Below are 118,744 nucleotides of genomic sequence, written 5' to 3'. Positions count from 1 at the left end.
ATCTTTAATTAAACTCTTCCTATCCGTCTCAGATGCATCTGTTTCCTTGCACTCCATAAACAATTCCTGGGAATATCTGCAATTATCTTACATTACAGACAAGAATTGCCAATTAAAATCTTTATCAACACAGTGTTCAAGAGAGGCAGGCAGCCAAATTCAGTGGTATCGGGTTTTTATCCCCTGCTAGATAGCAGTCTGAGAACACCTGTGGATTTTATAGGGTGGGAGGACATGCATGCCAGGCAGCCAGTATATTTTCCTGATTGAATCAGTAAACTTCGGTGCAGCTGCATAAGCAGTAAAAGAGTTGCTAAACCTTGCAAAGTCTGAGGCTAAAACTCTTCCTTGTCATGCATATATTTGGGATTCTCACAGGACGGACCTGTCAGGTTCTAACTTGGTTCAATGCACCTTCCAAACTGTATATTAACTTGTCCTTGGCTATCTTGGCTTTCCTGCATTTTGCTACTTTTTTCACATCAGGAGCAACTTGAGAAACTTTCTGGTGTGAGAGAATTGGCTGTCGGCAAGGACATTGCCCAGGTGACGCCCAGATATTTTCCCATCCCGTGGGAAACTTCTCTCATGTCTCTGCATGAGAAGCTGGAGCTGACAGAAGGGAGCTCACCCCACTTCCCAAATTCAAAATGCCAATGTTTCGGTCAGCAATCCTACTGGCATAAGCATTTAACCCATAACATCACTGGGGGCTTTTGTTTTGCCACTGGCTCAGTTGATTCTTCTGGAATGGGATGTTCACCTACATTGGGGCTTTTTGACTTGTCTCAGCACCATGGGCTTTGTATTCTAGAACAATGTTTCACAGACAATAGGTAACACCACTTAAAAAAGCCTGTCTTGCTTATCTATCCAGTATATTTCACATAGAATCTAAGCAGAATTCAAAGAGTTGTCAAAGGCTTTCATGGCCAGGATCACAGGATTGTTGTATGTTTTCCGGGCTATATGGCCATGTTCCAGAATTTCTGGAACATAGCCATACAGCCTGGAAAACATACAACAACCCAAGAATTCAAAGACATTGCCATATTAGTCTGGATCGGTATGCAAAGAACTTGTAGTACAGTAGAGTCTCACTTATCTAAGCTAAACAGGCCAACAGAACCTTGGATAAGCAAGTATCTTGGATAATAAGGAGAGATTAAGTCAAAGCCTATTAAACATCAAATTAGGTTATGATTTTACAAATTAAGCACCAAAACATCATGTTAGACAACAAATTTGACAGAAAAAGTAGTTCAATACGCAGTAATGTTATGTTGTAATTATTGTATTTATGAATTTGGCACCAAAATATCATGATATATTGAAAACATTGACTACAAAAATGCCTTGGATAATCCAGAACCTTGGATAAGCGAGTCTTGGATAAGTGAGACTCTACTGTACCTTTGAAACTAAATGAGAGGAAGAAGTTGGCAGCATAAATATTTGTAGATTAAGGATGCGTCTACACCATAGAATGAATGCAGCTTGACACGACTTGAATTGCCATGACTCAATGCTATGGAATACAGTAGAGTCTCACTTATCCAACATTTGCTTATCCAATGTTCTGGATTATCCAACACATTTTTGTAGTCAATGTTTTCAATACATCATGATATTTTGGTGCCAAATTCATAAATACAGTAATTACTATGTAGCATTACTGCATATTGAACTGCTTTTTCTGTCAAATTTGTTGTATAACATGATGTTTTTGGTGCTTAACTTGTAAAATCATAACCTAATTTGATGTTTAATAGACTTCTCCTTAATCTCTCCTTATTATCGAACATATTCGCTTATCCAACGATCTGTCGGCCCATTTATGTTGGATAAGTGAGACTCTACTGTACTACAATTTGTAGCTTCGCAAGACAATGATACTCTCGGGCAAAGAAAGCTAAAGACCTTGTAAATATGTAATTCTCCTTATCCCAGCCTCCCTTAGTTGTGAATTCTTCCTTATTTGCCACCTTGGCCATGCTCTGATGTTGTCCTAGTTTTCCTCTGTGAAAATACTGGAAGGTGAGCCTTCCCTTTGTTGTTCCATTGGAAAGACGGTGACTTAGAAACAAAAGCAGCAGCAAACTCACAGCATTAGAAATTCATCTCTGAATGAGCAAAGGCAATGCAATAAGAGTTCTTTCTTCCCTTCCTCTCTCTGTCTCCATCCTGGGATAGAAGAGGCAAGCCAGCCTTGCTAATCCCTTCTAATGCAAGATGGAAATAATTTGCATCTTTCACATTGGCAGCTTGTGATTGGCACCAGAGCCTGTAATTCTCGCCTTATGAGGAGATATTAACACTTCAGAAAGAAGGCAGCACTGACAAGCAAATGGCACTGCCTTCACAATAATGTCTCAGAGGGGGACCTGATAGCATAGATGCTGTTTTAGGAATGAACCAAGCACCTGGCTACTGACTAAAGTGGCGGAGCATATGCCAAAGGCAATCAGAGCTCAGCCAAACACAAACATGGAAACATCAGGTCAACCTGCCCTATGTGCTGTGTTGTAAACATTATTTTAGCCTGGTACATTGGTATCACCCTTTTGCTCTGCAAGAAAACCATTGCAATCAATCAGTGCACTTCTTCATTTTATTGCTAAATCAATTGCTGCATGGAATTACAGACAAAGCATTTTGCTGCCTGAAGCACAGTAGCCAATGATGCATTGGAAGCACAATCCATGCAATGCAATATGTATCACCACCTAAGGATAAGGAAATTCTTATGGAACAGGGGCAAAAAATTCCAGCAGCCTCTTTCTTCATCAAAATCAAGCATCTGTTTATTATCCTTTACGTTATCAATTTGCCGCCCTTCCATATTAGCTGTCCAACTCTCTCTGGTAAATGGTGGTACTGGCACTGTTGATAAAGGCAGCTGAAACCCTTTCTGCATCATCAGAATACGACCTCAAAGTAGGGCTGTGCACACATCTGTTTTTCAAAATGGGCTCCGGATGATCCTGCATTTTCAGCTGTTGGATCTCCTATAATGGCATGGGCCATGTTATTTCAGCTGCAAAAAAAAAAAAAAAAAAAAAAAAAAAACCATGCAGCTGCCGAGTTTCTTTTGGTTACATGTGGAGCGTGGAGAGGCAGCACTGCATGCACATGGGTTTCACTGTGAGCCCTGCTGCCTGCCTGAGCCAATCGGAAGAAGAAAGTAATTCATATGCTAGCTGGCCCTGAGTTCTATTTCAATGCAATTGCTGTTCTTAGGTTCACTTTGCTTGCTTTTGGACTCAAGTCCAGTCTTTTCTTTTGGCAATTTAATTTTCTATCCCAGGCATGGGCAAACTTCAGTCCTCCAGGTGTTTTGGATTTCAACGCCCACAATTCCCAACAGCCTACTGGTTGTTAGAAGGAGGAGGAAGTGTGGACACGGTGTGGGTGCTGCTGGGTCAAGTGGCCAGGCTTTCAGAGGAATGAAAGTCAGAGGGAGCGGGAGAGATTTATTTATTTATTTACAGTATTTATATTCCGCCCTTCTCACCCCGAAGGGGACTCAGGGCGGATTACAATGAACACATGTATGGCAAACATTCAATGCCAACAGACAAACAACATATATAGACAGACACAGAGGCATTTAACATTTTTTCCAGTTTTATGATTCCGGCCACAGGGGGAGCTGTTGCTTCACTGTCCACTAGTGGCTGTACTTCCTCATTCCTTTCCTTGTGTTTTGCTGGCAGTTTTATGATGTTGTAAATTAGTTAAATTAGCCTCCCGCATAAAGCGTCCCTAAATTTCCCTACTTGACAGATGCAACTGTCTTTTGGGGCTGCATAGGTCAACAGCAAGCCAGGCTATTTAATGGTCGGAGGTTTAATCTGACCCGGGCTTTGATCTCATGACCTCTCGGTCAGTAGTGATTTATTGCAGCTGGTTACTAGCCAGCTGCGCCACAGCCCAGATCTCAATCAGATCCTCCCCTGGGATACCTTTTGGGGTGTTTCAAAGGAGTTTTTATTCATAGAAAGTTTATGAATATCTTCAAAATCATTGTATGACCCAAACATTCTGAAACTCAGGAGGATGGCAATGGTTAATATGTCCTCCCAGTGTGGTCATTTTCAACCCAACAGCCCTAAAAATGATAGAAAGGGGAATCATGGAAGTTCCCCCATTGCCACCAATGAGCCAGATCTTCCCAAAGTGAAAACTGATCTTTTGACTTCTGGATTGAAAAATTGCATTTTGCCCTTCTGAATTCAGGAAGCTCCCAAAAAATGGAAGTGGGGGAAGCAGAAATCAGGATACCGAAAATGGCACGGGGTTAACACGAATTGCACAGCCCTCTTTCAGAACCTTCTCTTTTTCTTCTTTTTTAAGGTTATGGATGCCATGCAGCCAGTTTCAGGATAGCAAGGGTAGAATGGTCCTACGAGCTGGGGAATCTGAGATTGTCATTAAAACTGAAATAACTTTCTAGTTGAAAAGTAACATTTCCAAGCTCTGGAGCAATTTACTTCTGTGTACAGGATTGCACACTTACCAGGAAAGAAGCTACATACTGACCAACTATGTATAGAAATAAGTTGTGAAGACATAGTGGGGCAGATGCTTATGGTACAACATATCGGTAGTATTAGAAGTCACAGCTTTGCTCTGTTTATCCACAAAGATTTGTGCACTATATACTCTCACAGAGAGATCCCATTTCTCCATTCCATTTAGCAATGGCATGAAAAACAAACCCTCAGTATATAAGGGATTTATGCTGGAAAGAGCTGCCAGAGTCATAACCGGGATGTTTTGGATAGCAGCCTTCAATAAACTCTGTTGCAAGCTGAATTATTCATAGCTAAATGGACAGAAGTCTCTCTGCAACAAGGTTAGACTCATAAAATACATGTATTGTATTTTCCAGCCTAGGAGGATTATTCATTTTCTTTCGAGTGCTGTGGACCTTGATAACCAAGTCGGTCAGTGCATTATGTGGATGGAAAGTTACCTGCAGACTTATTTGCTCTGAAAATAAGTAAAATTCCATTGGTTCCTTGTGAAAATGTTTTAAGGTATAAGTATACCATGTATGAAGACATCCAAAGATGGAGACCCCACAACCTCTCGAGGGAAATGTTTCCATTTCTGAACCACTCTCACCATCAAGAAGGTCCTTCTATTGTTCAATCCAAATCTACCTTCCTGTAACTGAAAAACATTAGATCTAGCTCTACCTTATAAAGCAGTAAAAAAAACAAGCCTCTCCTCTTCTCTCTATGCAGGCTTTGAGATATTTACCTAAAAAGGTAAAGGTTTCCTCTGACGTTAAGTCCAATCATGTCTGACTCTGGGGGTTGGTGCTCATCTCCATTTCTAAGCCGAAGAGCCGGCATTGTCCATAGACACCTCCAAGGTCATGTGGCCGGCATGACTGTATGGAGCGCCATTACCTTCCTGCCGGAGCGGTACCTATTGATCTACTCACATTGGTATGTTTTCGAACTGCTAGGTTGGTAGAAGCTGGAGCTAACAGTGGCCGCTCCCGCCGCTCCCGGGGTTTGAACCTGAGACCTTTCAGTCTGCAAGTTCAGCAGCTCAATGCTTTAACACACTTCGCCACCGGGGCTCCAGTTAACTAATTTACAACACCATAAAACTGCCAGCAGCACGGGGAAAGGAATGAGGTAGTACAGCACTCGGTGTCACTCACGGATGATGAAGCAACAGCTCCCCCTGTGGCTGGAATTGAGCATACTCTCATGAAGCTGGAAATGTTAAAATTGCCTCTGTGTGTTGTTTGTCTGATGGCATTGAATGTTTGCCATATATATGTTCATTGTAATCTGCCCTGAGTCCTCTTTGGGGTGAGAAGGGTGGATTATAAATACTGTAAATAAATAAATAATAAATAAATTGATGGATCATTTGACTAGCTTTTAATTCTGTGTTGATTGATTTATATGTCTTGTATACTTATGTTCATTATTGTATTATGTTTAGTTGTTGCATGGTTTTAAGTTGTTGTATGGTTTCCTTTACTATGTTGGAAACCGCCCTGAGGAGATAGGGAGGTATATAAATAAAGTATTATTATTATTATTATTATTATTATTATTATTATTATTATTATTATTATTATTATTTTATTATGACACAGCAAACAAGACAGATATGCTGGATTTCATATCACAAAATCACAAGTCGAACACTTCCCAAGTGTCTAGGACTGTGTGATGTATTTTCGTATGATGCGCACAGATCCCAGCAGGGTGGCCTCTTGCAGTTGGCAGTTAGGGTTATTATTATTATTATTATTATTATTATTATTATTATTATTATTATTATTATTAAAAATGCCCCCCAATCTTCTCTTCACCCAGCAGCTCATTTCCAGCTCCTTCAATCTCTCCTCATATGTTTTGTTCCCCATATCTCTTATTATTCTCATTGCCCTTCTCTGATATATGTGATCCATGATCCATACATGTATCTTCCAACATTGATTTAATTGAATGTATCTATTTCGGATCGGGTGGTCTATTCTAATTGGTGCTAATCAACAGGATTCACTCCATGGTTAACAGCAGAGAAAAGGAAGAACAAAGAACTGATCCCATATATCTGAAAAGAGAAAATGAAAACTGAAAAATGAAAGGCAGGGAAAATGAATGGCTTAACAATAGGATGTCTGAAAGTGTTCTAGGGGTCTTAGTAGACCATGAGCTAAACATATATTGCACAAGATTTCCTGTTATGGTTGAGCCTTCGGGCTCCGGTAATAGAAGAAGGGGTCATAAGACTCCTCGAGAGTCAGACTCTTTCGAGGAGCGTGAAAGAAAACGGCTCCGGGATTTGTTTACAGACCCGACAGATGAGGACTCATTTGAGGGTTTTTCTGAGGGTTTGGAGGAAGAGATGGCCAGCTCGGAGGAGGATGACATGGAATGGACTCGTGTGAGGGAGGATTTGGGTGTTGGGGAAACAGGCAATGAAAGCATGGGAGGTGATTGGCGGGTTGCAGGATCAGACCCATGGACTGGCTGGAGGGATGGAGCGGGATCCACAGCTGGGGATGCTGTGGGGCGTAGTCAAAGGTGCTTAAGCTCTGATGAGGATGATGATGTTGGGGCGTCTGGAATTGGGATGGCAGCTGACAGCGATGATGAGCTTGAACTGGGATAAAATGGGGTTTGGGATCAATGTCTAATTGCGTTGGGCAAGGTAATCTGGACGGACGCTTGGGCTCTTGTTGGGGAACTTCCTGAAGACGGGTGTGATTCATTGCTGGATACGTAAGTTTACCAAGGACACTGGGCATTGACGGCGGGAGGAACTGTGCGGGGTTTTTCTCTGTGCAACTTGTGTTTAATCTCAATAGCTTGGACCTCCGTCGTCTTTTTGACGGGCAATACCTACTTACTGGATTGACGCTGAACTGACTGACTTCGATTCCGGATTATCCCTTCTGCTGGCTATCGGTGAGACTCTTGGATTTCTGGACGACTACGCTTGGCTATAGACCTCTGGACCGGATTGGGACCCCGCTGACTGCCGTTACCCTGACCGCTGTGCTTGGACCTAGATTTCGTTGACCGCTGAACCTCAAACTGAATCCTGACTACGACCACGCTTTCGTCCGCTGCAGGAAGGGATAAACAAGCCTGGTTTACTCCCCCTGCTGTTTCTGAGTAGCAGAGAGGAATCTGCCACCAATCTGTTGTTTACATTCTGACTCCTGTTGATCCCCTTTTGTTTGCATTGTTTGCCAGGCTGAAGTAAGCACTTTGATTTAATCCGGATTATACTTCTGTTTAACCCGGTTTATTCCTTTGAACCGTTTAAGCTCAAACTGAGCTGTTTTTTGTTACTTATCACACTGAAGTCAAGTGTTTGCCCTGTTCTTTGTTTCCTACGGGTGTTTTTTAGTTCTGTAACCTCAATAAACTGAGTTTTGTTTTACTTGCTGGCGTTCTGTCTGTGACATTTCCCTAGCCTAAAATGATACATTTTAATATATTGGTTTTATGGTTCCTATCCCCTTGATCTTGATCTGGTCATGTAAGTTATTGTTATAATTGTATTGTTTTACTTTTTTTTAATAATGTGTATTATGTTGTTATGTAATGTTTGTGTTTGCTTTTATTACTGTAAACCGCCCTGAGTCCCATCCGGGAGATAGGGCGGTATATAAATAAAGTTTTATTTTTATTATTATTTATTATAAGCCAGCAGCAGAAAAAAGAACAACAACTGCCCAATGCACTTCTGGCGTGCATCAACATATCAACTGGTAACAATACCACTGTACTCAGCTTTGGCAGGTCTTTCCTGGAATACCGAACTCCAGTTCAAGAAGGATGCAATGTGTCCAGAGACTAAGAAAGTTGTTATAGGAACTAGAGAACAGCTTAGGGAGCTGGGTACGTTCAGGCTGGTAAAGAGAAAATTGAGATGACATGATAGCCATCTCTAAATATTTGAAGGGATGTCATGTAGAAATTGGAACAAGCTCATTTTCTGCTGCTCCACTGATTCAAATGACAAGAAAAAAGATTCTGTTTGAACATTAACAAGAACATTCTGATGGTAAGAGCTATTTAGCCATGGAATAGATTGCCTTCGAGGGTGGTGGAGTCTCCTACTTTGGATGTACTTTAACGGTGTATTCCTGCAGGGCAAGGATAGATGGCCCTTGCGATTGCCTTTGATACTGTGAGGCTTTTGCCAATTGAATTATGGCTCTCTGGAGCCAATGGAGCTGTCCGTACCTTTTGCAGCCTCCTTGAAATACTGATGGATTGTCAACCCCCATCTGTTGCAGTCACTTGGGCTGCAGTGGAAGTATTTTATTTGTAAGAAGGAAAGGACACTAAAAAGGTATGGCAGCAGGTAGGAGAGAAAAGGAAGAAAAGACGGATGAAGAAGCGGAAAGCAGCTGCCAAAGAAGTGTGGGTGGCACGGGAAGACTGACAATGCCATTGACTGCTGAAGGGACGGAGACAGAAAGGAGTGACCATGTGCACATATGCAACTTCAGGTTGCCTGTCAACCTATAATGACTCCGTTAACTTCATAGGATTTTCTTAATGAAGGAATGCTCAAAGGTGATTTTTTTTTCACCCAGTTCCAACCTCTGAAATGTACCCTACAGTAAAGACTTTCTGCATATATTTCAGATTTCAATATTAATGTCAAAAATATATACAGTAGAGTCTCACTTATCCAAGCTAAACTGGCCAGCAGAAGCTTGGATAAGCGAATATCTTGGATAATAAGGAGGGATTAAGGAAAAGCCCCTTAAACAACAAATTAGGTTATGATTTTACAAATTAAGCACTAAAACATCATGTTATACAACAAATTTGACAGAAAAAGTAGTTCAATACGCAGTAATGTTACGTTGTAATTACTGTATTTACGAATTTAGCACCAAAATATCACGATATATTGAAAACATTGACTACAAAAATGGCTTGGATAATCCAGAGGCTTGGATAAGTGAGGCTTGGATAAGTGAGACTCTACTGTAGTATGATTTTGCATAGGATTTGTGCTGCATTAGAACAGTAAAGACAATTATCATTTAAGTAAAATAAACAATAAATGGAGCCCCCGGTGGTGCAGTCAGTTAAACCACTGAGCTGCTGAACTTTCTGACCGAAAGGTTGGTGGTTCGAATCCGGGGAGTGGAGTGAGCTCCTGCTGTCAGCTCAAGCTTCTGCCAACCTAGCAGTTCGAAAACATGTAAATGTGAGTAGATCCATCAGGAAGGTAACGGCACTCCATGCAGTCATGCCGGCCACATGACCTTGGAGGTGTCTACAGACAACGCCGGCTCTTCAGTTTAGAAATGGAGATGAGCACCAACCCACAGAGTCAGACACGACTAGATTTAACATCAGGGGAAAACCTTTACTTTTACCTAAACATTAAATATTAAATAAACAAAAAATAAAATAAGGTGTAAACACTAAACTAATCTGGGAATCTGCTATTGCAACACATCAAATGAAGTGGTTTAAAACCAGTATAAAAAGATTAGGACTAAGTATGTTCCAGTCTACTTGGAATTCATGAATCTCATTCCAGAAGTGTGTTTAAGAACTGGTCTAAGTGTCCAGAAGAGTCTTGACCCCCATTGGCTTTCATTGATGGTCTCCCATTCAAGTCATAACTAAGCTGACCCTGCTTAGATTCCAAGATAATAATAGCTCTGCTGTTTTTAGAGTATTTAAGCATGAAATAATAGTGGGCTCAGTGTACACACAAACAGATACAAACCAAGATAAATAAAAGAGAGAGGAGGCACAGAAAAAAATTAAAAATATCAAGATCGTCCTCTTTTTGATGCCTGTATTCACCTTACAAGTGTTATTCTAAGGCTGCACAGTTTTTCTGTCTCATCCTCTGTGAAGTCAAGGTTGACAAGGACAGTTGGTAACATGCAGTACACTCAGTCCAGTCAAGTAAACAGAACAAAGTTACGGTTAGGTCAAATTGTGCAGGCTATTCAAGTCAAGGTTTCCTTTTTTAAACCAGGACCATGGAGAGCTCCATCGGATTCCCACTGACTAAAACTCTCCTTCTATATACCATATTTACTTGAATCTAAACCTCACCTTTTTTTGGCTAAATTGCCTCGCCAAAATTTGGGTGCACATTCAATTTGCATGATATGGTAACCTAAGTGCTGAGCCAAAGCAAAAGGGGAAGCTGCTTCATGAGCACATGGAGTAGAATCATAGAATAGTAGAGTTAGAAGAGACCTCATGGGCCATCCAGTCCAACCCCCTGCTAAGAAGCAGGAAATCGCATTCAAAGCACCCCCGACAGATGGCCATCCAGCCCTATTGAGTCCCTATTTGAGGGGCGGCATCTCTAATTCAATTGCCTTGGCTCAATGCTATTCAATCCTGGAAATTGTAATTTAAAAAGGCACCAGTATTCTTTGGCACAGACAGCTCAAGACCTTTGAGATGGGGCAGTTAGTGGATTCATTCTACAGTAGAGATGCATCCAAAAGTTTTCCTTTCCATTGATGGAAGCTTTGGTATTCGAACACTTTTGTTTTTAAATAAAGTATTATTATTATTATTACTATTATTATTATTTATTAATTATTGTGTTAAAGCACTGAGCTGCTGAACTTGCAGACCGAAAGGTCACAGGTTCAAATCCCAAGGGGTGGAGTGAGCACCCGCTGTTAGCCCCAGCTTCTGCCAACCTAGCAGTTCGAAAACATGCAAATGTGAGTAGATCAATAGGTACCGCTTCGGCGGGAAGGTAACGGCGCTCCATGCAGTCATGCTGGCCACATGACCTTGGAGGTGTCTACACACAACGCCGGCTCTTCAGCTTAGAAATGGAGATGAGCACCAACCCCCAGAGTCAGACATGACTGGACTTAACGTCAGGGGAAACCTTTACCTTATTATTATTATTATTATTATTATTATTATTATTATTATTATTATTATATTAATATTATTAATAAATATTATTATTGATAATTATTAAATAATAATAATAATAATAATAATAATAATAATAATAATAATAATAATAAATACTTTATTTATATACCTCTCCATCTCCTCGAGAGGACTGAGGGCAGTTTCCAACATGAACATAAAAAAATATTCAATTGTCAAAAAACACAAGCTTAAATATAGTAAACATAATAAGCTACATCATAAGACAAAACCAAAACAATTCTATTAAAAACAGACATAAAATTACAAATCCAGATCAATATACTCCATCAAGGATTCAAACAGGCAGCAACTGTAATGCACAATCTTTTCTTGGCCAAATTACAAAGAGTGCAACTTCTGCCATTGTGCATTACATTCGGCAGCAAATACTTTTTTTAGTCTCAAGGTTTTGAAAACTGTGGCGTGCATTAGATTTGATGGTGCCTTAGAATTGAGTGAATCCATTATCTGCCTGATAACTGAGATTTGTCAGTGGGGCCTTCCTCAGTTACATTAGTAGGAGCAATTTAATGCAAAATGACATGGGAGAGGAACTTCTTGATTGTCGCACCTTATTTGTGCAGTTCTCTCCCATCTGTCATCAACATTGGTTTATTTTTGGTGCCAAGCCTTTGGGGAGCAATTTAATTTTGCGCATATGAATTTAAAAACAATCCACCTCTCTTAGCCTATTAAAGCTCCTCTGTTGAGATATTATACATCTCAAGATTATATATAAAATATCCTGTCTAAATTATTTATTGATTTTAATTTGGAATAGTTTAAATTGTTAAGATTGTATTGTTTTTCACTTTCTGCCTCAAGATACTATGATAAAAGGAGAGAATAAAAAGATTTTTTTAAAAAAAGGATAGGAGGAAAACTTTTTCTCAGCAGGGAGCTAAAACTAATAAAAGCCTTGTACAAGTTGACAAGATTTGGAGGATAGTTATAATTTGTTCTCCTGGAGAAAATGAGTGGATTGCTCAAAGATCTGTGTTGGGGAGGTGGACCTTTTGAAAGTATAATCCAATGTACCCAAAAAAATAGTCATATCTATGACTGCATTATTAAAGGTTCTTAAGGATTTATAAGTTCCTCGACTACCTTGGGTCTTTGAAGCTTTGCTGAAGGATACCATACCTTCAACATCTCACAGAGGAATGCCAAGCAATGTCAGAGTCCAATCAAATTTTCGGACACACAATTTTGGCAACAGTTTGCTTTTGCTGGACTTTACTGGGAAGGGAAAGATTTTGCCCTTGTGTTGTCAAAGGCTTTCATGGCCGGGATCACAGGGTTGTTGTATGTCTTTCAGGCTGTGTGGCCATGTTCCAGAAGTATTCTCTCCTGACGTTTCGCCCACATCTATGGCAGGCATCCTCAGAGGTTGTGAGGTATGGATAAACTAAGTAAGGAAAGGAAACAATATATATCTGTGTAGAGTCCAGGGTGTGGCAAGAGTCCTTTGTCACTGGGAAGCCAGCATTAATGTTTCAGTTAATCACCCAAATTAGCATTGGAAAGGTTTGGTCTCTTGCCTGGGGGCATCCTTTGTTCAGTCATTAGCCGTCCTTGGGGCTCCTCTGCCCTCAGAGTGTTGGTTCCCATCTACTGATTTGATTTTTGAGTTTTTTAATACTGGTAGCCAGATTTTGTTCATTTTCATGGTTTCTTCCTTTCTGTTGAAGTTGTCCACATGCTTGTGGATTTCAATGGCTTCTCTGTGTAGTCTGACATGATAGTTGTTGGTATGGTCCAGCAATTCTGTGTTCTCAAATAATATCCTGTGTCCAGGCTGGATATTATTTGATTTTAAACTCAAAAATCAAAACAGTAGATGGGAACCAACACTCTGAGGGCAGAGGAACCCCAAGGACAGCTAATGACTGAACAAAGGATGCCCCCAGGCAAGAGACAAAACCTTTCCAATGCTAATTTGGGCGATTAACTGAAACATTAATGCTGGCTTCCCAGTGACAAAGGACTCTTGCCACACCCTGGACTCTACACAGATATATATTCTTTCCTTTCCTTACTTAGTTTATCCATATCTCACAACGCCTGAGGATGCCTGCCATAGATGTGGGTGAAACGTCAGGAGAGAATACTTCTGGAACATGGCCACACAGCCTGAAAGACATACAACAACCCTGATTTTGCCCTTGCTTCTCCTTTCCATTCAGTTAAATTAAATGAATGAAAACAAAGCATTTCAATCTCTGGGTTGCTGTGAGTTTTCCAGGCTGTATGGCCATGTTCCAGAAGCATTCTCTCCTGACGTTTCGCCTGCATCTATGGCACGCATCCTCAGAAACTAGGCAAGTGAAGTTTATATATCTATGGAATGTCTAGGGCCAGCAAACACCTCTCAACAAAAGCAGGGCGCAACCAGGCTTCGAAGCTTCAAGTCCATTCAATACTAACCAAGCCGACCAATTGCAACATTCAGACCGTTTCCCCTAAAATAAGACATCCCCAAAAAATAAGACCTAGTAGAGGTTTTGCTGAATTGCTAAATATAAGGCCTCCCCTGAAAGTAAGACCTAGCAAAGTTTTTGTTTGGAAGCATGCCCGGTGCCCACCAAACAAAACACCAGAGCGTGCAGGATTGGTAAATGTACATACTAGTTGTATATGGAAATATGGAAAATCTTGACAGAAGTCACAGTTTGTCTGGTTTGGTTATGTTGGTTTGTGATGACAACTACTGTGCAGTATAGAATAAATGTTCATTTTTTGTTCAACAATAAATGTGAATTCTTCTTCATGGAAAAATAAGACATCCCCTAAAAATAAGACCTAGCACATCTTTGGGAGTAAAAAATAATATAAGACACTGTCTTATTTTCGGGGAAACACAGTACAGTAGAGTCTCACTTATCCAACATAAACGGGCCGGCAGAATGTTGGATAAGCGAATATGTTGGATAATAAGGAGAGATTAAGGAAAAGCCTATTAAACATCAAATTAGGTTATGATTTTACAAATGAAGCACCAAAACATCATGGTAGACAACAAAATTGACAGAAAAAGTAGTTCAATATGCAGTAATGCTATGTAGTAATTACTGTATTTATGAATTTAGCACCAAAATATCATGATATATTGAAAACATTGACTACAAAAATGCGTTGGATAATCCAGAACATTGGATAAGCGAGTGTTGGATAAGTGAGACTCTACTGTACTCTTGTTACTTTTATATTACAGCTCACAAAAAACCCCAGACAATGTGATCAGAATATTCAAACAGACAAGAGTTCTTTCTCCCACCCTGGACATTATTCCACAGATATATAAACCTCACTTGCCTAGATTCCAACAGACCTCACAACCTCTGAGGATGCTTGCCATAGATGCAGGCGAAACATCAGGAGAGAATGCTTCTGGAACATGGCCATACAGCCCGGAAAACTTACAACAACCCAGTGATTCTGTCCATAAAAGCTTTCGACAACACATTTCAATCTCAATTCGTAGTAACTGAAATAAGTTGGGATCAATAATAGAAAGCAGGGGGAGGTGACAGAAACTGGAAAATTTGAAAAGTAGGACAACAGATAATGAATAAGGATGTTCTTGCCATCTTAGGCTCAGGATATGGCATATTGAATAGATGGAGCAATGGTCTAACTTGATTTAATATCGCTTTCAGAGCTCAGAATAATATGGGCAGTTATAGGAGAAAAATGCATTGTGTCCTTCTTTTTAAATGAACTGCAATAATTTGCATGCCTTGAACGAATATGTGAACTTGAAGACAATCCTCCTTTGATTTCCGTGCTCCTTGGAATTTTGCACTGCGGTTCCCTAACCCAGAAAATCATACAAAAGATGAAGCCATTTGAAAAGGTAGCAGACAAAAGTTGCACAGCAGGGGAATGTGCTTGCTCACTATGCTAAAGTTAGATTCCAATATATTGAATAATTAAGGAGAAAATGTGTAGAAAATGTACATTGATTTCTTTTACTCATAAGCATGCACGCACACTTTCAAGCAGACTGTGACCATTTATTCTCACCAATAATGCAAAATTGGGAAAAGGCAAGCCTATACTGAGGTTGTGAATGGCTATTATAGAAAGTAAAGCAGATTTCAGGTATCCCTGGCATGTAATTGGTAAGATAAAAAGAGAGGGAAACAACTGAAGGGTGTTTGGTGTCCAGCAGAGAAATGGGAGGAAATGGCCAGAAGCTGATTGTGAAGATAAAGGTGAGTTTCCTTTCTTTTCAATACATGTAAGAATAAGAATGTAGGTGTGCTGGGTTCTCTCATATCAAAAGTAGTTGATGGTAACCTGCCATAATAATAAGAACTCTCCTTATCTTTCTGTCTCATCAAATATAGTAGACTGAACTTAGAAGAGAGAACAATAATGGGTAAAACTGCCAGATATTCAAAATTTCTCACAGGGAGGAAAGGGCAAGCGTCTTCTGAATAAATCATGCAAAGAAAACCCTCTGGTAAGTTCTCTTTAGGGTCGCCCATGTCAGAAACAATTTGACATTAGTTCCAGATAGAACTGGACTCGCTGATGGTCCAAAATTCGTGAGTAACATATAGTAGACTGTGAAAATAATGACAAAAGTAATAAACATGTAGAGTGGACAAACTGAGTGTTAGTTCCCATAACTCCGGTGAAATGCCCTTTTCTTTTTCCATGACTTTATCATGCCTCCTCCAGAAACATAAGCTGCTTCTTGAAGTCTTGAAGGCCAAGCCAGCAGTGGCAATGATGTCCTGGTCATGTTGGGAATGTGCAGCGTAAAGGAAGCTGAGTAGGATATTGAAGGTTCTCCAGTTAATGGGAAATAGGGAGGCTTTTGGGTGGAACAGCATAAGAGAAGAAGGGAAGAAGCCAGGCTTAAAATATATGGCGAGACAAATGATTTATTTAAAAGCTCAAAGTGTTGCATTGAAAGGGCTGAGGTGCTCAGTAATGATTCCTCCAACCTTTCATCCTAAAGCACCCATAAATTAGAAGCTCCTAATATCTGAATCTGAGGATTCCATTAAAATGATTTATGGCTTCATCACCGGCAGGGCAAGATGGATGGAGCCGATGTGTCCGTGGAGCCAGGAGGCAGCGCTTAAGGCTGGTCAGAGATCCCATCAGGAATCTAATTGAAAGGTGGGAAGTATTTTATATACATACCCATGATGGCATGAAATACAGCCTTGCCTGTGCCGCTGCCCAGATGCACAACAAATGAAGGCAACGGGATTTATTTGCAGAGATACCCCCGGCCTCATCGTTACTCACAATCCGAGCTCTTTCCTCCAGGTTGAATCCCTCTATCTTGCATGTATAAATTGTAACTACTCCATACACTTCCTGCAACTTTGATTCATGGACTCTCTCTTCTCCTCAGTCTTGCTTGCTCTTTTCATTCAGTAGATGGGCAAAGGGAGTGGTTTTATGGTGTGTGTGTGTATGTATGTATGTATGTGTGTATATATATACAGTAGAGTCTCACTTATCCAACACTCACTTATCCAGGATTCTGGATTATCAAATGCATTTTTGTAGTCAATGTTTTCAATACATCGTGATATTTTGGTGCTAAATTTGTAAATACAGTAAGTACTACATAGCATTACTGCATATTGAACTACTTTTTCTGTCAGATTTGTTGTATAACATGATGTTTTGGTGCTTAATTTGTAAAATCGTAACCTAATTTGATGTTTAATAGGCTTTTCCTTAATCCCTCCTTATTATCCAACATATTCGCTTATCCAATGTTCTGCCGGCCCGTTTATGTTGGATAAGTGAGACTCTACTGTATATATATGTGTGTGCGTGTGTGTGTATTAATACAAGAGCCCCTGGTTGTGTAGTGGGTTAAACCGCTGAGCTGCTGAACTTGCTGACCGAAAACTTGGTGGTTCGAATCCAGGGAGCAGGGTGAGCTACCACTGTTAGCCCCAGCTTCTGCCAACCTAGCAGTTCAAAAACATACAAATGTGAGTAGAGCAATAGGTACTGCTCCAGCAGGAAGGTAACAGCTCTCCATGAAGTCATGCCGGCCACATGACCTTGGAGGTGTCTACAGGCAACGCCTGCTCTTTGGCTAAGAAATAGAGAAGAGCAACAACCCCAGAGTCGGATACGACTAAACTTAATGTCAGGGGAAAACTTTTACCATATATATATATATATATATATATATATATATACACACACACACACACACACACACACACACACACACACATATACAGTAGAGTCTCACTTATCCAAGCCTCTGGATTATCCAAGCCATTTTTGTCGTCAATGTTTTCAATATATCGTGATATTTTGGTGCTAAATTCGTAAATACAGTAATTACAACATAACATTACTGTGTATTGAACTACTTTTTCTGTCAAATTTGTTGTATAACATGATGTTTTGGTGCTTAATTTGTAAAACCATAACCTAATTTGATGTTTAATAGGCTTTTCCTTAATCCCTCCTCATTATCCAAGATATTCGCTTATCCAAGCGTCTGCCGGCCTGTTTATCCAAGCTTGGATAAGTGAGACTCTACTGTGTGTGTGTGTGTGTGTGTGTGTGTGTGTGTGTGTATATATATATATATTATTTAAAAGCTCAAAGTTTTGCTCAGTAATGATTCCTCCAACCTTTCATCCTAAAGCACCCATAAATTAGAAGCTCCCAATATCTAGCTCTATTTAGCTAGATATAGGTTTTTACAGAAGAAGAAAAGAATAGGATAGATTGAAAGGGAGAAAGAGGATAATCCAGAGAACACCTGAAAAAGATGATAAAGGCATCTGTCACAGATATGCGGGTTAGGAAAGCCTGCAATTAAGGAAGCTGAGATTTCATCCCAGAAAACTAAAAAAGGAGAAAGAATTCCACGTATTTAATAAATCAGTTAACTTACTTATGCCCTGTCAATCAATTGAGGTTTCTAACGATTTCAGTGCACATTTTGGTGATCAATAAAATATCTTAACACCTTATAAAGTACGAATAGACACTCTAAAAGAAAAAGCCAAATCAAGCAAAAACACAGGTTTGGAACGCCAGAGCAAGCAATTATGATCAAGAGTTCCTCAGCTTGAAGGAACAACTGCCTTCTGAAATACATTTCTCACAAACTAAAGATGGGAAATAACTTGGATTGATTTGATTATTTCCACATGAACAAGACTTTTTTTGCATCTCTTATGCACATGGGGAGTGCATAAATAAAATGCACAAATTCCCCAAATTAGGGACAAGGTTCGATTGCCTACTTAGCCATGGAAACCCATAGACAACTTGGGCCAATTGTACTCTCATCTCCAGAAAGCCATGCAAAAGATTTGGCTTAGAGTCACAGAAAGTAAGAAAAGACATGAAGGCACACAAGAACAACAACAACCATGCACACATTTCATGCAAAATACCACACAAAGCCTTTCAACAGTGGTCAGAAGGAGGGAAATGGGAGCAATTCATAGAAATGGAAGCCAGGAGATTTTCAAATTCTTTACACAACTCTCTACTGTGGGCCTTCGCTTGGTGATCCCAAAGCTCAGGCAGGAATAAAAACTGATCCTTTTGGGTATCCTGGACACAGATTATTTTGAGCCTTAAAGGTTAAAACATGGCTGTAAACTAGCCGGAGAAAGGTTTTGTAAGACTCTAAATAGAGATGTCTCCAAGCCAGAGATTTGTCAGCCTGGTAATTTGGACTAAAAGAGTCTTAGGCAGGAATGTCCTTTTTCACGTTATATTTTAAGTACCGTATATACTCGAGTATAAGCCGGCCCTAATATAAGCCGAGGCACCTAATTTTACCACAAAAAACTGGGGAAACTTATTGACTTGAGTATAAGTCGAGGGTGGAAATGCAGCAGCTACTGGTACGTTTCAAAATGAAAATAGATCCCAATGAAATAATATTGAGGCATCAGTAGGTTAAAGTTTTTAAAAAAATATTTACCGCATTTCAAAGAAAAACAGTAAACAAGCTCTGTAAGTGGAAAAGTAGGGTCAACAAAAACAATATGATATTAACAATAACTCAATAATAATACAGTAGAGTCTCACTTATCCAACACTCGCTTATCCAACGTTCTGGATTATCCAACGCATTTTTGTAGTCAATGTTTTCAATACATCGTGATATTTTGGTGCTAAATTCGTAAATACAGTAATTACTACGTAACATTACTGCATATTGAACTACTTTTTCTGTCAAATTTGTTGTATAACATGATGTTTTGGTGCTGAATTTGTAAAATCATAACCTAATTTGATGTTTAATAGGTTTCTCCTTAATCTCTCCTTATTATCCAACATATTCGCTTATCCAACATTCTGCCGGCCCGTTTATGTTGGATAAGTGAGACTCTACTGTAGATCCCAATGAAATTATATTGAGGAATCAGTAGGTTAAAGTTTTTAAAAAATATTTACCGCATTTCAAATAAAAACAGTAAACAAGCTTTGTAAGTGGAAAAGTAGGGTCAACAAAAACAATATGATATTAACAATAACTTAATACTACTACTACTACTACTAATAATAATAATAATAATAATAATAGCTTCATTTGTACCCTGCCCTATCTTAAAAGCCTACAAAGGAAGAGCCTCCAACACACTCTTAATAGAGTAAAATAATAAATGTAATAATACCAATAATAATAGAGAAACACAATAAATGTTCCATATATTCTCGAGTATAAGCTGACCCAAATATAAGCCAACCAGGACCCTCACCCGAGTATAAGCCGAGGGGGGCTTTTTCAGTCTTAAAAAAGGGCTGAAAAACTAGGCTTATACTCGAGTATATACAGTATATTTTGGGGTGCAGGCTTTCCAGAAAGACAGAAATGTTTTCATGTTATAATTATGAACATGACAAGGCAATAATTTTGCAGAGAAATACACAGCCAGGTTAACTGGAACCAATGTTTTCATTTGGTATTTCAGTAGAACACAAGTTTGTTAATACAGTAGAGTCTCACTTATCCAACACTCGCTTATTCAACGTTCTGGATTATCCAACGTTTTTTGTAGTCAATGTTTTCAATACATCATGATATTTGGTGCCAAGTTCGTAAATACAGTAATTTCTACATAGCATTACTGCGTATTGAACTGCTTTTTCTTTCAAATTTGTTGTATATTATATGTATCCAACATATTCACTTATCCAACTTTCTGCCAGCCCGTTTATGTTGGATAAGTGAGACTCTACTGTAGCTACTTCCGGAGTGACAACCCTGTGTGTCATGAATTTCAGCTGCTCCTTGTTGTCGTCTTGAAAAGAGAAATACTAGCAGCATTAACATACGTAGCTGCACATGGTGCAAGTCTACACATCTCCCTCTGTTACAAATATTGAACAAACTAGAACAAACTCTTTTTTAAAAGGTTCAGAACTACAGCAAACTTTAAATCCATGTGACTTACCAGTTTGGAAGTCCTTTGCCTCCTTCACCTGCCTTTGTTCCTCCCTAAATGGCAGGCAGGGATCCAAACCAAGAAACAAGCTGTCAAATAGTGGAGCTCAGCAGATCGATCCTGCTATGACTAAGTGCTATTATTGGTTTGTTTGCTTTTTTAGAAAAGCTAAAGCATACAGTTGTGATATTTCTTTTATTGCTGCTAGATTTCTTTTCTTTCTTTCAATGACTCTCTGATCATATTCTTCTCATATCTTCCCGCTTTATTAATTTTTTTGCCATTTTCACATTTTACAAAATGTTGGCTGAGATTCTAGACGAGCCATTTAATTACGTATACTTACAAAGTGTTTGTTTATTAATACCGAAACCAGAGCTCATTCCCATTCACACAAATAAATTCAATCTGCAAAAGAGCAACAATCTAAAATAATACAGAAAAGCTACAATATAAAACATTATAAAAATTACAGTATGGAATATGTAGCACTTCATACAAATTCCCTACATTATCGAATGCAAATCCATAACTGCCATCATGAATCCTAGCCACAATTCTTTCCCTCTAAATAGAATTTATAATCATGGGAAATGTTCAGATTTTTCTGCATTCTTTGATATAACTGAAGAGCTGAAACAATGATCTTTAAACATTCACAACATGTTCATTTTCCAGTTTTGCTGGTTTGATTTCTAATGTGAAACTTAAAATTCAGAAATGGAATTTACATTGACAAAGTGGGCACAACAAATTGGACACTCTATAAAATTGGAAGACTGGGAGAAGGCCTGGAATATCAAATTAAGATATACCTACTTAAGCGTCCTTAAGAAAAAATGATATAAAATGTTTTATCAGTGGTACATAACACTATAAAAACTAGCAAAGTGTTACAGAAACATTTCAAACAAATGTTGAAAATGTAAAGGACAAGGCGGGTCGTTTTTCCGCATGTGGTGGGGCTGCAAATTGGCAAAAACTTTTTGGAAGAATATACACAAAACTACTCAAGTGGCAAAGTGTGTTAAAGCACTGAGCTGCTGAACTTGCAGACCGAAAGGTCGCAGGTTCAAATCCCGGGAGCGGAATGAGCACCTGCTGTTAGCCCCAGCTCCTGCCAACCTAGCAGTTTGAAAACATGCCAATGTGAGTAGATCAATAGGTACCCGCTCTGGCGGGCAAACCAAAGAAAGCAACAGACTGGACCCTAGTTAAAAGTTATCTAGATACAGGAAAAACTATTTGGCAAACTTAAAAACGGAGTGGGACACAAGAGAAGTTTTAAAATTTGGAAGCCAGAAGACACCTTTTTTCCCTTCCCCTTTCTCCTTTTTTCCCTTTTTTTTCTTTTTCTTCCTTTCTCCTTTTGCTACCCCACCCTAAACTAACCCCTCTAGCAGGTACCACTGCATAAATTCTTACTCAATTTATTGATATGCTGGACCGCTCTAACAACTACCATGTCAGAATATAAAGAGAAGCCATTGAAATCCACAAGCATGTGGACAATTTCAACAGAAAGGAGGAAACCATGAAAATGAACAAAATCTGGCAGCAAGTATTTTTTTTTTTTAAAAAAAAAAACCTCTAAAATCAGGACAGTGAATAAAGTACAACACTCTGAAAACAGGGGGATTCCAGACATGTAAGAATCAGAGCCAGCTAACACCTCCCAACTAAGGATTCTCCCAGGCAGGAAGCAGCCAGGCCTTGGATCTGCAATGCTATTAAATCAAGGTGATTAATTGCAACTTTCACACTTTCCTCCAGCAGACAAACATTCTTTCTCCCAACTTGGATCTCCCACAGATACATAAAATTCATTAGCCTAGTTGCCAATAAACCTCACAATCTCTGAGGATGCCTGCCATAGATGTGGGCGAAACGTCAGGAGAGAATGCTTCTGGGACATGGCCATACAGCCTGGAAAACTCACAGCAACCCAGTGATTCCGGCCATGAAAGCCTTCGACAACACATATCTAGATGTTGATTTTTTTTAAAAATGTGAAGAACTATCTTTTCCATGTTTATCCTGGTGTGAAATTGTTTTCAGGCAGCAATTAATTCTTCCCTTGCTTTTCTCCCCATTGTCAGATCATGCACCATGTTTGAGAGAACACTTTACTAAATAGTACCTTCCCTCTCTTATCAGAATTGCAATTACATTTCTGTTGCTATTCCGGCTCATGTGATAGCAGCCAAGTGTATTGCTCCCACTGTCCCATGCGAGGTTTCCTACCTGCTTTGTTTGCTCCTGATTTGTGAGTAAAGTCTACGCTAATCTTGAACATGAATGCAATTCCAAAATAATTTCATCCTTGAAAGAAAAGAGAAATAATTTTAGCAAGCGTCTTCCTACTGGAAAATGTGTCCCTGGACGACAGCCTTGAGTTTTCCCAATGGACATGCTACCAGTTGTGTTAAATAAATTCAAATAATTCAAATAATTCAAATGCTTAGCCATTTCTTAGAAAGTGCAAGAAGTCAAGGATGTGCCACTTGCAGAACTCCTGCTTTAGGCTCTTCGGTACCTGGCAGCTGAGTTGCTTTTTTATGTAACCTTGACCAGCATGACAATTTCCCAAATTCTTGATCTATCATTCTAGAAGTTAGTAGTTATCTCAGGGATCCCCAAACTAAGGCCCGGGGGCCAGATGCGGCCCTCCAAGGTCATTTACCTGGCCTCTGCCCTCAGTTTTAGACTTAGGCTTGCCCAAAGTCTGGAATGACTTGAAGAGACACAACAACAACAACAATCCTACTTAACTTGACTATCTCATTGGTCAGAAGCAGGCCCACACTTCCCATTGAAATCCTGATAGGTTTATGTTGGTTAAGATTGTTTTTATTTTTAAATATTGAATTGTTCATTCATTTACTAATATTGTGCTATGGTAATAATATAATATATTGTGTATACATATAATATTGATAATAATATTATAATGTAATGCAATATAATATTTATTTATTTATTACAGTATTTCTACCCCGCCCTTCTCACCCAGTAGGGGACTCAGGGTGGCTAATAATAATAATAATACAATGTAAATAATATTGTATAATATAATATTAATTATATATTATATATTAAATGTAATATTACTAATAATAATATGGTATAGTGGTATTGTACAATATCTATATATATAAAAAGTAATGGCATCACGGCGACCCACAAAACAACAAAACTACAGGCCCCCCAACCTCGAAATCTGACAACACAACCCATCATCCACGCCTCTAGGTTGATACAACAAAAAGAAAAGAAAAATAAAGTCCTAATTAGAGGGAGAGGAATAATTGCTTTTATCCAATTGCTGCCAGTTAGAAGGCTAAGCTCCTCCAACTTGGTCTCCTAGCAACCCAATAAAAAATAATAAAAAACACTAAAAAATAATTAAAAACACTAAAAGATTAATACAATAAAATACTATAATAACAGAAAATATCTAAAAAATAATACAAGAAAATAATAAAATATAATAAATAAAAAGATAACTTACAATAAAAGATTAATACAATAAAATACTATAATAACAGAAAATAACTAAAAATAATACAAGAAAATAATAAAATATAATAAATAAAAAGATAACTTACAATAAAATTAATTAAAAAATACAAATAACGTCAAATAAAAATTACACAACAATTTTTAACCAATACTACCACCACTTTGCCACAGCAACGCGTGGCCGGGCACAGCTAGTAGTAATATATAATGCTAATATGTACTATGCTAATAATATAATATAACTTGTGGTTTAACTATGTTATTAAGTTTGCTATTTTACCTGTATATGTAGATGTCTGTTTTTATAATTGTACATGTCTCTGTACATTTGATGTGTTTTATATTGTTACTGTTTTTAACCTGGGTTCAACCCTTGTATTATTATTATTTTTATTATTATTATTATTATTATTATTATTATTATTATTATTATTATTATTATTATTATTATTATTATAATTATACAACTTGTAAGCCGCTGAGTCGCCTTCGGAGTGAGAGAGGGTGGAGTACAAATGTAGCAAATAAATAAATAAATAATTGTTGTTGTGGGTTTTTTTGCACTACAAATAAGACATGTGCAGTGTGCATAAGAATATGTTCATTTTTTTTCCCAAATGATAATTTGGCCCTTCAACAATCTGAGGGACCATGAACCGGCCCGCCACTTTAAAAGTTTGAAGACCTCTGAGTTACCTTATCCATTTAAGTAGAGAAGCCCAGAATTGTATCTTGACCTACAAGTCTCTGGATTTTCCTGAGGGATTTAGAAGTGAGACTTAACCCAATTTCATTGCACACACTCACTCAAAAAACACTGTTGCCAGCTGCTTATGTTTTCAAGGGCACAAATGTAACTTTGTTTTGTCATTTCAAAGACGTGGCAAATATTCTTTTGCCGGCTTACACTTTCCCACTGTAGAAAGTTGGGTCCCCAAAGGATTCGGAGTGAATCTTAAACACTTAGTTGAGTTCACTGAGTAAATGAAAACACTCTTATGTCTGAGATCAAGCAGAGAGTGTCATCCATGAAAGTTGCCCAGGCTTTCTGGTGTTTTGTGCTGCAAAGAAAGCATATTTTCCAACTCCTCTATTTTGGCAGGGACCGCCCCAGTTAATACTATATTGCCTCATTTTTCTTGTCTTTTTCCATTTACCTCCACTGTCCACAGCTTATCCATGGTGGTGTAAACTCACATGGATTTGTCCTTCCCAGTGTGATAAAGCAAAAGCAAACTGCTGCAACCTCTCCTGACTAATCTGTTCTTTGTGAATGCCATCTTGACTCCACTGCAATGTGTCTTGGCCACACATATCCTGTACATTTTGAAAGGAGTAGGAAACCAGCTGTGTCACAGCTGGTTAGTAGTCAGCTGCAATAAATCACTACTGACCGAGAGGTCATGGGAACAAAGCCTGGGTTGGATTGAGCTCCTGACTATTAATAGCCTAGCTCGCTGCCCACCTAAGCAGCTCGAAAAACAGTTGCATCTGTTGAGTAGAAAATTCTAGGTACCGCTTATGTGGGGAGGCTAATTTAACTAATTTACAATGTTGGAGACTAGCCCGGAGGGGAAGTAAAGGAGAGAATTCCAGGAGAGCAATAAATCAAGCCTTTTATTATCACAGCTGATGATAAGGCAAAACAGACGTAAGTACCCACATTTTGTGGGACCGTATCATGCAAATGGCTGTCACAACATATGTGTAGCAAACAAAGAACTTGATATCTCAGCCTATCTAGAATTGACCAATGGCTGAGGATCTTCCCCACCTTCCACACCTACTTGGCACAAGTGATATCAATGACCTAACTTGTTTACTCTGAGCTTTTTTCTCTCCTTTCGAAATTCCTGAAGGAAGGCACCCGCCCACAGGAAGGGAGGCGGCACAGGCCCTGTGTTGTACATACTACTTTGGTTCATACAAAGTGCTTATATTGTCTATATAAAGGCTATATGATATATGCAGAGGCAAAGCTATGTTAGGCAAAAGTTTACTATTTTCTGGCTTATGGTCCCTACAACGACACCACAAAAACTGCTAGCAGTGTATAGAAAGGAATGAGGAAGTACTACCATCAAGGACTCGGTGTCACAAGTGGATGATGAAGCAGCAGCTCCCCCTGTGGCCGGAATCGAGGATACCCTTATGAAGCCAGAAGCTAGAAATGTTAAATTGCCTCTGTGTCTGTCTATGTGTTGTATGTCTAATAATGGCATTGAATGTTTGCCATGTATATGTGTATTGTGATCCGCCCTGAGTACCCTTCAGGGTGAGAAGGGTGGAATATAAATACTGTAAAAAATAAAAATAAAAAACCTATTTCCAAAATGAGGTATTTTTCAACAGCATCCATGAACTTTAATAAAGTGTAGTCTCCAAACTCTTCCGCAACACAAAAGAACAGGGCCGCTAGCATTCTCCTTTTCCATCTCCTTTATCAAAAAGGGACTGAATTGTCAGGTGCCACAGAGCCTGAATTGGCCTTTCTGCAGACTTTGCACAGAGCTCTCTGACTTCTTGTAACAAACCGTTTGAAATACAGGCCTGCAGATCCATCAAGTCAAGCAACACAACAGGCAGTGCACTAATGGGAAAATCCTGAGGTTGGTGGTCCAATGATCCAAAAGATTCACAGCCCACTTTACTGTTTGCTGCCTCCCCACATTCTCAGCAACTTCAGTGTTTGCCCATCTCAGTGGCTGACGCTCGAAACTATTATTTTGCAATGCTTTTATCTCAAGGCAGAAGGAGACTGAAGGTGGCAAATGAGAATTTTAAAATACCAGCAAAGCAAAAATCGGGGTAAAATTGCTTTTGAAAGATTAACGTCAGTAGAAAACCAGCTAACCATGGGTTAGATCTCTAGATGCTCAAAATATTGGCACAATTTCTCATTCTCAATGAGAGCGTCTATCTCCACATGATATTAATATCAAGCTGAGAATTCTCCAGATTTTATGAAAGTTTCTGCTTCCAGTTGGACAAGTTGCATGTTTTTGACATGGCTTCTTGCAATTTGCACAAAAATGCCCATACACAGCACACTCACAAAGCAAGAATAAGAGAGCAGGCTGGTGGATCAAAAAGATGGATGCATTTATTTATTTATCGTGTCAGAAGCAAATTGTGAATACAGCTATCTATATATATAAAAGAGTGATGGAATCCTGGCAACCGCCAAAACAACAAAACTAAACACCCCACAACTTCGAAAATTGACAACACAGCCCATCATCCACGCCTCTAGGTTGATAGAACAAAAAGAAAAGAAAAATAAAGTCCAAATTAGAGGGAGAGGAATAATTGTTTTTATCCAATTGCTGCCAGTTAAAAGGCTAAGCTCCGCCCACTTGGTCTCCTAGCAACCCACTAACCCAGGGGACAGGCAGAGTTAGGCCTCACTTAGGCCTCTTCCGCACTGCCTATAAAATACAGATTATCAGATTTTAACTGGGTTAGGTGGTAGTGTAGACTCAAAGCCCACACAGCTATATAACCCATAAAATCTTATATTATCTGCTTTAACTGGATTATCTGGACTCCACACCTTTACCCTTTACCTTAACTACCACCAATTCCTCAATACAGTAGAGTCTCACTTATCCAAGCTAAACGGGCCGGCAGAAGCTTGGATAAGCGAATAGCTTGGATAATAAGGAGGGATTAAGTTAAAGCCTATTAAACATCAAATTAGGTTATGATTTTACAAATTAAGCACCAAAACATCATGTTATACAACAAATTTGACAGAAAAGGTAGTTCAATACGCAGTAATGATATGTTGCAATTACTGTATTTATGAATTTAGCACCAAAATATCACGATATACTGAAAACATTGATTACAAAAATGGCTTGGATAATCCAGAAGCTTGGATAAGCGAGGCTTGGATAAGTGAGACTCTACTGTACTTTATTTTCCATACCACCATACTTCGCCACAGCAACGCGTGGCCGGGCACAGCTAGTAATGTATAAAAAACCAAAAAGTTAAAAACTTAGCATTATGCTGAATTTCCTTTGACCAGAAGCTGGCCATTTCTCTGATATCACTTTAGAAAGTTCTCCATTGGTTATGTGGCAGGGCTCAGATTGCATTGTAGTAAGTGGTCTGTAGTTTGCTTTTCTCCATACTCGCATGTCGTGGACTCCACTTTGTGGCCCCATTTCTTAAGATTGTCTCTGCATCTCATGGTATCAGCCTTCCAAGTCGCCCAGTCTTCTGTGTGCCCATGGCAGAGATCCTCATTCAGTATCATCCATGGCTTGAGGTTCCAGGTTTTAGCCTGCCACTTTTGGACTCTTGCTTGCTGAGGTGTTCTTGCAAGTATCTCTGTAGATCTTAGAAAGCTATTTCTTGATTTAAGGTGTTGGCTTGCTGGATGATATCAGGACAGAGAATGGGACGGAGATGTCAATGTCTTGGTCCTTTCACTGCTTGCTGCTACTTTCCTGGCAGATATCAGGTGGTGCGTAACTAGCTAAATAGTACAATTTCCCCAACGGTGTTGGGCATAGACATCCTGTGATTATGCGGCATGTCTCATTAAGAGCCATATCTACTGTTTTAACATGCATTGATATTTTAAAGAAAAAAGTAGAATTTTTAAAAAATGCATAATGGAGTCTAGTGATTTAATAATGGAGAAAAACATGGGGCAGGAGTCAACTTTATTTAGGCTTTAGTTAAAATAAGTAGCTGTGCTAATATATAGAGAAGACTTAAAGTTGAAATATGGATTAGTGTTAGAAATGTCTTTTTTGATAATTTGTAGAGGACAAAGAATAGTGTACATAATCATAATCTGGCAATTTGGAAGTGACACATGAACCATTTAGTATAATTTAGAGTACCATATATACTCGAGTATAAGCCGACCCAAATATAAGCCGAGGCATCTAATTTTACCACAAAAAAACTGGGAAAACATTGACTCCAGTATAAGCTGAGATACCAATAAAATTACATTAATTGAGGCATCAGTAGGTTAAATGTTTTTGAATATTTACATAAAGTTCAAATTTAAGATAAGCCTGTCCAACTCTGATAAAATCATTATTCTCATCTTCTTCAATGTAAATGTGCTTATGTATCCTTTTAATAATAATAGAGTAAAATAATACATGTAATAATAATAATAATAATAATAATAATAATAAATACAGGAAAATAATTCAAGTAATAATAAATACAGGAAAATAATAAATGCAACAATAATAATAACAATAATAATAAGATCAGAGTGAAATAATAAATGTAATAATAATAATAATAATAATAATAATAATAATAGAGTAAAATAAATGTAATAGTAGCAACAATAATAGAGAAAAATAATAAATGTAATAATACCAATAATAATAGAGAAAAATAATAAATGTACCATATATTCTCGAGTATAAGCTGACCCAAATATAAGCCAACCAGGACCCTCACCCGAGTGTAAGCCAAGGGGCCTTTTTCAGTCTTAAAGGGGATTTTTTAGTCTTAAAGAGGGGATTTTTTAGTCTTAAAAAGGGCTGAAAAACTAGGCTTATACTCAAGTATATACAGTAATTTGTAGATGCAGTATGTTAGCTGGCGATATCTATGTAATTTTTTGAGTTGTGATATATATTATTTTTGTGTTTTTTTCCCTTTTGGTACACCCATAATATAATTTTATCTAGTTAAAATATGTATGTTAATAGCAATATTTTAAAATGAAATAATCCTTGCATAAGAGCTAGCTAGTTGTCCAAGGGAACTTTTCTCAGTAGGATGCTCCACCAAAGTGGCATCAATACAAAACATGAAATGCTCCAACACATCTACACATTCATAAAAAGACAGGAACCCAGATTCATAGGTTTTCATGGGTTAAACGGATTAATGGTGACAATTCCTGAAGTCAGAGTTGGGAAAAGTTAATTTGAACCCCCCCCCCCCCCAAATTGCCCTAATGTTACAGTTCTTTGTAAATAAATTTATTGCCAGACTCAAAAAAGTCCAGATTTTCTGTTCCACACATTAATCCAAAAAGCATAAATTAAGATGTTTTGCTTATGTGCAGCAAGTGAATTTCTCCCTTATTCCTGGACTTTAAAGTCAGGAAGAGGAGGATAGGAAGCTTATGTGTGCAAAAATTTAATTTATTCAGCCCAATGTGTTTTTCATTAAGCTCTCTGTCAAGGGTACTGTAATACAAACACACTCGAAATTGGTCACAATGAAATTAGTCACAACCAGCCTGTTCCAGATTTTCAAAGGCGCTTTGCCTGACTAATTGTAGTGAATTGAGAGCCAAAAGCTTTCGGTGAACTTCTACCCACTCTCTCCTCGACTTTTGTTGAACATTGAGAAACACACATCCCAGCATTGCGTGCTTTCTTGGACTTGGCAGAGTCAAGCTTGGAAATATATACAGAAAGGTGAAAACAACAAATTACTGGAAGCTTCTTGGGAGTAGGTTCCCGCGAATGGGAAATGGGATTTTTATAATCTCTAAGCAATTTGTTGTTTTGACCTTTGCATATATTTTTTTTGCAAAGCTAAGGTTGGGTGCACAGTTTGAATAGAGTGCAGTGAGACTGAGTGATAACGGATTACGCTCCAGCAGGGAGTCTCTTGCATTCTAATGGCCATTTTTTATAATATTTTCCCGATATTTTTTCATGCACATGTGTTTTGCATACGGTGTGGTTGCTGTAAAGAAAGTGCAAAGATTGTCCTTGGATAAAGAAAAGTCATTTTAGTCTGAGCACATTTTTTAAAAGTGTTCTATTCAGAACCTGTCCTTCTCACCTTGAAGGGAACTCAAGTGGATCACAAAATTTATTTATTATTTATTTACAGTATTTATATTCCGCCCTTCTCACCCCGAAGGGGACTCAGGGCGGATTACAATGAACACATATATGGCAAACATTCAATGCCAACAGACAAACAACATACATTAGACAGACTCAGAGGCATTTTAAACATTTTTCCAGCTTCATGATTCCGGCCACAGGGGGAGCTGTTGCTTCACCGTCCAGTAGTGGCTGTACTTCCTCATTCCTTTCCTCGTGTTTTGCTGGCAGTTTTATGGTGTTGTAAATCAGCCTCCCGCATAAAGCTTCCCTAAATTTCCCTAATTGACAGGTGCAACTGTCTTTCGGGGCTGCATAGGTCAACAGCAAGCCAGGGCTATTAATGGTTGGAGGCTTAACCCGACCCGGGCTTCGAACTCATGACCTCTCGGTCAGTAGTGATTTATAGCAGCTGGTTACTAGCCAGCTGCGCCACAGCCTGGCCCCACATATATATGGCAAACATTCAATGCTGTTTATACATTGGCGAGACAGACAATTGTACATAGATAGAAGTATATATGGGCTTTTCCCATCTTCGGCATCTTGGAAGCTGTGCAACTACAACTTTAACAAAGTGCACTTTAGCTAGTCTATTACTCAACTTCGCTGTTTCTTATTCCGTGTTTTATTAAGTGCTTTTTTATTTTCATAAGTTAATGTTTACATTTTATAATTGCTGTATGTTTTTGTTTACTGATGTATTGTTTATTGTCACTGTTTTTATCTGATACTATCTGTGAGCCGCCCCGAGTCCCCTTCGGGAGAGATGGAGGCGGGATATAAATAAAATAATAATAATAATAATAATAATAATAATAATAATTATTATTATTATTATTATTATTCGAGTTTTTCAGCCCTTTATATGAGCTGAAAAAGCCTCCCTGGCTTATAATTGGGTCAAGGTCAAGCTGGCAGCCTAGAGGCCGTTGCTTGCAATATGTGATATATTTATCTCTCATCTTACCCTCCCTTATCAGTGTTTACTTTTCCAAAACCTCCCTCACTCTTAACCAAGGGAATGTTTTGAAAAGGGAAAGACGCCCTTGCAAGTCAGGAAGAAGAAAAATATATTATTCATTAATCTTATGAAATCATTTCCCCCTGAAATATTTGTTAAACTCTCCTACAGATATATAGGCATTAATTCCTTGCAAGCTTTTGCAATCCCTATGTACCTTTATATTTGTATCTATCTACCTACATTAATTTTATATATGAACTTTCCCCTCATATGTTTGCAGGTCTTTGCAAATCCTATATACATATAGATCCATGTACCTGTATATCTGTAGCCATACATATACATTATTTTTATATATGAATTTACCCTCATATGTTTGCAAGTCTCTGCAAATCCTATATAGATATAATTATCTATATAAAGAGAAATGTCTGGATATTCATATCTCTATTCTTACCTACCTATATATAGGACTTGCAAATATTACAGGGGGAAAATGAATGCACAAATATATATAGACATGTCTATATATATATATAGCTTGCAAATATTGTAGGGGAAATGCACACACACACACAGACAGACACAGAGGATTTGCAAACGTTCCAGGGGAAAATGCATATGTGAAATTATTATATATAATTATAGATCTATATCTAGCTCTGCATTGTTTATACAGGCACTGAATGTTTGCCTGTAACTATGTTGAAAGCTGGCCTGAGTCCACATGGGGAGATAGGGAAGGGTACAAATGAAGTTGTTGTTGTTGTTGTTGTTGTTGTTGTTGTTGTTATTATTATTATTATTATTATGTTATTGTTAATACCATATTGTTTTTGTTGACCCTACTTTTATAGAGCTAGTTTACTGTTTTTCTTTGAAATACGGTAAATACTCAAAAACATTTAACCTACCTTTGAAATTTAGCAGTAGTTGCTACATTTTCCACCTTTGGCCTATACTCGAGTCAATACATTTCCCCAGTTTTTTGTGGTAAAAGTAGGTGTCTCGGCTTATATTAGGGTGGGCTTATACTCGAGTATATACGGTACATTCAGCCTGTTGTCTTCCTATCTGAGAAGAGACTTGGTGAATCCGACTCATGATGAAACAAAGGAGGGGTAATATGAGCATCTCTGCACTCAAATTGTAAGAATGTGCAAGATTTGCAAGGATATGAGAATCGGACCAAAGGTCAGGACTCTAACCTTTTGGGATTGTGAGCTACATCCTGAGAAAGAGATCTGAAAAATCCCTCTATCAGCTCCAGCTCCATGGGGGGACATGAGAGAAGCCTCACACAAGGATGATAAAAACATCAAAACTTCCGGGCGTCCACTGGGCAACGTCCTTGCAGACAGCCAATTCTCTCACACCAGAAGCGACTTGCAGTTTCTTAAGTAGCTCCTGACACACAAAAAAAAAATAGGTACAGTAGAGTCTCACTAATCCAAGCCTCGCTTATCCAAGCCTCTGGATAATCCAAGCCATTTTTGTAGTCAATATTTTCAATATATCGTGATATTTTGGTGCTAAATTCGTAAATACAGTCATTACAACATAACATTACTGCGTATTGAACTACTTTTTCTGTCAAATTTGTTGTATAACATGAAGTTTTGGTGCTTAATTTGTAAAATCATCACCTAATTTGATGTTTAATAGGCTTTTCCTTAATCCCTCCTTATTATCCAAGATATTCGCTTATCCAAGCTTCTGCCAGTCTGTTTAGCTTGGATAAGTGAGACTCTACTGTACATTGTAAAGAAAGAACTTTTCTTGCATCCACTCCTTACATGATCTCTGCTTTGCCCGTTGTAATGAGAACACCAAAGACTCCAGAGGCTGCTAAATCCACATTCCTTCCATCCTGAGAACATCTCCGTACTGTTTGATGTCAGGAAAAGCATCCCTAATTGGCAATGTAAAGCTGCGCAGGAAGGAGGAGAAAGTGCAAGAGAGCAGATGCGAATGCCTCTTGGCTTCCTGGAGTGGTTGCAATGGCAAGGCACTTCCAGCTTTTCAAACAGCTTCCCTCGGCCCAACAACAACAAGGAGGAAATAACCCGGTCAGACAAACACACAGCTGTATACTCATGGGTAGCATCAAGTGAGTTGTTCCTGCCTTTGATGTCTTTGATTTGCATCTTCAGGAATAGGAACTCCTTGTCTCTGAAAGCATGGTCTCAAAAGCAATTAGCAAACGGAGCCATGTGGGTGGGAAGAAGAAGAGCTGGAGGGAAGCAAGACCAAATTAGAAAGTGGGTCTTCAGCATCCCATGAAAATTGGACACTTGTATTTCCATCGCTGGCACTTTTGAAAGTGTTCTTGTTGCTGACTGGGCAGGAATGAGGTGGGTCAATCTTGACCTTATATAGCCGTGCTTTTCAAGCGAACAGGAGCAGTAGAAGTTTGAAGATTCAATGGGAAGAGAGGCAGAAGGAAGGAATATATAACTTGCTCCTGAGATGGTATTTTGTGCTGATAAGGTGGAATAGAAGTTGAGCACATTTTACTGAGAAGCTTAGTTGGTTAAAGTCAAGTGGAGAGACACATTGGGTTGTTGGAAACTGGCCCGGAGGGGAAGTAAAGGAGAGAATTCCAAGAGAGCAATAAAACAAGCCTTTTATTGTTATCACAGCTAATGATAAGGCAAACAGCCGTAGGCACCCACTCTAATGGGTCCGTACCATGCAAATGGCCGTTGCAACATGTGCGCAGTTAACAAAGAATATATATCTTGGCTTATCTAAAATTGACCAATGGCTGAGGGTCTTCCTCACCTTCCACACCCACTTGGCACAAGTGATACCAATGACCTAACTTGTTTACTCTGAGCTTTCTTCTCTCCTTGGAACTTCCTGGAGAAAGGCATCAGCTCACAAGAAGGGAGGGGCAAAGCTACATAGGCAAAAGTTTACTATTTACTGGTTTATGGTCCCTTCAGGGTGAGATCATATATTATCTAGCATAACGCAAGGGGTATATCTAGAATTAGCACAGTTTGACATGACTTGAACCGCCATGGTTCAATGCTATGAAATCATGGGAGTTGTAGTTTTACAAAGTCTTGAGCCTTATTTGTCAAAAAGTCTTGGTGCTTCATCAACTTCAAATCCCAGCATTCCATAGCATCCAGCCAGGATGTTCAAGTTGTATTGATGCAGTTAATAACTCCTAAATTGGAATTATTGTTGCAGTGCTTCAGAACCCAAAGCTTTAAGGGTTTTCTGCAATAGATCACACTTCGACAAACATCAGTTCCATGCCCCATGGCCACATGTAAAGCAAAATACATTTTCCATTGAGATTTGATGGGTTCTCAGAAGATAATGTCATCAACTTGCATCTAGATTTTGAGCAGAGCCAGATACTTCTCTGATCTTCCTTGGTTTTCAAGGAATGGCCATTGGGGGAGGAATGATTCCAGATTGGAAAGGCTTAGGTTCTTGTAGAAAGAGGAATACCAACCTCTGCTGTGAACAAGAAACAAATATAGAAGCACTAGCTTTGCCCGGCCACGCATTGCTGTGGCTTATGGGAATCCTTTGTTGGCCAGGTGGAATAGCAGTGAATAGCCTTGCAGTCTCAAAGTCAGGCCGTTTTCTGGAGTAGTTGGAGCTGTTTGTTGTATGAACGTAGAGGCATGGATGAGGGGTTGTGCTGCCAAATTTAGTGTTTCTGGGATGTGTAGTTTTGTTGTTTTGTCCTAGGCCGAAATTTCATTACCCTTTTATCTATATATATAAAAGAGTGATGGCATCAGGGCAGCGGACAAAACAACAAAACTACAGGCCCCCCAACCTCGAAATTTGACAACACAACCCATCATTCACGGCTCTAGGTTGATACAACAAAAAGGAAAATAAAAATAAAGTCCTAATTACAGGGAGAGGAATAATAGTTTTTATCCAATTGCTGCCAGTTTGAAGGCTAAGCTCCACCCACTTGGTCTCCTAGCAACCTACTCAGCCCAGGGGACAGGCACAGTTAGGCCTCACTTAGGCCTCTTCCACAGATTATCAGATTTTAACTGGATTATATGGCAACGTAGACTCAAGGCCCTTCCACACAGTTATATAATTTATTTAGAATCTTATATTATCTGCTTTGAACTGGATTATCTTGACTCCACACTGCCATATAATCCACTTCAGTGTGCATACTAAACATAAAGACAACCATACAACAGACATTCAATACCACCACTACCTCAACAATTTCTCACCAACACCACCAGACAACACCACAGCAACGCGTGGCCGGGCACAGCTAGTATATATATAGATAAGGTGGGCATTTGCACATAACCAACAGGATCCCAGACTTTATGGTCATTATCAAAAAATATTCTTCATTATAATTATGAATATTGCTGTAAAGAAATATCCATTAAACAGCTGAAAATGTTTTCAAATGTATCATCATCGTCATTGTTGTCGTCATCATCATCATCAAAGCATAGTTGTGAATGAAACAGAAGGCTGTTTATATCTTTGCTTTCTACCATTCTTTTCCTTTGTCCTTGAAATACAGGCGAGGATAAACACAAGTACAGAGTCTGACCTCTGCTCATTCACTGCCATCTTTGCTGCTCTCATCTTCGCTCCAGATTAAATTGTCCTAATCTTTTTCATCTGTCCTCATATGAAAATCCTTCCATCCATGGGACCTCTAATTGCTTTCATTGCTCTTATTGAAGTTTCTCTCCTCCTTTAGTATTATTATGTTTTTACAGGGAAGGTGAGACCGAAGGCGGCACATAGGTATTCAAGACTAGAATGAGAATAAATTGCTGGAGACTGGATGACGCAAGGTAATTGGTGGCAAATGGGAGACAGGAAAAATGACATTCCCTTCTGGGGCTCACTGTGGAGGAATATTACTGTATATACTCAAGTATAAGCCTAGTTTTTAGCCCTTTCTTAAGGCTGAAAAAGCTCCGCTCAGCTTATACTCGAGTGAGGGTCCTGGCCAGCTTCTATTCAGGTCGGCTTATACTTCAGTATATAGATATTCAGAGTTGGACAGTCTTCTCTTATTAAAGTCATATTATTATCTTAAATTACAGTTTTATATAAATATTCAAAAACATTTAACCTACTGATGCCTCAAATAATGCACTTTTATTAATACCTATTTTTATTTTTGAATTTGACCCATAGCTGCTGCATTTCCCACCCTCGTCTTATACTCGAATCAATAAGTTTTCCCAGTTTTTGTGGTAAAATTAGGTGCCTCGGCTTATATTTGGGTTGGCTTATACTCGAGTATATACGGTAATTAGAATCATAGAGTTGGAAAAGACCTCATGGACCATCCAGTCCAATCCCCTGCTGAGAAGCAGGAAGATTAGGACAATAATTAGGACAATATTAATCATTAGGATGCTGAAGTTCCTATGTCTGAACTGTATATTACAATTCGAATCTTGCAAGTTTGTGATGTATTCAGAAGAGTCTTTAATAAAGTGACCAAATCCATAGAATAGACAGGAAGGGTTTCATACAGCTTAGAAAAAAAGACAAAAACACAAACTATCCCACTGTCCCATCCCCATATTTCTAATTTCTCAAATTGCATGAAGTCTAATTAGCAGAGTTTGAAAAGAAACAAGCCATCTCACAACCAGAGGAAATGGGAAAATTATTAATTCACAACAGCTTGGTGATACAGTTGATATCTTGGTATATTGCCATTTTAGGGGTTTCGAAAATACAGTACAACCCTCATATCCACAGGGGATACATTCATGGAAAGATAATGGATAATAGTGAATTATTGAAATGAATGACTTCAACTGCAAATGATCATAGTTCTCCTGGAGGCTACCTAGAAAATTCCTGGAAAGGACATATTTTTTTGAATGCAAGTAGATGAAATTTTGGGCACTGGTCTTGTGGTTGCATACTTTATGTAGCTTCTTTCCTCATGAAAAATCATTTCAGCATTTTTTCTGTCTCCTCTTTGGAAGCAAATGCTGCTCTTTCATACTTGTCCTTCCTTCAGTTTTCCTGGAATGGGCCTTGAAGCTATTATTGTCATTTCAAGAGGCTCATCTGGCTAATGAGTGAAGATTTCTCCTTACTGTTATTGCTCTTATTGCTGTTCCTATCATTTGCCTTGTTGCTAAGAGCGCCACAAGTGATTGCCTTGAGGGCTTCATGGAAACCGAACAGTGTTGCAAACATACTCCAGAAAGTGTAATGATGAGGAATTCCCCCATTCCTGACAGAGACATGACCAAAAGGAGAAATATCAAATCCATCATTCAATATTCAAAATCTATTACTAACCCATCTGTGTATAAACACGTATTTTATAGCTGAGAGCAACCATTATGTAGTCGTTTGAGTGTTGGAACTCTTGGGAGACCAGATTTAAATTCTCACTTAGTGGTGAAAGTTCATTGGTGGCCTTAGGCAAGTAATACTCTCTAAGCCTAAGAGGAAGGCAATGGCTAAAGTCAACTGAACAGTGAGCACAACTTACAAAGAAACCCTATGACAGTGATGGCCAACCTATGACACGCGTGTCAACACTGACACGCCTAGCCATTTTTACTGACACGCTGCCGCATGCAGATTGATTGGATGACTATGTCTTTTGTGGCCAAATTTGGTGTGATTTGGTCCAGTGGTTTTGTTGTTTAATCCATGGGAATTGTGCACATTATTATTCTATTATTATTGTAGTATATTATCATTTTATTACTATATTATTATTATTATATTATTATTATTCATTATTCATGACTACATTGAAACTAGAATAGAGATAAATCAGCGTGGAAACTGCAAGAGGTACCATAGATTGTTGTACATGGAAATAATGGCAGTAAATAGTTTTTGATTTATTAAATACAGTTATATATTACAATTATATATTTTTGTTATTTAAACTATACATATTGCGAAATTATGGTTTTTTTCTCAAAGTGACACACCACCCAAGTCATGCTAGGTTTTTTGGTGAATTTTGACACACCAAGAGCAAAAGGTTGCCCATCATTGTCCTATGACATATCCACTCTAACTCGGAAGCACATAGCAACAATTGTTTTGAACTTATAGTCACCTTACATCAACGGATATGGCTATCCAGGGTGTAATCAAAGTGTTGACTTGGGAACTGATTCAATAGTTGGGACTTCCAATAGGACATCAAGAGGGCAAGTGAACAGTGTTAGGTGAAATATATTTGCTTTTGGCTGGTGGTTGGTTGAGAGTGTTGATTCACCATTCACCCATTGATTCAGTGGGTCTGCTAAGGCCCTATCTATCATGTCATATAATACAGGGTGTTTGAAAAAGAACTTCCAAGTTTTAATGTACGGAGCCCCGGTGGCGAAGTGTGTTAAAGCGCTGAGCTGCTGAACTTGCAGACCGAAAGGTCCCAGGTTCAAATCCCGGGAGCGGAGTGAGCGCCTGCTGTTGCTCCAGCTCCTGCCAACCTAGCAGTTCGAAAACATACCAATGTGAGTAGATCAATAGGTACTGCTCCGGCGGGAAGGTAACGGTGCTCCATGCAGTCATGTTGGCCACATGACCTTGGAGGTGTCTATGGACAATGCCGGCTCTTGGGCTTAGAAATGGAGATGAGCACCAACCCCCAGAGTCAGACATGACTGGACTTAACCTTTAAAGGTAAAGGTTAGGGGGAAACCTTTACCTTTTTACTAGTTTTAACGTATTGATACTTAAAACTAGGGAGTTCTTTTTCAAACACCCTGTATAGTTTCATAATGCAGTTAAACTACATTGTAAAACCATATTATATAGCAAGGTGGATAAGGCTTAAGATAAATGTAGAATGTTGGGTCAAGTGTATTATTTATGTGTTGATAGAGACCCCAGGTTAAGAACCACTGACCTACAGTCTGTACAAATGTATTTTGGGGATGTAAGTATGTATTTATGTTTTTATTTACAGCATTTCTACCCCGCCTTTCTCACCTGAGGGGACTCAAGGTGGTTTACAAAATCTGGCAAAATTCAATGCCAATAACAAAATTCAATAAAATAAAACATAACATATTTAAAACAGTTAAGTGTTACTTAATAAAAACAGTATGCAAGCTTAAAACATATCAAATCAAATCATTTATTTCGGTCATAGAACAGCACAGAGCTTAAAACATAAATACTTAAATCCATTGATCCAGGAACCTTGCGCATAAACGTTAATTCGGGCCATGTTGATGTGGTGGCTCTCCCCATTTTCAGCGGATATTTTTCATCAATGTTTAGTTGCTACTATATCAAACCATAATCTGGAAATGTTACTTTTGGATTACAGCTCACAAAAAACCCCAGCCAATGTGGTCAGAATATTCAAACAGACAAGAGTTCTTTCTCCCACCCTGATATATAAATCCTACTTGCCTAGTTTCCAGCAGACCTCACAACCTCTGAGTATACCTGCCATAGATGTGGGTAAAACATCAGGAGAGAATGCTTCTGGAACATGGCCATATAGCCCGGAAAACTCACAGCAACCCAGTGATTCCGGCCATGAAAGCCTTCGACAACACAATATTCATAAAGTCTGAAAAATGGTTGAAAAGATAATCATGCAATGTACACCAGCTACTTTGATTTACTTTGCAAAGAAATGTAACTGCTTTTGCGGTGTCCCAAGCATAGGGCACCAACAGGCAGGAAAGCAAAAATAGCAGCAAGAAATAGCTAAATAAAAATTAAAGGAACAATTTTCACATCTCTAGACCCAGGATATTGGATTGGTCCCTAATGTCCTTCACCAGGAAATTATTTCCAGCTGGACATCTCTTTGCGTTTCACCTTTATATTTAGTAGTGCTGCTATGATGATGAATGCACACAACAGAAGTTGGCAAATCTACATTAAACTAGTATGGTTCTTCCTCTCTTCATCCTCTGAGTATATAAATTACCCAAGTTCGTCTCCCTTTAGACCTTATTAGGGAATAAACAGTACCATCACTTTCCTGAACATGCTTCTAAATTCGCCTCCTGTCTCACTTTATCGTTTCTTCCAGACCTATAATTGGCAGATGGTGCAATTTAGCCCAGATAACACACTTCTACCTGCCGAAAGTGAGACAACAGATGAAGATCTCAGAACTTTGTGTAACTGAGATTTAATAATAAAGGGAAAACTCAAAGGTGCTGTGAGTCCACCACTGATGTCTGGGCAGACTTAATATCTCTTCGCCTCTTGGTAAATGTACTGCCTGGCTCTGTTCAAAGTTAAATAAATGTCCACCCTTGCCTCAAAATCATTTATATAGTTTGTGTTTGTCCAGGCAGCTTTCCCTGGTAGAGGTTCTATAATTCAATAGTGTCCAGAACGACAACCTTATACTATTATTTAAACAATATCTGCACTTCAATGACAGAGTGTGCAACCATGGCATAATTTCTGCTGCCCAATGCTCAAAATGAATTATTTTCAAGGGGCTTCAAATCAAGTGGGTGCCCATGTTGACAATCCCTTTATGTCTCAATCCTTTGCAATGGCACAGGTTGAGTATCCCTTATCCCAAATGCTTGGGATTTTGGAAAAAATATATTTGCATATACAATAGAGTCTCACTTATCCAAGCTAAACGGGCCAGTTTTATGATGGTGTAAATTAGTTAAATTAGCCTCCCGCATAAAGCGTACCTAAATTTCCCTAATTGACAGATGCAACTGTCTTTCGGGGCTGCATAGGTCAACAGCAAGCCGGGCTATTTAATGGTCGGGGGCTTAACCCGACCCGGGCTTCGAACTCATGACCTCTCGGTCAGTAGTGATTTATAGCAGCTGGTTACTAGCCAGCTGCGCCACAGCCCGGCCCCCGTATGGTCAGGGGCAAAAATAAAAATACGGGTCTGTGCAAAAATAAATTTGCACAGACCCGTATGGTCTGTGCAAATTTATTTTGGGGATATTTTCATTTTGGATGGATATTTTTCATCAGTGTTGAGTTACTACTATATCAAACCATAATCTGGAAATGTTACCTTCGGATTACAGCTCACAGAATCCCCCATCCAATGTGGTCAGTTCTTATCTGCACACAACATATGACCTGCAATTCAGTTCCAACTTGCTTTTCAATGCAATTCTTTTCTCTATTTTGGTCAGGGCGGAAAAGAACACTGCAAAGATTAAGAGCTTCTTGTAGGTGCAAACGCTCCAATTGTCTTCTTCCTTGTTTACAGCCGAGCAAATCCACGGGCCTGTAATGCCTAGTAAATGAATAGAATAGGCGTTCCGAGCCCTCGCCGCTGATGTTTTTTATTGAGTTGATGTGTATGAAATTACCTAGTCATGGAAAAAAGAGATTGCTCTCCCCGTCCCCCCCACATATTCCCTCTGAGACGTAATATCACACTCCATATATTGAAAAACCATTGTAATTTGATCAAAACTGTCATCTCCATCCAATAATTTTCTCCCCACCTAAATTAACCACTGTGGAATAACAACAACAACATCTCGGTGCCTGGGATTTGATCTGCATGGGTGTGTTGAAAGATTTATTTTGAAAGATGAAAGAAGAAGGGAGAGTAAGTGCACAGTTTACATGAGAGTAAGGCGGACAGATCCAAGAATAACTTGTTTCGGAAAGGGAATTTCGACATTGCCCTTGTAATAAGAATTCTACTTATCTCAATTTAAGTTTCCCTTTCTTTCCTCAAATTCCTAGCATTGCATTAACTTGAAAAATAACAAAGGGGTTTAGAAATAGTAGACCCTCCTCATTTATTGACTGTTAAAAGCCCACGAATTTAATGTTAAAGGTGCCCACGAATGTGGAAAGACTACGAATATAAATTGAAATTGAAAACACTGTTTTTAACCTGAGGTAGCAATTCTCTGGGAGCTCACAAAGGCACAGTGGGTTAAACCAAAAGGTCAGCGGTTCGAATCCAGGGAGTGGGGTGAGCTCCTACTGTTAGCCCCAGCTTCTGCCCTAAGTTTCCAAAGAAAAAAGGCAAGGAAATTGATCAAGGGATTTCAAAGACAGCAAATATAAGAGTTTGAACTGTGAACTATTTTCAGTGTCTCATTCTCTTGCAGTGTCATAAATTTGGGAGATAAAGACATTTTTTTCGGGGGGGAGAGATGTTATGGTGGTAATGCATTTACTTTATATACTCAAGTATAAGCCTAGTTTTTCAACCCTTTTTTTAAGACTGAAAAAGTCCCCCTCGGCTTATACTCGGGTGAAGGTCCTGGTTGGCTTATATTTGGGTCAGCTTATACTCAAGAAAATATGGTATATTTATTATTTTTCTCTATTATTATTGGTATTATTACATTTATTATTTTTCTCTATTATTGTTGCTACTATTACATTTATTTTACTCTATTTTTTATTATTATGATTAATACATTTATTATTTCACTCTGATCTTATCATTATTATTGCATTTATTATTTTACTCTATTTATTATTACATGTATTATTTTCCTGTATTTATTATTATTATTATTATTATTTTATTATGACACAGCAAACAAGATAGACATGCTGGATTTCGTATCACAAAATCACAAGTCGAACACTTCCCAAGTGTCTATGACTGTGTGATGTATTTTCGGATGATGCATGCAGATCCCAGCAGGGTGGCCTTTTGCAGTTGGCAGATCGTAATTTTGTCAATGTCTATTGTTTCCAAATGCCGGCTGAGATCTTTTGGCACGGCACCCAATGTGCCCATCACCACCGGGACCACCTGCACTGGTTTCTGCCAGAGTCTTTGAAGTTCAATCTTGAGGTCCTGATAGCGGCTGAGTTTTTCCTGTTGTTTTTCGTCAATGCGACTGTCACCTGGGATGGTGACATCAATGATCCAAACCTTTTTCTTTTCCACAACTGTGATGTCTGGTGTGTTGTGTTCCAGAACTTTGTCAGTCTGGATTCGGAAGTCCCACAGTATCTATTATTATTATTATTATTATTATTATTATTATTATTATTATTATTATTATTTTACTCTATTATTTTACTCTTTTATTATTAAAAGGATACATAACCTCATTTACATTGAAGATGAGGATAATGATTTGATCAGAGTTGGACAGTCTTATCTTAAATTTGAGCTTTATGTAAATATTCAAAAACATTTAACCTACTGATGCCTCAATTAATGTAATTTTATTGGTATCTATTTTTATTTCTGAAACTTCCCACCCTCGGCTTATACTGGAGTAAATGTTTTCCTAGGTTTTTTGTGGTAAAATTAGGTGCCTCGGCTTATATTTGGGTCGGCTTATACTCGAGTATATAGGTTACTTTCCCCGCACAGCAACACTCAAGGAGGTCAGTCCTTTAAGACAGCTATTACAGCCGCTCATCAATCCAAAAAGGCAGACAGACTTGAATATACAATGGTTTCCCACCAAGTCAGTAGAAGATAATGTCAGCAAAATACTGTTGTGACTCAGCCTTTGTGTGACTCTGATGAGGATTCTGGGATGCAGTTTCCAGATGATGGGATTCAGGTTCAGGATGAGTTTCAAGATGACTCTAATGGGAATTATGGGATTCAGGTGCAGAGTGTCCCTGCTGTGGGAGATGAGGAGCAGGAAGGCTTTCCCACGGGAAAAAATGATGTTGTTACTGATGATGGTTTTCAGGTGCAAGAAGCAGAAAGAGAGAGTAGCTCCCAGCCTGATAACACTATCAAGCCCTGGGGCCTTGAAAGTGATGAGGAGGCCGCTTCTCTAGATCGGGCTAGTTGTTTGGAATTTCGGGGGTTGCGCAGAAGTCTCAGAATAGCAAATAAGAGGGAAGTCAAAGGACAAAGAAATGCCTTCATGGTATGCTATCAAGAGGGAAATCTTCGTCAAAGCAATTCCTTGCTTGAATCAAGAACTAAGTCTGCTTCCCTGTATTATCTCATAGCCTGGATGTATCCTCATGTCTGGGACTTTGGCTTCGTTTTAAGGACCTTGCTTCATGCCTAAAATTTGCTTGAAGTCCCTAACATTCGGACTTATCATTTGTCTTCTACTAGGCAGAGAGCCTTCTCCATTGTAGCCCCTCATTTATGGAATGCCTTGCCAGTTGAAACTCGAACTATCCGAGACCTACTTGCCTTTCGGAAAGCCTGCAAAACCTTGCTCTTCTGACAAGCTTTCAATGGGTGAAAAACTTGAGGCTATGTCTGTTTTTATTGTTGTTTTTATTGTTGTTATTGTTATTTTAAAGCTAAGTGTATTGTTTTAATCTATTTCTGTAAACCGCTCCGAGCCAAACTGGGAGTAGCGGTATACAAGTCTAACAAATAAATAAATAAATAAACAAATAATTTCCATGGATTTGTTCTTACAGCCTTGTTTTTGTAACTATCTTTTGGAACTGAACTTTTACCTTTTATGAACCACTAGCTGTGCCCAGCCATGTATTGCTGTGGCGTTGTCTGGTAGTGTTGGTGAGAAATTGTTGCGGTAGTGGTGGTATTGAATGTCTGTTGTATGGTTGTCTTTATGTTTAGTATGCATTCGAGGTTGGGGAGCCTGTAGTTTTGTTGTTTTGTCCGCTGCCCTGATGCCATCACTCTTTTATATATATAGACTAGCTGTGCCCGGCCACGCGTTGCTGTGGCAAAGTGGTGGTGGTATTGGTTAAAAATTGTTGTGTAATTTTAATTTGACGTTATTTGTATTTGTTAATTAATTTTATTGTAAGTTATCTTTTTATTTATTATATTTTATTATTTTCTTGTATTATTTTTAGTTATTTTCTTGTATTATATTTAGTTATTTTTAGTTATTTTAGTTATTATAGTATTTTATTGTATTAATTTTTTAGTGTTTTTTATTATTTTTTATTGGGTTGCTAGGAGACCAAGTTGGAGGAGCTTAGCCTTCTAACTGGCAGCAATTGGATAAAAGCAATTATTCCTCTCTCTCGAATTAGGACTTTATTTTTCTTTTCTTTTTGTTGTATCAACCTAGAGGTGTGGATGATGGGTTGTGTTGTCAAATTTCGAGGTTGGGGGGCCTGTAGTTTTGTTGTTTTGTGGGTCGCCGTGATGCCATCACTCTTTTATATACAGTAGAGTCTCACTTATCCAACATAAACGGGCCAGCAGAATGTTGGATAAGCAAATATGTTGGATAATAAGGAGGGATTAAGGAAAAGCCTATTGAAAATCAAATTAGGTTATGATTTTACAAATTAGGCACCAAAACATCATGTTATACAACAAATTTGACAGAAAAAGTAGTTCAATACGCAGTAATGCTATGTAGTAGTTACTGTATTTACGAATTTAGCACCAAAATATCACGATATATTGAAAACATTGACTACAAAATGTGTTGGATAATCCAGAACGTTGGATAAGCGAGTGTTGGATAAGTGAGACTCTACTGTATATATAGATTTTTTCCTTATTTCCTAATAAACTACAAAAGACTACAATCTGTGTGCAGCCTGGTATCATTAGCAAGGCGAATCTAACCTGAGGTGCGACACATTAGAGCTACCACTGTCGCCACATTTCCCACTCCCCATTTGTATTTAGTGACAGGGAGTGAAGCAAAAGATGTCCTGGCAGCTCCGAAAACCTGGCTCTCTACTATCCAGCCTAGCAAGACATTTGCCATCAAGCTCAATCAATCAGTCTTTATTACAGTCTCTAACCAGCACTGAAAATGAATGAACGTACAACAAGTTTAATTAAAATAAATGGAGAATGCAAGGAATAAAAAAGAGATCTCACTTCCAAGCCATCAAGCTTTAGCTCACATCGGAAGCAATGGGAGAAATTTAGAGGAGAAAAAATATATATATTGCAACGATAGTCAGAACTGGGAAGAGAGATGCCATCTGGTACCAGCTCCCTTCCCCTTGAAGAAGGCAAATTGGTCTAAACTGGAAAAAATAATTATGATACATTTGTTTACAGTTGCATTAGTTGGAGGAACGGCTGCTGTTCTCTGCTGCGCGTGGTCTCATTAAAGCGAGCAGATGTTAAGATCAATGGCTACTCTCCTAACCGAGGGAGGGCATATTTTGTTTAAACTCTGCCATCTCATCTGCTCTGCTCCGCGCCTTGCCTTTTATTCGGGCACCAAAGAACGTGCTCCACATTCTCCGAGGACATCGTATCAGACGGTGAGCAGGGCATATGGAAATCTTGCCAAATAATTTCTCTGTTTTCTCCCAATTGCCTTCCAAATAAGCTGAAATATGAAAGAACCAAATGAAATAGGACCCTCAGTGAGAGAGGTCCTTTGATATTAAGAATGCTTTACATAGACCGCTCTTGCAAGAAAATTGGAAGAAAGCAATGTAAATTCCTAATACAGTAGAGTCTCACTAATCCAAGCCTCGCTTATCCAAGCCTCTGGATAATCCAAGCCATTTTTTGTAGTCAATGTTTTCAATATATCGTGATATTTTGGTGCTAAATTCGTAAATACAGTAATTACAACATAACATTACTGTGTATAGAACTATTTTTTCTGTCAAATTTGTTGTATAACATGATGTTTTGGTGCTTAATTTGTAAAATCATAACCTAATTTGATGTTGAATAGGCTTTTCCTTAATCCCTCCTTATTATCCAAGATATTCGCTTATCCAAGCTTCTGCCGGCCCGTTTAGCTTGGATAAGTGAGACTCTACTGTATTACCTTCTCTTGTTCGGGTTTATACAATGTCATTTCTCTCTCTCTCTCTCTCTCTCTCTCTCTCTGCCTTCAAGTCAATTGTTGATCTATGGCAACCCAATGTATTTCATAGGACTTTGTTAGGCAAAGAATACTCAGAGTTGGTTTTGCCAGTTTCTGAAATAGACCCTATTGTTGTAGGTCTCCCTAATAATAATAATAATAATAATAATAATAATAATAATAATAATAATTGCAAAGACTTGAACTTCAAAGACTCTGGCAGAAACCAGTGCAGTCCTGGTGGTGATGGGCACATTAGGTGCCGTGCCAAAAGATCTCAGCCGGCATTTGGAAACAATAGGCATTGACAAAATTATGATCTGCCAACTGCAAAAGACCACCCTACTGGGATCTGCACGCATCATCCGAAAATACATCACACAGTCCTAGACACTTGGGAAGTGTTCGACTTGTGATTTTGTGATACGAAATCCAGGATATCTACCTTGTTTGCTGTGTCATAATAAAAACAAAGACTCTGGCACAAGCCAGTCAAGGTGGTCCCAGTGGTGATGGGCACACTGTGTGCAGTGCTTAAAGACCTAGGCCTGCACTTAAACACAATTGGTGCTGACAAAATCCCCACCTGCCAGTTGCAGAAGGCCACCTGACTGGGATTTGCACGCATTATTCACCTATACATCACACAGCCCTAGACACTTGGGAAGTGCATTGATCCAATACAACAGCCAGCAGAGTGTCTGCTGTAGATTCAACTTTTGTTTCAAATAATAATAATAATAATAATAATAATAATAATAATAATAATAACAACAACAACAACAACAACAACAACAATCATATCCTCAGCTGCTGTAAGAAAATCACACAGACAGACTACAAACAGAGGCACAACTGTGTGGCCCAAATGATTCATTGGAACTTATGTCACAAGAACCACAGCAGTAAAGAACTGGTGGGATCACAAACCTGTAAAGATAATGGAAAATGAACATGCAAAGATACTGTGGGACTTCCAAATCCAGACTGACAAAGTTCTGGAACACAACACACCAGACATCACAGTTGTGGAAACGAAAAAGGTTTGGATCATTGATGCTGCCATCCCAGGTGACGGTCGCATTGACGAAAAAAAACAGGAAAAACTCAGCCGGCATTTGGAAACAATAGGCACCTCCCAAGTGTCTAGGACTGTGTGATGTATTTTCGGATGATGCGTGCAGATCCCAGTAGGGTGGCCTTTTGCAGTTGGCAGATCGTGATTTTGTCAATGTCTATTGTTTCCAAATGCAGGCTGAGATCTTTTGGCACGGCACCCAATGTGCCCATCACCACCGGGACCACCTGCACTGGCTTCTGCCAGAGTCTTTGAAGTTTAATCTTGAGGTCCTGATAGCGGCTGAGTTTTTCCTGTTGTTTTTCGTCAATGCGACTGTCACCTGGGATGGCAACATCAGTGATCCAAACCTTTTTCTTTTCCACAACTGTGATGTCTGGTGTGTTGTGTTCCAGAACTTTGTCAGTCTGGATTCGGAAGTCCCACAGTATCTTTGTGTGCTCATTTTCCAATACTTTATTATTATTATTATTATTATTATTATTATTATTATTATTATTATTAGTTGCATTATAGTGTTTTCCTCTGCTAAATAATTGTCCCCCACTAAACTGTAACAAAAGCCATGAAGTTTAAAAGAGACCAGATTGCAACTGCAGTCTGTGGAGCAGCAAGGTACAGTATCGCATAATGCTCCATAAAAATCAGTTTCTAAATAACTTTAGGGAAGCAAAGCTGGAAGAATAACGATACTGTCAGCTTTTGCACAAAAGGTTTTATTGCTCCTCAAAGGCAAGAAATGGGGATAAAATTAAGGAAAGTGGTTTAGAAGGAGCAGAATATACAGACTGTTCTTTCCTGTTAAATAGGAACATTTGGAGAGGATAATATCCAATTATAGAGCTGAAGGGCTTCTGAAGTTTCACTGTCTGCAGAGTGGGATCCTTGCTGGGTGTTACACAACGGGATGGGGAGGGTCCAGTTCCCATCATTTCCAGACAGCATAGCCAATGGTCAGGGATGATGGGATGTGGAGTTCTGCAGGTTCAGCATGCCTGCTCATGGTTCCTTTCCAGTTGTTACAGATTGTGGTTCATTTCAGAATAACAAATGGTATATCATTAAAGAAAATTAAAGGGGGGCCTTGGTGTGGAAATGGAGGGTGTAATTCATTCTTGAAGGAGGCAAGAAGTAATGTTAGCAATTTTCTTCTCACTGGGAGAAACATTGTGAAAACGACACAGTTTTCAAATGCTGTTATCAATTCTGGGATTTTTGTAAAAAAAAAAATACATACTGTATATACTCAGGTATAAGCCTAGTTTTTCAGCCCTTTTTTTAAGACTGAAAAAGCCCCCCTCAGCTTATACTCGGGTGAGGGTCCTGTTTGGCTTATATTTGGGTCAGCTTATACTCGAGAATATATGGTACATATATATGGTGATGGGCACATTGGGTGCCGTGCCAAAAGATCTCAGCCGGCATTTGGAAACAATACACATTGAGAAAATTACGATCTGCCAACTGCAAAAGGCCACCCTACTGGGATCTGCACGCATCATCCGAAAATACATCACACAGTCCTAGACACTTGGGAAGTGTTCGACTTGTGATTTTGTGATATGAAATCCAGCATGTCTATCCTGTTTGCTGTGTCATAATAAAATAATAATAATAATAATAATAATAATAATAATAATAATAATAATAATAATAATAACTTTATTTTTATACCCCGCCCCATCTCCCCAATGGGGACTCGGAGCGGCTTACATGGGGACAAAGCCCGAAACATACAACAATAAAATGATAAAACAATTATTCCAACAGTAAAACATCAATATCAATAAAACCATCATAGTAATCAACACAATGTATTAAAAACAGGAGACTAAAACAAGGATCTGGGCCAAAGTGCAGAATATATCAAAATGGGAGAGGTAGTTTCTCAGTCAAAATAGTCCATAAAGTGCAAAATAGCAGTGGCAGAAAATCCTATAGTTGGATGGGCAGATAGTTCAACCTAATAATTAATCGTCGAAGGCCTTTTGGAAGATTAGCATTGGAAAGGTTTGTCTCTTGCCTGGAGGGCATCCTTTGTTCAGAGTCATTAGCCATCCCTGGAGCTCCTCTGCCCTCAGAGAGTTGCTTCCCATCTACTGTTCTGATTTTTGAGTTTTTTTTAATACTGGTAGCCAGATTTTGTTCAATTTCATGGTTTCCTCCTTTCTGTTGAAGTTGGCTTCTCTGTGTAGTCTGACATGCTAGTTGTTGGAGTGGTCAAGCATTTTTGAACATTCCTTGCTCAGTATGTGGCAAATGTGGAGTTGGTAAGAGAGGCAGTTTGGAGAGAGACAAAAGAACAGTTGAGCTGTCCTATGTACCACCTGGAATTTCTACACAATCTGCATCGAAAGAGCTTTCTGCAAAGCAGAGCATTTCTCTTCGGCAGGGACAGAGAACTTATAATGAATCTGGACAATTTAATTTGTATGTAGATGAAGGTGTGATGAGGGTTACTTTTGCAGCGCTTGCTTAATGAGTAATTAGCAGTTTGCACAGAAGAGATGCCTCTCTCCAGCCATCTGTAGAGCCAAGGTAAGGATCTGATATGTCCCAATTACTCCTAATTGTAAGTGATCCCTCCATGTTTCCTTCTTGGACTCTTGGAAGAAGTCTGTTTGCATTCTTCACTAGCATCTCTCTCGCTCAACCGCACTTTGCATCTTTGTCTTAGCAGCTTTTTATTTGCTAAGTCACCATGAAGGATTTTTTGTTTCAAAAAGAAATCAGTGCATTTCATTTCTAACAAAAGCCAAGCAAAAGCGACGACAGCAACTGCACAAAAAGATGTCCCTCGCTACTTGATAAGGTTGCTAGAATGAAAGCCAGAGACAAGTCCTATTCCTTTAACAGAACATCATTGCTTTGCAGCAGCTCTTGCTTGTCATGCAATAATGTAATAATAATAATAATAATAATAATAATAATAATAATAATAATAATAATAATAATTTTATTCTTGTATCCCGCCCCATCTCCCCGTAGGGACTCGGGGCGGCTCACATGGGGCCTTGCCCAACATCACAATATAAAAACAAATCAAAACACATAAATTTACAACAATAAATCAACAATATCAGTAAAACCATCATAAAAACAATATTGCAGGAAAAAGCGTTAAAAACAGATATAAAACACAAGTCTAGGCCAAAGGGCGAATGTGTCAAATCGGGGGGAGGTAGTTACGTAATTGACATAGTCATTAAAGTACTAGAAATGACAATAATGACAATAAGAAGGCAAACAAATGAAGGCATTTGTAAATGTCAGCAAATTCTTCTGAAGCTGCAGAAACATTGGCAAAAGCCAAATTCAAGAGGCACAAATTATTCCTAGCATGGAGATGACCATATTGCACCTACTTACCATGTAGGTATTAATGATGAGAAACCCTTTAAAAATAGACGAGGCAAATTCAAATTACCGTACATACTCTAGTATAAGCCGACCTGAATATAAGCACAACCTGAATATTACCACAAAAAACTGGGAAAACATTGACTCCAGTATAAGCCAAGGGTGGCAAATTTCAGAAATAAAAATAAATACCAATAAAATTACATTAATTGAGGCATCAGTAGGTTTTTGAATATTTGCATAAAGCTCAAATTTAAGAGAAGACTGTCCAACTCCGATCAAATCATTATTCTCATCTTCTTCAATGTAAATGTGCTTATGTATCCTTTTAATAATAATAGATTAAAATAATACATGTAATAATAATAATAATAATAATAAATACAGGAAAATAATAAATGCAATAATAATAATAATAATAATGTCAGAGTGAAATAATAAATGAATGAATAATAATAAAATAGAGTAAAATAAATGTAATAGTAGCAACAATAATAGAGAAAAATAATAAATGTAATAATACCAATAATAATACTTGAGGATTCTGGATGAATGGATTTTAATCTTGGACATTCTTAAAATTTTTATATAATGTGTTTTTATTTTGTAATGGTATCTGTTTTATATGAACTGTTGTTTTGTAGATTGTTTTATATGAATTGTTGTTTTTACATTGTTTGTAGGCATTGAAATTTTGCCTATTTACTGTAAGCCGCTTTGAGTCTCCTAGGAGAGAAAGGCGGGGTAAAAGTAATGTAAATAAATAATAGAGAAAAATAATAAATGTACCATATATTCTCGAGTATAAGCTGACCCAAATATAAGCCAACCAGGACCCTCAGCCGAGTATAAGCTGTGGGGGGCTTTTTCAGTCTTAAAAAAAGGGCTGAAAAACTAGGCTTATACTCGAGTATATACAGAAAGTATTAACATGACTGAATGCACTGGGATTCAAAAGCAGACATTTCAGAGATTAATGTGAAAAACCTTGGTCTGAAAAGGCTGGGCCTTTGGTTTCTCTCCTATTCAGATTTTTAACATCTGAAGTTCTTCAACACGATGGCATTTGCCAATGTGAGTTAAAGTCTTATCAAAAATTAACTGAAGCTAAATTCTGCTCCATCGTAATCTGAAGACCAAATGCCTCTGAGGCGAAAGCTGGAAGAGTTCCTTTTCTACATTTCGGTTCCCAGAATTCCTCAGCCAATATGGCCTTTGACAATGTTGGCGGGGAAATTCTGGGGGATGTAATCCAAGAAGATCATTGTATATGCTTTACTTACATGCCAGGAGCAGAGAGTCTTTTCAATGAAGACAGAAACCAAGGCCTTTCAGAATAAATGTGAACATTTGTGGTATGGCAGAATAGTCAGAAAGAAGAGCTCACGATCCCATGCCGGTTCAGAAAAAGGACAAGATGATCCTATAACCTCACATTCCTTGAAGAGAAATTGAAACCCTAATGTTAGGACTAATGCTAGTATATTATTTAGCCCTCTCTGTTCATGGATTCAAGCATCCACAACCTTGATTTTTCCATTTTATATCAGGGATATCATTTTACTGTCTCCATGGATTTGAGTATCCACGGACTTTGGAATACACAAGAGGTCCTGAAACCAAACCACAGTAGATACCAAGGAACCACTATGCTCTTAGTACTGTTGCTACTTTATTTATTTACTAGCTGTGCCCGGCCACGCGTTGCTGTGGCAAAGTGGTGGTGGTATTGGTTAAAAATTGTTGTGTAATTTTTATTTGACATTTGTATTTTTTTAATTAATTTTATTGTAAGTTATCTTTTTATTTATTATATTTTATTATTTTATTGTATTATTTTTAGTTATTTTCTGTTATTATAGTATTTTATTGTATTAATTTTTTAGTGTTTTTAATTATTTTTAGTATTTTTTTATTATTTTTTATTGGGTTGCTAGAAGACCAAGTTGGAGGAGCTTAGCCTTCTAACTGGCAGCAATTGGATAAAAGCAATTATTCCTCTCTCTCTCTAATTAGGACTTTATTTTTCTTTTCTTTTTGTTGTATCAACCTAGAGGTGTGGATGATGGGTTGTGTTGTCAAATTTCGAGTTTGGGGAGCCTGTAGTTTTGTTGTTTTGTGGGTCGCCGTGATGCCATCACTCTTTTATATATATAGATTTATTTATTTCCAATATTTTATCACCCGAAGGGACTCAGGGCAGCTCACAACACTGGTACAATTAAATGCCTATACAAAATCAATCAACAATACATAAAATCAGTTAAAAACTATTAAATACAGTATAAAATTACAGTATATAAATTAAATATATATATAAAACATTAAAATCAGTTTTGAATCAGCTGAAGTTTTAGACAAAAACAGACTTATAACATACTGCAGCAAGCCAAACAGGAACTTGGCCATGGTGCCTAGTTGGCCATGACTTATCTCTGAGCTACCAGGTTGTGGATTTCTGTACACTGGTTTGTCTGGTTACATTGTTTTTAATTGCTTTAATTTTAATAAGCCACTTATAGCTGTTTGTATCATACCTTCAGATCTTTAAATATAGAGCAAGATATTAAAGACAGACAGACCGACAGACCGACAGAAGGTGCTTTGTGCTATTGACATCACGTGTCCCACCAGTGATAAGGATGGATTTAAGAACATCGCCAGACTTCAAGGCAGATTCTCTAAACCAGGGGTCCCCAAACTTTTAAAGCAGAGGGCCGGTCCACAATCTTTCAGACTGTGGAGGGGCCGAATTATTATTTGGAAAAAAACCCGAACAAATTCCTGTGCACACAAAACAACAACAACAATGAAAGAACAATACAATATTTAAAAATGAAAACAATTGTAACCAACATAAACCTATCAGGATTTCAATGGGAAGTGTGGGCCTGCTTCTGGCCAATGAGATAGTCAAGTGAATTAGGATTGTTGCTGTTGTGCCTTCAAGTCATTTCACACTTTGGGTGAGCCTAAGTCTAAAATTATTTATTTATTCATTTACTACATTTATTTATTACATTTATAACCTGCCCTTCTCACCCCAAAGGGGACTCAGAGCAGCTGTATGTACATACAGTATATTATATTATTAGCATAGCACAATATTAGCATTATATATTACTATATTGAACTATACCACTATACTGTAATATTATATGTAATATATAACATATCATTAATATTATTATATGGTATTATTAGTATTATATTGCATAACATTATAATATTATTATCAATATTATATGTATAACACAATATATTATATTATTAAAATGATATTAAAATATTATATTATAAAACTGAGGGCAGGGGCCAGGTAAATGACCTTGGAGGGCCGCATTTGGCCCCCGGGCCTTAGTTTGGGACCCTGCTCTAAACCTACTGGGAGTGCAAGACATTCTACTCAACTGAGCAGATGAATTGGCTACTTTTTTCATTTCAGCCCAACCATCGCTTTGCCAGACAAGTCCATGTGAAGGTAGCACTTCATAAAGAGATACAGGACAGGAAAGATGTAAATTGTGACTGTTATTACTACTACTATCTCCCGTGTGTTTTATTTATTTTGCTGCTCCTTGATTTATAGACCACACAAATCTTCTCATATGCCCGGCTCAGAGAATTGGCCAATTATTTAACATGACAAACCAAATATGGTTTAATCAGCTCCCTGCATCTATTACATAGCTGCTGATGAGTATTCACATCCCATTCATCACTGAATCTTGGAACCAAGCTACTCAGTCAGCAAGCTTTTGTGAGGCATCTGTTGCTGGACTACACGGCTTCCAAAGGCAATTGGGGAGATCAACATTTTGAATGTTCTCCAGTAACAAAAACTTGTGTTACATACAAAATTGGGATATTGAAGAGATGATTGAGCTAGATTCTTTGCCAGATATCAACAGTTTACTGTAGACTCTGTGTGTATGCGTATGGAAGAGAGAAAGAGAAGTATGGTACTCTTATTATTGTCATTTGTCAATAATTTGTCAATATGGCAGTCCTACAAATGAGATCTAGCCTATCTATGGATTTGATATTCATGATTCCACTTACGCACATTTCAAAAATTATTGCTCTTTCCCTACTGCCTTCAATTACAGTAGAGTCTCACTTATCCAAGACTCGCTAATCCAAGGTTCTGGATTATCCAAGCCATTTTTGTAGTCAATGTTTTCAATATATCATGATATTTTTGGTGCTAAATTCGTAAATACAGTAATTATGACATAACATTACTGCGTATTGAACTACTTTTTCTGTCAAATTTGTTGTATAACATGATGTTTTGGTCCTTAATTTGTAAAATCATAACCTAATTTTATGTTTAATAGGCTTTTCCTTAATCCCTCCTTATTATCCAAGATATTAACTTATCCAAGCTTCTGCCGGTACATTTAGCTTGGATAAATGAGACTCTACTGTAATAGTAACCATTATTATCTTCTTCACTGAGAAGTAACATACTTAAAATGTTATCATTACTGTTCTTATGTGTCAATAAATTGGCTTTAATTTAGGGTGGTCCAATGAAGGAGGCCCCGGTGGCACAGTGGGTTAAAGCGTTGAGCTGCTGAACTTGCAGACCGAAAGGTCGCAGGTTTGAATCTGGGGAGAAGAGTGAGCTCCTGCTGTTAGCTCCAGCTTCTGCCAACCTAGCAGTTCGAAAACACGCAAATGTGAGTAGGTCAATAGGTACCGCTCCAGCGGGAAGGTAATGGCGCTCCATACAGTCAGGCTGGCCACATGACCTTGGAGGTGTCTACGGACAATCCCAGCTCTTCAGCTTAGAAATGGAGATGAGCACCAACTCCCAGAGTTAGACACGACTAGACTTAACGTCAGGGGAAACCTTTACCTTTACCTTAACGAATGAGGGATCTTCAAGAGGCAAGATAATAATCAATGCCCTTGCTCTGATCTTTTTTTTTAATAAGTAGTTTTTATTCGTTTTCAGTAGGATTTACAAAAACATAAACAAAAACAAAAACATAATTGCTCAATTGCAGTTGTGAGGGGAAGGGGAAACAGAATAAAAAGGGTATGGCAAGAAAAGATATAGTTACAAAGAAAGATAAGTTAGTGATGAAAAAGAAAAAGTAGGGCAGGGAAAAAAAATAAAAATAAAAAATAAGGAAAAAAATTTACAAAAATAATAATTTGGAAATAACCAGGCAATGGGAAGTGACTTCCATTCGATTCCACAGGGTTTAGAGTTTGTTAAAATTATAGCACATATTTTCTAAGCCCTCTTCCTTGCTTTCCGCACTTCTCTGTTCCCTTGCTCTGATCTTGTAAACTTGGGGCTGTGACTTCTTTGATTGAGTCAATGCCCCCATAATGTGGTCTTCTCTTGTTTTTGTATTACCTTTCGCTCTATTAAACATTTTCCATGTAGTGAGAACATGTTTAGGAGCATAACTTATTGCTCTTGGCAAAACGTATAACTTCCTCTGCCAGTGTTACCATCATCACCTTCACCGTGTAGGCTGTTAGGGGCAAGGACTGGGTGGGATACGTTCAGTAGAAGGGCCCCTTTGGTTGTTGACTTGGGGCAAGGCCTTTTCCAGTCCTTTGGTAGCCATGCCTCTGCTTCGATTATGATTCTTGCTGTATCCTTTCTCTGTTCCTGCACTTGCCTCCTTTTTTCTATTAGAGGAAACCATACCTGTGTGCCCATTTTTAAATAGGCACCGAAAGAGTGACAGACGTTTTAATAACTCGATCTGAACCTGCCCAGGAAATGTGAAAGGAAAATGAAAGAGCTATTAAAAGAGCTTTTGTTCTAATACTCTGCAGTAAGCTGACAGGAAAATGATAGTCTTGCTACAAACAACAGTTTAGAATTGAAAGCGGTAGGTACCGGCATGCTCAGAGCTGCGATGTCTCCGAAGTGCTTAGCCATTTTTCTGTCTTTGATCAAATTCCCTTTCATCTGAGGGTCTCAGAGCATTGGAGTTAAGTATCATGGTTCTGATGGGAATAAAATTGGAGGAGTAAAATCCCCGCTGCCCCATTTCATCGATGGGCAAAATATACTGAGTCCACCCATTAGATCTCTACTGAAGTCAGTTTTGTAAATAGTAATTTAGCATGGTTTGTATCAGGGATGGAGCCATCAGACGAGCCAATTGCAGTTCCATATGTATTTTGGTCAGTTCTTTCCACATTCTGCACACTATTGCAATTTTTTTTTAAAAAAAAATGTGGAAATGTGCATTTATTTTCCTTTGCCTATTTTTCAAAGAGAAATATTTGTGCAAGCATGTTCCCTTGATATATACCTCCCAGTGACTTGGGATCCCCATGTCTTCCACTGCCATTGTCATTTTTGATCAAAATCTCAGAATGGGATCTTCGTTATGACTGTGGCGATCCTTGCATCCAGACCCTCTTTTCCTATTCCCCTATTCTATCTCAAATTACATCCAACCCTAACCACAACATCTGTTATAGAACTCCAATATGCTGATGACAACGTAGTCTGTGCGCATTCAGAAGAAGACCTACAAGCCACTCTAAACACCTTCGCAGAAGCAGACGAGAAGCTCGGCCTCTCACTGAACATCGAGAAAATCAAAGTGCTCTTCCAACAGGCACCAGCTAATCCTGCTGCAAAGCCAGGAATACAGCTTAACGGTGTAACATTAGAAAATGTTGACCATTTCCGCTACCTTGGCAGCCACCTCTCCACAAAAGTCAACATTGACACTGAAATACAACACCGCCTGAGCTCTGCGAGTGCAGCATTTTTCCATATGAAGCAGAGAGTGTTTGATGACCGGGACATCCGTAGAGAGACCAAGGTGCTTGTTTACAAAGCCATTGTCCTCCCAACCCTGCTCTACGCCTGCGAAACATGGCCTGTCTACAGACGTCACACCAAACTCCTGGAGCGTTTCCATCAGCGTTGCCTCAGGAAAATCCTGCAAATCTCCTGGGAAGACAGGCGGACAAATGTCAGCGTGCTGGAAGAAGCAAAGACCACCAGCATTGAAGCGATGCTCCTACGCCATCAACTCCGCTGGACTGGCCACGTTGTCCGAATGCCCAAAGATCACCGTCTCCCAAAGCAGTTACTCTACTCCGAACTCAAGAACGGGAAACGTAACGTTGGTGGGCAGGAAAAGAGATTTAAAGATGGGCTTAAAGCCAACCTTTAAAACTGTGGCATAGACACTGAGAACTGGGAAGCCCTGGCCCTTGAGCGCTCTAATTGGAGGTCAGCTGTGACCAGCAGTGCTGCGGAGTTCAAAGAGGCACGAACAGAGGGCTTGAGGGAGAAACGTGCCAAGAGGAAGGAGCATCAAGCTAACTCCGACTGGGACCGCCTTCCACCTGGAAACCGATGTCCTCACTGTGGGAAAATATGCGGGTCAATAATAGGTCTCTTCAGCCACCTAAGAACCCACCCCCAATTTACCAAGGATGGAAGACAATCGTCCTCGAGCTACGAGGGATCGCCTAAGTAAGTACATCCACAAGTCACTGAGGTTCCCAGGTCTTTCTAAGAAATAGAATTTAGCTTAGCTTGGGCGACCCCCAAGAGCCCTACATTGAGACAAAGTCATAGGGAAGAGAAGGAATTTAAAGGGAAAAAAAAGGAGAGCTTACTAACCAAGTCCATGATATTGCTGCACTGCTGGAACCCAGTCAGGGTGAATGGCACTCATCAAGCAAATGCACAAGAGCCATTTTCCAAGCAGGAGGCCTTTGCTTTCTTTTCTTCCTGGGACTCTCATTTCCCAGCCTCTGAAAAGCACTTTGCTTTCCCCAACAACACTAAGAGACTCTTTGAAAGGAAGAAAATTGGAGGTATTGCAAAGTCGGACGTTTGAAAGGAAGCTGGAATGGAGTTTTCTGAAAGTCACGGCAGACAAAGCACCTGATTTTGGACATGCCGGAAAAAAACTCCTGTTAGTGGCTGATGAGCATATAACTGCGGTTTACTCATGTGTGACCTTGGGCAAGGCACCTACTCTCAGCTCTCTGAAACCCCATGTTAGGGTCATCACAATTCAGAAACAACTTGAAAGCACACAAGAACAACAACAGCAACAACAGCAACCTCGCCTCTGAGATCACATCTGTGAAGCTCTGGGAGGACATTGCTATTTCTCATCAGTGGAAAAGAAAGAAATGGGAACATATTGTATATATTCGAGTATAAGCTTAGTTTTTCAGCCCTTTCTTTAAGACTGAAAAAGCCCCCCTCGGCTTATACTCGGGTGAGGGTCCTGGTTGGTTTATATTTGGGTCAGCTTATACTCGAGAATATATGGTACATTTATTATTTTTCTCTATTAATATTGGTATTATTACATTTATTATTTTTCTCTATTATTGTTGCTACTATTACATTTATTTTACTGAATTTTTATTATTATTAATACATATATATAATTATTAATACAATAATTTTTAATTATTATTAATACATTTCACTCTGATCTTATTATTATTGCATTTATTATTTTACTCTATTAATTATTACATGTATTATTTTCCTGTATTTATTATTATTATTACATTTATTATTTTTCTCTATTATTGTTGCTACTATTACATTTATTTTACTCAATTTTTTATTATTATTAATACATATATATAATTATTAATACAATAATTTTTAATTATTATTAATACATTTCACTCTCATCTTCTTATTATTACATGTATTATTTTACTCTATTTATTATTACATGTATTATGCTCCTGTATTTATTATTATTATTACATGTATTATTTTACTCTATTATTATTAAAAGGATACATAAGCACATTTACATTGAAGAAGATGAGAATAATGATTGGATCAGAGTTGGACAGTCTTGTCTTAAATTTGAGCTTTATGTAAATACAGTAGAGTCTCACTTATCCAACACTCGCTTATCCAACGTTCTGGATTATCCAACACATTTTTGTTGTCAATGTTTTTAATATATCGTGATATTTTGGTGCTAAATTCGTAAATACAGTAATTACTACATAGCATTATTGCATATTGAACTACTTTTTCTGACAAATTTGTTGTATAACATGATGTTTTGGTGCTTAATTTGTAAAATCATAACCTAATTTGATGTTTAATAGGCTTCTCCTTAATCCCTCCTTATTATTCAATATATTCGCTTATCCAACGTTCTGCCGGCCTGTTTATGTTGGATAAGTGAGACTCTACTGTATTCAAAAACATTTAACCTACTGATGCCTCAATTCATGTAATTTATTGGTATCTATTTTTATTTCTGAAATTTACCACTCTCGGCTTATACTTGAGTCAATGTTTTCCAAGTTTTTTGTGGTAAAATTAGGTGCCTTGGCTTATATTCGGGTCAGCTTATACTTAACATACTCAAGCTTAACATACTCAAGTAATGTAATTTTATTGGTATCTATTGTTATTTTTACCAGTAGCTGCTTCATTTTCCACCCTCGTCTTATACTCATGTATTAATAATACAGTAGAGTCTCACTTATCCAACACTCGCTTATCCAATGTTCTGGATTATCCAATGCATTTTTGTAGTCAATGTTTTCATTACTGCGTATTGAATTACTTTTTCTGTCAAATTTGTTGTATAACATGATGTTCTGGTGCTTAATTTGTAAAATCATAACCTATTTTGATGTTTAATAGGCTTTTCCTTAATCTCTCCTTATTATCCAACATATTCGCTTATCCAACGTTCTGCCGGCCCATTTACGTTGGATAAGCGAGACTCTACTGTAATAAAAATAGAGTAAAATAAATGTAATAGTAGCAACAATAATAAAGAAAAATAATAAATGTAATAATACCAATAATAATAGATAAAAATAATAAATGAACCATATATTCTCGAGTATAAGCTGACCCAAATATAAGCCAACCAGGACCCTCACCCGAGTATAAGCTGAGGGGGGCTTTTTCAGTCTAAAAAAAAGGGATGAAAAACTAGGCTTATACTCGAGTATATACAGTATATAAAACTGTAATTTAAGATAATAATAAAACTTTAATAAAATAAGACTGTCCAACTCCGATTACCTATATACAGTAGAGTTCTGGTTATTCGACATAAACAGGTGGGCTGAACGTCAAATAACTGGATCTGACGGATAATAGGGAGGTCCTATTATCCAGCAAGCCGGGTGAAGGAAGTGCCCCGTGCATGTTGCTAGGTAGATAGCAAGCTACCTAGTAACGCACAGGGGAGCTTCTGCCCTGCCTCTTGCGAGGCGCCCGTGCGCGTTGCTAGGTAGATAACAAGCTACCTAACAACGCTCAGGGGTGCTTCTTAAGCCTTGGGAAGTGCCCGTGCGTGTTGCTAAGTAGCTTGCTATCTACCTAGCAATGCGCACGGGCGCTTCTCTGCTCGCCGCCCTGCCTCTTGGGAGGTGCCTGTGCACGTTGCTAGGTAGATAGCAAGCTACCTAGCAACGTGCATGAGCGTCTCCCAAGGGGCCTGGGACGTCGGATAATACGGAGTGTCGGTTAACCGGAACTCTGCTGTACTCGAGTATAAGCTGACACGAATATAAGTCAGCCAGGACCCTCACTCAAGTATAAGCTAAGGGGGGCTTTTTCAGCCCTAAAAAGCGCTGAAAAATCAGGCTTATACTCGATTATATAGGGTATGTCAGAAACTAATACATTTTGCTGCATCCAACTATTTAAATGCTCAGAAGCTATTTAAAAGAGAGAATAAACCAAAGGATTATTACTGATGTGCCCTAAACCCTGCCCTGTGGCTTGGTTGCTGGAGCCTTGCCCATCCCCGGCGCTCAAAAAGCAACTTCAGAAAAGGACTCATTTCCTGATAAATGGTAGGTTTCACACTGGTGCCACTAAGGTACAACCAGCTGAGATAAATAGGCAGCATCCAAATAGGATTTAAACATGCAAAAAAACCTCTCTGTGTTGAAATCAATTGCAAATGGACTGGTAACTGGCGAAGGGAGACGGAAAGAGAAGAGCAGCACTCATATTTCCTCGTTGCCACCAGCTACGCCACTGTGTTTTGGAATGGCATTAGCAAATTATCGAGCAATTCGGAGAACAAAGAATTACAATAATCAATTCCTACCGTAATAAATGGCCCGGGCAAAGCATTCTGCTTCAGTAACATTTGCGGGGCTCATAATTTCAGAGATATTGTGTCAACAAAGGAGAGGGAAAGTGTTGCTAAGTTATTTATCTGCAATTACTTCCCTCCCCCTATGCGAATACATATTTATTAGATTTTATGCAAATAAACATTAGGAGGAGAATGAGGGAAAGAAACAGGAGCTCCCGAAAACCCATCTTGTATATAAACCCAATAATGGATTTTAAGATGGCAAAGCGAAAAGGAAAGGACAATAGAGCATTGTGCAACCTTTTAGCAGCTATGTCAGCCCCCTCCCCATAAGCGGATGCCTTCCTGCCAATTATACCACTTCATTGCAGAAATGGAAAGAGGGGAATTAACTTGAATTGAATTAGAACGGTTTAGAATGGAAACCTACAAAATGTAAATTTCCCCAATACGAGAGCAGGGTGTTTGTAGTGACAACAGGTAGAAGCAAAATGAGAATGTCTAGCGTACATCTTCCTTGGCCATGGTAAAAGAAACCAATTGAAAATTGAAACTAGGAGGGTAAAAAACATTATGTATATAAATGTATACATTGAGTGCACATATAAGGGTATCAGCACCTACATTTGCAGCAACAGCTCACTTATTTATTTAGTTAGTTATTTACCATATTTTGGGCCCCTCGTGGTGACGCAGTGTGTTAAAGCGCTGAGCTGCTGAACTTGCAGACCGAAAGGTCCCAGGTTCAAATCCTGGGAGCGGAATGAGCACCCGCTGTTAGCCCCAGCTCCTGCCAACCTAGCAGTTTGAAAACATGCCAATGTGAGTAGATCAATAGGTACCGCTCCGGCGGGAAGGTAACGGCGCTCCATGCAGTCATGCCAGTGGCCACATGACCTTGGAGGTGTCTACGGACAACGCCGGCTCTTCGGCTTAGAAATGGAGAGGAGCAGCAACCCTCAGAGTCAGACATGACTGGACTTAACATCAGGGGAAAACCTTTACCTTTACCTTACCATATTTATATCCCACCTTTCTCTATTCAAATGGGGACTCAAGACAGCTTACAAACGACACTATATAGTGCCTTGGACATAAAAACATGAATTAAGATTAAATTAAAATTAACACATACATAAGGGTAAGGAAAAGGTTTCCCCTGACGTTAAGTCCAGTCAATCAAAGTAGTCACAGCCCTAAGTTTACAAGATCAGAGCAAGGGCATTGATTATTATCTTGCCTCTTGAAGATCTCTCATTCATTAATGAAAAGGCAAAGGTTTCCCCTGACGATAAGTTCAGTCGTGCCTGACTCTGGGGGTTAGTGCTCATCTCCATTTCTAAGCCGAAGAGCCGGCGTTGTCCATAGACACCTCCAAGGTCATGTGGCCAAAGGCATGACTACATGGAGTGCCGTTACCTTCCCACCGGAGCGGTACCTATTTATCTACTCACATTTTTATGTTTTCAAACTGCTAGATTGGCAAGAGCTGGGGCTAACAGCGGGCGCTCATTCCGCTCTTGGGATTTGAACCTGGGATCTTTCAGTCCGCAAGTTCAGCAGCTCAGCGCTTTAACACACTGCGCAACCAGGGGCCCCATAACATATACATAAAACATGGTTAAAATATATTTCAATGTTAAGACACATCATCCAAAAGCAAGGTCTGGGGCCGTTTCCATAATCAATTGTACGATTTCCAGTAAACTCATTACACTACACTATTTTTCAAAGACTGTGCCCAAAGCCAGGTTTTTACTTTCCTTCTGAAAGCTGGGAGGGAGGGGTCTGATCTGATGTCACTAGGGAGGGAGTTCCACAGCCGAGGGGCCACCACTGAGAAGGTCCTTGAGAAGGCTATTAGATGCAAAAGGTAAGAAGACTATAAAAATGTATAGCCCTGCAGAAAGTATTTATGACTAAATGACTCCTCCAAATCGGGCACATGTAGGAAGCCAAATCAAAACTTTGGCCAGAAACCTGTTGGTGATATTGCTGGCATCACCTGTGGTTACGTCCATTTCTGGCACTTCATCGAGGAGGAGGAAGGAGGTGCGCCTAATAGACCTTGGATAGTTCCTTTATAATTTGGACTAAATGTGAAGCGGATTCTCTGCCTCACTCAGTTGCCACTGACAATGTGCTTATTCCATTAGGAAGCTTGCTTGTATTACACTAACAGAGTTAAGTGATGTTCCATCCATTTCTGGTTATTGCATATACGACTTGTTGTATCCAAATCCATGTTCTCTTGTCGTGTGGCCTTTCAAACAGACAGATTTGAAAGCCATGTGGTATACCCCAATTAACAGAATCTGTAAATGAATTTCAGAAGCACACACCTGTGAAGCAAACAAAATTTGCATGTCCGGGAGAGGTATTAAGCAATTAACATTTGGCTGCCGCTTATTGATAGAAATCCCAGAGGCAATATTGGCTGAAGCGGAAGGTCCCAAATTATGCACCCAAGAAAGAGGAGCTATTTGCAATAAAATAATGATTTCGGATACCCTGGACTGTTAGACTATTTAATCAATTGAAGGGCTATTGTTGTTAGTTGTTTTTGAAAGAAATGAGAATCTCCACCTGTGAAGACTACTCAACATTTGAGCAGATAATCAGCTGTCAAGAGTGGTTTAGATAGTGAGCTGAGGGGCATTTTGCACAATGTTGGCAGGACCAAAGCTGACAAACCTGGTTTTGCTTCTCCGGATTCAGTATTTGATAAGCTCTATTTCATTGGACAAGGTCCAGGGGTTTTGCTTATTTATTTGAGGAAGGTGTTCAAATTATGCATAAGCTCAGTAGCTGGTGGACATAAGCATCTGTAGTAAAGCCAAGCAATACTGATAGATGCGGTTGCTGCTGCTGCTGCTACTCTTACCCTGTTTCCCCAAAAATAAGACAGTGTCTTATATTAATTTTTGCTCCCAAAGATGAGCTAGGTCTTATTTTCAGGGGATGTCTTATTTTTCCATTAAAAAAAATTCACATTTATGGTTGAATTTTTAAAAAATGAACATTTATTGTCTACTGTACAGTAGTTGTCATCACAAACCAGCATAACCAAACTGTGAATCCTTTCAAGAATTTCTGTATTATATTTTATTGCTATACTGTTTTTAAATTACTGTTTTAAATTTCTGTTCATATGTAAATTTATGTTGTTGTTGGGCTAATAATAATAATAATAATAATAATAATAACTTTATTTTTATACCCCGCCCCATCTCCCCGAAGGGACTCGGGGCGGCTTACATGGGGCCTTGCCCGATACAACAGTATAATAACAATAACAGAACAATAACACAATTATCCCAACAATAAAAACATCAGCATCAATAAAATAGTCATTAAAATCAACGTGCAGCATAAAATGTTAAAAACAGGAGGCTGATTCATATATCTAGGCTTGTCCCTGTGTAAGCTGCCCTGAGTCCCTTCTGGGAGATGGAGGTGGGATACAAGAATAAAGTTATTATTATATTATTATTATTTCTTGTTACTACCTTTATTTCCATGTGCAACCATCTATGGTACGTACATTTACCGATCCTGCATGCTCTGGTGTTCTGTTCGGCGGGCATGCTTCCAAACAAAAACTTTACTAGGTCTTACTTTCGGGGGAGGCCTTATATTTAGCAATTCAGCAAAACCTCTACTAGGTCTTATTTTCTGAGGATGTCTTATTTTCAGGGAAACAGGGTATGTGATTTCACATTGATCCTTATGGAAACTCCATTATAATGTGTCTGGAGAGTTGCCACTACTTTCCTCTTAAGCAAAGAGAATCTGACTTGTCCAAGGTCACCCAAATGTCTGAGCAAGGATTAAACCTTGGTCTCCCAAGTCCGAGCTCAACACTCAAATGACAATAGATCTTATGCAAAGTCGATATTAAGATCATACAAATGTTAGGTGTCTAATGAAAGGGCAGTGGGAACACAGAAGAGATGGCTCTGCTTTAGCCAAAGAAGGTTTCAGTAGGTCAATTGTGAAAGTGGAATTAGGAAATGGAGTGAATTCACACTTTAAAAAGCTGTTCTGAAGCTACATTAGTATGGTGAGAAAGCCCTGTCAAGGATTCTTCACCTCCCATGAAAATCCTTTCCTTATCAACACAAAGTATAAAGTGCCTTTTCTTTGAATTTGGTTTCTTTTGTTCTTTCTTTTTGGTCACATTTTCTAAATTTTGCACAAAAATATCTCTATGAAAAATTCCTAACCTATTTAAGCCCAGGTCCAAAATATACCCTCTTTGAAGCTTACAGTTAGAACCTCATGGAGCATTATACCAATGTAACTCAAGTTATCTTCCTAATTACCTACAAAAACATAGACCTCTCCTTCCAATTTGGATAACCACCAAAATATCCAGGTTGCAGAGGTGAACCTCTGAAGATGCCTGCCACAGATGTGGGTGAAATGTTAGGAGAGAAAGCTTCTGGAACATGTCCATACAGCACGAAATATTCACAGCAACCCAGTGATTCCGGCCATGAAAGCCCTCAACAATACACCAAAATATCCTTTGGCAGAGAAAAAGCAGGGTATAAATACAGTAGAGTCTCACTTATCCAACATAAATGGGCCGGCAGAATGTTGGATAAGCGAATATTTTGGATAATTAGGAGAGATTAAGAAAAAGCCTATTAAACATCAAAATAGGTAATGATTTTACAAATTAAGCACCAAAACATCATATTATACACAAATTTGACAGAAAAAGTAGTTCATTACACATTAATGCTCTGTGTAATTACTGTATTTACGAATTTAGCACCAAAATATTACAATGCATTGAAAACATTGACTACAAAAATACGTTGGATAATCCAGAACGTTGGATAAGTGAGACTCTAAAGGTAAAGGTAAAGGTTTCCCCTGACGTTAAGTCCAGTCGTGTCCGACTCTGTGGGTTGGTGCTCATCTCCATTTCTAAGCCGAAGAGCCAGCATTGTCCGTAGACACCTCCAAGGTCATGTGGCTGGCATGACTGCATGGAGCGCCGTTACCTTCCTGCCGGAGCGGTACCTATTGATCTACTCACATTTGCATGTTTTCAAACTGCTAGGTTGGCAGGAGCTGGGTCTAACATCAGGTGCTCATTCTGCTCCCGGGATTTGAACCTGGGATCTTTTGGTCTGCAAGTTCAGCAGCTCAGCGCTTTAACACACTGTGCCACCAGGGGCCCAAGTGAGACTCTACTGCACTAGTATTAATAAAAATAACAGTAGTAATAAGTATCTTTTTATGGGCATTGTTAAAGGAGGCATCTGGTACCAGGTGGCATTTGTGTGCAATTTCCTTCCCTCTTCTCACTGTGGCCCCTTACAATTAAAAATCAGCAGTAAACTTTAAAATACTGCATTATTGAGAAATATAGTAATGGGTTTTTTTTCTTCTTTTTTCTCTTCCTCACTTTTTATGGTTTATGGTCCTTATGCAATCCCTAATTTAATAACTAACAATGTGAAATGTCTGTCTGGTTCAGGAGGAGAAGTTGTTTAATGCTTTAATTGGTACTTATTCTAAACAGTTCATTAGAAAGGCTGTTCCTTCTGCCGGCTTTTGCGGCGGAGCTGACCTGACAAGCAGGAGGCCAGCCGCTCGGATCAAGCAAGCAGGCCAATTAGCAAGGCCCAGGTCAGCTCTGTGTGTGTGAACCCATTAGATTCTCCCAGGAGGGTTCGGAGCACAGAACGGACACAGATGTAAAAAGAGATGGAAGAGACTGTTCAGGGTTTGCCGATTTATTTATTTCTCTCTACATATACTGATGTTGTAGAGACACATACAACTGATAGCATAGCAGAGCACCTTTGACGTCTTTGAAAAGAATTGCATTCAGCCACAAATGTCAATAAGCTAAAAGGACAGAGGTTTTTGCTTCAAACCTAGGAACAGAAAGTAGGTCTACAAAATATGGATGACATCCTGTTGGGAAGCTGCAACATCTCTGTAGGGATGAGAAAGTTGGACTGAGAAAAGGCTAACTGATAAGAAATATAGAGCTGGAGAAAATTATAAAGCTAAAAAACCAAATAAATATACCCTAAAGCAAATTAAGGACCCTTGGTGGCACAGTGCATTAAAGCACTGAGCTGCTGAACTTACGGACCAAAAGGTGCCAGGTTCAAACCCCGGGATCGGAATGAGCGCCCGCTGTTACACACTGAGCCACCAGCCGCCCCCCGCCCCCCTATTAAGCTAAAGCAGAATATATATAATCAAAGCAGGCAGAAATAAAGATCCCAAAGTAGTTGCAAAACAGAGTCAGTAAATCCACTAGTCTTTAGTCAAGAAGCATGAGTCCATTTCCAAAGAAACATTAGTCTACTGCTTGCAAGGTTTCAAGAACAGGAGAATTTCCAAGGCATGAAGACACATCCACTCTGATGAAGCAATAATTTGCTTTGACAAAGAATTGTCTCTAAACACACACTTTTAAAAGCAACCCAAAAATGCATTTCTCTTCCCTTCAGAGGCCTTCCGTTTTCCAGCTAATCTCAGGCTGTGCCTAGGCATTCCTTTCCATTGCAAACGATCTGCTCTAGATAGCAATGGCGCTCCTTGATGGTCAAGGTCAACTAAATCATTATCTTGCACCTGAATAGGAGCCTGAGACAAATCCAGCTCATTATTTCCCATGGGAATGTCTCCCTGGTTGTTATCTATGACAGGCTGGTTCAGGAGTTCATCCACAGGCTGCGCTTCTTGCCCTTCTGAACCAGCCTGTACAACTCCCTGATTTCTCAGCCCCATGACATCATCCTGGAATTCATCTTGCATCCCATCCTCTGGTTCCTGCATCGGAAAACCAAAATCCCCTTCCTCATCTTCACTCTGGTTCTGCTGCTGAGTCACAACACTCCCAGTGATTCTAGAGCTTGCTTCCCTCAGACATTACCATAGAGTTGTGATGGAGGACCTACAAACTCCTTGAGAGGATACCTCTCTAGGTTCTCCTGTACAACTCTATGTTAGGCTGAATTGGAATTTAATAATGTTTGGTTAACATGAATGTAATCCCTAAAGATATGGGGGTCTTATTGTAGTTCTGTTGTCTAAACCAATGGTTTTGCCAATTTAAGTCACCAAAGGGATTCCTCCCTAGAGGAAGGGGATGTAATCCCGCTCCCCCCAATTCTGAGATTTCATTGTTACAGGTGCAATGATAGCTCTGCTTGATCTCTGACACCCTACTATTCTTTTTAATGCCTGAAGTCTGAAAGGTAGAATGAATCACAGCAATCCAATAGCTTGTCACCTCTGTCTCCGAATCCCATAGCTCATCTGGTTCAGGTAGGATGAAACCTTTCATTACCTCTTGTCACCGTTCCACAGGCCACGCTGCTGAGAGACGGGACATCGCACTACAGATGAAGGACAGATTTTCCTCCCAAGATAAGAGTGAAAAACAGACAAGCAGATGGCCTGAGATGGAGAAAAGCTGAGCGGGAATGCTAGCCAGCCTGCCTGGTTACTTGAAGGCAAAGTCAATACATATTGAAGAATGTATGTTACAATAATGATTTAATCAGAGTTAAAAATTCTGTCTTAAACTACAATTGTATTGTAAAGTGTTCAGCTGGTTGGTTCTGCAGAGCAAAGCACTGTTCTCATTGTGGCTTATAGTATTAATGTCAATGATGTCAATACTCAACTTTAAAGAAGCTGTCCAAATAAAATATCAAAATGTTATAAGAACGCTTCCAACAAATGTTGGAAATGTGAATAACAAACGGGCACCTTTTTCCACTCCTGGTGGACTTGTACAAAAGCGAAACAGTTTTGGAAAGTCATATGGAAAACTACACAATTAATTCTAAAAATAAAAATTCAAACACAACCGGAATTCTTTCTGCTGGGAATGTTGGATATTGAAAATGACAAGAACAAAGAAATTTTGTTTAACTTTTTGGTTACTGCGGCAACGCTAGTATATGCAAGAATGTGGAGACAGAAAGAAATAACTAAAAAAGAGGACTGGTTAAATAAGGTATTAGAGATTATGAATATGGATAGGTTGACCTACTGGCTGTCTCCAAATCAAGGATTACTTAAGAAAGAAACCAATTGGGAGCTAGTCAAAGACTATTTAAAACAGGCAAAATTAGATCTCATCTGCTGAAGTTTATTATTTCCAAGATTAGAAGAGGACGAAAGGGACACAGTATTATTACAATGGGATATTAATTATGAATGAATTTAAGGAACAGCAAGACTAAGATAGAAGTCTACAATTTTTAAAAAATCTTATTTTATTTTATTTTATTTCTCTTTCTCTCTTTTAACTTTTTTTGACTATTTGTTGTTGTTTTTTTCCTTTTCTCTTTTCTACTTTTCTACAAAAATATTGTTCTCCCAATTTCGATGGATACTAATTTTTTAAAAAATTTCTTTCATGTTATATGAAACTCCAGTAAATATATATATACAAGAAGCTGTCCAAATTGTTGATCTTTGGGGTAGGTACCATCAACTTGAATAACCTTATTTAATATTTATTTATTTATTTACAGTATTTATATTCCACCCTTCTCACCCCGAAGGGGACTCAGGGCGGATCACATGATATACATATAAGGCAAACATTCAATGCCTTAACATAGAACAGAGACAGAGACAAACGCAGACTCCGAGCTGGCCTCGAACTCATAACCTCTTGGTCAGAGTGATTTGTTGCAGCTGGCAGCTGGCTGCTCAAACTAAACTATTCAAACTAAAACCCATAGTAGCTTTAATGCTCCACTTCCAATCCTTTTAGGGCCTGTTCCAGGGGTTATTTGGGGAGCTGATTCAGAAAATATCATTGGCTAGACCACATCAACTCTAGATTATTAAATATGTTTTTCTGTGGGTGAGCAGATGGTAACTCCTGGATGGCATATGTTCTATATCAGAAACTAGAGCTGATGTGGTCTAAACAATGCAATTTTCTGAATCAGCACTCCAAATAACCAAACCGAATCTAAAGTTGACCAAAAACTGATTTGTATCCCTTATAGTACTAATGTTGGCGAGTGGTCCCTGGTCAAAGTGGTCCATGGTCAAGTGGTCCATGGTCAAAAAAGGGTTGGGAACCACTATATTAGAGACACCAGCATTATTGGAGATACATACAGCATTATTGGGGAGTCTCCTTGGGGAGATAGGGCGGAATACAAATAAAGTATTATTATTATTATTATTATTATTATTATTATTATTATTATTATTATTTTATTATGACACAGCAAACAAGATAGATATGCTGGATTTCATATCACAAAATCACAAGTCGAACACTTCCCAAGTGTCCAGGACTGTGTGATGTATTTTCGGATGATGCGTGCAGATCCCAGTAGGATGGCCTTATTATTATTATTATTATTTTATTGTATGACACAGCAAACGAGATAGATATGCTGGATTTCGTATCACAAAATCACAAGTCGAACACTTCCCAAGTGTCTAGGACTGTGTGATGTATTTTCGGATGATGCGTGCAGATCCCAGTAGGGTGGCCTTTTGCAGCTGGCAGATCGTAATTTTGTCAATGTCTATTGTTTCCAAATGCCGGCTGAGATCTTTTGGCATGGCACCCAGTGTGCCCATCACCACTGGGACCACCTGCACTGGTTTCTGCCAGAGTCTTTGAAGTTCAATCTTGAGGTCCTGATAGCGGCTGAGTTTTTCATGTTGCTTTTCGTCAATGTGACTGTCACCTGGGATGGCGACATCAATGATCCAAACCTTTTTCTTTTCCACAACTGTGATGTCTGGTGTGTTGTGTTCCAGAAGTTTGTCAGTCTGGATTCGGAAGTCCCACGGTATCTTTGCGTGCTCATTTTCCAAGACTTTTGCAGGTTTGTGATCCCACCAGTTCTTTGCTGCTGGGAGGTGGTACTTGAGGCATAAGTTCCAATGAATCATTTGGGCCACATAGTTGTGCCTCTGTTTGTAGTCTGTCTGTGCGATTTTCTTACAGTAGCTGAGGATATGATCAATGGCTTCATCAGTTTCCTTGCACAGTCTGCATTTTGGGTCATCAGCTGATTTTTCAATCTTGGCCTCAATTGCATTTGTTTATTATTATTATTATTATTATTATTATTATTATTATTATTATTATTATTATTAGGCTTTAGAGCTAGAAGGTCTTAAATATCAGTCATGCAATCCATCATTAGAGCACAGAAACAAATAGGCAATTAGAAAGGGACAATACAACCCCTAACCTAAGCTTGCAATCTATAAATATATCACAAAAACAGAAAGTTGATTGGGATGGAAGGGAAAAAGAAGGAATCTCACACTCAATTTGATATGAATTTCCTAATCCTAGTGAAATATCTGCTAGGACAGTTGAGGAGAAAGGCTAGACGGAAAGCTCATTGTGGAGATTGAAACTGCCATGAAATGAAAGATTGCTTATCAAGAGAAAAGAAACCCAATTAAAGATCAATAACTTATTTTAGTTTGGGCATCCTGGTCTCGCATTATATTTTCAAGGTGAAGGGAGACCTCGTGCCCCTCAATCTCACAGCTCCACATCCATATGAAAACTTCTCACGTCGTGCATTTTGCTTTAGCCTCACATCATTGTCTAGGGTTACTTTCCTTGATATATCTAATGCTGTCATATTTCAAACTCATAAAATCTGTGACAGAAGAAATTAAATCCATTCATACTTAATACAATATACCCACAGATTAATTTCCTGTTTAATCAATTATAACCATGTCTCAAAATGATTTTTTTCTTTCTTTTTCAAAGAGCGAGGAACTGAAAAAATTCTGCACAAAGTTGTCACGTCTTTATTTGATGCTCACCATTTCAGTGTCATTGAACGTGTGTGTAAAATAATTTGATAGAGAAATTGCATGTTAGGTGTATTTCAATATCTCTTGTAACTGATTGCATCAGACGCTATACACTTGCTGTTCATTTGTTTTGTGTTAAATTTAATTAAATGATGCTTGAAAAATAACAGCATACATTAACCTTCAGGATAACAAATCCAGTGTGATCCACAGGTACGCATGTTGTGCAACAACTGGCAGAGTAGACATTTGTTTAGTTAGCATTTTAATAGGAATAGATTTATTCTGTTCTTTCTGAACCAATACACAAACCCAAATGTCACAATGCTTCAGTTTGCAAACATCTCCAATTTTTGCACTGTGTCTTCCAATCATCAAATATGTATAAAGCTTGCAAATTTGAACAAGGGTGCATACAAAAATAGTTAAGTTCATGGGAAAGGAAATAGAAATTCACACTGGCTAAGAAAAGGGGCAGGATGGACTTGTGCTTAAAAAATATGAAGGTTACAAAAAAGCAGAAAAGACAGATGGCTCCATTCCTATGTGTAATACAATGGCAAGAGGCAGACTCATCCGTCATGAGAATATCCTGTACATTGAGACAACTGGCCCATCTATCCTAGTACTGTCAACTTGGGAAGAACTGGTTTTTCCATCTGCTACTATTTGATTTTCTTAGTTGGAGGCTGAACAAAAACTTTCTGTATACAAAACAATGGTAGATATTGACTTCCATAAGAGTTTCATCCCACACCCCTTCTACACTGCCCTATATTTCAAGATCTGATCTCAGATTATCTGATTCAAACTGGATTATATGAGTCTCCATCACCATATAATCTGGGATAAGAAGATAATCTATAATCAGATCCTGGGATATAGGAGCAGTGTGGAAGGGGGCCATAGACTTTGAGGGAGCTATCCATGGTACTGAAATTATTGTGGGCTAGGATTCAGTCCCTTGGCCAGTTCCTCAACAATCTGTTATACAACAAATAATAGAATTATTGTCAATGCAAATACACATACACACAATTCATATAAAATATTTTCCTTTATATAGAAGCCATTGATGGACAGTGATAGCAAAACTAAATGTTGCCTATCCCTGTGTGGTGATGGGTTATGTTAATCCTTGACATATTTGGCATTGCTTCTGATTGAGCTTATGAATTTACTGAAGCTTTGTGGCATTCATTTCAATAGTTTTTGTAGTCCAGAAAGGAACTTTTCCAAGCTCCATTGTTTATCCATTTAAGCATTGAAAGTCATCTGAATTTTCAGCTATGGGTGCTCCCAAGGCACAAGAGTGTTAAAAGCAAATATACACTGTTCAATGACATGTACAAGAACTGAGAGTTCAAACACAAAACTAAACCCAGAATGGAACTGCAAAGAAAGCTGGGGGAATGGGGTAGTAATATCAGGATAATAAATCAATAAATGGGTAGAAAATGAAAAAGGAAACCTTTCAAATTAAACAAACAATTGACCTTCAAATCCTCAATTATTTTTCACCAGTTCATGTGTATTTTGTTTTGTTTTAATGTGTGCAGAGAAAATGACCATGAATCAGTACTGGGGAAAAAAAACTCTTCCTGTCTGATTTCAAGTTGATTTATGGTGACATCATAACTTTTATTAAGTTTTCTTAGGCAAGGACTACTCGTGAGTGTTTTTCCCATTGCCTTTCTCTGAAATTTATCCAAAAGCATCTGGTATTTGATGGTGGTCTTCCATCCAAATGCTAACCAGGGATGACCCAAAATCAGAAGCTCCCTGTGCCATTAATAATGGATGAAAATTAAGGAAAGAAATTCCTGGAATGTAATGGTATGTTAAGGGGGCTTAGTAGTGTGAGTTCTCCATGAAAATAGAGTAAAAGGAAGGCAATAATTTCTCATCTGATGAGCTGCTTAAGAAGCAACCTTGATAAATAAACTCATGCAACATTGTGGTCACAACCAAGCTAACCAATATCAGGGGCTGAATGGAACAGTCTAACCAGTCTGTCAATGCATTTTGTTCAAAGAAAGAACAAGGTTGTTTCACCCACCCCCATGTCTGCTAATTACGTGTACCAAGGAAAAAAAGATTCCACTTGTTGAGAGGTGTTCATTGCTAAATTACATTAGGGATTGGCTTGACCCAATCACTTCCATGGCTAAAAGTAATTCATAAGTGTGATAGTTTCATTATTGGGTACCTCACACTCTGCCCGGTGAAGAGCGCTGTTGGCACATGATAAATAGGAGGTGCTCGTGGATGAATAATGCAATGTTACAAAAGTATGATGGCTGTGAAATAAACCCAGATGCTGAAGTCCTTGAATGCTGTAGCAGATGCTGCCTTTCTCCGCTCCTTCAAGGAGGCAGACAGAGAGGAGAAATATGGAGGGAAGATGAAACCATAAATCCTTTGCCTGTGGCCATTGGATTTTAGTGAGGCCTGCTGTGGGTCAGAGATCAAAAACAATAAACGTCGAAAAACAGTCTCGACTGGAAATATAGTGTGTGTGTGTGTGTGTTTTCAAGTTGCTTGTTGACTCATGGCAAGCCTATGAATTTCATAGGATTTTTAAGGCATGTAATACTCTAAAGTGGCTTTGCTAGTTCCTTTCTTTGAAGTATAACTTACAGCACATGCTATTCATTGACAGTATCCCATCCAAGTACTAACTAGGGCATCACATCTCAAAAAATTACCTGCAAGGTTAGGAATCCTTGGGAAAATTTTTACCTATGTGCTCTCTTAAAAAGACAATGTGTGCATCAGTCATTCCGGAAGAAGACTCTTAGAGATGTTGTTAAAAAAATAAGCACTGCCTTAAAATGTTTCTGTGGTGCTCTGTTTATATAGGAGAAACATTATGGATCAGATTTGCATTGGATCATCTACTTGAATTAAGAAGCTCTGTACTGAGGTCTTTGTAGGTTGTTAAAGTTATGAATGGAAATAATATTCTTTCATTATTCATTTCTCAGCTAAGAAAGGGGTTTCCTGATGCTCAGAGAATCCCTTTGTGAAGTATATAGGAAGCTGAAAGCTGAGACATTCTTTACACTTTAGGAAATATTCATGTGTGCACAAATATGCGAGGGAGGGTTCTGCACAGAAACCGTATTGTATGCACAAAATGTGTATTTCTAATCAGAAAGACATTTCTTTGCAGAAAATATGTTTTCTTCTCTCTCACTGTCCAAGGCCAGTTCAGTGGCAGTTGGGATGGGTGGAGAGCCTTTCATCTTGTTCTGGGCTTGGAACGATGGAGCTGTGCTGTCTTCTCTCCCTCCAAAGCCAGAGTAGTGACAACTGTGATGATAAAGGTAAAGGTTTCCCCTGATATTAAGTCCAGTCATGTCTGACTCTGGGTGTTGGTGCTCATCTCCATTTCTAAGCCGAAGAACCGGCATTGTCCGTAGATACCTCCAAGGTCATGTGGCCAGCATGACTGCATGGAGAGGTGTTACCTTCCCGCCAGAGCGGTACCTATTGATCTACTCACATTGGTATGTTTTCAAACTGCTAGGTTGGCTAACAGCGGGCGCTCACTCCGCTCCCGGGATTTGAACCTGCGACCTTTCGGTCTGCAAGTTCAGCAGCTCAGTGCTTTAACACACTTCACCACCGGGGCTCCCTAACTGTGATGGAGGGAGGGTCTTTTATTTGCTCCTGTGCCTAGGCATGATGGAGCTAAAACTTGGTTAAATGCCCCAAGTAAGCCACAATGCCTTAACCCAATGGTTCTCAACCTGTGGTTCCCTAGGTGTTTTGGCCTACAACTCCCAGAAATTCCAGCTAGTTTACCAGCTGTTAGGATTTCTGGGAGTTGAAGGCCAAAACATCTGGGGACCCACAGGTTGACAACCACTGCCTTAACCATATGGGTTTTATCCAGGTCACTAATACTTCTTCCATTCTTACCAAGGGGGATGCTAACATCTCCTTTCATGCATTGGAAGTTATGTAAGAGTAATTCCATAACTTTTTTTTTCGTGTCAGGAGCAACTTGAGAAACTGCAAGTCGCTTCTGGTGTGAGAGAATTGGCCGTCTGCAATGACGCCCAGATGTTTTGATGTTTTTACCATCCTTATGGGAGACTTCTCTCATGTCCCCGCATGGAGCTGGAGCTGATAAAGGGAGCTCATCCGCGCTCTCCCCGGGTTGGATTTGAACCTGGCAGCCTCCCGGTCAGCAACCCAACCTTCAAGTCACAAGGCTTTAACCCACTGTGCCACCGGGGTCTCCTATTCCGTAACTGATTATGAGGATCTGTTCTAGTTGGGACTAGAAATTAGATTTAGGTCCTAATACCACTTTTGGCTCAACCACATTTATATCTGTCTGGTCGATTTGTACCATGAAGCTGCAAAGAAGATGTGTGTCCCTAGGGCAACGTATCCTGACTCTTCCTGTCCAAAAGATCATCAGTCTTCGAATTTTTTTTTATTATTGTGTTGTTGCAAAGTCAGATGGATTTCTATCAAGAATAAAGAGCCTTGTGCAATAGAAATGAGGACAAACTCCAAAAGTCTCCCGAACAAGAAGGTGAAGCTTCATCGCTTCCTGTCTTAATATCCTTGTATATTGTTAGTGGTGACATTTAGAACATGGTGCCATGATTCATCCAAGATTCAGTCACCTCTACACAGTACAACCAGACAAAGGATGAGAAAAATAGACAGGAAAATATGTCTTGTTTAGGAAGCAGCAGTAAGGCAGAAAAATAACAGGAGCACAATTCCCCTGCATTGAAATCCAACACATTTGTTTAAATGTGGACAGTTTGGACCCATTTGGAATTCGAACAGGGCATGACTGAGGAATGATGGAGCCCTTTGGTGAAATCTATGCTGTGTGAATGTGGAGGTGATACAACATTGAGTCTTGAGCATGGACTCATTCTAATCATATTAGCCCAAATTGCAATAACTTCAGAATATTTGATGTCTTCTTTTACAGTTATTGGAGGTACATATAGCGAGCGTATGCTCTGGTAAAAGCTGTACGTTAATAGGTAAGAAAACAAGTGACTGTATATACTCAAGTATAAGCCTAGTTTTTCAGCCCTTTCTTTAAGACTGAAAAAGGCCCCTTGGCTTATACTCGGGTGAGTCATAGAATCATAGAATCATAGAATCATAGAATAGTAGAGTTGGAAGAGACCTCAAGGGCCATCTAGTCCAACCCCCCGCTAAGAAGCAGGAAATCGCATTCAAAGCACTCCCTGGTTGGGTCCTGGTTGGCTTATATTTGGGTCAGCTTATACTCGAGAATATATGGTACATTTATTATTTTTATCTATTATTGTTGGTATTATTGCATTTATTATTTTTCTCTATTATTGTTGGTATTATTGCATTTATTATTTTTCTCTATTATTGTTGCTACTATTACATTTATTTTACTCTATTTTTATGATTAATAATACATTTATTATTTCCCTCTGATCTTATTATTATTATTACATGTATTATTTTACTCTATTATTATTAAAAGGATGCATAAGCACATTTACATTGAAGAAGATGAGAATAATGATTTGATCAGAGCTGGACAGTCTTCTCTTAAATTTGAGCTTTATGTAAATATTCAAAAACATTTAGCCTACTGATCCCTCAATTAATGTAATTTTATTGGTATCTATTTTTATTTCTGAAATTTTCCACCCTCGGCTTATACTGGAGTCAATGTTTTCCCAGTTTTTTGTGGTAAAATTAGGTGCCTCGGCTTATATTTGGTTCGGGTTATACTCGAGTATACAGTAATTTAGAACTTGCTGATTTCCATCTTATCCTACAGCCATGGCTCTTCCAACCTAGATCCATCCCTCTTAGTTAATCAGTTGGTTTTAATATTGTATTTTACATGTGGGACTTTGCTGGAACAACTTCTTGCAGAGCAAATCATTCCCTTTTATGGCTTCCAGCTACTCCAATTTCCTTTCTCTTCACCAATTTTCCATCTACCCTAAGACCTGTTATAGTCAGGCCTCCACAATCACTGGAGTTAGGGCACAGGACACTTGCAAAAATGGAAAAACTATGAATTACAAAGTTCAGAAAGTTTAGCAATAAGAATATGAATGTTACTATAGCTGTGACTAAAACTTTTGGTTTACATCTGATTTTGCACTATTTAATACTAGAATGTTGTCTATAAAAATAAATATTTCTGTTTTTTAAAAAAAAGAGGGGGCCGGGCTGTGGCGCAGGCTGGTGAGCAGCTGCAATAAATCACTCTGACCATGAGGTCATGAGTTCGAGGCCAGCCCATGGCGGGGTGAGCACCCATCAATTAAAAATAAAAAATAGCCCCTGCTCGTTGCTGACCTAGCAACCCGAAAGATAATTGCATCTATCAAGTAGGAAATAAGGTACCACTTATAAAGTGGGGAGGCAAATTTAACTAATTTATGATGTTGGAATGAGGAAGTGCCATCACAGTGGATGATGAAGCAGCTGCTCCCCCCTGTGGCCAGAATCGAACATCCCCTCAAGAGAAGGTTAAATTGCCTCTGTGTCTGTCTCTGTCTCGGTTCTATGTGTATATGGGCATTGAATGCTTGCCCTATATGTATATCATGTGATCCGCCCTGAGTCCCCTTCGGGGTGAGAAAGAAGGGCGGAATATAAATACTGTAAATAAATAAATAAATTTTATGGATTCCAGCTACTCCAATTCCCTTTCTCCTCACTAATTTTCCATCTACCTTAAGAGCTGTCATAGTCAGGCCTCCACAATCACTGGAGTTAGGGCACAGAGCACTTGAAAAAATGGAAAAACTATAAATTAAAATGGTATATTTTTCTAACCTTCTCTAGAGGTCCTCCAGTAAAACTCTATGGTCAACTTTCCAAAGGTAGAGCTTTGGAGGCAGGTTTATTTATTTATTTATTTATTTACAGTATTTATATTCCGTCCTTCTCACCCCAAAGGGGACTCAGGGTGGATCACATTACACATATAGGCAAACATTCAATGCCTTTTAACATAGAACAAAGGCAGACAAACATAGGCTCTGAGCAGGCCTCGAACTCATGACCTCCTGGTCAGAGTGATTCATTGCAGTGATTCATTGCAGCTGCTCTCCAGCCTGCGCCACAGCCCGAGGCCGAGGTTGAGAGTATAAGATGGTACACTGGTCTAATATAATTATCTCCATCATATAGGTTATATTAGAAGACAAATCCTGTCGTAAAGCTTTTAAAAGACTGTCTGAGAAAGTTGACACAGCAAGAGCTTGATAGGATGTTCGGAGGACTTGATATTGACATGTCCCAAGATCAGGGCACCGTCTTCTACTTACAACATGTCTTCATTGCTCACCTGCATCCCATTTGATACAGCCCGGCTCTTCACGCAAGCTTCTTTCTCCTCTACATCCGAAACGTATCCGTACCATCAGACAAAAGACTATAAGAGGGTCTCCAGAGGAATAGTTGCTGCATTTCCCTCTCTGTATTTCCTCAAACATATTTCTTCACAATGTAGTAGCCCTTTGTTGTGTTTAATGTTTATTGCACTTAATATTCAACTTGGATGGTACTTTCAGGAAACATTCCCTGTTAATAGCATGTAGATTTATGCAGCACTCGTTCCTGTTTGCATACACAATTTTCCCCCCATCGAGTTTGTCTGCTTTACTGTAATTCCTCTGATGTTTACTTTGTCTTAATATTTTTTGCAAGGTTAAAAAGCAACTGTTGCTTGAACATTCATTATTAATTTCTCTTAAGTGTTGCCAATTAATTTCCTGGAGCCAAAATCGGTACTTTTAGGCTGTTTGTTATAGACAGATTGGGAGCAAAAATTCGATTGACTGAGGGATTGCAATGCTGATAGCTCAAAAAATACCCCATTTAAACATTTGCTGTTTGGTTGGTAGGGAGAGCGGGTTGAATGGAAACTGGGACAATTTTTGCATATACAGCAGTGCTCCTTCTCTAGCTATACTTACTTGAGGCTAAGGATAGAAAAGAAACTTATATTAACAGAAATGAATTTATTCCGTTTATCCTCTGTGAGGCTATTAGTTAAAACCATCTATATATATAAAAGAGTGATGGAATCCCGGCAACCGACAAAACAACAAAACTAAAGGCCTCCCAACCTCGAAAATTGACAGCACAACCCCTTATCCACGCATCTAGGTTGATACAAGAAAAAGAAAAGAAAAACGAAGTCCTAATTAGAGGGAGAGGAATAATTGTTTTTTATCCAATTGCTGCCAGTTAGAAGGCTAAGCTCTGCCCACTTGGTCTCCTAGCAACCCACTCAGCCCAGGGGACAGGCAGAGTTAGGCCTCACTTAGGCCTCTTCCACACTGCCTATAAAATACAGATTATCAGATTTCAACTGGATTATCTTGACTCCACACTGCCATATAATCCACTTCAGTGTGCATTTTATGCAGCTGGGTAGAAAGGACCTCATATAATCCATTTCTAAGTAGAAAATATAAGATTATAAATATACAGTAGAGTCTCACTTATCCAACATAAACGAGCCGGCAGAACGTTGGATAAGTGAATATGTTGGATAATAAGAAGGGATTCAGGAAAAGCCGATTAAACATCAAATTAGGTAATCATTATACAAATTAAGCACCAAAACATCATGTTATACAACAAATTTGACAGAAAAAGTAGTTCCATGTGCAGTAATGCTATGTAGTAATTAGTGTATTTACAAATTTAGCACCAAAATATCATGATATATTGAAAACATTGACTACAAAAATGGCTTGGATAATCCAGAAGCTTGGATAAGTAAGACTCTACTGTACTTTATTTCCCATACCACCATACTTCGCCACAGCAACACGTGGCCGGGCACAGCTAGTATAGATATAATTTGCATTACATGTCATTGGGAAGAACCCGCAAGTGGCAGATGCATTTGAAGTAGTGGCATCTCCTAGCTTATGTATTCTTACATATTAATCAACATGATTTTGATCACACTGAAGAGTTGCTTGGCTACATTGATTTCAGTTTTCATTTATGAAATATTGGAGAGTAAGGTATCGGTTTTAGTGCCATGGATATTTGTCTGCTGTATTAGATCTCTGTATAATGGGTATCCAGTTACTCCAAAACCAGCACTGTAAAATCTGTCTCTGCATGAATGGTGAAAGTTACAGCATGTCTGTACATCTGATTTTCCATAATTCTAGGTTATATTCCTCTGCACAGACTATTCAGGTTCTGCTCATCTTGGACTCAGTAAGCCATTGGAAATATATACTCGAGTGTAAGCCGACCCAAATATAAGCCGAGGCACCTAATTTTACCACAAAAAACTGTGAAAACCTATTGATTCGAGTATAAGACAAGGGTGGGAAATGAAGCAGCTACTGGTAAATTTCAAAAATAAAAATAGATACAAATAAAATTACATTAATTGAGGCATCAGTGTGTTAAATGTTTTTGAATATTTACATAAAACTGTAATTTGAGATAATAATAAGACTTTAATAAGATAAGACTGTCCAACTTTGATTACCTATATAGTTGAGTATAAGCCGACACGAATACAAGCCGGCCAGGACTCTCACTCGAGTATAAGCCAAGGGGGGCTTTTTTCAGCTGTAATAAAAGGGCTGAAAAGCTCAACTTATACTCAAATACATATGATACTTTCATTTTGCAGATACTGCCCACATCAAACATTCAAATATGAGAGTTATCCAGAAAGTAGATCATGTTTTGTAATTAAAAATGAACATTTACCATATGCAGTTGAAAGCCACACCCAAATACCACTTCTCAACATAGTCGCCATTCAAATCTAGGCACTTATCATAGCGATGAATGAGCCTGGAAACTCCTTCCCCACAAAACTCTGCCGCTTGCATCCTCAATGCAGCGTTTTGGCGACGATGCGCAGCTGCTGGAAGGGGTGACCGGCTGGTTGAGGACGCAAGCGGAAGAGTTTTGTGGGGAAGGAGTTGCCAAGCTCATTCATCGCTATGATAAGTGCCTATGATGAGAAGTGGTATTTGGGTGTGGCTTTCAACTGCATATGGTAACTGTTTTCTCCTATACTTTGTTCATTTCTAATTCCAAAACGTAATCTACTTTCTGGATAACCCTCGTATAACCCAAAGTACTAGAAACATACATTTTCACAAAGTTAATTCTGTGCCCAGTACCACATTACTTGGGCATTGTTGATTTCTGCTGGTATACACAAATTCCGACTATTACCACTATGTATCATAGACCTTGTCAACCAGTATAGCATATCATGGTGATGGTGGTGATGAAAGCTCACGATTCTATGAAATGCAGCTCTTTAGCTGTAGAGGAGACACAGTGCGTGCTTCCTTGCATGCAAAGCAAGTGACAAATGACTCTCTTGAATAGTCTTTCCTGTTTGAAGGTTGGCCTTCCAAATCACCTGGAAGACTGCACTCAGAAGATAACACACAAATCACAAATATCAGCCATCTCCAAAATGGAGGGGTTCATTCAGTCTTCTCAGGGAGAGAACTGCATTCCATCTCTACTTAAAGGAGAGAGGCATAAATGGGAAAGCTCTCTATCCTTCCAGACAGGGAAGCGAAGGGAAGGGAAGTTCTGCCTGCTCAGACCAAGTCTTTAAACCCAGAATAGGCAAGTGTAGCAGATCAACAGGGGCCGGGCTGTGGCACAGGCTGGTGAGCAGCCTGCTGCAATAAATCACTCTGACCATGAGTTCATGAGTTCGAGGCCAGCCCATGGTGGGGTGAGCACCCGTCAATTAAAAATAAAAAATAGCCCCTGCTTGTTGCTGACCTAGCAACCCGAAAGATAGTTGCATCTATCAAGTAGGAAATAAGGTACCACTTATAAAAAAAAGTGGGGAGGCAAATTTAATTAATTTACGACGTTGGAATGAGGAAGTGCCATCACAGTGGATGATGAAGCAGCTGCTCCCCCCTGTGGCCAGAATCGAACATCCCTGCAGGAGAAGGTTAAATTGCCTCTGCGTCTGTCTGTCTCTGTCTCGGTTCTATGTGTATATGGGCATTGAATGTTTGCCCTATATGTATATAATGTGATCCGCCCTGAGTCCCCTTCAGGGTGAGAAAGAAGGACGGAATATAAATACTGTAAATAAATAAATAAATCTATGCTTTTATGCCCTGGGTTGACTAGGAGTCAATGGACTATATCTTATCTCCCTTTGTGATTGAAATGGCACCATTGACTAAATCTGTTCCGTTCTTTCTTAAGAACACTCCAGGGACCAGCAGCCAATGTTATGCATATTGGAACCAGTCTAAAGACCACTCTTTTGAATAGCTTTGGTCTAAATCATTCTCTGGGTCATTGCTTTGGTGTATAAGAGATTTACGATGAATTTGGAGCAATATTATTCATTGAGCGTTCTTAGCAGTGGCCCCTTCATCTCAAGAGATGGATGAGACTTACACTTGGTTTAACATTGTCAACACTGGAAAAAATCTTTATAAACAGGAATTTTCTTTAAAGGATCAAATGTTGGGAGTGGAAACAAAAGTGACAGATGCATTCATCTTTGTGAGTTTAGCTTTTAAAATCAGGGATTGAATTCCTGTATATCCAGCAATGTTTGCAATGTTGAACTTTTCCTCTGGCACCAACTGTCAGAGACAGAACGCCAGCAAGTAAAACAAAACTCAGTTTATTGAGGTTACAGAACCAAAAAACGCCCGTAAAAGACAAAGAACAGGGCAAACACTTAACTTCAGTGTGAAAAGTAACAAAAAACAGCTCAGTTTGAGCTTAAACGGTTCAAAGGAATAAACCGGGTTAAACAGAAGTATAATCCGGATTAAATAAAAGAGCTTACTTCAGCTTGGCAAACAAAGCAAACAAAGGAGAATCAGCAGGAGACAAAACGTAAACAACAGGCTGGTGGCAGATTCCTCTCTGCTACTCAGACACAGCAGGGGAATAAACCAGGCTTGTTTATTCCTCCCTGCAGCAAGTGAAAAGAGTGGTCGTAGTTGGGATCCAGTTTAGGGTTCAGCGTCCAACGATATCCAGGTCCAGGCACAGCAGTCAGGGTAACGGCAGTCAGCAGGGTCCCAATCCGGTCCAGAGGTCTACAGCCAAGCGAAGTCGTCAAGAAATCCAAAGGTCTCACCAGTAGTCAGCAGAAGGGATAATCCGGAATCGAAGTCAGTCAGTCCAGCGTCAATTCAGTGCGAGAAGGTATTGCCCGTCAAAAAGACGACAGAGGTCAAGCTATCGAGATTAAACACAAGTTGCACAGAGAAAAACCCCACACAGTTCCTCCCTCCGTCTATGCCCAGTGTCCTTGGTAAACTTACGTATCCAGGCAACGAATCACACCCGTCTTCAGGAAGTTCCCAAACAAAAGCCCAAGCGTCCGTCCAGATTACCTTGCCCAACGCAATTAGACATTGATCCCAAACCCCATTTTATCCCAGTTCAAACTCATCATCGCTGTCAGCTGCCATCCCAATTCCAGACGCCCCAACATCATCATCCTCATCAGAGCTTAAGCACCTTTGACTACGCCCCACAGCATCCCCAGCTGTGGATCCCGCTCCATCCCTCCAGCCAGTCCATGGGTCTGATCCTGCAACCCGCCAATCACCTCCCATGCTTTCATTGCCTGTTTCCCCAACACCCAAATCCTCTCTCACATGAGTCCATTCCATGTCATCCTCCTCCGAGCTAGCCATCTCTTCCTCCAAACCCTGAGAAAAGCCCTCAAAGGAATCCTCATCTGTCGGTTCTGTAAACAAATCCCGGAGCCACTTCCTTTCACGCTCCTCGAAGGAGTCTGACTCTCGAGGAGTCTTATGACCCCTTCTCCTATTACCGGAGCCCGAAGGCTCAACCATAACACTAACTGACAAAGAGTTCTTCTCTCACCTGGACTTTCCACAGATATATATAAACCTTCCTTGCTTAGTTTCTCCATATCTCATAACCTCTGAGGATGCCTGCCATAGATGTGGGCGAAACGTCAGGAGAGAATGCTTCTGGAACATGGCCATACATCCTGGAAAACATACAACCACCCTTTTCCTCTTTTTTTCTGGCAGGCTCCTCTTTTTAACAGCAAGTAGCAGAGAAGTACAACAAGGTTTGTTCCATATTCATAATAGTAGTAAATGTTTAATTTAACCAGTACAGATAGATGAGAATTATCCTTGATGTTTTAAATAATTACTCAAATCTGCAAATATTATTCTCCAGGGCAAAGAAAGGACTTGTGTTCTTTATATGAAAAAGTTTTAGTTGTAAAACTTTTGGCTTTCATTCACATAGGCATATGTGCTTTGTGTTAAAAGTAGTCATGTGCATTCAGGGCAAACTTTGATCCATTTTGTGTCCCGGCTTTCAGTGGGGCCCCGATCCATTTCAATTGAGCCTCCCAAAATCGGGAGGGCAGATATTTCTATGTCTGTTTTTATTGTTGCTTTTATTGTTGTTTTTATTGTTTTTATTGTTATTTTAAAGCTAAGTGTATTGTTTTAATCTATTTCTGTAAACCACTCCGAGCCAAACTGGGAGTAGCAATATACAAGTCTAATAAATAAATAAATAAATAAATAAAATATTTGTTCCAGATCCATTTTCTTTCAGCCCATTATTTGCAGGGGGGGGGGCTTTACCCATAGGCCCAAACAGAGGCTTAAACAAAGACTGCAGAACCAGAGTTTGTATATATAGAAGGTAAGGGGAACAAACCTGTAAAAGAAACAATGGAATTTTGGAAATAAATGCTGTAATTGTCTGGTCTGGGGTGAAGGGATAGCATTAGGTGAAGGGTAACAAAAGGTAAATAATATGAGTATGCAATATAATTAGAGAGTGAGAATATTATAGGAGCTATGATATACATAATTCTGTACTGTAAATTTGTTAAAGAATGTACAAGAAGTTCTAAGTACCAAATATGTAAAAATCACAATTATTCAAAAAAAAATTATTTTTTTAAAAAGAACCATCTGTCAGGAGGGTTTTGAGTGTATGTTCCTGCCTAGCAGAATGAGATTGGACTGAATATTCCTTGTCTTTCTCAATAGTCTTTCTCAATTCTATGATGCTGTGATTCTAAGTTGAGTGTATTCATAGGGGTGGGATGGGGTAGGTTAAAAAAAAGAACAAAAGGAAAATAAAAAAAACCCTTCCCAACTTCTCATATCATTTTATGCAAGGATCTTTGCCATATTCTGGCGAAGGAGGGTTGCTAAGCAACAACATCACCCTCACTTTTTTATTCTCCAGGAAAAAAAAGGGGGAAACGGTTGGAGGAATTTGTCCGCATGGCAATTCTAAATGATAGCCATTGTGAGAGAATAATGTTCCCCCAAGAAATAATGGACCCGTTCTTTGTATTCTAGGGACTCCTTTTATCCTGACACAGAGATGTTATCCTCTCCCTACCCAAGTTGTCCCAGGCGCTGTTATCTCCAGATACTTTAGGACCTGATAATGGCTTGCTAAAAGCTGGAAACTATAGTAACAAAGACATTTGGAAGACCAAGCCGGGATCAGACTCATCAATTAAGCCAGTCGGCAAAAGAGGTTATCGCTCTGTATAATACAAAGCGGAAGCATTTTCAATGGGGTTGGAGACACTCCCTGGGAAAATGGAACTCAGTTTGCACAGCATTAGGGTTAGCAGTATGGGATACTCCTGAACAATTAGGGAAAAAACAGATTGACGATGGGGTCTGTCTGATATACCCGAGGAAGCCTTTTCTTCTCTATTTCTTGGAGGCATTGCTAAAGTACAACCCAACTTGAAGAGGAATGGGCAGAAATTGATAGACTATGTCCATATACGGTTTTCTCAGGCCCTCCACCTTAATTCCATGCAATCATTTTAATGTACTGTATATACTTGAAGATAAGTTGAGTTTTTCAGCCCTTTTTATGAACTGAAAAGGCCTTCCCTGGCTTATAATCGGGTCAAGGTCAAGACCGGCAACGGAGCCTGCAGCTATTGCTTGCAATATGTGATCTATTTCTTCTCCCTTATCAGTGTGTTTTCTTTTGCAAAGCCTCCCTCGCTCTTAATCAAGGGAATGTTTTGCAAAGAGAAAGTCAGGAAGAAGAAAAATATATATTCACTAATCTTATGAAAGCATTTTCCCCTGAAATATTTGTTAAACTCTCCTACAAATATAAAGGCATTAACCCCTTGCAAGTTTTTGCAATCTCTATGTACCTCTATATTTGCATCTACTGCAATACTGCTGCCCTCTTGGGATGCCATAGCCAGAACAATTTCAAGTTTCATTTTTTTCTATCCCTGTGGGCATCTAACAGGCAGCCAAGCTTAAAGCCCTTTATTTTTGTCAGCCACAGCATCAAAAACTCCTCCATAGCTTCTGATGGCAGTGGCGAGCGAAGTGGATAGCTGGGCCCTTGGAGCAATTTGCACTTGATCAAGGCCCATATGATAGACTTAATTTCAGCACTGGACCTGATTTGATCTGTCAATAATCCTGCTCTTATTTCCCATCTCTCTTTTAGCGCCTGGACCTTTTGGCTGCCTGGGATCTGAGATGCTGACAGGAGCTGACAGTGGTGCGGACAGGCATCGGGGAGCGTGGCAATTGGGCTCTCATCCTTAATCACCGCTGCTGGACATGCACTGCTCACTTCCCATTACCGGTCAAAAAAGAAACACTCTGGTGAATTGAGAAGGGAAAGAGAGGGGCAGTCAGGCAATATGATCAAAATGGGAAAGGGAGACAGGCTACTTTATCTCTTGGGAGGGACACCTTAAACCTCCATCCTTGATCCATCAGCTGTCATTATTTATAGAGGTTGGACTCAAAATGAAGTGACTTTTTTAATGAACTGTGCACAGAACCTTGTGTGCAGAAAGTTTTGTAGTCTTTGTGAGCAAAGTTCATTTTATATTGTCGAAGGCTTTCATGGCTGGGATTACAGGGTTGTTGTGCATTTTCCGGGCAGTACGGTCATGTTCTAGAAGTATTCTCTCCTGACATTTCACCCACATCTATGGCAGACATCCTCAGAGGTATGAGGTATATTGTTGTAGATCAGCCATCTTGGCCTGTATTCCATCAAGAGATGGAGTTGGAAACAGATGAGGCTGAGGATTTTGCAGATAATTCTACTCCATGACCTTGCAACTGCCTGATATGGTGGTTTCAGAAGAACTATTAATTGGCAAACATTCTGAAGTCTCCTCATCATTACCCACACCAGATGGTATTGACCTGGGTGAAGATGAGACTTTTAATCGGAATTTGTTACTAGAGATAGAAGCAAGAAAGAGGGAGTGAGAAGGTCTCAAAGATTAGCTCACAAGTCAGATGGTTAACTGTCCCATGGGAAGTTTTTGTGGGTCCTGTACTCCTCAATTTCACAGGCTCTGGATTTCTTAAAAGTGCCCCTCACTGTATTCTTGTTGCGGTGTCAACTTTGCCTTTCCTCGGAAGAGGTTCCAGTTTCCAGCTCCTTGCCTGTGCCGAGTTCCCAGTTCCAGGTGAGCCACACCGAGCCGCGACTCCCGAGTAGACCTTGCCTTGCTACCACGTCTTCCTTGTTCCTGAACTGAGATTGCCTCTGCTTTGTTAACCTTGCTTCCTTGATCCTGCTACAGGACTTTTCAAGTGGATTTGCAATGATTTGTTCCTGCTATTGTTTCATGGACAGACTTTGATTTCTGTAAAGGAAGCTATCGAGCTTCACTTGTGGATTACAATTTGGACATTGCTGAACTCTTTCTGGTTTGCTATTGACTACCGTGTTTCCCCGAAAATAAGACAGTGTCTTATATTAATTTTTGCTCCCAAAGATGTGTTAGGTCTTATTTTCAGGGGATGTCTTATTTTTCCATGAAGAAGAATTCACTTTTATTGTTGAACAAAAAAATTGGACATTTATTATATACTGTACAGTAGGTATCATCACAAACCAGCATAACCAGACAAACTGTGAATCCTATCAAGAATTTCTTGTTACTACCATTATTTTCATGTACAGCAATCTATGGTATGTACATTTACCGATCCTGCATGCGTGTTCTGTTCGGCGGGCATGCTTCCAAACAAAAACTTTGCTAGGTCTTACTTTCAGGGGAGGCCTTATATTTAGCAATTCAGCAAAATCTCTACTAGGTCTTATTTTCTGGGGATGTCTTATTTTAGGGGAAACAGGGTATATATTAAGGACTATTTCTTACTCTGACTTTCCACCTTAAATGTGCATAGATATATATATTCTGCTTCAATAAATGGCTTGTGTGTTATATTGGCTCTGGTCTGGTTTTTGAGTTCTCTCGCTGCCTTGGGGTGCAACATATATCCTCATATCTCTGAGGATGCCTGCCATAGATGTGGGCGAAATGTTAGAATACTTCTGAAGCATGTCCATACTGCTCTGAAAACCCATAACAACAAAGTACACTTTTTCAATTAATCTAAATTTTGCCTGTCCCATGTTTCCAAACATCATAAAAATGTTCAAACCCTCATTGTCTTGGTAAAGAATACCTAGGAAATTAATGTTTGTTTTGCAACGCATTTCTAGCCATTGTCAGTCTCTGATATTAGTAGCTAAACAATATGTTTCGCTTTCCTCTGCTTGACCCAATCCTTCTCTATGCTAAACAGCTTCTGTTGACCTTGTGTGTTGTTGATCTTGCCTTAACCTTCATGCAAAACAGTGGGCAATTGCAGGAGGGAAAGCTCTTTTAACGTCTATTCTGAAGGATGCACCCTCAACATAGGATGGCTCTCTGCTCCTCTCATGCAACCACCAAGATCATTAGAGTTCATCACAAATGACTCCTACTCTGCTTAATACCCTGCTGTTGTTTGTGACTACTTGACCTATGTTGGTGGGAAGCACCAAACAAACGCACAACAGACTGCAAAAGTCTAAATTTTGCTGAAAATGTACCTATAGTTAATTTTCATGAGGCAGCAGGTCAAGTAGATTTTGTCAGAAAAATCCTGAGATCAATCTTAATTGAGTTAAGAAGGTCACCTGTATAGTTTTTGAGCTTTTTCGGAGTGTCTCCCCCAATTTAAAAGAAAACAGTCTTTATCCACTTCATTGAAGAGTATGGCCTCTCATCACCCTTCAATGTTTACTCAAAGTCCTTGAAAGCTGATTCTTTCCTTGATGAACATAATAAGTCTGAAACACTTAGTAGAGACTTTCCTTTTATTGTAGCAAATTTCTGCAATATAAATCCAAGAAGAGGCTGGTTATGTGTTTATTCATGTCCAAATTTAAGATTCCCAAAGTTGCCCTGGCTGTATTCGCCTAGCTTGAGGATTGATAATTCTCTAGAAAACTGTGCCATGAAAATTCAGTGACAACCTGGACGGTGTCATTAAAACAAGCATTTAATGTTTGCTGTAAAGTCTTCTGGTTTGTCACTGAAATCTGGCAGATTTCAAGGGTGTTTTGTCCTTGCAACTCACCCTGAGAATTGTCCTCACATCTGTTCAAATGGCCTTGAGTTTTATAACAACAACAACAATAACAACAACAACAACAATAATATAAAGCTCACAAATGGAACTTTGAAAAAGAAGACGGAGGGCCTTTTTTGAGAATAATTATTATTATTTGAGAAAAATTCTCAAAAGCAAGCTCAATGGAGGCAACACCATCAAGGCCATAAACACCTGGGCCATACCTGTCATAAGATATACTGCGGGCATTATAAATTGGACACAGGCGGAACTGGACAATTTGGACAGAAAAACAAGAAAACTCATGACCATTCATCATTCACTGCACCCTCGCAGTGATGTTGACCGGGTATATCTGCCTAGAAGATCAGGGGGCAGAGGACTCTTACAAGTCAAACAAGCAGTCAAAGAAGAAGAAGAACATGCCCTGGCAAAATATGTCAAGCAAAGTGAAGAACCTGCTTTGATTGAAGTCAAAAATCAGAAACTCCTCAAAGCACAGCAGACAAAAAAACAGTACAAGAAAATCGCACTACAAACTAGAGCTGACAGCTGGCACAACAAAACATTGCATTGAAAGTTCCTTGACATAATTGAAGGAAAAGCTGATAAGGAGAAGACCTGGCTATGGCTCACGAATGGGACCCTGAAGAAGGAGACAGAAGGCCTGATCGACTTGTGATTTTGTGAAACAAAATCCAGCATATCTATCTTGTTTGCTGTGTCATACAATAACAACAACAACAACTTTATTCTTATATCCCGCCCCATTTCCCTGAAGGGATTTGGGGTGGCTCACATGAGGACCAATCTAATATCTCTTTTCTGTAAGATATACCTCTATTTCAAAGCTCGATGTCTTCTGAGGCCCCTTCTACACAACTGTATAACATCCATATTATCTTCTTTGAACTGGATTATATGGCATTGTAGCCTCTGATAACCCAGTTCAAAGCAGATAATGTGGGTTACCTGCCCTGATGTTCTGGATTATCTGGCAGTGTAGAAGGCCCCCGGGTATCAGAAGGTGGTTGACAGCTCCTCTTGACCTTGGGCATGGGGAATCCTCCAAGACCACTTTTCCAAGTTCTTGTTGACTGAAGATGATGCTTAATGCGAAATGTGGGTCCTGTGAACCACTTAGTGTTGATGAGAAAAGCTGCATGTGGAATCAATTTTCCCCAGGTTGAAGAAGGAAAGGAGAAAAGTCAGTTCTTTCTTTCCATACCTGCTTTGGTAATACAGCATTTCCTAATTGCCTTGCTTCAGATCTTTCTTTGTATTGCGTAGGTTACAAGGCCATTGAGTTTGTGAGCTGTTATTGCTAAAAGCTGATGAAATTGTTGCCTGCCCCCCACTCTCTCTGCTAATACATACATTGTGCCTCTTTGTGAACAAGAAATGCAAGCCCCGCCACTGCCTTGCAATTGAGCTCTCTCCATGGTAGCAACTTCTATGGAAGCATGAAAGAAGACATAGCCATTAACAACCATTCCTAGTAATGAAATGAAGGTGAGGGCAGTCAGATGGGGACAAGAGAGAATTAAAGAACCCTCTTTAGCAAAGGGAGGCAGCCAGGAAAAGCCCAGGTAAAAAAAAGGACATAATCGTGTGTTATTATTAGAGAGGCATCAATGCTCAGCGGTCAATACTGGCCTTATAGTGGTATCACTTTGTTTGCTTTTAAAAGCTCTCGCACCTTTTTCATCCATACAAAGCTTTCTGCTGAAAAGGGGAAATGGGCACCTGCAGCTTGGCATCGTGTTAGGCAAAGAGAGGACTCATTATATTCCATCAGAGGTAAGATTAAACACTCTGCTCTCTTTGCAGGGAAAGTTGAATATGTTTACATTGCATATGAAAGGGGCTTCCAGGGGCAGCTGTTCTTTTGCTAATGTGGTGTTCCCTCTTCTTCCAGTCCAGACCCCAAACCAGAGGAGAAACAGCAACATCTTCAGGATGAGGCAGATGTTTTGGAAAAGCTCTTCTTCTATTATCAAGAAAGCAAACACTTCAGGCAGAAAGGAAAGATGGTGTAACAGAGTAATGGGGACAAGACCTTGGGCCCTTCCACACAGCATATCAAAGTAGATACAGTGTTCCCTCACTACTTCGCGGTTCACTTTTTGTGGATTCGCTGTTTCGCGGTTTCTCAATAAATTCTAAAAGACTATTATTAATCATAAAAAATTACAAATTACAGCCTAAGGAAGGGAGTAAGGAGAAGCCGAAGGGAGAGAAAAGGAGCCCAAGTGGTAACGGGAGGAGAAGGAGGCGATTTATCAACACATGATTGGTTGATGAAGACTTAAAATAGTGTATCTATATATATAAAAGTGTGATGGCATCACGGCGACCCACAAAACAACAAAACTACAAGCTCCCCAACCTCGAAATTTGACAACACAACCCATCATCCACGCCTCTAGGTTGATACAACAAAAAGAAAAGAAAAATAAAGTCCTAATTAGAGGGAGAGGAATAATTGCTTTTATCCAATTGCTGCCAGTTAGAAGGCTAAGCTCCTCCAACTTGGTCTCCTAGCAACCCAATAAAAAATAATTAAAAAAAACACTAAAAATTAATACAATAAAACACTATAATAACAGAAAATAACTAAAAATAATACAAGAAAGTAATAACATATAATAAATAAAAATATAACTTACAATACAATTAATAAAAAAATTGCAAATAACATCAAATAAAAATTACACAACAATTTTTAACCAATACCACCACCACTTTGCCACAGCAACGCGTGGCCGGGCACAGCTAGTAACTACTAAAATAGTTATACAAAGGGAGAGAAAAGAAGCTCCGGTGGCGAAGTGAATTAAAGCACTGAGCTGGAGACCGAAAGGTCCCAGGTTCAAACCCCGGGAGTGGAGTGAGCACCCGCTGTTAGCTTCAGCTCCTGCCAACCTAGCAGTTTGAGAACATGCCAATGTGAGTAGATCAATAGGTACCGCTCCGGCGGAAAAAGGATCTTGTTTCATGCTCTATGTTTCAATGGACTTATTGCTTAAAGCCTTGGTTTTGTACCTACTTTTTGGAACTGAACTTTTACCTTTTATGAACTGTGCAACTGCTCCAGGTTTTGGTCTAAACTTTAAAAGAGTTATACTTTAAAAGACCCCTATCCCACAATTCCCCGGGATATTTGACACACTTTTATCGGAGCTTGAAAAGTTATTTTGGGAGAACACAATTGACAGAATTCACCACTTTGAACAGCTCCTTTTGAAGCTAGAGAAGTGGTTCTCAACCCATGGATCCCAGGTTTTTTGGCCTACAATTCCTAGAAATCCCAGCCAGTTGACCAGCTGTTAGGATTTATGGGAGTTGAAGGTCAAAACATCTGGCGACCCACAGGTTGAGAACCACAAAGCTAGAAGAAAGCTCAGATTCATTGCCTTTCCACGCAACCATATAACCCAGAATATCAAGGCACATAATCCACAATATCTGCTTTGAACTGTATTATCTGAGTCCACATTGCCATATAACCCAGTTCAACGTGGATTTTATACAGCTGTGTGGAAGAGGCCTTACTGACATGGAGCCATGAACTACCATTGCTTTCAAGATAGATCAAATGTTGCCTAAGGCTGACCTAATGGGAGGGTCAGCCTTAGGCAATACAGTTGACCCTCCACATTTGCTTTCACACAACAGAGTTATAGCATTGTGATTCCACACTAATTGCCATGGCAACATCTTATGGGAGTTGGGATTTGCAATTTAGGGAAGGGGAATCAAAATTATCAACCAGAAAGTTGTACCACAATGGTGTCCAGAGCTTCATACTTCAGCTCTCAGAATTCTTGACTGTTGGTTAAATCATCCAGGACTTCTGGGAATTGAAGTCCAAAACACCTGGAAGATCGAGGTTTGAGAATTCCTCTTGTAGCACCTCATCAAAATACAAATTCTGGGATTTCTCAGGATGGCATCATGGCACTTAAAATGGAATCATAGTGCTATCATTTTGGAATATGAAAGGGACCCCAATGCTCAGAGTGGATGCATTGAATGGAGTGCGTCTGGATCTAGATACTGAGATAGAAGCTGATAATTATTCACATTGTGCTTCTGATTTATGAAATTGTTTCTTAATTCTTTTCCTCTCTGTTCCTCCCCTCACTGCCATGTGACAAAAGCATGGCTCGCTCCTCGTGAAAAGAATGCACAGAGATGATATTTATTTATGAGGGTTTAATGATGCCCAATAAAATAATAATTGTTGCCCTCTTAATTAAGACGTGTCAAATTTATGAACATTTGAGACACATTTCTGGTTAGATAAATAGTGCCGGGTAATGTTGCCCTAATGCAGCATTACTCCTTCCATTAATATCTTTTTGAGGACAGAGTTCATAAAAGTCCCAGGAAGAATTACAACGCTCGATGCTAAAACATCACCCTACTTGATAACGGGGCTTGTCTGACAGTATTATTATATTGCTCACTTCATATATCACAAGAAAAGCGAACACTTGTCATAACCACTGTTGACAGCTGGAGAGCATCACACGTGTGCATAGATGCACACTCAAGGATTGGCTTCTGCTTGGTTGTGAAGATAGAATGGGACTGGTGCATGCTTGATATGCTATCTGAGGGATTATGGGTATTATAGTCCCTTAATATGTCATGTTTCCAAGTTGAATCTTATATTGTTAGAACGAAAGACTAACTTGTCCTATTCCACTCCCATATCTGCGAGTTTGATCAATGAAGATCGTAAAAACAGGTTCAATTCATTGACATCTATATATATAAAAGGGTAATGAAATTTCGGCCTAGGACAAAACAACAAAACTATACATCCGAGAAGCACTAAACTTGGCAGCACAACCCCTCATCCATGCCTCTAGGTTGATAAAACAAAAAGAAAAGAAAAATAAAGTCCTAATTAGAGGGAGAGGAATAATTGTTTTTATCCAATTGCTGCCAGTTAGAAGGCTAAGCTCCGCCCACTTGGTCTCCTTGCAACCCACTCAGTCCAGAGGACAGGTAGAGTTAGGCCTCACTTAGGCCTCTTCCACAGATTACCTTATTTTAACTGGATTATATGGCAGTGTAGACTCAAGGCCCTTCCACACAGCTATATAACCCATTTATAATGGACTTAATGTCAGGGGAAAACCTTTATCCTTTACCTTAACTACCACTAATTCCTCAATACTTTATTTCCCATACCACCATACTTCGCCACAGCAACGCGTGGCTGGGCATAGCTAGTACTTCTATATTTCAGAAGGAAGATTTCTCTTGGTCTCAACACCATCACAAAAGGCTCAGTGATGATATGGAAGAGATTTGCATGTCTAGGCCATCACTGTATGTGTGAACTGGCACTCGTAATGCTGGATCCACTTTGTCTATTACTTGTTAGAACATCTCAATCAAAAATAGTATTATAGGAAATATCGGATGATGCCACTGAAAGCTCTGAACAAATTCCTCCATTTCTATTATTTAAAAAGCTGCACCAAAATGCATACATAAGTCATGTATAGTGTATAAATAATCTATGGACCCCATGTGGTTGAATCCCTTTAATCTATAGAGCAATGTATATACCTTCAACCATTTTTTTTTTCCTACGTTCCATTTAGTACCCTTGCTTCACAGGCAGGAACTCTCTGGGCTAACATGCCAATTAAGTTATATTCGTTATCTTGTTAAATGCTCTTGGCTTTAACAAAAATAATTGTGTGTTCAAGAAAGTGAGAGCTGATGATAACGGCAGCTAGAGGTGGCCGCTGCAGGCATCGCTCCATTTTTTGCAAAATGATCTTGATTCTGAATTCTCAAGCAGAAGGAAATCTAGATATCCAAAGACACAGGCATATCATTCTGGTGCCTTTTTATGATCAAATACGTTCCTTGCAGCATTTCCAAGGATTCCATGATCTGAAACCCCTTGGGTCATTTGATATTTATATTCCTGAATGTCAAAGAGTGCTTCCCTTTTCCAACAATGTATTGCAGTTGTTGCAGTTGTATGGCTTTTAGTGCAATTCTCGTTGGTATTGGCTTTGTCTTGACAGTCCTCATTTGCTCATCTCTTTGGCACCACAACTCATATTATTTTGCCATGAGGATAAGACTCTCATAAGAAAACCAAATCCCATGGGTCACTTGTGCCAATGGGATTAAATAGCGAAGAAGGTACATGAATCCAAGGAGAGTGAGGACCATGTTGTTATTGTCGAAGGCTTTAATGGCTGGAATCACAGGGTTGTTGTGGGTTTTCCGGGCTGTATGGCCATGTTCCAGAAGCATTCTCCCCCGACATTTCACCCACATCTATGGCAGGCAACCTCTGAGGATACCTGCCATACATGTGGGCGAAATGTCAGGGGAGAATGCTTCTGGAACATGGTTATACAGCCCGGAAAACTCACAACAACTCCCAAATGTTGTTATTGTTACTGTGTGCCTTCAAGTCATATACTTCACATGAGTGTGCTAGAACTCTCAAGCAGTGAACTCTACCATCAATCTACAAATCCCAACATTTGGAGTCATGACAATTAAAGTCATATCAGAAAGCAATGAATATGTGATGTAAACAGACTCTTAATGGTTGACACAGGGATGCAAGCATGGAATGAAAGAAACAAGTTGGAAGAAATGGGTGAGGAATCAGGAAACCAGCAAGATTATTAGATTAGAAATGTATTAAAGAGAGATTAATAGTAATAATAATAATGAAATAATAAAGAAAAAGGTTTTGATCATTGATGTTGCCATCCCAGGTGACAGTCGCATAGATGAAAAACAACAGGAAAAACTCAGCCGCTATCAGGACCTCAAGATTGAACTTCAAAGACTCTGGCAGAAACCAGTGCAGATGGTCCCGGTGGTGATCGGCGCATTGGGTGCCGTGCCAAAAGATCTCAGCCGGCATTTGGAAACAATAGACATTGACAAAATCACGATCTGCCAGCTGCAAAAGGCCACCCTACTGGGATCTGCATGCATAATCCGAAAATACATCACACAGTCCTAGACACTTGGGAAGTGTTTGACTTGTGATTTTGTGATACGAAATCCAGCATATCTATCTTGTTTTCTGTGTCATAATAAAATAATCTTTATTCTTATACCCCGCCTTATCTCCCCGAAGGGACACTCGGGGTGACTTACATGGGGCAAAAGCCCAGGCAAATACAATAAGAAATATAAAACACATCAAATAACAAAAACCATTGTCTTGTTGCAAGACAACAGAGATGAACTGCATAAGCTACATGTAGCTGTGGTCCAAATCTTACCAAAATTCATAGAAATATGCTAAATTGACCTTATCCAAGTGATGATCTCCACTTGGTTAGGACCACAACTGGCATCATCCCTAGCCGCCGGCCATATTGACAGGGATTGAAGAGAGATTAAGTCTCAAACATATGGAAAGCACCACTATGATAAAGCTACACCAAGCCAGCACTTCTGCCTAGTCCTCAACCCTTCTAGTTTAAGTCTATCAAGCCAAAGCTGATTTTCTTTCTCCCCAAAGCTACCATTGCCACAAAAAGAGAAAAGAGGAGAACCGGCTCCATTTGGCTGGAAAGTAACTCATTTGGCAGGAATCGTTTCAAGGACTAAATGTAGGCAGAGCCAGAAATCAAATGGTAAATAAGACTTTCCCAGCTGAAACTTGTAGCAGCTCAAAGCACATCCCTCATGCTAATGTGGTCTTTAAGTACTTGAAGGAATTGCCAAGAAAGTGTCAAAACAGAGTAAAGGAGCAAGGAAAATAATGGGGTATGACATAGTCGCAGGAGGAGTGTGTGTGTGTACGTGTGTGTATCTGTTAGTCAGCATATTGGCAGCACCGAAGATTCAAAGAACAGAGTAATGCTGCTACTAGATAGGTTTCCAGTAGCCTGAAAGGCTATCTAAAGTTCCTAGGATTTTCCACAGTATTATAAATATTATCTATTATCTGTAGAATGACTACAGTTTGATATCACTCAAAGGTATGGGATCCTGGGAATTGTATCTTGGTGAGGCACCAAAACTCTTCAACAGAGAAGGCTAAAGACCACGTAAAACTATGCTTTTCACGATTTCATACCATTGTGCCATGGCAGTTACAACAGTGTCAAACTGTATTCATTCTACAATTCACCTCAGTCTCTTTACCTGAAAAAGGATGAGTGGATGAACTGCCTTATGATGGATTATATATATAATAATAATAATTTTATTCTTGTATCCCGCCCCATCTCCCCGTAGGGACTCGGGGCGGCTCACATGGGGCCTTGCCCAACATCACAATATAAAACAAATCAAAACACATAAATTTACAACAATAAATCAACAATATCAGTAAAACCATCATAAAAACAATATTGCAGAAAAAAGCGTTAAAAACAGATATAAAACACAAGTCTAGGCCAAAGGGCGAATGTGTCGAATTCAAGCATTAGGGCTGAATCCAACTTTTGTCCATAGACTACCCATGGTCTCTTGAAACCTATAGGTGGTATGTGAGTAGCAATTAACAAACGACATTTATTTCAATGGATCTACTCTCTTCAGAACTAAAGAACTTTTTATACATCCCTTCAAGACAGACTGTCAACTACAGGGGTGGAACCTGGGAGCTGAACCAAAATGTAATGAAGGTAAGGCATATATTCTGTCACTGAACACTGGCCCTTCCCTTAATGAATTTGGTTGGTTCCATGGTGGAAACATGTTGTCCTATATACATTTATATATTACAGAGATACTACCTTTACGATAGGGAACTTCATTCAGGTGTGGTGGAACTAACACTCCATTTGCTAATGATCTTAAACTAGTGGTTCTCAACCTGGGGTCCCCAGATGTTTTTGGCCTTCAGTTCCCAGAAATCCTAACAGCTGGTAAATTGGATGGGATTTCTGGGAGTTGTAGGCCAAAAACATCTGGGACCTCAGGTTGAGAACCACTGGCTTAAGCCATCTTCTCTAATTGGAAGGATTAATGTCCATTTCTTTCTGCATTACTAAAGTCAAGACTAAGAAGCTATACGCCAGTGGTTCTCAAGCTGTGGTTTTTTGGCCTGCAACTCCCAGAAATCCCAGCCAGTTTACTAGCTGCTAGGATTTCTGGGAGTAAAAGGCTAAAACACCTGGTATTGTAACTCAGCCGTCACGGCCTGTTCTTCAGCAGGAGTTAGAGTTTGATTCAGAGTCTGACTCGGATTTTGGACCCATCCAGGACTTGGATCAAAGCCCAATGCCTTTGCAGGTGCCTGAAGTTGTGTAGCCAGAGAATCCATTAATTGGCGAGCATTCCGATCCACAGTCAAGGTTGGTTTTACCAGATGTTGTTGACGCAAGGGACGATACTGTTTTTAATCGGAGGGAATCTTTTGCGAAGGAAAGGAGTCAAAGGGAGGGGGTGAGACGGAGTCGAAGGTTGGCTCTCAGGTGCATTAATGACTAACTTTCCCATGTGAAGTTCTGCGCGTCCCAACTCTCATTGACTTGTAACCTTGAGAACTCCTTAAAGGTGCCTCTCTCCCTACTCTGGTTGCAGTGTCAACTTTGCCATCCTTGGAAGAGGACTCCATGTTCCAGTATCTTGCTCCTTGCCTTGTTCTCTGCCTTGTTTCCGTGCCTGGTTTCAGGATCTCCAAGTCATGTTTGTGCCTTCTAACTCTTGAGTATACTTTGCCTTGTTAACCTTTATTCCACGATTCCTCAGCGGCTGTTTCTCATGTGGATGACAGTTTGCGGATTTGCAATGTCTTGTTCCTGTTCCTTGCAACTTATGGCTGACCCTGTTTGGACGGCATTTATGGACTAACCCTGACTTCTAGTTGGAACTAACGAGTTCAATTTGTGGATTACAATTGAGAGACTTTACTGGACTTGATTTGAACAGTTGAAGACTTTATACTTTGGACTATTCTTTATATTGACTTTATACGCTACCTGCTTGCATATATATCTATATATATAAAAGGGTAATGAAATTTCGGCCTAGGACAAAACAACAAAACTACACATCCCAGAAACACTAAACTTGGCAGCACAATCCCTCATCCATGCCTCTACGTTCATACAACAAAAAGAAAAGAAAAATAAAGTCCTAATTAGAGGGAGAGGAATAATTGTTTTTATCCCATTGCTGGCAGTTAGAAGGCTAAGCTCCTCCTACTCGGTCTCCTAGCAACCCACTCAGTCCAGGGGACAGGCAGAGTTAGGCCTCACTTAGGCCTCTTCCACACTGCCTATAAAATACAGATTATCTGATTTTAACTGGATTATATGGCAGTGTAGACTCAAGGCCCTTCCACACAGCTATATAATTTATAATGGACTTAATGTCAGGATAAAACCTTTACCCTTTACCTTAACTACCACCAATTCCTCAATACTTTATCTCCCATACCACCATACTTCGCCACAGCAAAGTGTGGCCAGGAAAAGCTAGTGTGTGTGTGTGTGTGTGTATGTATGTATATATATATATATATATATATATATATATATATATATATATACTAGCTGTGCCCGGCCACGCGTTGCTGTGGCGAAGTATGGTGGTATGGGAAATAAAGTATTGAGGAATTGGTGGTAGTTAAGGTCAAGGGTAAAGGTTTTCCCCAGACATTAAGTCCAGTCGTGTCTTACTCTGGAGGTTGGTGCTCATCTCCATTTGTAAGCTGAAGAGCCGGCGTTGTCCGTAGACTCCTCCAAGGTCATGTGGGATGACTACATGGAGCGGCGTTACCTTCCCGCCGGAGCAGTACCTATTGATGCACTCACATTTGCATGTTTTCGAAATTCTGGGTTGGCAGAAGCTGGGGCTAACAGTGGGGGCTCTCTCCGCTCCCCCAATTCAAACCTGTGGCCTTTTGGTCCAGAAGTTCAGCAGCTCAGCGCTTTAACACGCTGCGCCATCAGGGGATATTATTTCCTAAAGGTTGTGAATATACAATATTTCTGATTGGTTTTTTTTTGTTTGTTGGAGGCAAGTATGAATGCTGCAATTAGGAAAAATGATTAGGATGTAATGGCCTTGCAGCTTTAAAGCCTGGCTGTTTCCTCCCTGAGTGAATTTTTTGTTGGGAGGTGTTAGCTGTTTTTGTAGTCAGTGTTTTAAATTCATTGTGATATTTTAGTCGTAAATTTGTAAATACAGTACAGTAGAGTCTCACTTATCCAACATAAACGGGCCGGCAGAACGTTGGATAAGCGAATATGTTGGATAATGAGGAATTAAGGATAACCCTATTAAACATCAAATTAAGTTATGATTTTACAAATTAAGCACCAAAACATCATGTTAGACAACAAATTTGTCAGAAAAAGTAGTTCAATACGCAGTAATGCTATATAGTAATTACTGTATTTATGAATTTAGCACCAAAATATCACAATATATTGAAAGCATTGACTACAAAAATGCGTTGGATAATCCAGAACGTTGGATAAGCGAGTGTTGGATAAGTGAGACTCTACTGTAAATACTACATAGCATTACTGCGCATGGAACTACTTTTTCTGTCAAATTTATTGTATAATATGATGTTTTGGTGCTTAATTTATATAACGATTACCTAATTTGATGTTTAATTGGCTTTTCCTGAATCCCTTCTTATTATCCAACATATTCACTTATCCTGCCGGCTTGTTTACGTTGGATAAGTGAGACTCTACTGTATATTTCTAATCTTATATTATCTGCTCAGAACTGGATTATATGAGGCCCCTTCTTCACAGCTGTATAAAATGCACACTGAAGTGGATTATATGGTAGTGTGGAGTCAAGATAATCCAGTGCAAAGCAGAAAATATAAGATTATAAATGGGTTATATAGCTGTGTGGAAGGGCCTTGAGTCTACACTGCCATATAATCCAGTGCAAATTAGATAATCTGTGGAAGAAGTCTAAGTGAGGCCTAAATCTGCCTGTCCCCTAACTGAAACCTGGCTGTCCCTTGGTTGCTAGGCAACCAAGTGGGCAGAGATTAGCCCTCTAAACTGGCAGCAATTGGATAAAAAAAATATTGCTCTCCCTCTAATTAGGACTTTATTTTTCTTTTCTTTTTGTTGTATCAACCTTGAGGCGTGGATGATGGGTTGTGTTGTCAAATTTTGAGGTTGGGGGGCCTGTACTTTTGTTGTTTAAGGAGCTCCACTGGCTGCCGTTCATCTTCCGGTCCCAATTCAAGGTGCAGACCATCATTTATAAAGCCCTAAACGGTTTGGGACCCGCCTACCTTCGTGACCGTATCTCCTATCATAAACCTGCCCGACCTCTCCGATCATCGGGGGAGGCCCTCCTGTCGCCACTACCTATATCTCAGGCTCGCCTTGTAGGAACAAGGGAGAGGGCCTTCTCTGCGGTGGCCCCTCGCTTGTGGAACTCGCTGCCCATTGAAATCAGGCAAGCCCCCACCCTTTTAGCCTTCAGGAAAGATTTAAAAACATGGCTCTTCCGGTGTGCTTTCGGAGAGTAAATGTTCTATGCTACCCCCCCCCCCCCCCGATATTTATCCTCTAGACTGGTTCACTATCTGATGTCCCGTCCCTCGAGGTTTTATTCTGATCCCTTTCTCACCCAGAGTTTTAATTTTTAATCTAGTTTTTAAATGTAGTATTCATGCGGCCCGCTCGTGTTATATTGCTGTTTTGATCTTATGTTGTACTGTTTATTTTATGTAATGTATTATTTAATTGTATTATGTTATGGTTTATTGTATTGTCTTGGGCATGGCCCCATGTAAGCCGCCCCGAGTCCCCGTTGGGGAGATGGTGGCGGGGTATAAATAAAGTTTTATTATTATTATTATTGTTTTGTGAATCGCCGTGATGCCATCACTCTTTTATATATATAGATATATATTCCTTAGCCTGTGATACTGGCTCCAGTGTGGTTTTCAGGGTGCCCTCGCAGCCTTGGGGACCCTGGGGACCCACAGGTTGAGAACCATGGCTATACGCTGTCATCCAACCCCAAATTCTCCCAATTAAATGGAGTAATAGTGCTCAGTGCAGAGTTCGCTGGGCTTGCCTACCAAATGTATTGAGGTGGGTGTTGGATGCCAGGAGGTGTGACAATTTGTGCATAGCAACTGGATGTCAGATCGGAGTATAGCAAGACATTTTATCATAAATCATTGTCCTGAAAGAACTTTTGGCTCTGCCTGAGTTGCAGCCCCATAGTGCAAATGTCCATGGCAGGGCCGTGATTCCCATTGGATTAATGTGCTATTGTGAACTTCCACATCGAAATTCCCTTACTGGCACTTTCCTAAGGTTCGGTCACATCCCCAATGCAAAATAACTTCTTTTGTGACATATGACGCTTCCAGTTTGTTTGTACGTTTTATATTCATGTATTCTGATAGGTCAGGGGAAAATATAACCAAGTATCTTATCTTATAAAACACATTTCGCCTATGAAATATAATGTACTTTCAAGACAGACACACATAATAAGCAACTCGGAAAAACTGTAAACCATTTGTTTTCCCTTTCATTCCATCTTTTTTTTCTTACTCCATCAATTTTTCAAAAAAACAGTTATTCTGTCCATTATAAACAAAAACACATTGAAGGCAAACAAATCTAGTGGCTTATGAATGGACCGAAACATCATGGTATGGGTTGAAAGTAGGGGCAGGGAGAGTGAATCCAGAATATATAATCATTAAATTGTTGTCTCGATGTTTACCGTTTATGTCTTATCATTCCTTCCACCTTTTCTAGAAGGAGACTGACTCAGGGAGAGACGTCAGGAATGATCTCTCAAGTTTAGAGCTACCCTAAAACTTCTTTGAAGATATCTTTCCCCAAAAAAATCAGTGTTTGCTTTTTCTAAGTGTCTTGAGCATATGTAAGATTCTTTTGTCCAAAGGGCATGTTTGGTTCAAGTTCACAAAAGCAGAACTGTGTGCACACTACTGTTTCACATGTACATCTGTACAACCTGTACAACAATGCAATTCAAACAAGAGTTGAATGGGACAATCCATCATTGACTCCCAATGAAAAGAGTTTTGTTTTACAAATTTTTCTTAAAAAGTAGAGTTCTGAGAGACTGCTCAATAGAGTTGAGCAAACTATGCTAATGCTATAACAAGATCTGACCTAGGATGCATCCACACTGTAGAATAAATGCAGTTTGACACCACTAGAACTGCCATGACTTTATGCTATGGAATCCAGGGATTCATAGTTCGCTAAGGCCTCAGTATTTATTTATTTACTACATTTGTATCCCATCCTTTTTACCCCGAAGGGGACTCAGAGCAGCTTATAAATTAAATTTATATACAATATTATATTATTAGCATAGCACAATACTGGCATTAAATTACTATATTGTACTATATCAATATATTGTAATATTATTAGTAATAGTACATCTATATATATAAATGAGTGATTGCATCACGGCGACCAACAAAACAACAAAACTACAGGCCCCCCAACCTCGAAATTTGACAACACAACCCATCATCCACGCCTCTAGGTTGATACAACAAAAAGAAAAGAAAAATAAAGTCCTAATTAGAGGGAAAGGAATAATTGTTTTTATCCAATTGCTGCCAGTTAGAGGACTAATCTCTGCCCACTTGGTCTCCTAGCAACCAACTCAGCCGAGGGGACAGGCAGACTTAGGCCTCGGCCTCTTCCACAGATTATCTAATTTGCACTGAATTATATGGCAGTGTAGACTCAAGGCCCTTCCACACAGTTATATAACCCATTTATAATCTTATATTATCTGCTTTGAACTGGATTATCTGGATTCCACACTGCCATATAATCCACTTCAGTGTGCCTTTTATACAGCTGTGTAGAAGGGGGTCTCATATCATCCAGTTCTAAGCAGATAATATAAGATTATAAATATAATATGTAATAATTACTGTGATATAGAATCATAGAATAGTAGAGTTGGAAGAGACCTCATGGGCCATCCAGTCCAACCCCTGCCAAGAAGCAGGAAATCGCATTCAAAGCGATTAATAATAATACAGAGCAATATAATTTCTAAAATCAGGACAGTAAATAAAGAGCAACACTCTGAAAGCATAAGCCACAGCAACACGTGGCCGGACAAAGCTAGTGTAATATATAATATATAATTAATATTATTATATTGTACTATTAGTATTATATCGTATTACAATATAATATGAATATTATATGTATATACAATATGTTATATTATTATATATTATTGTAAATTATAAATTGTGTGTGTGTGTGTATATATATATAGTTAGCATAGTATGTTACAGTGGAGAGGGGCTTCCTGCTGATGCAAAGAAGACAAGACAATACACATTGGCAGAGAAGGATAAAGAACTTCTAAAACTACAACTCTCATATTTCCATAGCATTGAGCCATGGTGTCAAATTGCATTTATTTAAACTGCATTTATAGCACCCCTAGACAATGTCGGTGCCCTTCTGTACATTTTTCACCACTGGGATAGTAACCATTGAATGGCTGGACCTAGTAATGTTGATCAAAGGTGTCTAATGTAGATCCATCATAGCAATGCTGGGGCGACATGAAGCAGCCTCATTTTTTCCTTTTATTTGCTGAAGGTAAATAGAACCATCATGGGTTTGCCTTGATCCTGCTTCCTCTAACATTAATCAGTGACTAACAAAGATTCTGTCTGGGCCATTATTCAAAAACAGAGAGGTTTGAGAAATGTGTCTGTTTATGCAAGTTCATATTCTCACCCAATTCGCACGGCTGTTCCTCGTGGCAGATGACGCCTGCAACAATGGCTGAAAGTGCTGAAATAAAAAATGCATGAGCTTGTAAGATTTAGACAGAAAAAACAATTAGAACATAGTATGCTAGATGTCACTGTGGTTGAAATGAAAAATTCGAATTATTTATCCCCAGAAATCGTCGTCGTTGTTGGGTGCCTTCAAGTCGTTTTCAATTTATGGAGACACCAAGGTGAGTTTTTCAGCCCTTTTTTTAAGACTGAAAAAGCCCCCCTCGGCTTATACTCGGGTGAGGGTCCTGGTTGGCTTATATTTGTGTCAGCTTATACTCGAGAATATATGGTCCATTTATTATTTTTCTCTATTATTATTGGTATTATTACATTTATTATTTTTCTCTATTATTGTTGCTACTATTACATTTCTTTTACTCTATTTTTATTATCATTATTAATACATTTATTATTTCACTCTGATCTTATTATTATTGCATTTATTATTTTACTCTATTATTACATGTATTATTTTCCTGTACAGTAGAGTCTCACTTATCCAACGTTCTGGATTATCCAACGCCTTTTTGTAGTCAGTGTTTTCAATGCATTATGATATTTTGGTGTTAAATTCATAAATACAGTAATTACTACATAGCATTAAAGTGTAATGAACTACTTTTTCTGTCAAATTTGTTGTATAACATGATGTTTTGGTGCTTAATTTGTAAAATCATAACCTATTTTGATGTTTAATAGGCTTTTTCTTAATCTCTCCTTATTATCCAACATATTCACTTATCCAACGTTCTGCCGGCCCGTTTATGTTGGATGAGACTCTACTGTATTTATTATTATTATTATTATTATTATTATTATTACATGTATTATTTTACTCTACTATTATTATTAAAAGGATACATAAGCACATTTACATTGAAGAAGATGAGAATAATGATTTGATCAGAGTTGGACAGTCTTATCTTAAATTTGAGCTTTATGTAAATATTCAAAAACATTTAACCTACAGATTCCTCAATTAATGTAATTTTATTGGTATCTATTTTTTTTCCTGAAATTTACTACCATCGGCTTATACTGGAGTCAATGTTTTCCCAGTTGTTTTGTGGTAAAATTAGGTGCCTCGGCTTATATTCGGGTCGACTTATACTCGAGTATATACGGTATATGCACAAAATGAATAACAACCGACCAGTCATATAAAGTGGTTTCAGTGAGAAAACCAATGTCATTTTCATGTGGGGATCAACTGCACAGCAGCAGCTTGGTTGTAAGAACATCAAATTCATAAAAACAGAAATCTCTTAAAGGGGCAGGGATTGCTTCTTTCCAGCAGGGACTCTTTAAAGTGGATCCTAGGTTGCATTTCAAGCCTGTAGCCTCGAGAGGAAACACTTAGTCCCTCTTGTAAACAGATTATAAACCCTGCTGCAATCTAGCTAGCTACTCTTGCCTACAGTGCCTTTAAACAGATGCAAATGTATGCAACGCAGTCAGTTATTTGCATAATAAATGGCTCTGTCTAACTCCCCAATGTTTTGTTATTAATTATGTTTGCAAAGGGGGAGGAAAAGGTGTGTGTTGTGGAGGAGGGGGAGACGACTTTCTTTCTACTGAAAGAAGGGATTTGAAAAAAGCAATTCTGTGATTTGGAACTACAGTAGAGTCTCACTTATCCAACATAAACGGGCTGGCAGAACGTTGGATAAGCGAATATGTTGGATAATAAGGAGAGATTAAGGAAAAGACTATTAAACATCAAATTACAATATGATTTTACAAAATAAGCACCAAAACATCATGTTTAACAACAAATTTGACAGAAAAAGTAGTTCAATATGCAGTAATGCTATGTAGTAATTACTTTATTTACAAATTTAGCACCAAAATATCACAACGTATTGAAAACATTGATTACAAAAATGTGTTGGATAATCCAGAACGTTGGATAAGCGAGTGTTGGATAAGTGAGACTCTACTGTACCCTGTTTCCCCGAAAATAAGACAGTGTCTTATATTAGTTTTTGCTCCCAAAGATGCGCTAGGTCTTATTTTCAGGAGATGTCTTATTTTTCCACAAAGAATTCAAATTTATGGTTGATTTTTTAAAAAATAAAAATTTATTATCTACTGTACAGTAGTTGTTATCACAAACCCGCGTAACCAAACTGTGAACCCTTTCAAGAATTTCTATATTATATTTTATTGCTATACTGTTTTTAAATTACTGTTTTAAATTTCTGTTCGTATGTAAATTTATGCTGTTGTAAGCTGCCCTGAGTCCCTTCTGGGAGATGGAGGTGGGATACAAGAATAAAGTTCCAGTCATAGTGTGTGCTGAAATACAGAAATGCACAGAAAAATGTCAAACAAAGCCATACACAGTGTTGGGAACGGTGGCTTGAGAAATAGCTTTGACTGTCCTCTTTTATAGATACAGTAGAGTCTCACTTATCCAAGCTAAACAAGCCAGCAGAAGCTTGGATAAGCTAATATCTTGGATAATAAGGAGGGATTAAGGAAAAGCCTATTCAATATCAAATTAGGTTATGATTTTACAAATTTAGCACCAAAACATCATGTTATACAACAAATTTGACAGAAAAACTAGTTCAATACGCAGTAAGGTTATGTTGTAATTACTGTATTTACGAATTTAGCACCAAAATATCATGATATATTGAAAACATTGACTACAAAAATGGCTTGGATGATCCAGAAGCTTGGATAAGCGAGGCTTGGATACGTGAGACTCTACTGTAGTTGTAAATCTGTCCTATTAACTCAAAGTTTGCCTTTTACAGCAGGTAAGGACAAATCCTCTTCCTCTGCAACTGGCATTTCAGCTTGTGATGCTCCAGAGGATAAAGTGGTTCCATATCTGCTTTGTAATTCTCAAGACAGTCTGGAGGTGCATCTACACTGCAGAATTGATGTAGTTTGGTACCACTTTGACTGCTTGGCTCAATCTATGGAATCATAGGAACTGTCATTCTAGAAGATCCTTAACCTTCTTTGTCAAATAGTGCTGGTTCCTTGCCAAACTACACCTCCTAAAATTCCATAGCATTAAATCATGGCAGTCAAAATGGTGTCATGCTGCATCAATTCTACAGTGTAGATGCATCCTGGATTCTGCTCCTGCTAATTTCCATGTAGGAGCCTTTTATCATGTTTTTCGTACCTGAGGAGGCCTTCTTCGGGTAGAACATGGCTGTTTTAAGGCTTAAGCACATTTTTATCGTTTCCTAAAGGAAACTTTCCAAGTCTCTCAAGTTTTGCCTTCAGCACTTATTGCCTTGCCAAAGTATGTAGTTCTTACTGCCATTTCAAGAAACTTTTAACCTCCAGGAAAGTTGGTTCTAAGAAGAGCACCAGAGAGTTGGGTGAAGGAGTGCTAAGATTGACAGAAGAGTTGCGACAGTACCCAGACCCATCTTTTATGCATGCCAATACTTCTGTCTTTGGATCTCAGCCCCAAGAGCCAGAAAAGAAAAGTGAAAAGAGGTTATTAATTATTAAGTTGTCTTCAGTATGCAGATTAGCTTAAGATTAAGCAGGTTCACCTCAAAAGCAAAGCAAGAAGAAGAATGAGCTGGTGGGATGGATAACAGCTGTCTCCTGTCTGCTCCCTGTCCATCACGACGGAGCAGGAAACGCAGTTTGTGAACCCCGATCTATAAAAATTCATGGCCTTCACCTGAGCTGTCTATGAAAATTCAAGATCTGAAGTCTTGCTGGACAGAGAGAGAGAGAGAGAGAGATGTACAGCACATTATTTAAAAATGCTAAAGAGGTTTTCTCTCTGAAATCTTGGCTCATTTCCACTGGGACATCTCCAGGTGTTGAGGATGATACTACAGCAGTGCCTCTGCTCCCACTGTCTTTTACTCTCAAGGAAACTTTTGGAAACTTTTAATGAAACTTTTGCAAACTTTGTCCTTTTTTATTTTTAACTCATTCCAACTAGATCATGCATTATGGAAAGAATGCCTTGAGAAAGTCCTTGCTTTCCATTTGCAAATTGGATGGGTTGAAAGGGAAATTAGATGGACCTTTTGTCACATTGGATTAATAGAGAGCTGGAATGCTTTGGGGAAAAAGTGCTGCTTGGATTTTTTAGTGGTGAAATCAACCATAGTTCAGCATTTCTCAACTTGGGGGTCGGGACCCCTGGGAGGATTGTGAGGGGGGTTCAAAGGGGTCACCAAAGACCAGTATTTCCTGTTGATCATGGGGGTTCTATGTGAGAAGTTTGGCCCAATTTGATCATTGGTGGGGTTCAAGGGGCTCGTTGATTGTAGGTGAACTATAAATCCCAACAACTACAATTACCAAATGTCAAGGTCTATTTTCCCCAAACTCCTCCAGTGTTCACATTTGGGTATATTGAGTATTTGTGCCAAATTTTATACAGATCCATCATTGTTTGATTCCACAGTGCTCTCTGGATGTAGGTGAACTACAACTCCAAAACTCATGGTCAATGCCCACTAGAGCATTCAAGTATTTTCTGTTGGTCACAGGAGTCTGTGTGCCAATTTTGGTTTAATTCCATCATTGGAAGTGTTCAGAATGCTCTTTGACTGTAACTGAACTATAAATCCCAACAACTACAACTCCCAAATGTCAATCTTCCCCCTCCCAACCACCAGTATTCAAATTGGGCATATTGGGTATTTGTGTCAAATTTGGTCCAGTGAATGACAATATACCTTGCATATCAAATATTTACATTACGATTCATAACAGTAGCAAAATGGCCATTATGAAGTAGCAACGAAAATAATTTTATGGTTGGGGGTCACTACAACATGAGGAAGTGTATTAAAGGTTCGTGTCTTTAGGAAGATTGTGAACCACTGCTATAGTTGCTCCACCATGGAGTAATATAATGATTTATTAGCTTTATGCTTTAGGCTGTTGACTAGTCCTAAGGACAGCAGACCCATTGAATTCATTGTTGAATCACTGACAACATGCAGGTTAATCCCACTGATTCACTGTAATTTAGACTATTCATGGGATTTAAATTTCAGACTTTTGTGTTATTGCGCTTTGGCAACCCAGTAATGAAAACGACTCAAGTGGCACAAGCTAAGCCAAATATTTGCCCTTCAAAAGTACTTGTCTTGTAAAGATTGTTAAATATTTTGGACCCAATCCAGTGATACTTAAACACAGCAACTCTTTATGTATCTGCTGCTACAATCACTTTCTTCCTCCAGAAAACTAAATATAAATATAACCTACAGCATTTGGTATTTGTTGGCAGTCTCCCAGCCAAGTGCTAACCAGGGTTAACCATGCTCAGCTTCCAGGAATAAACAGAATCCAGTGCCTTTAAAGTATTTAGGCCAGAAGCAAGTAAGTTACATCCAATGTCCCCGATCCCATTTCCTCAAGGAAAAGGAATAATCTTATTTCATGTTGATCTGGGAACAGACCCTTTAGCTAGTTTTTCTGTCTAACTTTCTAAATAAGAAAATATGGTTTGTGTGTTGTGTTTGAATGAGAAATGGTGAGCACTTCTATTTGGCGCTCAATACATAGAGCTTAATAACATCAAGAGGAGTTGTTTGGGGGTTTGCCCCCAAATGCCAGTATTTGCGGCAATCCCGACCTTACCGTCCTAGAGAATTACTCATAGTCTCAAATGCAGCGGTGATAGGAGCCATCTTTCCCTGCCTTCCCTATTTGAAGGGCCTAATGGACTTATTTTAAAAAATGGTTAGGAAGTCTAGCTTTCTTACTTGCTTCCCCCATTCATCAGCTCACTGAAAATATTCAGATCGATGCCACAGGCAACGTTAGCATCTGATAAATTGCCATCCGCCTTATGCCTACAAGTGCGGAGAACAAGTGTATCAAAAATGAGCAGATGTGTGATAACCCAAGAACTGCGTGAGACATTTCAGTCAGTTCCCATGTTTAATTTCATAACCCACCTGCTATCATTACAAAGGAAATAAAACATTTAACAGGGCTGCTACCGGATTCCATAATTCTGCAGGTTTTATGGGGTGACAGCTCTTGAAGCCTTCTAAATCCTATCTGCACTAATCATGGCAACACATCAATCTGTCCACATCCCCATCACATCTTAAGACTCTGTGTGTGTGTGTGTGTGTGGTCTTTCTTGGATTTGTTTAATTCGGTCTCCCTCCATTGATGAACATCAGAAAACATAAATAGGCCACATCATATCCTTCAGATCTTCTTCATTGGCATCAAGTTGACTCTGACCTATGGTGACCCAATGAATGGAAGGCCTCCAGGTCATCCTGTTATTAGTTAGGGTTTTCTGGGGGAAATGATTCAAAGGTGATTTATTATTGCCTCCTTCTATGCAGTACAATACAACCTCTGTATTCACAGAACCAGTATCCATCATTTCATTCAACCAAGTCAAACCAAACGAAAATGTCCTATATAGGCAATTTCTAGATTCTATAGATGCATGACTCTATACTATTATTATTAATAAAAACACTGAGGGATGGGCTCTAGCACAGCTGGTAAATCACTAGCAGTAATAAGATCTGCCAACTGAAAGGTGGCCAGTTCGAAGCTCGGTCAGGGTGAGCACCTGACTGTCAGGCCCTGCTCACTGTTTACCTAAGGAGTTTGAAAACAGCTGAGCTGTAAGTACAGAAATTAAGTACCACTAATTTAATGGGGGAGATATTTTACGACAACATAAAAATGTCGGTGACCAAAAGGAAGGAGGAAGTCCTGATGGCTCTTCGTCATAGAAAATGGAGCAACAGCACCCTCCTGTGGCTGAATCCGAGGACAACCTCCAAGGCACTGAAGCTGGACTTCAAACCCAACATACCTCCTTTCTGTCTGTTCTGTTCTGTTCTGTCTGTTCAAATGACATTGAATGTTTGCCATGTATGAGTGCGACAATCCGCCCTGAGTCCCTTTGGGGAGATAGGGCGGAATATAAATAAAGTGTTGCTATTATTATTATTATTATTATTGACACAACAACATAGTATGACACAGAAAACAAGATAGATATGCTGGATTTCGTATCACAAATCACAAGTCGAACACTTCCTAAGCGTTTGGGATTGTGTGATTATTTTCGGATGATGTGCGCAGATCCCAGTAGGGTGGCCTTTTGCAGTTGGCAGATCGTAATTTTGTCAATGTCTATTGTTTCCAAATGCTGGCTGAGATCTTTTGGCACGGCACCCAGTGTGCCGATTATCACCAGGACCACCTGTACTGGTTTATGCCAGAGTCTTTGCAGTTCGATCTTGAGGTCCTGATAGCGGCTGAGTTTTTCCTGTTGTTTTTGATCAATGCGACTGTCACTTGGTATGGCGACATCAATAATCCAAACTTTTTTCTTTTCCACAACCATGAGGTCTGGTGTATTGTGTTCCAGAACTTTGTCAGTCTGGATTCAAAAGTCCCACAGTATATTTGCGTGCTCATTTTCCATTATCTTTGTAGGTTTGTGATCCCACGAGTTCTTTACTGCAGGGAGGTGGTACTTGAGGCATAAATTCCAATGAATCATTTGGGCCATATAGTTGTGCCTCTGTTTGTAGTCTGTCTGTGCGATTTTCTTACCTCAGCTGAGGATATGATCAATGGTTTTGTCATAGAATCATAGAATAGTAGAGTTGAAAGAGACCTCATGGGCCATCCAGTCCAACCCCCTGCCAAGAAGCAGGAAATCGCATTCAAAGCACCCCTGACAGATGGCCATCAGCTGATGATGATTATTATTATTGCTGGTATTATTATTATTATTAATCACTATTATTATTATTATACCAGTAGACTGCCAGTTCAATTAGATTCACTATTGTCCATGGTTTTGCATGTTCATGTGATGTTTTAGCATTAGCTTTGTTGTCATTACCATTGGTGCTGAGAGATCTAAGAGATCTTCCACCAACGTCATCAGCATAGTTTCTTGTCTCATAGGAGGATTCCATCCCACCACCATGAAAAGGTATCTAGTATATAGTTTTTACTAACTCACACTTGCCTTAAAAAATAAGACTGAAAAACAAAAAGAGAGCATCCCATCATGAAATATACTAGTCAAGTCAAAAATGAAATTTCCATATGTGCCTTGATTACTGAGAGCGTTTTTCTTTAGAGACTTTAAAAATATACTTCAAAACACACTTATTAATCAGTATAGCTTCACATCTGCAATAATCTTATGTCGAGGTGGGCGGGAATACAAGCCTATCTACATAAAAAGATCTTTTAGGTGAAAAATATATTCTTGATCATTTTTCCTTCTGTGAATAGAAAGCAAGATTGTGTTAATGCATTGTCTCAAAGTCTGGGAGAGATAAGACATATTCACCCATTGGCCCTAATCTATATATTAGAGCTCTTAAAATAATAATAATAATAATAATAATAATAATAATAATAATAATAATAATAATACCTTTATTTTTATACCCCGCCCCATCTCCCCGAAGGGACTCGGGGCGGCTTACATGGGGCCTAGCCCGATAAAACAATCAAATATCAATAACACAGCAATAAAACAATTATACCAATAAAAATGTCAATATCAGTAAAAACAATCGTTAAAATCGACATGAAACATACAATATTAAAACAGGAGTTTTAATATTAAATATTAATATTAAATATTCTCATCTTTATCAAATCCCAAGCAAGAAGGAGTTGGGGTTGTCTCTATATTCAACATAATACTCAAAAGAAAGAATATAGGGTCTCCATTCAAGCTTTCATTTCAGGAGAGCCTGGAAAAGTTACCTTTTGGGAATATGTATTTTCTACATTCTCTAGGGTCCAAAATATCTAGGATAAAAAATTTCCCCAAACAGAAGAACGGCCTAGACTTTGTAAAGGAATTCCAGTAGCATCGGCTTGCTTCTCGAGACTCTTTTCCGTCTGTCACTGTCAAATTAAGCATCTCTAGCTAACCTAGAGCAAAACAGATGGAACACGGGGATGGGGAAGAAAAATCAATTGGCTTCAACCTACTTGAGCGATATGTATGGATGAGGCCGCCTGATCTACAGCAATATTTGCTTTATCGGCATGTTCACAACATGTTCTTACAGCAAATACCGTTTTTTTAAAAGGAAGAATCCTCGAAATGACATATTCACATCCTCTAACTCAGGCATGGGCAAACTTGGGCCCTCCAGGTGTTTTGGACTCCAACTCCCACAATTCCTAACAGCCGGTAGGCTGTTAGGAATTGTGGGAGTTGAAGTCCAAAACACCTGGAGGGCCCAAGTTTGCCTATACCTGCTCTAGCTTATAGCAAAGAATATAAAAATTGCTTTTGGAAGACTACAACTCCAAGAATGAAAATACTAAAAAAAAAAAAAAAATTCCCCAAATTCTTATTTTTTTTCAGTCCTGGGCTGAAAACTGCTTTTCCTTCCCCTGCATTTTAGGAGGTTGGGGGAATGATTTTCCTCTCTGAAATATGTACAATTCTTGAAAAGTGAGAGGGAGGTTCACCACAGCGTTAAAGCGCTGAGCTGCTGAACTTGCGGATAATAATATTATAATGTAATACAATATAATAATAATAAGACACTATTATAATTGTATATTTATATTACACTAGCTGTGCCTGGCCACGCATTGCTGTGGCGAAGTATGGTGGTATGGGAAATAAAGTATTGAGGAATTGGTGGTAGTTAAGGTAAAGGGTTTTACCTTACATTAAGTCCATTATAAATGGGTTATATAGCCGTGTGGAAGGACCTTGAGTCTACACTGCCATATAATCCAGTTAAAATCAGATAATCTGTATTTTATAGGCAGTGTGGAAGAGGCCTCAGTGAGGCCTAACTCTGTCTGTCCCCTGGGCTGAGTGGGTTGCTAGGAGACCAAGTGGGCGGAGCTTAGCCTTCTAACCGGCAGAAATTGGATAAAAACAATTCTTCCTCTCCCTCTAATTGGGACTTTATTTTTCTTTTCTTTTTGTTGTATGAACGTAGAGGCATGGATGAGGGGTTGTGCTGCCAAGTTTAGTGTTTCTGGGATGTGTAGTTTTGTTGTTTTGTCCTAGGCCGAAATTTCATTACCCTTTTATATATATATAGATGTAATATTACTAATAATATTACAATATACTGTTATAGTACAATAAAGTAATATATAATGCTTATATTCTGCTATGTTAATAACATACCGTATATACTCGAAGATAAGCCATGTTTTTCAGCCCTTTTTATGAGCTGAAAAAGCCTCCCCTGGCTTATAATCGGGTCAAGGTCAAGCCGGCAGCGGAGCCTGGAGACCATTGCTTGCAATATATGATACATTTATCTCTCATCTTACCCTCCCTTCTCAGTGTTTACTTTTCCAAAACCTCCCTCGCTCTTAACCAAGGGAATGTTTTGAAAAGGGAAAGAAGCCCTTGCAAGTCAAGAAGAAGAAATATATATATCCATTAATC

General features: G+C 39.0%; 1 long non-coding RNA gene and 1 other non-coding gene across 2 annotated transcripts; one reads left to right on the top strand and one right to left on the bottom strand.

The window, feature by feature from the left end:
- Positions 1-14,966: 14,966 nt before the first annotated feature.
- Positions 14,967-72,144, top strand: LOC134293519 (uncharacterized). The gene is made up of 4 exons (XR_010000457.1): positions 14,967-15,661; positions 16,493-16,580; positions 36,922-36,999; positions 70,696-72,144. It is a non-coding gene; the product is annotated as an uncharacterized LOC134293519 (long non-coding RNA).
- A 5,855-nt stretch (positions 72,145-77,999) lies between these two features.
- Positions 78,000-78,119, bottom strand: LOC134293565 (U6atac minor spliceosomal RNA). The gene has a single exon (XR_010000518.1). It is a non-coding gene; the product is annotated as a U6atac minor spliceosomal RNA (small nuclear RNA).
- Positions 78,120-118,744: the final 40,625 nt, after the last annotated feature.

The sequence above is a fragment of the Anolis carolinensis genome, unplaced genomic scaffold (genome assembly GCF_035594765.1).
Source record: "Anolis carolinensis isolate JA03-04 unplaced genomic scaffold, rAnoCar3.1.pri scaffold_8, whole genome shotgun sequence".
In the NCBI taxonomy this organism is placed as follows: Eukaryota; Metazoa; Chordata; class Lepidosauria; order Squamata; family Dactyloidae; genus Anolis; species Anolis carolinensis.
The sequence above is the reverse complement of the archived record's forward strand: the minus strand, read 5'-3'. Positions and strand labels throughout refer to the sequence as shown.